The following is a 144,179-nucleotide window of genomic DNA, read 5'->3' on the forward strand; positions in this document are numbered from 1 at the left end:
ATTTTATTTGTGTTTTGGCAGGTCATTTCATAGAGTGAAACAAAGCCGCCCCAATTGATTGATAGGTTATTTAAAGGATAACACACCAAACAACTTATTTAACAATAACAATATGAGCTTGATTCATTGAGGAACGCAAAGTGAATGCAATTTGCGTTCTTTAAAATATGATGAAAATTGCACGCATCTACGTCCGTATTCAAGTACAAGTCTCAAGAAACATTGCCATTTGAACACTGGTATAAGTACATTTTGGCTATACGGTACTTGCATATGCACATAGACACAATGCAGAATACACACAATGCATATGTGCAATATAAAGTCCCGTCAGGATGCATGAAAAAAAGAAATTAACTGCATTAACAATTCTTAATACTATAATCATTAATAAAAGTACATTTAAAAAAAAATTATAATTTTTTTTTAACATGAAATACGTATATCAGAATGTTCTTAATGCCTACTGAACATAAGATTCTACAGTTTGTCTTAATTGCAAACACATGTTCTGGCATGCATACCCGCACGTTATCAATCAGCGCTTATACTGCCCTGTAGCTGGTGCAAGTGATACGGCTAGAAGTCACGTACCTCAAAGATGCCCAGCGCTTGAATTGGACGATTGTGGGTGCATTTGATGTTGGCACGCCCTTACTGTCCATTACCTATTTGCATACGCCCCTTCAAATCAGAGGCAGTCAGAAGTCTCTTTTGCATTCAAAGATGAATTGCATAGAATTGCGTTCACTGACATAGTTTAACGTGACCACTATGTGCAAGATATGAGCTGACTGAGTGGGTTGTGTTTGCTACCACTATGCTTCCCTTCTTGCCCTATCTATCCTGCTTCAATGATGTATTACACTGTCCCAATATTAGCACACATAATCCTTGCCACTATACCATGCCCTCAAGACTGATACTGTTTGTGATAGGATTATAACACTTCCTTATAGATTGATAAGAGAGCCCTCAGAAAGATAATGGAATTATGGAAGAAATAAGTCTTAGCCAACTGTACTGAATAGTAAGCTCTGCAAGCAGATTTACTATCACCCTCATGGAAGCTCTGTAAAGTGCTATAGGAATATTTTTATACATTCATAACTTAATATTTACTTTAGAGAAATACTAAAGGGAATTAAAAAAAATATAGCCAAACTAATCAGAAATCTTTTACAAGGTTCTCCACTCAGTTCTTCGCCAGACTGCAGTGTTAAATCCTCCATCTGCGCTTTAGCTATTTACATTTTCACCATTGTCATCCATTTCTTTTGCAAAATAAATTAATAAAATTATAATATAAATATATGAATAACATTAATTCCATTTGAGCTGTTTTCTCCTTATATTATTTCCTTTTTATCAATGGGGAGGGTTTACATTTACATTCTCCTATAACACAGCTGTTCTGTATTTGTGCAGTTTTTATTCATTTCCTTTAAGCCCCATAATTAAAGGGATTTTTGCCATTTTTTTGTCCTTTCTGTTAGGAACTCCCAAGCCAGTACAGTGAAACTCGGGGACTACTCTGAAGGCCCGGTGTTCGCTGGAGCCCCTAGTGGTGGGGACAGACTTGGCTGCGGGCCGACCGAGGGTCGAGTAACGTATACTGACTTAAAGGAGTACCCAGGAGTGGAGTGATTGGCGGGCTGTAGTGAAGAGGTATCCTAGGTCAAAGGTCACAAGCACAGATGCAAAATCCAGGGACAAGCAAAGGGTCAGACACACAGGCAAAGAAGCAAAATCCGGAATCCAGGCAAAAAGGTCAAGGTCAGAAGAGAAGGTTCACAGGTCCAGGAACAAGCAGGGGTCAAAACACGGGTAGTCAATCCAAGGTAGCAATAACCAAACAGATAGAACAAGCAGGCAGCAGGACTGAGGACAGAACGCTATAACCGGCAGTGAGGCTCAGTCCTCACTGCCCTAAATACCACTGCTAGCCAATCAGAGCCTAGCTCTGAAACAAGTCAAAGCCCCTGCCTGATTAATTCCTACAGGTTGCGCTAGACTGCGCATGTGCCCAGCTGTTTATTGCGCCCAGAGCGCCTGGGCAAAGTTCTCGGCGTCCGGCCGTTGCCCGGAAGTGACGTCCCGGTTGCCATAGTGACAGCCGGGACGTCAGAAGAAACAGAAACTGAGTCGCGGTGGTGCCCGCGGCCGCCGCGGCTCGTGACACTTTCTTTTGCCTTTTCCAAACAGCAATGGTATTGTAAGCAATGATTAAAGAGTTGACTGAATCTGTAGTCATTTTAGTAGGAACAGAAGTTGTGTATATGGGTCGATTATTAGTATGTTTATGATTCATAGGGCATTGTATGATAACAAATTAAATAGTAATGTAGCGCTCCCTCTGGCATTGTAATTCCCACCTCCCAGTGACTGAATGTGTTGTTCTGGCACTAGGGCCCATAAAGACATACCAAGAATGGTTGCTTAGCAGTTTGAACCCAATTAATAGTGGCAGCATTGAGGATCTGCCCTATGTATAGAGAGGGGAGAGCATATAAAGAGACCTTATGGAGAAGGTTAATGCAAGACACAGGGATGCCGTAACTTAATGTGACCCAGAGGAGCAGTCAGGATACCAGAAACTTGGGTGTTATAGCCCAAGGGGTGAGTGAAGACGCTGCAAGAGGACACAAGGGGCAGGGAGAGCACGGTGTGTATGTGTTATAGCCCAAGGCAGGGGTAAACACAGGACTTCTAGAGGGGGTATCCACACCACGCCACCAGTGGGGGTGACCAGCATGCATGGGAGCATGGCTATAATATTAGACAGTGCTTGGCTACTCTCCAACTTTTCCTATCCCTATAATATACATGGAGAATGCTGCATGCACTACTGTTAGGTGCACACAGCTCTCCCTTTTCAAGCAGAGCTGTGTGAAGCGGGGGCAGTTTCCAGACACCTCAATTACACAGTGCCCCAGGCTTGGAGGGGGGTTTTCCGGACACAAGGAAACCCCCCTTGGTTTGCGTATGTAAGGGATGTCATCTCCGCAGAGGAGGGTGAGTATACTTAATCACTAGAGGAAAACTGAGATGGCCTTTGTTGAACGAAAGAGAACACAGTGTGTGAGAAAGCTGCACTAAGAAAAAGGACAAGTTTATAAGTGAACTGAGCAGAAGATGTCCCAGATGTAGGAAATGTTTAACATGTTACTGGGGTAAAAGCATGCCTGCAGACAGAGAGCAGGGAGAGAATGACATGCAATCTGCAAGTGGATGTGTGGAACCACAATACCCAGGATGACCTGGTACGTAATCTGTTGTTTACACTAATGTCGATATAGTGTGTATAGAAGAAAGTGACTTAAGAACTTGATTTTACTAAAATTGAAACCATGCAACTGTGTTTACATTTGCAGTCTAAGTTTTGTAGAGGAATGAGGAGAAATGTGAATTGTCCTAACAACATCCTGAGACATGTTTAATCTTTGTGCAGGAGGAGTATGTGAAATGTGTATGATACAACCATATACTTAACATCTAAAATCTGCGCAGGAGGAGACAGGAGAGGTACATATTTATTTTAGTGTTATTTGTAACTCGAGTAAGTGAAGAGTAAAATGAGTGTAGATAAAGAGTTTATATTTTGTAATATTGAGATGGTCTGACGCCCAAATTACTGTGATAACTGTTACACTGCACCAGCACCCAATAACACCTGTGTCCACACTTAACAGACATAGCTGTAAAATCCGCATGTCAGGGAGACCTCTGGTCACTTATGCCCACATTGAAGATCTAGCCAGGGCAGAGGAAAGAACAAGCAAGGAGGTGTAATACTTGCACCCCAGGACCACACACCGTGACATGGGTATATAGATATGTATAATGTGGTGCATAAACATTACAATACATTGTTGAGCCACTGATGGCACATCATGTGTTAACAAGAGATGGTCTGCATGTGTCATCGGAAGACACGGATCCCCGTGTGACCAACACAAGCCTCAGTGGTAAGCTGAATAAAGTGAACTGTCAGTAGAGAGGAGCCAATGGAGAGGGAGGAAGTTAGAAGTAAGAAACAGAGATGATGCCAAGGGACCATTGAGGGGAGAAAGGTAGAGAAAAAGAGGCAATTTGAGGACAGAAACTGGGAAGGGAGTAGTGAGTATATAAAATAAGAAGGAGTTGATTGATTAGGGAATTATTAAGTTTGAAAAGAGCCATATGGCGTTAGAGAGAAAATAGAGGAATTATCTAAAGAGAGTGAAAAAGTTATTAGACATTTAAGTGTAATAAAACGGTGGAAAACAGAGAGGGGATTTAACTCATTCCCAAAACGTTTCAATCTACAAAAATTATATTTATTTTAAATTCAGACAATTTGGGACGATTTTTCTCCTCTGAGCAAAAGTGCTGCTTGTCTCATTCATTGGAATGGGCAATGCATGTTCAATGGGCACATAAAATCCATTGAAATGCATTGCAAAAAAAGAAAATAAAACCCAAACAAATTTATCACATAAATCTAATAAAAGCCTGGAAGGATAGGTTAGCCCTGTCCGTCAAGCCTTCCCCTTCCAGTAGCATCTGTGCTATTAGTTACCAAATTAAAAATAGCGGACGCCCTGTCTATTACTTAAGAATACAAAGCTAAAGAGTTTCTCATAAGGAAGAGAGAGATTTTCAGAAATACCTGGTTGAACAACGGTGGTTAAGCATTACATTGTCACTGAGCCAGGGGTTAAAGGTAACCTAAAGCCCTCATAGTGCAAGGCTTAATGAGAGGTTATTTCCAAAGAAATAAAAAACATGTTGAAATTGGATGTAATTGAATAGTCACATAGTGAATGGTCAATCCCATTGTCCTATTTCTAAAACCGTTTGGGAGTTTACTCTGCTGACATGATTTCCGTAAACTCTATGATATGTCTAAATTTGATGCCTTCCCAATGTCCCATGTGGATGAGTTATTTAAAAGACTGGGAACAGCCTGATACCTCACCACTCTAGATTTAAGAAAAAGGGTACTGGCAAGTGCCACGAACAGATCAAAAGAAAAGACAGCCTTCTTCATGTCTTTTGGATTAAATGGAGCCCCAGCCAAATTTCAGAGACTAATGGATAAAATTTTAAGACATCACACACAATATAACATGTTGACTCCCACCAAAACCAGTGTAGTAACACCTTATTAAAAAATAAATATATACATTATCAATCTTGATGTGTGTTATTTCTTTTTGTTTTCAGAATCAGAATGTAATCAGGTTTTAATCATAGATCTAGAGTCCATTTGCTGTAAAGAACTTCATATGGAACATCATTCTGTTTCATATCAGTGTCCTGTAATCATAGGAAAAGAATGGAAAAAAAAAAGAATCTGGTGTAGTATGTTCTTAAAAGGGGAATTTTAATATCAATACAAAACACTCACATAAAAACAGCATATATGGACATGTCAAGAATCCAATAACAAGTATAGAATACTCATACTGGATGATGGAAATGATCAAGTGGCAAACAAAAGTTCTTGTATTGTCCCCGGAATGGATGCTAGATCATTACACCAAATCCAAAAATGTAAATTCCGGTTAGAGTAGTGACACCTCTTTCATCCGCCGATGCATTTCGACATAGAAAGTATTTTTCAAGGCGGATGAATTATGGTGTCTGTGTTTCCATTTTATAGTTCTTATAGTCAATAAGGATTCTCCTTTCTTAAATCTCGATTAGTTTAAAATTACTTACATATATAAATAGATTTAAGAATCTGCTCTTCATATCTATTGTAAATATCAGCCGCAATTATCTGGTTAAGAATATCGCTACAAAATTCATAACATTTCTAAATAGAAACAAATCTCAGCCAATCATCTTTAAAATCTCATTTCTATAGAATTAGAAATATACAAACGTCACTTCAAGTTGTAAGTTCAAATAAAGATTGGAAGATAGACAGTTTGGTAAGACTTCCATCATATTTACGATATTTCCCTTACGGTTTCTGTTGCAAATAGGACTTTCGGTCTGCAGTCCTCTTGTATTAATTTGGTGAATTTATGTTCCAACTATTAAATAGCATGAGAAGCGCAATATTTTACAAAAATGTGGCATAACTTTTCAAATATTTATCAAATAAATATTCATAAAATGTGTACAGTCCAAAATTACAATAGGCAAGCATAAAACATTAAAATAATAGCGTTCCAGATTAGGCTTCCGGTTTGAGATCCACCCATATTAATAGGCTGTATTCATATTCCAGCTGTTAAACAGCGTGAGGAGCAGAATCTTTTACAACTTCTCAAATACTTAACAAATAAATAGAGAATTCATAACATATATATAGCCCCGAATTTACAATATACAAACAATGAAAATTAAAACAATGTTATGCATATCATCAGACATTATTGTTTAATATAATTGGATCCCAGATAACAAGAGAAATAGCAATTATTTTAAAAAAATTGTACAGATCTTCCATTATGATGGTAATCTAGAAAATAAATAAATGAAACTACATAAAGTATTATATAAACAATTAGGTTAGGAAACATTTCAAAATCCTTATTTAATTTGTAAATCCAATGACATCTCTGTTTTGGAAATTTGTTTATCAATGTTCCTATATCTCCAGTTATTTTTCACTGCATTTATACCTAAAAAAATAATGAGATCCTTTTCCGAACAGTTATGTTCTTTTTTTCGAAATGAGCAGACATAGAATGTGTGTCTTTCCCCTTTCTTATATTCCAGATATGCGCCAAAATTCTTTGTTTTAGCATTCTGGAACTTTTACCTACATAAAAAAGTCCACACTTGCATTCTAGCAAGTAGATAACATTCTTTGAGTGACAAGTTATGAAATAGTTTATTTTATATATTTGGTTATGTAGCTTGGATTCCTGAATTTTATTATTGCTTGTAGTACCTTTAATTGATTTTTATGCCAAACATGAGCCACATAAAAACCTCTTGATTTTACAGCACAAGGACTTGTAGGTAGTGCTCCTCTCACAAGTTTGTCTTTCAGATCTGCAGCTCTACGGTACATAAATGAAGGTTTTTAAGGTAATAATGAGTTCAGAGTTGGATCTTTACATAGAATCTTCCAATATTTATCAAAAATATTGTCAATGGTCTTATGATGATGACTATATGACATAATGAACAGGATAATAGGTTTCTTATGCTCTCAAATTCTCTTTTTGAATCTAGAAGTTACTGTCTATCCTTAATCATTGCTTTCTTTTTAGCTAAATTGAGGGGCTCTTCTTGGTAACCCTTTTTTAAAAAGTTGAATTTCATATCCTCCATTTCGACAGACAGAACCTCTGGCTCAGTGCAGTTCCTTCACAATCTCAAAATTGGCTATAAGGAACCTCACTGAGCCACTTATCATTGTGCTCACTGTTTTTTCCAAATGTAAGAGTTTACATCAGTTGGCTTTTTGAAACATTTGGTTTGGATTGATTGTTTTTTTATATAGATTTCCAAATCCCAAAAATAAATTAAATTCCTACTTTCATTAAAAAACTATTTTATATTCCAAATATTATTGTTAAGATAAGTATAAAACTGATAGAGAGATTCCATATCTTCAGCCCAAATAAAAAAATGTCATCGATATAACGGAACCAGGATACTAGGTTTTCCCCAAACAAATTCCAGTCACCCCAAATTTCTTCTTTCCAAAAAGCCATGAACAAAATGGCATAATTTGGGGCAAACCTGGTACCCATGGCCATACCTGTCCTGGTAGTAGCTTCCAATGAAATAAAAATAATTGTTAAAAAAAATAAATTTGATACCTTCTTCCAGAAACTCTTTCATATTGTCTGTATATTCAGTATTTTCAAGAAAATGGGTGATAGCCTCCAATCCTCTTTCAATCCTCTTTCGCTCTAAGTGGTGGTCAATGTAGGTCGACAGGTTGGTCGTGATGCTATTAACCCCTGAAATTATAGGCCTCCCTGGCGGTTTTACCAAACTCTTATGAATTTTGGGTAGAGTTTATATGGGATAGTGGGATCTTTTATTTTCAAAAACAATGCCACTTTTTCATTTAAAGTATTATTTTTTGTAAATTTATCAATATGTAGTTTCAATACTTTTGGTAATATAACAAGTAAAAACTTAATTTAATATTCATTAACTGTCTCTAAATCTCTGAAATATAATCTTGTTCTTGATAACCCCTCTCCTCCCCTTGTCTGCAAGCTTTATAACAATATTAGGATCTCCTTTTGAAGATTGAAGAGCTTTTCTCTATTTCATAGTCAAATTTGAATGGAATTTTTTTTTATTTGAGGTTAGTAGTTTCTTTATTTCATCCATAACTAATTTGCTAAAACTCTCAATGAACGGACCTTTCATGAGAGACGGAAAAAATATAGATTTTTTTCTTGAATTTCATGTAATAAATCATTTTCTCTTTCTTTGTCTACTCTTTTGTCTGGCAACATGTCTGGAATATTTTTTAACCTTTTCATTTTCATGAAAATATTTTTTTAAAGTTAAGTGTCTAATGTCTATAAACACTTCAATATGATCTGGGGAAGTGGGGGAGAATTTAAGGCCCTTTGAGAGAAGTGATTGCTCACTCTCCGTTAATGGTCTAGAGCTTTAATGACATGTTACATTTTCCGCTTTCTCTTTTACAGAAAGTGGGGCATGGATTTTTTTCTATAATAAAGTATTTTTCCTCCTTATTGTGGTTTATCTCCACCTATTTTTCCTCTTTTTTTGTTTCTTTTTTTAATATTTTTTCTATTTTCTTTATTTGAAGATATCTGTTTTATTCCCTTATTCGCAGTATTTAGAGATATCTTTTTTTTTTCCATTTTATTTTTTCGTGATGTCTTTGTAGGTGAGTATCCCTGTCTTAAAAAGAGGAAGAAGGAGGACTGGGGCCTCTTAACACATTAGATCTATTATAAGTTATAGGGAAATAGGGGTTCTTGATGATCCCTTAATGTTTTTAAAAATTGTTTGGATGGCCATTGCTTAAAACTATTTGGGTAATTATATTTCTTCTCACTTTTAAATCTGGGTAACTGCAAGTCCCCCGTAAGTGCGCACCCGGATACGCACATCAATATATGTAATGTAAAGTCCCATCAGAACACACAGAAAAAAAATACATTCACAATATATATATATATCTATATATATCTATATATATAGATATATATAGATATATATATATAATTAATAAAAAATACATTGAGATTTTTTTTATTCTTATTTAAAGTTCTTTTGTCCGTCAAACATCACAAGAGAGACTTAGGGCTAGATTTACTAAACTGCGGGTTTGAAAAAGTGGGGATGTTGCCTATGGCAAACAATCAGATTCTAGCTTTCATTTATTTAGTACCTTCTACAAAATGACAGCAAGAATCTGATTGGTTGCTATAGGCAACATCCCCTCTTTTTCAAACCCGCAGCTTAGTAAATATACCCCTTAGTCTTACTGCAAAAAACACACTTTGCTCAACGTTTACATCCTGAATTGTAACCTTGATCTTTCCCACACGCTTTTCATGCCTGTGATGCCAGACAGAAGAAGAGAGGGGTAAAAATCTCGATTGTCTCTCATGTTACCTTTGAATTGCTATAATCCCACAAAGAAAAAGATTGGAGGTTTCTGATCCTAATCAGCAAATTGAATAATCTCTTATGTACACTTGTAAATTTAAATGCTCCAAATCAAAACCAGCACCTATTTTAAGTAAATTCTGTCTTTTCGGACACCAGGAGGCGAGAGGTGATTATGGCTGGTGACTTTAATTTGACTGCCTGCAATAAATTAGATAGATTGATGCCTGTGGCCGCTTCTGCTGGCAACTCCTACAATCAACACAAAGGCGTTTTCACATCTTTTTAAGTCCCATCTTTTGTGTGACACTTGGAGAGTGAGGGAGCCTACAACTAGAGAATATACCTTTTATTGTAATGTTCATAACTAGGAGAGACATGAACCTCCTCAGTCATGATCTATCTGTGAGGCTGCAAAAAGCTTAAATACACCCCATAGTCTGGTCAGATCATGCTCCTATTAGAGAGGATCTCTCGGGTATCACCTCTCGTTCTTTTTCCTCCATGTGGAGATTAAATGAATTCCTCCTTCATAATTATACGATTTCCCTTCAAATCCAAAGTCTCCTGACTGAATATTTCCAACTGAATGACCTCCCATACATCTCTCCGATGGTTTTACGGGAAGCCCATGAGGCAGTACTGAGAGGACACCTCCACAACATAGTCTCTAGATATAAAAAACTTTCCAAACAAATTGATCTTTCTATGCAGCTACATGATTTAGTATTGCAACACCTATAATCTTTAGATCCCTTAATTCTGGATACCTTAAAATAGGTTTGGACAGAACAGAACCTTCTGCTTTCCAAACAAAGAGCTGAAAAATTAAAGTGGTTGAATCAAACCTTCTATGAGGATGAAGATAAGGAGAATACAATTATAGACACTAGATTGAGGGCAATATGATCCAGAAACAATATCCTGACAATTAGAGACTCCAATGGTGCATTCTCATATGACCCCCAACATATTAGACAATAATTCCAGTACCACTATACTAAATTGTATAATCTCCACCATGACTCTCAACACATTTCCCCTCCCTTGGAGGATATTACAAACTTCCTTCATGAATCTAAGCTCCCCATGTTGCCTGCCTCTTGTGCATTGCACGTTAATGAAGAAATCTCGCTGGAAGAAGTCATACAAGCTATTAAAGGTCCAAAATCCGTTAAATCCCCAGGCACAGATGACTTCTCTGCAGCCTATTATAAGAAATGTGTTAATACCCTGACTCCCCATCTCCATTCTGTCTTCACTGCAATCCTAAAATCTATGCTGGAAGTCAAAATAGAGGCCATACATAAGGATGGTAAAGATACTGTTGACTGTGTGAGCTATAGACCTACAGTATATATTTTCTTAATAATAATATTAAGCTTTGCTCTAAGATTTTAGCTAATCGTTTGAACAGAGTCCTTCCTGTGTTAATCCACTACAACCAGGTGGGGTTTGACCCAGGGCAATAGGCCAATACACGATGAGATATCGACCTTATACAAATTGCAAATACGAAGAAATTGCCTACGATCATTCTATCCCTGGATGCAGAGAGGGCCTTTGATAGGATCTCCTGGAATTTCATGTTCCCAACCCTACAGGCTTTTGACTTTACAGGTAGTTATTTCACCAGTATGGCTGCTCTTTTTGTGTTTCTTACGGCTAGGGTGATGATCAATGAATCCCTGTCAGGTGTTGCCCCAATCGCCAATGAGACTAGACAGGTTTGCCCCTAATCGCCTCTTGTCTTTGCCCTGGCGATAGAACCATTTACTGCCATGATTAAGAACTCGGACTCTGTTCATGGAGTTGAGGTGGGGGATCGGCAATATAAAATTTAATTGTTTGCAAATTATATTCTTTTATCCCTATTTCACCCCCAGACTTCTATCCCTGCCTTATACCTGTTGATAGATTTATATGGTGGTCTATCATGCTATAAAATACATTTTCTAAATTAGAGGCCATGTTACTGCATACGCCTCCATGTATTAATACTGGTATTTAATCCACCATAATTTCTTTTTATGAATATCTCTACCAGGAGAACTTTCTTCCATTAATTGCTTGAATAAAATCTGACCTTCTTATATGCCGAATATATATGATCTCATGACTGGGGAGGAAAATTATGCTAAAAATTACTATACTTTTTCTAGACCTTACCGGTTAAGGTCCCTAACTCAACCTTTAAAGAATTGCACTCCCTCTTCCTTAAATTTGATTGGAACGATAAGCCCTCTCGGACTGCTATGTCGATTCTCAAGAGGCCAGGGGTAGGGGTTTTACGGATATTAAACTTTATTATCTTACCTTCCATTTGAGCCAGCATATTTAATATTAAAGCTGTGGTTCTTGCGCTAAATTGCCTTGCTTCTATCTGGAGTCTTTTAAATAACATTGGTTGCCTCCCCTAGCCTCCATTCCCTCTCTAAAATTCTGCCTCTCCATTTGGGATATAACTAGTTTACAATATAAATGTTCCATGCCACTCTCCCCTATTACATCACTTTGGGATAACCAAGCATTTCCCCTGGGGCTTCATACCTCTCAGTTTAAGCACTGGATTCAGGCCCATGTACGATTTGTTTATGATCTTAACATACAAAACACTTGGTGATATATTTACTAAACTGCGGGTTTGAAAGAGTAGAGATGTTGCCTATAGCAACCAATCAGATTCTAGCTATCATTTATTTAGTACATTCTGTAAAATGACAGCTAGAATCTGATTGGTTGCTATAGGCAATATCTCCACTTTTTTAAACACACAGTTTAGTAAATATACCCCTTCATCTTCTTCTGAGGATATTTACTGGAAATTTCCCTTGCTGCAATTTCTGTTCTTTGAGTTTTTTCAAATTAGACATTTTCTTACTTCACTCCTGCATACAAACTCCCTACAGGATCTTTCCCCGTTTGAAACACTTTGCCTTAAGACCCCAACGTGCCATAGTATGATCTCCATGATTTATAATCTACTCATCAAGGCTTCCTTTAACTCTCAGGTTCATCACGAGAGGGAATGGGAAAGGGATGTTGGACTACCCCCATACAAATCTTGCTGGGAGGAGATCAGAGGTGGGGTAGCTATCAGTTCCATCTCCATGAGAATAAAAGAGATGGCATATAAGATCTATTATAGGTGGCATTATACTCCGGATAAATTAGCCAAAATATTGACAACATCTGATCCAAGTTACTGATGGAAATGTTGCCATAAAGGCATCTTCCTTAGTATATGGTGGAATTGCTCCTTATAGTACCATTTTGGGATACAGTCAGTGGTGGGATTCAAAAAAATTAACAACAGGTTCTATGTCCTAATGACCATTTTAACTATACCAAAAGATATACCGAAAGGTAGTCTAACAATTCACGCATTAAATACTGCAATAAGAACAGTAAAAGAGGTAAAGACAACTAGATTATGTGTAACGGAAGATTTTTAATATTAAATACCTCACAAACAGTTAGTGAAGATATTTCCATATTGCTGTTTGATTGGCGTCCTCACTTGCAATTTTCTTTGCTTTTATCCGAGCATCATCAGCTGTGTGATTTACCCTTAACCATCTTTGCACTGTAGGAGTAGGATTCCATTCCTTCAGCGTTAGGCCGGTAAGACCTGCAGTGACAGGCTCAGCACATCAGCATCATCACGGTTACTCACCCCAGATGCCGACGGTCAGCGATGGTGAGTGACCCAGTAATGTCCGTACTCCCGGCCCGGGCTGCCTGTCTGCTCTGCTGCGCTGCCGCGTGATGGCTGATGGTGGCTCCGCGGCCTCCGCCCTGGGCTGGATCTTCTTCTCGCATCTCTCCTCTGCACAGTCTGTTGTGCATTCAGGACACGTGTAGGGGGAGCCAATCGTTGCAAAGAACAAGGGAGGCAGGGTGGGGCTTACATGATGACTAACAGCCTGAACAGCCCTGCACAGCTTAGAACAGCAGAGCCAGGCCGGTGTGAGCTATTAAACTGATTTGGGATCGTTGTCCAGGCCAGCAGGGCAAGCTGCAGTGCACAAGGTGTAAAAATTTAAAGCAGCCGCACACAGAGCTGGATTAAGGCTTTGGGGGGCCCGGGGCACTTAAGACAGGGGGGCCCCTAAGATCTAAAATTAAGGGAATAGTGACAGATGCTGCATTACATCACCTACAGCCCACAGTATGACACTTACAGCTCTCCCAGAGGGCTCGCCTGGGTTGTCTGCATAAGAAATATCATTGTTTCCACAAACTAAAATACTGTACATTAAAACAATCATCAAAACACCACATTAAAATTGGTATTGACACCACACATTAAAACTAGCAATGATACCGCATATTAAAAATACCATTGATAATGCACATTATAACTAGCAATGACACCGCACATTATAACTAACATAAAAAATAATATATATATATATATATATATATATATATATATATATATATATATATAAAATGTACTAAAATTTTATTCAATATATATTCAAAATTGCTAATGGGTGTGTTGATGCACCCTCCTACAGACCAAAAAACCTGCATTGTTGTGTACACCATTGAACGGTCACCAAAAATTAGGATTGTCCCACTAGAATCACAATGTTTCACAGACTCTGCTGCTCTCTCCTACCTGTTCTTCTTACTTTCACCACCTGTGCTGCAGGTTTTTTTAGTTGCGGCTTGTCTGGATCCTGGAATGTTGGAGGACCTATTTGGAAAAAAAATGGGTACATTTAGAAAATTACAGCCAGCCCCGAGGTTAAATCAATACCACCCACGATTAATAATTAGGCCTTCCTCCAGCCCCAACATTAAAATAATAGTATTCATATTTAATAAATAAACCTATTTCCCTCCCTACAAACAGGTCCAGCAATAAATGAATAGTATTTGCATTTCAGAAATATACCTATTTCCCGAACCTGTCACTGCCATTAAATAATTCATAGGCACATTTAATAGAGACCTCATTCTCCCCAAACTCACCCCCAAACCACCCCGTCTTAAATTAATAGTCCCTACTATTGTGACTCTCTCCCCACCTTTTTCCTTATACTGTGCCTCTCCCCCGCACTTTTTCCTCATATTGTGCCTGTCTCCCCATTTTTCCCTCAATCTGTGCATCTCCCCCCTTTTTTCTCATGCTGTGCCTCTCCCATCCCCCCCTTTTACCTTACTGTGCCTCTCTCCTCCCCGTATTCCTTACTGTGCCTCTCCCCTTATTCCTTACTGTGCCTCTCTCACCTCCTTTTTCCTTACTGTGCCTCTCTCACCTCCTTTTTCCTTACTGTGCCTCTCTCACCTCCTTTTTCCTTACTGTGCCTCTTTCATCTCCTTTTTCCTTACTGTGCCTCTCTCATCTCCTTTTTCCTTACTGTGCCTCTCTCATCTCCTTTTTCCTCATAGTTTGCCTTTCTGCTTAATTCCCTTTTTTCACTTACCTTTCTATTAGCTTTTCTTTTCTTCTCCTCTCTTCTGTCTTCTTTCTTCTTGCTTCCTCTCCGCGCTGCTCCTCACTGAATGACAGGCGTGACTTGATGACGTCACGCCTGTCATTCAGCATTAACAGAGCAGAGAGGAAGGAGGGACGCCGGCGCGGCCGCGATCAGGTGAGTAAATCTCTATTTTATTTTTTTTTGCTCCCCCCACCAACGAAGAGGAGCAGCCCAGCCCAGAATCCCCTCTGATTACCTCCTCTCACGCACGTATCCAAGACTTCTCCCGCGCCGCTCCCCTCCATTGGAACAAGCTCCCCCGCTCCATCAGAACTTCCCCTAATCTGTCCTCTTTCAAACGAACATTAAAAACCCACCTTTTCCTTAAAGCCTTCTAGTCTCATGCCTAAACTCCCACCGGTCGGCTACCTCTCTTTCTCATCCCTTCTTCCCTTCTCCCCCTTCCTCGACTCCGTCTCGGTTTCTCCCGTCTCTCCGTCTCATCCATGTGTCTGTCTGTCTTCCCCTCCCTTTAGATTGTTCGCTCCTTTGAGCAGGGATCTCCTACCTTCTGTTTCCATCACTTTAACTGCGCTCTCCAGCTACTCAGCTCACCTCCTCTCAGTCCCTCTGCCCTCTGTCTCCTCTCGCTTCTCTCCGCTCCCCTCAGTGACTCTCAACCTGTCATCCGTGCCCACCCTCTTGGGCCATAGTTACCTGCCTATACTCACTTTTCCCCTTCCTCCCTCTCTTTCATGCTGTGCCTGAGCCCCCAGAGTTATAGTGCTTACTGTTACTTGTACTGTGCTGTTTCACCTTGTACTGTGCAATTGTTTGTCCTTGTACGGCGCTACGGATACTTTGTGGCGCCCTATAAATAAAAATTAATAATAATAATAATAATAATAATAGTACCAACTCCTCCTTGAGATATACCTGGGTGCTTCATCATCTGGATATTTTGATGGTTGTCCCTGGGACCTTCACTGCTTGATCATAAACGTATACAATGTCTGACCTCCAGATTTAACTTATGTTTTTTTATTTTTTTACCTCTTTTCTTGATATCTTGGAATTATGTTTGATCTCTTTTTGCTGTTATTTATTTTGCATTATTTTTAGTGTAGTACCTCAATTTTTATTCTGTTTTGCACCTGCCCCTGAATCCCACTCCCTCCTTCCCTATGCCAGTTACCCTTGAAAAACTTTGTTCACCATTTTATTGTATCTCCTTGTTTCTTCAATAAGCAAAATTTTTTTAAAAAATCCTTCTGTATATAAAATGCATTTTTGCAGTTGACCTTAATTGCAATCATATGTTCTGGCATGCATACACTATTATCATCACTATCAATTAGTATCGGCACTTGAACCTGTAACTGGTGCAAGTGGTAAGGCAAAAAATCACGCACCTCAGAAATGTCCAGAGCTTGAAATGGACAAATGTGCATGTGCTCGAAATTGTGTAGTGTGATCAAAAGACAGCTTTCCAAAAGGTTTGGCTCAAGTAACAGCTGGCTTGAGGACAGGCTCCATTCCTGGGCCCCAGTTCAGGTTTTCTGGCCTCTCAGCCAGAGAGCAGGCTGATTGGCAGCTGCATGGTGTAAATAAAAAGGTGTGGCAGTATGCAAGGTTTGTCTCACTACCTGGGGATAGAGGGAGCCTATGCACAGAGAGAAACCATTGGCTATATTGTAAATTAGACTAACTTGCCACCCCCACAGATAAAGATGGACTTATTGTTAGTAAGAGCCGGACAAGCCAGGATTTATTTTAATTGCTGTATTAATACATTCTAGCCTAATAAATCTAGCTACGGCAAGTTGTACCAAATTTCTGGACTTCTGGTGCCGTTTACTGCTTGCTGCTCGGCAAAGTGCCATTGTCTACCCAGGAGAAGGAATCTGCTACCTGTTTCCATGACCATGTACATCAACATTTGAAGTTAATCCAATATTAATTAAAACAGAGAAACACAAAAACAAGCAGTGCTAAATAACAAGTACGCATTTATTATTATGATATAGGGACAAGTGACTCCATCGAAAGTAACCTATATTTTACCTCTATAAAATTCAATGTAAGCATGCTCTGGGTCAAAAGGTTCACATATGCTTGTTATCAAACTGTCCACCATACTGGAGGCTAAAATATTCCTAAATATAGTAAGTAAAGTTATAAAAAAAAAAGCCATCTTAATTAAGGGTGGAAAGAAAACTAACTTTGAAAAGCCATTTAAAAATACATTAACATTATTGTAATAAAAACTCACATATAACATAATTCTTAATCTTAAAAAACATTAGGCGGCAGTGGTAAAAACCTTTTAATAGTAGAAATGGATTAGTTGATGACAAATGATTAAAATGAACAGAGTAATTTCAAACAAATCATTTAATCCTGGGGGTACCATCATTTTTAGTGTAAAGATCCAAAACATATCTTCCATCTATACTAATATGTTCAATAGCCTTAAAATGTAAGGCAGTTTGGAATCATGGTGGATCAAAAATGTTTACATACTAAATAATACTAAATGATATAATATGTTATTGTTAATAGTCCTAATATGTTTTTGTACTCTTAAATTCAAATTACATTTTGTTTTACCCACATATTTCAGATGTACACTATAATAAGTAAATGACTGAAGTTGTCATACAATTCATTAACGTTTTGAACTTATATATAGTAGAATTGTTAGAATCCAAGAACATTTTCATATGGGTGGGTAACACATTTACACACACTATAATGACTGCAGCTGAAAAAACACCCATAAGGCTCATTTTCCAAAATCATTTCTTTATTCCTACATGTAATTGTAAATAAACTAGGTGTTAGGCTGACGGTTTGATCACCAAGTTACAGAACCAGATGGCGGAGGTCTTCACCTATAGCAGCCGCCTTTACCTTAGAGCTTTATACGCTCACTGGTACTCAGATGCTCCCAGGACTTAACTCCAGATGTAGTGTAAGTTGGTAATTCAAGACCGTAGCGGGAGGTCAGGAGGCTGGATAGATGGCAGGCGATGGCAGCAGATGGTCAGACAGAAGCAGAGGTCAAGAGTCACTAGCAAGCAGAATGGTCGGATAACACGCCAAAGGTCACAGGCAAAGAAGCGGAGTCCAAGGTACAGGTCAAAGGGTCAGGGTCAGGGGCAAGCAGGCAGGGTCCAAGTACAGGTAGAAGGTCACAACTGGAGATCCAATAGAGAAGTAGCAGAGTATCCACAGGCACTGGGATCAACAGGAACAGGACAGGAGCAGGTCAACATACAGGGTAGTAAGCGCTATAACTGGCAGGTAGGCTAAGCCCTCCCTGCCTTAAATACTTGAACCAGCCAATCAGGGCTTTGCCCTGAAACTACACTCAGGTGCAGGCTAATAAAATAATTAGACATATTATTCAGCCCGCAGGCTGTGAGGAACCCGGCTGATATTGATGGCCAGGACGCAATAAGAAGAACCTCGACTTCTGGCCGTTGCCCTGACAACGGTCGGGCAGAATACCCGGAAGTGATGTCATGGACACGACCAGGATGCCCGAGGAGAGAGCACGGAGTCGCGGTGGTGCCCGCGGTCACCGCGGCTCCTAACACTAGAAGCCAACATTCCTTTGAGACTTTTAAAAGTGGAGTGAAACATACCCTGATGTTGTATTGTCCATTGCACTTTTTTTTATCAAGCTGTGAAGTGGATTTGCTTGGAGAAGTGATCCACTACCACCAGGATAGTGGTGTTCCATTAAACTTCTTTAGTTGTTGCAGGGTCTTAGGGAACTGATTCATCACTGAGTCCAGGACACTGGACTCAGTGATGAATCCTCACTCCAAGTTCTCCTGTATGTAGGTGGCCCTTGTCTCTGACTCAGACAGGGGGAATTTTCTGACCCTTGTTGGCATGGTGATAGGCAGCAGGTAGCAGGTTGACTGGACAGTCCTATTCTCTCTGGGGTGGTAGTGTTCCTGTCCGCTTTTTGTCCAAGATCCTGGTGGAACCTTGGTACTTCTTAAGCAGCGCTTCTGGTCTGGACTTAGTCTTCTCTCTTTGAATAGTAGCACATAAAATAACCATTCTCGCTGGTTGCAGGCAAGTGGTCTGGCATGACTTGTCCCACTGTATCTTTTTAGCCCTCCAGTCAATAACTCAGTTGAGCTTGTAGACCCAGGGGTAACCCAGGATGATTGGGCTCTTTGGGGTGTAGCTGGTCCTAAATGAGATCAACTCCAGTGACTGGAATCGAAACAGATCATTATCTGGATAGACATGTGGGTTACCAATCCAGGTGTTATGAGTAGTTCATCCACACTTTCTTCAGCTAATTGACTGGCATTCAGAACCAAGGGTAGTTCCAACTTGGAGGCGGAGTCCAAATCTAATAAATTCTCCATGTCTACTGAGCAAGCCCCAGCAGGGGAGGGTGATGGACAACTTAAAATGCAGAAAGAATGTGGAAGAAGTATTGCCCAATGCTCACTGGCCTTGCCTCCAGTTCAAGACATTCACAATAAGGACATCTTTGACGTAATTTATTCCAGCATAAAACACAAAACACAAAACACAATACATGCTGGAATAAATTACGTCAAAGATTTTACACTATGGAGTGTTTCTCCTTCTTCTCTTTTACCCTCAATATGGCGGAGTGAACTTCCTGCTGGACTGAGGATTCAATAGGAAAATCTTACTACATACTTTGATATTTATTTCTTCTAGTAAGTACATACCCCTGTGGGGTTAAGTGGAATATCCACGAGGTGTTGGCTGTATTTTTAACCAGTGCACGGGTACCATAAATGGACATTATCTTTCATCATGTTGATTCAACAGATCGCACTATGTTTGTTTGTTTTCTGTTTTCTTCTATGTACACCCATGGGTCATGTGTGAGTGGATCGGCTACACTATAGAAGACCCTGCTTATATATATATTTTTTGGAATTCATGATATTGGACGAACTGTTATGTGGACTTCCATATTAATGGGAATATAATTGATCTACCATTAACGCTACTTGGTGCTTAGAGAAGTGATTATACTCTTGCTCTATGATTGTTTGGTATAGGGATTCATACTTGATGTTATCTCTTCTTCTTTCCCACGTTTATTGGCGCTTGTCAGCAGGCCCGTGCTCCCATTAGGTAAGGTTAGGCACTTGCCTAGGGCGCCGGGCTCTGGAGGACGCCTGGAGGGCGCCACAGATTAAAAATTTCTTTAAAACTGTGCGGCGGCCGCTGACCATACCTTTCACGGCCGCCGCACAGCTTTACATACATCCACAGGGAGGGGGGAGGGACTATTGCTCACCACCACCGCCTCTCTGCTCTGTCTCCTCCCCTCCACTCACTAACTGACTGTCGGGCCGTGACATCATCATCACGGCCCGACAGTGTCAGTGAGTGGAGGGGAACAGGCGGAGCAGAGAGGAGGCAAGTTAGAAGCAGGTAAGAAAAGACGCACATTTTCAAAATCGGTGCCCCCACCCTGCACACTTACACACTAGTTTGTAAGTGTGCAGGGTGGGGGCGCCAATTTTGAAAATGTGCCTAGGGCGCCATGGACCCTAGGACCGGCCCTGCTTGTCAGCAAATTTCTGGTGTTGTTTTTGGTTGCTTTCACATTACTATTAATGCAGCTCACAGAATGACGATGGGTGCACCTCAGACAAATGTTTAAACACAGCTACGGCTAAATAAGTTACAATAAACTACTGCATATACAACATGTAGTACTCAACAAGCTACTTTACAATGAAACTTTACTTGAATATGGTATTACAGGAGGTCACATAAAAATAATAGTTGTATCAGAAACAAAAGAAAAACATATTTATAGGACAGAGAAATTTCAGTTTTCCTTTGGGTGTAGTTTCCAATCAAGAAAGTTAAATAAGGAAATGTTTGTCTGTATTGTTTTATGTATGTTTGCCCATCCTGTTCTTGTTAGAGGAGAGAATACATGGCTCTAGTTAACACAGCCACTTCCTGAACACACTGACAGCCTGGAAGGAAAAGAAGAAATTAAATCCCAATTTTAAATCACTGAATAACCAGGACAAGATTAGCCCTATGAGAACTGGAAGTGTTTTGTATATCATAGGTCAGATGCATTTTATACATATTCATCATCATCAACATTTATTTATATAGCGCCAGCAAATTCCGTAGCGCTTTACAATTTGGAACAAACATTTATAAGACAATACTGGGTAATACATACAGACAGAGAGGCTCACCAGCTTACAATCTATGGGACAATGATAGTTTGAAAGACAGGGGCATATGCTACATCACATCATATTGCACATTGGACCAGCTAGAATGCAAAGATAAAAAGTATTCAGTGGACTGTGTGATCAGTCACACGGCAATGTTGGTCAGAGGGTTGTTGCCTTGTGTTAGCTGTGGAGAGGGTGGTAATAGGGTAACCTAGGGAGATTAAGATGCTGGTTGAGGAATATTATAAGCTTGTCTGAAGAGGTGGGCTTTCAGAGAATGCTTGAAGGTTTGAAGACTAGAGGAAAGTCTTACTGTGCGAGGGAGGGAATTCCACAAAGTGGGTGCAGGCCGAAAAAAGTCCTGTAACCGGGAATTGGAGAATGTGATGAGAGTGGAAGAGAGACACAGATTTTGTGCAGAACGGAGGTGTTGAGTCGGGAGATATTTTGAAACAAGTGAGGAGATGTATGCCAGTGCAATTTTGTTGACGGCCTTGTATGTTAGTAGAATAATTTTATATTGGATTTGTTGAAATACAGGCAACCAATGTAGAGACTGACAGAGTGGCTCAGCAGAGGAACAACGGTTTGCAAGGAAAATGAATCTAGCCGCTGCATGCAAAATAGATTGTAGGGGTTCAAGTCTGATTTTGGGAAGACCAGTAAGAAGGGAATTGCAATAGTCGATGCAGGAAATGATAAATGCATAAATTAAGGTTCTTGCAGTGTCTTGTGTAAGATATGTGCGTATTCTGTAAATGTTCTTTAGATGTATGTAACATGGTTTAGATATAGAGTAAATGTGGGGAATAAATGATAGTTGTGAGTCAAGGATTACACCTAGGCAACGAGCTTGCGGGGTGGCATTTATGGTCATGTTATCAACAGAAATAGAAATGTCAGGCAGGAGCTTCTGTTTTTGGGTGGGAATATTATTAATTCAGTTTTAGAAAGATTGAGTTTGAGTTGGCGAGAAGATATCCAAGATGAAATGGCAGACAGTCAATAACGCAAGACAACACAGATGGTGAAAGATCAGGAGAGGATAGATAGATTTGTGTATCATCCGCATAGAGATGATACTGAAATCCAAAGGAGCTTATTACTTTTCCAAGAGAAGTGGTGTAGATAGAGAATAGCAGAGGACCTAGGACTGAGCCTTGTGGTACTCCAACTGATAAAGAAAGCGGAGCAGAGGTGGATCCAGAGAAATTAACACTGAAAGAGCGATTAGATAGGTAGGATGAGAACCAGGATAGGATAGTGCCTTCAAGACCTAGGGATTGTAGCGTTTGTATGAAGAGAGAGTGGTCAACAGTGTCAAATGCAGCAGAGAGATCCAGGAGAATTAGAAGAGAGTAATGGTTATTACTTTTTGCTGTGATCAAATCATTGACAACCTTGGTCAGTGCAGTCTCTGTGGAGTGTTGAGAGTGAAAGCCTGACTGAAGAGGATCCAATAGGTTGTTTGCTGTAAGAAAGTATGTGAGCTGGGTGTAGACTATTCTCTCGCGAAGCTTGGAGGGGCATGGGAGCTGGGAGCTGGGAGATGGGGCAGTAATTTAAGAGAGAGTTTGGGTGAGAATTTTGTTTTTTTAAAATAGGAGTAATCACTACATGCTTGAATAGTGAAGGAAAAATACCAGTACAGAGAGATAGATTACTAGTTAGAGGTGGAATAAGCACAGGAGCAGGGACCTACCAATTTGTGAGGGAATGGGATCAAGAGGACAGGAGGTAGCGTAGGAAGATGAGTTGCAATGTTTCAGGTTCATCGAAAGTTAAATATATAGTATGCTTCTGGTAGATTGAAAAATAAGAGCATTTTTGTCAATGAAATTTAATTGCAATGTAAACAGAAAACTGGATTACAAAAAAAATAAAAAAACAATTGTGAGACTCCTATTTTAAGCAAATAGGGCTACCCCATTAATTTACACAGAAACTAGGTAGTTTGTCAATGCATAGGGACCAAACTTATTGTTTTAAAATATTTTATGTAGTTTTAAGGGGAAAAATAGGATATGAATTTGTACAAATATTTTTTTTTTTAAATATTAATTTTTATTTAATTTAACCAGGTTGGACTCCAGTACATCTCCATTATTGCCATCTTTCTAGATCCAATGTAAATTTGAGTTTGCCAGGATGTGTAAGTGCAGTCTGGCAGGACAGGCCTAACTAATATCTGCTCTCCTTTTAACTAGACTGCCTGTAACTAATGGGGATTTTTAGGGATAACACAATGTCACTTCACAGGATTTCTCTTTCTACTACGGACCTTTGCAATAAACAGCATTTACCTTGAACTCTTTGTGTAATGACTGTAGGACCAAGAACCAAATTTAACGTTTCAGACAGAATCCACTAGTGGGGTTCTAGCGATGGCTATTCTGAGACCTTGCATCTCCAGAATGGGCATTAATAAACAGCCTGACAGTAGGAAGGTGTTAAAGAGAAAGACAAAATGAGTAATTCTCAAACTGAGACATGCCTATCCTCTCACATGGACAATTATCTGTATCCTTAGAACTCGGCTGTATTCTTTGCCAAGAGCGAGTCAATGCTCAGAAAAAAATCAGTTTATTGTTATTTCACATGTACATCCTCATGTCCTTGCACATTTGTATTAACTTGAAAGAGAACTGCCTTAGACCCATAGATTTTAGTGGAACACTGCCCCTCCCTAGTGTTCAAGCTATCAATGAACTTGCAATATGTATAGTGGTTATAGAAAATATTCACCCCCTTTGCAATTTTCACAAATATTTTTTTTTAGATCATAGACTGGTAATTAATTTATGCAGGAATTGCTAAATTGCTACCATTGAGCAATCCAAAATACTCTATAATGTCAAATAATAAAACAATGAGATTTTTCTTTATTAATTACAATTTGGTTTCATTAGTATCCCCTTGATCATTGTCCTGATAGAATGGCAATCTTCTCCTAACACTTTGGTGTCCGAAAGCAGGTTTCCCTCCAAGATTTGTCTATATCTTGCTCCATCCATTTGTCACTAGACTTTGACAAGTTTTCTGGTCCCTGGGGCAGAAAAGCATTCTGATAGCATTAAGATCCTCCCGTGTTTCATGGTAATAATAGTTGGGATGATGCTGCGCAGTACTCGACATGTACTAATCATAGCGATTAGCTTAGAAGCCAAACAACTATCTGTTGGACGAATGATCCACAGAATCTTCCTTAACTTACTATGAGAGCCTGCAACATGTTTTCTGGCAAACTAAGGTTTCATGTAATAGTCTTGGAATGGTCTTTGATATTCATGATGACTCATGTTTGGAAATCCTTTACGCAGCTCTGGAACGTCTCATAGACAGGTATTAATATTAAAATAGAAGCACTTTAATTGTACCCAGGTGCACTCCAATCAATGAACTATCTAATCTCTGCAGACTACTAACTGATCCAGGTTTTATTTAAGTGAGCAAATGTGTATGCAATTAATTGTTCTCTGGTTTTTTTTTGTTTTTGAAGTTAATTGATTAAACTTTGCAGTCACTTTCTAGATTAAAGAGTATTTGGTGTTGATCGTTGGTAAGAATTCCTTAACAAATTTATTTAAATTCCATGATGTAAGAATACAAAATGTGAAAAGTGCCAAAGTGAGTGAATCCTTTTATAGTACACTATTATATATTTATATCTTTACGATAACTTTCATGTCATTGTATGTTGTTTGTATCATGATTCCCTCAATATACAGCGCTAATGTGTTGATGCTTTAGAAATAAAAGATAATGATAGCAATAGCCACTGTAGGTATTGTATGCTAATTGTGGGAGTGTTTAGAATGGATTTTTATTTTATTTTAATTAATTATAAATTAATTTATACAATGGGGCAGCATGGTGGCATAGTGGTTAGCACTTCTGCCTCACAACACTGGGGTCATGAGTTTGATTCTTGACCATGGCCTTATCTGTGTGGAGTTTGTATGTTCCCCCCGTGTTTGCGTGGGTTTCCTCCGGGTGCTCCGGTTTCCTCCCATCCTCCCACAATCCAAAAACATACTGGTAGATTAATTGGCTCCTATCAAATTGACCCTAGTCTCTCTGTCTCCCTCTCAGTCTGTGTGTGTGTGTATGTATGTTAGGAAATTTAGACTGTAAGCTCCAATGGGGCAGGGACTGATGTGAGTGAGTTTATTTGTACACATCTCTCAGTGAGTAAAATGATTTTTATGTAGGTGAGGCTCCATTCTTGCTGGCAGTCATTGTGTGATCCAGTATAGAAAGTCTGAGAAGCACTGACTTAATATGGATTCATGTTCAAGTGCATTAGTGAAAGGTAATTCAAGGTGATAAAGGTGGAGAAATTTGAAAATGTTCTCAAAAACCTCTTTGATGGATTGACTATGCCATTTTACACCACATTCTATTAAAATTGGTCTTTAAAATGTAAACATGTCATTTTTGTACATTGTCCATAAAGTTATTTTAATAGCAATTATTTATTTTCTTAGTTAAGAGAATTTGCTACTTTTATTGATGTGTAAAGAGCAGCTATATAACGTATATTCCATAAAAGTGACGTTCTATAACGTTAACAAACACCACACATGTTTTATTCATTAGCATAAAACGAGGTGGCTTAAAAATTGAAATATAACATAGTATATGGATTACTATATTTAATGTAGTCACTTATATAAAATGGCATGACCGCTCCTCAAAATATATGTTTAGTGAGAATTGTAAAGTAATTATTTTATTGTAGTTTATTAGGACGTTTGTTATAACCTTGACTCCAAAAGGAAAAAAAAAGAGTCAAGTTTGCAAACTACATATGTTTTTCTTAAAATATGCCATAAACTATTTCTTCATGTTGTAGTGCTCCCGTTGTACAGAAATAATAGGTGTAAAAGAAAAAAGTATCACTTTGACCTTACTTTGATTACAGGGTATTAGAAATATCAGATGCTGAGCCTATAACCTGCTTAGTTCTAAGCTACCTAAACACAAGATGTATGATTTGGCATGGGGATTAGCACTGCTGAGTGAAAGTGTCTTGAATGTGCAGAGGCAGATAATGTACTTGTCCCAGTGGCATGAACATGTGGAGATAGGGACAAGAAGAGGCTTTTGCCCTCCCTTGGAAATATACGTGTAAATACATGGTTATGATCCAACCTTGGATTGAGAGATGTTTATGTTTTTATACTGTCATAGATCGCATTGGGGTTATCGTCTTCTGGGGTAGACGACTGCACTTCAGACAGATCAGCCAAGAATATCACACCAGTCAATTGTTTTGTTTTAACTAGTCACAGTTATTTTTATTCACCATATTCAAAACAAACAAAACTTAAACAAAAGTTCCTAGCCTGTCTGGCTTCTTATTAATGCACAAGAACACACTCTCTCAAGTGAGGGACTTTGTGTCCTACACACATGCAAACTACAGGACTTACTGGTCACCGTTCCAACCTCCTCCCCAGGTCTGAGAAAGTGAGGGAGCTGGCTAGCAGTTTTTTTATCAGCACCTCGCAGGTGCAGCTCCTGATTACCAGCAACTTGCTAGCTGGTTGGAAAACCTGAAATGGCCCTTAGAAATGGAGCTCAACATTCTCTCTCCATTTATACCCCAGGGACCCTATCAAGCTTTTCCTAAAGCTGAATACACTCTTTGGGAAGTTCCTTCCCACACATCTTCCCTGGGTTTTAAATCATACAGGACAGAAAGCCTGGGATATACACCTCTGCCATTCACCAGTTGCCCAGTGCTTCTGTCACAACACATATATAAAATCATATATATATATTATGCTTTAAGTGCACATATGCAGCCTCACACTCATCCTTACTCTTCCCCACATACATACCCCTTAGATATGCATCCATGCAAATTAGGTCCCAACAAAGGGTCCTTCTACACATTCATGTAAATAACACAGGCACATTGGATTTGTGTGAATGTGCTTGCCTGCCTTTACAAACCATGTAGAGGTAGCTCTTATAATAGGTTATCATTGCTTTGTATAAGGAAAGGTGAATATGCATTTCATAACTGTTAAAAGAAGAGTATGTTTAACAGTAAAATACCAGATAGTGATGTTTCTGCTGAAAGCAAATGGGTCAATCTTTTAGCAGAAACATTTAGTTTAATACACATCATCATCAGCTATTTATATAGCGCCACTAATTCTGCAGCGCTGTACAGAGAACTAACTCACATCAATCTCTGCCCCTGTTACGAGCCACGGCGGTGCCCAGCCGCCGCGACTCACTCACCCGCGTCCCGGCCGTCGCCATGACGACCGGGACGTCATTTCCGGCCATAACCCGGCCGTTGCCGGGGCAACCAGTAGACGCTTCAGAGCTGCGTCCCGGCAATAGGAGGAGGCCGGGCGCAGCGTTCTACAGCCTGTGGGCTAATTAATATGGGCAGATTATAGGAGGCAATTACAGGCATTAGCCTGCAACTGTGCAGGCCAGGGGCAAGCCCTGATTGGCTCTGTTAGTGACTGCTTTATTAACCTGCAGGAGTGTGTTCAACCTGTGATTGGTTCAGCTGGGTATTTAAGGCAATGAGGTCTGCTGCCTCATTGCCGGTTATAGCTCCTGTGTTCCAGTCTGCTAACCTGCTAGTTCCTGTCCTGTATCCTGATATCTCTATTTGACTTCCCGTGTATGACCCTTGGCTTTGATTTGGACCTTGCTCGTGTTTCCTGTGACCCTGATCTCTGGCCTGTTTACCCGTTCTGCTATTTGCCTGTGACCCCTGACCTCAGCTTGTTCATCGATACTCTTGTCTGCTGCCGGCCCTTGACCTCTGCGTGGACCTGACTCCTCTTGCCTGGGTTCTCCCCAGCTGGTACGCACCTCACGACCCTCTGTCAGTCTGCGGCCAAGTCTGTCCCCACCATCAGGGGCTCCAGTGAACACCTGACTGGCAGAGTAGATTCCGGGTTGTGTTGTGCCGGCTGGAGGGGTTCCTAACATTATAACCGGCCCACTCACGGAGACAAGGTTAGAATGGATACAAGTGGATCCACACCGTCTCCGGCACAAACCCTAGCAGGCCACGTTGAGTCCTTGTATCAGATGATGCAGGGATTGGCTGAGCGTATGTCTGTTCAAGAAGAAGCCACAAAAGCTTCACAACCGACTCCAAGTCCCATCTGTGAACCCAAAATGAACTTACCAGATTGGTTCTCCGGAAATAGAACCCTGTTTCGGATCTTCAGGGAGAGCTGCAAGCTCTATTTTCGGATGAGACCCCGCTCCTCCGGTTCAGAGCAGCAAAGAGTTGGGATTATTATTTCCCTTCTACAGGGTGACCCCAGTCCTGGGCGTTTTCTTTGCCGCAGACCAGTCCGGCCATGCAGTCCGTAGACTCCTTCTTCGAGGCACTGGGTCTACTGTATGATGACCCGGATCGAGTGGCCTCCGCGGAAGCTCATCTACGGTCCTTAAAACAAGGCCGACGGTCGGCAGAAGAATACTGCGCTGAATTCCGTAGATGGTCACCTGATAGTGGATGGAACGACCCTGCCTTACGAAGTCAGTTCCGTCTCGGCCTATCTGAACAGATTAAAGATTCTTTGGTGCAATACCCGTCTCCTAGTTCTCTGGAGGATCTGATGCACCTCTCCATTAAAATTGACAGGAGATATAAGGAGCGGAAAACTGAAAAGGAAACATCATCACCTCCATCCGCCTTCGTTCCTGTTTCCCAGGATGGTGAGGAGCCTATGCAATTAGGAGCATATCGTCTCTCTTCTGAAGAGAGAGACAGGAGACGTTCGCAAGGTCTATGTCTCTACTGTGGCATAAAAGGCCACTTCTCCCGTTCTTGCCCAAATAAGTCGGGAAAAGACCATGCCTAGGGAATGAGGGGAAAGTTCACCTAGGTCTGCAAATTATCTCCCCGAAAAATGCTGTATTAATCCCTGCACAGCTCACCTTCCGGGCTCGCTCTGTGGACCTGTCGGCCTTCATTGATAGCGGAGCTGCAGGCAACTTCCTTGATATCGGGTTTGCCCGCTCTGCCGGAATTCCGATGGTAAAACTCAACTCTGCCATTACTGTCTGTGGCTTAGACGGAGGTCCGTTGCCTGGTGGCAAGATTTCCTGGGAGACCCCGCCACTACAGTTGAAGATCGGAGCTCTCCATTCTGAGTCAATCACCTTCTTCCTGATCGATTGTTCGTCGGTTCCTATGATCTTGGGCCACCCATGGCTTTCCTGTCATAACCCTGTCATAGACTGGGTAAAAGGAGAGATTGTCAAGTGGAGTACTTATTGTACACAGTCTTGTTTGTCACTGTCTCTGCGTATGATTCAGCCTATTCCGGAGCGGCTTCCCTCACAGTATCATGAATTCTGGGACGTGTTCTCCAAGAAGGCTGCTGATACCTTACCGCCACATCGTGACTTTGACTGTGCCATCGAACTTATTCCTGGTTCCAAGTTACCTAAGGGGCGTTTGTATTCCCTTTCTGCTCCAGAAACAAAATCCATGCAGGAGTATATCGACGAAAACCTGGAGAGAGGCTTCATCAGGCCATCTAAGTCTCCCGTAGGAGCAGGATGCTTCTTTGTATCAAAAAAGGACGGAGGGTTAAGACCTTGTATTGACTACCGGGGATTGAATCATATCACAGTCAAGAACACCTATCCCCTTCCGCTCATCTCGGTATTGTTTGATCAGCTAAGAGGGGCTACTGTCTTCACTAAAATCGACCTTCGCGGAGCATATAATCTCATCCGTATCAAAGAAGGAGATGAGTGGAAGACGGCGTTCAATACGCACTCTGGCCACTACGAGTATCTGGTCATGCCGTTTGGCCTCAGCAATGCGCCTGCAGTGTTCCAGGACTTGATCAACGAGGTCCTCCGAGACTTCCTGGGTGGTTTTGTGGTCGTCTATTTAGATGATATCCTCATCTATTCCAAATCTTTACTCGCACATCAGACTCACGTCAAACAAGTCTTACAAAAATTGCGGGAAAACCATCTCTACGCCAAGCTGGAAAAGTGTGAGTTTGAGGTGCAGAAGGTATCCTTTTTAGGTTACGTAATCTCTTCTGAGGGATTTTCTATGGATTCAACAAAGGTCCAGGCTATTGTGGATTGGGTACAACCCAACAATCTAAAGGCGGTACAGAGGTTGCTGGGCTTCTCCAATTATTATCGAAGGTTCATTCACAACTTCGCTGACATTGTGGCTCCCATTGTGGCTTTGACCCGTAAAGGAATGGACCCAACTAATTGATCGTCTCAAGCAGTAGCCTCATTCAAAAGTCTGAAAAAGGCCTTTATCTCAGCTGAGGTCCTTAAACATCCAGATCCAGCTAAAGCATTTGTTCTAGAGGTCGATGCCTCGGACGTCGGGGCCGGCGCCATTCTATCACAGAAGGATCCTCATACTAATCGTCTACACCCATGTGCCTATTTCTCCCGTCAGTTCTCTTCAGCAGAAGCCAACTACGACGTCGGTAATAGAGAACTATTGGCAATCAAGTGGGCCTTCGAGGAGTGGCGGCATTGGTTGGAGGGTGCTTCGCATCAGATCTCTGTCATTACCGACCACAAGAACTTGCAATATATACAGTCAGCCAAGCGTTTAAACCCTAGACAGGCCCGCTGGGCATTATTTTTTACCCGGTTCAATTTCCTGATCACCTACAGACCAGGTTCCAAGAATGTCCGGGCAGATGCCCTGTCCAGGAGTTTCATGGCACACCATGTTCCAGTTACTAACCCAGAGTCTATTATTCCTCCTTCCATAATCCATGCTGGGTTAACCCAAGATCTGAATGTCACACTGCAGAGATTCCAGAAATTAGCCCCAGATGCTACTCCGGAGCAACGACTTTTTGTTCCAGTCCACTTAAGAAAGGCGGTTCTTGTGGAAGCACATTGCAGTAGGGCTGCTGGGCACCCTGGAATTTACAAGACGCTAGAAATCCTTTCCCGCACGGTCTGGTGGCCATCCATGTCTGCCGACGTCAAGAGGCATGTCCTCTCATGTGAGATTTGTGCTAGAAACAAAGTGCCTAGGATCTGTCCAGTAGGCCAATTAGTTCCTTTGGCCCCTCCTGCGAAACCATGGACTCATCTGTCTATGGACTTTGTAGTGGATCTACCACCTTCTGCAGGACACAACACGATTTGGGTCGTGGTAGACCGGTTCAGCAAAATGTCACACTTCATTCCGTTAACCAAACTACCTTCTGCTCGGGATTTGGCTCTCTTATTCATTCAACATATTTTCAGGCTCCATGGACTCCCTACTGACATCGTCTCTGATCGGGGTTCTCAGTTTATAGCACAATTCTGGAGGTCCTTCTGTACCCTTCTCGGAATCAAGGTCAGTTTATCATCCGCCTACCACCCTCAGTCAAATGGGCAAACTGAAAGGGTTAACCAGTCCCTAGAAAAAATTTTGCGATGCTACACATCGGAGTTCCACGATAATTGGTCTTCCCTGTTACCCTGGGCGGAATTCACCTGTAATAATTCCTGTCACTCAGCTACAAAAATCTCTCCGTTCTTCTGCAATTATGGTTTTCACCCCAGATCTAACTCCCTGTATTCACTCCAGTCCGTTGGTATCCAGGAGATCCGCTCCACTGCAAGAGATCTCAGAGTTATCTGGAAGAAAGTTCACTCATCATTGAGACAAGCCTCACTTGTGGCAAAAAAAAATTCGGACCGACATCGTACCACCTGCTCCCCTAAGGTTGGCCAGAAGGTGTGGCTGTCTACAAAAAATATCAGGCTCAGACAGCCTTGCAAGAAGTTGGGCCCTAAGTTCATCGGGCCGTTTCTTATCATCAAACAGGTGAACCCCGTCGCATTTAGGTTAAAAATTCCGGCCTCGTTGAGAATTCCCAACACATTTCATTGTTCTCTGTTGAAACCGGTACTATTTCCTGGTCAAACCCAGTCTTCAAGTGTGCCTGGGAGAGGTCCCAGTGGACCACAAAAAATTGAGATTCAAAAGGTCCTTGATTCTAAAAAAGTTCAAGGACAGGTGCATTTCCTCATACAATGGAGGAATCGCGGATTGGAAGAGAGATCTTGGGTTCCGCGGAGACAACTCCATGCCCCAAAGAAACTAAAGGAGTTCTTCAAAAAATTCCCTAGAAAACCAGGATGTCGGGGTCCCTCGACCCCTCATCAAGGGGGGGGGGTACTGTTACGAGCCACGGCGGTGCCCAGCCGCCGCGACTCACTCACCCGCGCCCCGGCCGTCGCCATGACGACCGGGACGTCATTTCCGGCCATAACCCGGCCGTTGCCGGGGCAACCAGTAGACGCTTCAGAGCTGCGTCCCGGCAATAGGAGGAGGCCGGGCGCAGCGTTCTACAGCCTGTGGGCTAATTAATATGGGCAGATTATAGGAGGCAATTACAGGCATTAGCCTGCAACTGTGCAGGCCAGGGGCAAGCCCTGATTGGCTCTGTTAGTGACTGCTTTATTAACCTGCAGGAGTGTGTTCAACCTGTGATTGGTTCAGCTGGGTATTTAAGGCAATGAGGTCTGCTGCCTCATTGCCGGTTATAGCTCCTGTGTTCCAGTCTGCTAACCTGCTAGTTCCTGTCCTGTATCCTGATATCTCTATTTGACTCCCCGTGTATGACCCTTGGCTTTGATTTGGACCTTGCTCGTGTTTCCTGTGACCCTGATCTCTGGCCTGTTTACCCGTTCTGCTATTTGCCTGTGACCCCTGACCTCAGCTTGTTCATCGATACTCTTGTCTGCTGCCGGCCCTTGACCTCTGCGTGGACCTGACTCCTCTTGCCTGGGTTCTCCCCAGCTGGTACGCACTTCACGACCCTCTGTCAGTCTGCGGCCCAGTCTGTCCCCACCATCAGGGGCTCCAGTGAACACCTGACTGGCAGAGTAGATTTTGGGTTGTGTTGTGCCGGCTGGAGGGGTTCCTAACAGCCCCTATGGAGCTTACAGTCTAAATTCCCTAACATACATACACACACTGAGAGACTAAGGTCAATTTAATAACAGTCAATTAACCTACCAATTTGTTTTTGGAGTGTGGGAGGAAATCTGAGCACCTGGAGGAAACCCACGCATACACAGGGAGAACACACAGACTCCACACAGATAAGGCATTGGTCAGGAATCAAACTCATGACCCTAGTGCTTTGAGGCAGCACATTGGTATGTGTATTAACCAACAGTTGGTTATTAAGAATACCAAGCACTTACAGATGCTTACAATGCCGGTGGAGGTCTATGAGTTAAGTATTTTATTAGAACAGCATGCAAACATGTTAGTTAAGAACAAAAGGATTAATGATTTAACCCCTTCAGTGTTAAGGACGAGTAGAACTCATGCTCCACATATACCTGTAAAGTGTTTGGGCATATTAGTCAGGTGATGTGGGAGGACACTAAAAGTGTCCAATTTTCCCCATCCTGGTACCTACAGACTCAGTGGCACCCTCCTTTGAAAGAGGGGAGTCTCCTTTTTCAACTGCTGTAGGCCCTTAGTAGATATTATTTGGTGATCACATGACAATAACACCCTACACTGCAGGAAAGAGTAAGTAGTCCAGGAATAGGGAAGGGGTGTGGTATTGTCCTGATCCAATCAAAAAAAGTGGATAGTCTCCTCTTTCAAATAATGTGCCCCTGTGCAGTTGCTGTCTGGTGATCATGTGACAATAACACCCTGCTCTTCAGAAAGCATTAAGAGGTTGAGATATCCTCATTTGATGCTGTAGGATATCTAGTTTTCAAAATGGTATGCCTTTTTGGGCTACCCATATTATTCCTACTAATTTTTGGCAGTTCATTCAAGACAGCGCAAACTAGCAAAAAGAAAATGCATTAACATTTTCAAGTGCAGATTTTATTATGAAAAACTATGTTTACAATCCTGCTTTCTGCCATTTTGAAAAGGTGGATTGATGCCAAAGCAAGAACCACAAAGTATTGCTTGGTGGTATTTTTTAAAAAATATATTTGGTTTGAATTTACTTTCTAGTCATTTCAAATTTAAATTCTTCTGAAAAAAAATAAACAATGTGTAATTTGTGTGCTGGTTCACAATATTTTCTCTGCCAGAGCTTTAGTGAAAAGGTTAAAAGGGTTTATAACCCGAGCACCCGATTGGCAAACAATTCCATATTTATAGAGGTAAATAGATTTGCATGCTTGAATCTTATTAATTGGATAACGAAAATAATGTGTTGAGAAACATATGTCACATACAGAGTTGTATACAGATTTTAAGGCACTTGATGATAAGACAGCTGACATCTGATAATTATATTTACAGAATTGAAGAACGATTTAGCCAATTGTGCACTAATGATCATGAACATGCAAAGCATCGTAACTGATTTGTCCAATACTATGTCAGCACTATCCAATAATTAATTCCCATTAATTCCTGTGTCTATACCCACAAGGCAAATCTGAATATTAGAGGGTAGGGGGTGTAGAATGTAACTATGCCCATGTTTACACCCTATTTGGGACTAAAGAGGCAGACCACTTTCTGTGGCTGACCACAGGTGCTCTGTTCCACACATACTACATTATACTCTTACAACCATGGGGAATGGACTTAGGAGTCAGTATTGTGGTGGAAAAGGACCTCTAACCCCGATTAGGAATTAATTGTTCTGTTACTTGATGAATATACCCTGGGACTTTGTCATCATTGATCAATATTTGAAAAGAGCATATGGTCAGCTGATAGGGTAGGAGACTTTCTTAACTTTTGGGGGCTTGTTGAGTTCATTTTATACCACTCTAATTGTACATTTGTGTAAGTCTAATACCTATGGTTTTAAATATTGTGTTGTATTAAAAATAAATGAATTAAAAAGCAACCACACATTTCGCATGTCCATATTTAGCACGGGAGATAGGCACAGTGCAACGAGGTGTATACGAAGTTGTTGCTGAATTTATACAATATAATTAATAATATATAACTTTTGTTGATTTTTTTTAGGAACATTTTTTTGGGGAGAATTATTGTAAGTATTAAAAATCTGTAGGAAAATATCCTTTGGACTCACACAGATATTGGAGAAATATTGACACATAATAAAGATTTTGTACTGCGGTGTTACTGAGGGGTGAAAATGCCACTACCTGCTTCCTTCTTAGGCATTTTTTTATGCACAATCCAATGTTGGCTTGCGAGAAAGCTAATAATGTTAATTCATAAAGGCATGTTTATTTTTTATTTTTTTTAATGTATTACAGGCTGCCAAAAGCAAATATTTGGCAGGTGTAGAATTTCCTCCTTGAGAACAGAAACGCACCAACTTGTTTTTAAGCCCTAAGTCAGTGATAGCTAACCTGTGACACTCCAGGTGTTGTGAAACTACAAGCCCCAGCATGCTTTACCAGCTATCAGCTAGTTATCTACTGGCAAAGCATGCTGGGGCTTGTAGTTGCACAACACCTGGAGTGTCACAGGTTAGCCATCACTGCCCTAAGTTTTAAAAGACCCTATCACTCCATCAATGTGGGTGAGACAAACTAATACTGGAATTATGAGAATAAGATTGTTATCTGACAGGCAGACAGTCTTATTGTCCTATTTCCATAGCCAGATGAAGGTGAGCTAAAATCAGTTTAATAAATAAGTGGCAGAACTGGCCAAGCTGTAATGCTACAGTGTCCACCCCAGGCTGTCACATAGTAACTATGCTGGGAATGTAATAATGTATGTAGAGCTGGCAGCAAACACCGCGAGAAGCCGGCTGAGCAGCGCAATCTCGCGATATTTGCCAGTCGTCTCCTGCCGAGAGCTCCCCCAGAGCTCCTATACCTAACGTGCGAGAAGACAGAATCAGCAGCAGCAGCAGCAGCAGCAGCGTTACTGACCATGCCAGCTCCAGCCCAGGTAATCCTGTAGACTTATACTAGAGCCTCTGCTGCAATGACACTGTCTGCTCATGTTCCCCAGATCAGTGCAGCCTTCTTCATTGGATAAGCAAGCTGCAATGTAATGGCATTAATTCAGGGACACTCCACTATTCATGTTCTTTTAATGCACATAGGCTCATGCACTGTTGTCATTATGCGGGCAATTAGTGGGTGTATCTGTGTTATTGGGGGTCACCCCCATGCTGTATTACATAGGATAGTGCATGTAGTCAGCCATTAATAATGCTTTGCTTTTGTCAAGAAATCCGTTTAGCCAAGCAGCACTATTTTATTTTTGCATTTTGTGCATTCCCTAAAATCAGGTTTACTGCAGAGGATACAACTTCTGCAAAGAAGTATAGACCACTAACACGTCTTCCTCACAGAGCTCTCATAATCTCCTGATATATGACACAGTATTTATAAATGGCATTTCATTTGGTTCAGTTTAATGGCTGAGACTCTTGGGAAGCTTCTAGGAAAATGAATTGCTGGTTCTGTAATTCTTATGTGCACTGGCAATGTGTTGCGTTTGATGGTCATAAAATAACAAACCATGAACTTTTTTGAATATTTAATACATTGTTTCATTAAAGTAGAGAATGTCTGATAAAGACTGAGCTACAAGTAACTGCTAAACTGGTGTTAGTTGAGCTCTGCATATTCATAATGTAAATTAATATATTTTTACATTCTGGAGTGATGTGTTAACAGTTACTTGTCAATAATATGCATTATTTTTCAGACCTTTTATGTGGTAGGACTGTATAGGATAAAATCAACTTGCATTACTATCTTGTGGCAGCCGGTTAGGTACCACAACCTGAGATAAAATATAGTTTTGAAGTGTGTTTTTATAGTGATTTTAATTTGATTTAAATCATTGCATTCTATATTTGTACTGCTGGGCTGTCATTTGACTTTCCATATGTTAGACCTCTAAACATTTTTTCTGAAGTACACGTTCCATAAATGTGATATTATATGTGACAAAATAAATTTACATTGTTTTGTAAGTTTTTCTTTGCCAACTAATTAAGATAAAAGTAGCCTATTTTTTAAACAAAATATATTTTTGTTTAAAGACAATTGCTAAACAAAGTTATATTTCATTAACAATTTGGAGTATTTTTATTGTGAAGTAGCATTGACTTTTTTCCCTTTCTAGTGCTGCATGCGTCAAATTAATTTCTAATATGATTTAGAATATCTTGCCAAGGCTTTACAGCATGGAAACCATTAGAACTTGGGGAAATTGACTCTCTTACCCCAGACAATATGAATTGATCATTATATTCATGTACTCATACCATAGTTCTTTAACTATTCTACTTAATGTGATGTTCAGTCTAGGAGAAACACATTTTTATTATGCTTGTTTTAAAATTGCTATTAATGCAGTACAACATTTTCTAATTTGCCCTTATTCGCTTGTGGTTAACAGATGTGCTTAGGGTTAGGCTACACAAGAGAGATCATTTGTTTTGAAACCCACGGTCCTATGTTCCCTTCAGATTGAGTGCCACAGTCTTAGGGCTAGATTTACTAAGCTGTGAGTTTGAAAAAAATGGGGATGTTGCCTATAGCAACCAATCAGATTCTAGCTGTCATTTATTTAGTGCTTTCTACAAAATGACAGCTAGAATCTGATTGGTTGCTATAGGCAACATCCCCACTTTTTCAAACCCGCAGCTTAGTAAATCTAGCCCTTAATCTCCTTCATATAGTTGATGTGATGAGTGAATAATGACTATTCTGTAGATTTTAGGAGATACTTATTAAATGCTTATTAAAATGGAGGCCTCATTAAGGCTTTCTCTTTTCTTTTGGGCGAGTAATCTAACGAGCATACAGTCGTACTGTGGTTTCTAACCGATTGAATCTTATGAGATTTAATTGCAGAGACTAAAAGTTGCCTGTGTGGTCATAGCTGTTTTATTGTAAGAGGAGACTTTTAATTGAAAGTTGCTAATTACTCACATTTATAAACCTGGGATGATCTATGTATTACACACAAGAGAGAAATGTTTATTTTACAAACATTGAGATACAAAGCTACAATATTATCCTGAAATGAACTAAAGCTTGTATCAGAGCTGACATACACAATAACATACAGCTGTTATGTGTCCTCTGTCAGCCAGAGCTGCTTTGAATTGGGTTATATTTCTCATATATCTATATATCATATGTGGCATCTAATCTATTGGTGCAAGTTGGAAGGAATTATGTTTCCCTTAAATATTCAGGAAGAAAGGTGTTGAATAAACCTAATTATGGTTCTATTTATGCTTTCTAAATATTAGATCTGAAAATTATACATGGTATAATGCAGGACTGGGCAACCAGTGGCTCTCCAGGGGTTGTGAAACTACAAGTCCCAGAATACCTTTCCAACTATCGGCTCGCTATCTCCTGGCAAAGCATGCTGGGGCTTGTAGTTTCACAACATCTGGAGAGCCACACGTTGCCAGACCTGTCATAATGCATCCCCTACTATGAAATATAAGGATATTAGAGGTGTCTGAGGAGGCAGGGCCATGTGATCTAAAATAAATCCCAGAAATATTTTTTTTATTTTAAACTAGGGGTTATGCACAATTCTTATAAACATTAGTATTAGCTTTTAACAAATTAGACATTAGTGTTTCTAGAAAAGAATGTTATATATGATGCGTTTTGTATATAATGAAGTATTATGGTAATAGCAGTGACCGGAGTTGGCTCAATGCCAGTTGCATATATTACAGAGATAACCTCCCTTTACCATCTGTTTATTGCAGCAAAATACCTCCATTGCCAAACATATTGTACAGATATCCCCCATTGCAAGCCACATATTGCAGAGAAATATCCCCCCCCCCCCATTGCAAGACGCACGTTGCAGAGAAATGTTATGATTATTGTCATTGATTTGTAAGGCACCATAGTGCTCCGCAGCGCTGTACAGTGGGAAACACAGAGACATACAAGGTAGACAAAATAAATGCAGACATAAAAGCAAAAAGCAGGGATGGCCTGCTCCTGAGAGAGCTTACAATCTAATGGGAAAGGAGCACAGATGAGACAGGAGGAGTGAGTATGGCACAGAGTAGTGATTGGAACAGATGTGATGTGTACCAGTGAGCAGGATAGGATGGAGTAGGATAAGCTTTAATAAAGTGATGGGTTTTCAGAGAGTGTTTGAAGACTATGGGAGAGTCTGATCGGTAGGGAGTTCCGTAAGTGGGTAGCAGCATGTGAGAAGACTTATAGGCGGTGGTTACCAGAACAAGACGAGAAGCAGGTCAGAGGCAAATCTAAGAAGACATGAGGGACGGCATTTCAATATGTGCTTTGATATGTATGAAGGAGTGGTGATTTGGAGGTAAAAATGGGTCATTTGAATAAAATTCTGGAGGACCCAGGGAGCCTGTGTATGGATTAGCAGAATTGTGCTGGGGATGTGGAGCATCGAGAGAGGAAGATCGGTCTTGCTGTGGCCTTTAGGATGGTTTGAAGCAGCGATAGATGAGTGACTGGAATGCCAGGTAAGAAGAGGTCTCAGTGTTTGTGGTGGTATATGGTGAGAGAATGGAGAAGAGTTTTGGCTGAAATAATCACAGTGCCAGTTATAAATTGAACAGACAGCCCCCAATTTCTTTTTTATTCTCCACTGATACATCCCATTACCAGATTTATATTACAGGGTGGTTTCTGACAAAAAAAATTACAACCACCTATTTCACATATACTTCACTCCATGGTAACAGTTAATAGTATATCTTAAGAATCCTCTGGCACTTCCATCTCTCCCTCTAGATCTTCTGGTTTCCTTCTGAGCTACAAGTGAGGGCTCGTTGAACCTGAATTAGCATAGAAGCTAGATATAGACACTGGGAGTATGACAACTTTATACCGGTCTATGAAGCACATCAGCGTGGCCATATGCAGGTGTGTTTATGTATTGTTAGAGCCACACCTGGATGTACTGTGGGTAGTGAGAGAAAAATAAGATAGATGAACAGAGGATTGAAGTATAGAAGCTGTGGGTATTGTTTAAACACACTATATAAAACAAGTTTGAAATATATTCTGTTACTCTCTGAGATGGATGAGTTATGTCTTAAAATGGACATGGTAGTAGAATATATGGTTATCTTTGACAGGTGATGTTGTAAAGGGACAAAGATAATGGCCAATTTCACAATTTATACACGCGTGTCACAGTCAAGGCTGGCGGAACACGCTAAGCCTGGGTGTGTCTGTCAGTCTGCCTCATGCTTTACTGTGCATGCGCAAACTACAGCATAGGAAGTAGAGGGATGCTGGAGATCCTAGCACCAGTTCTGGTCAAGGGGCAGCTGACACAGGCCAAATTGATGCACATCTCTGCAGTGGTTAATTCGGTAGGAATATGTAAATGATTAATATTACAATTAACAGGAACATTTTACAACTGTGAAGTTCTAGATTGCTAATGTCTTGAGATGTTCATCAATGATTAGAAAAATTATTCCCGTTCTATAACTCTACTCTGAAAATAAAAATCTGTATCTCCTATTGGCTATACGCTCATTGAGGTTTATTCTGTATTGTAATCTGTCAGCAGTGTCACTGCTACGGTGACATATTCATAGTGCTTATGGACGTAGTCTGACATGTACGAGAATTTTGCAGCAGTACCCAGTGCTGCTGCCAAAAAGCGAGGTAGACGTGTACTTCATCTCTAAGGAAGGGGTTGCTTTAGGCAATGTGACATTTTTTTGGAAGATTGTAATAGATGTTTTCTTCTGCAGAACTGGCACCCTGAGAAGCTGAACAACATTCTTTCTTTTGAAATCTCTCTTGCTGGGTTTAGCTTTAGACCAATATATATGAAAATATTTCTGTGTCAAATACATGTAGAACACAGCTGACAAGGGAGAAAATCGACATTTTTTTTATATTAATAGAAACATTTAAGGGAGTAAACTGTGACACAAATTATTGTTTTGAATTTAAGACTGCAGAGGGGTTAAGAAGCCAACGTCTACACATACCTGAAGCTTTCCACCAACATGAAACAATAAATATGTTTTTCATTATCTCTTCATATTGGTGCAGTTCTTTTTTGGTCTTTGGACAAGTTAAAGTCTTATTCAGAATTTTTTTTTCAAGACAGTTCTAAGAAAAGCGCAAAAATAAACAATTCTCAATATTTATAATACTGAAATAATCGCCTTCCTCCCCAGGGCTCCTTCACCCCCTTCCTCTCTCTATCAGTTGATAACACTACCCTCTTCTGTGTCTGACTAGGGGTCATCGACTCCTCCCTCTCCTTCAAACCTCACATTCAGTCCCTCTCCAAATCCTGTTGCTTCCACCTCCAGAATATTTCCAAGATTTAGCCCTTTCTCGCTGTGGAAGACACCAAACACTTATTCACTCCGTCATAATCTCTTGCGTTGCTTACTATAAGTTTCTTCTCTCTGGCCTACCTAACTCCCGCCTTGCCCCTCTTGAGTTTATTCTCAGTGCTGCTGCCCACCTTATCCTTCTCTCCCATGGCTATCTCTGCTGCTCTCTCCTCTATAGGTCTCATCGCCCCCAATACATCTTCAACCTCATCTCTACTCACACTCCTTCCTGCCCCATCCACTCTGCCAATGATTACCACCTCACTACCACACTGATTACCTCTTCCCACTCCAGGATTTCACCTGGGCTGCTCCCCACCTGTGTAACGATCTCCTATACCCTATCAGATTAGCCTCTACTCTCCAAGGCTTCAAGTGTGCCCTTAAAACCAATTTTTTTATTAAAACCTATCGTCCCTCCTCCTAACTCCCCCACTCGGTGCCACCCTATTTGTGTCTTCACCTTCCCTTTAGGATATAAGCTCTCATGAGCAATGCCCTCTTCCTTGTGTTCTCCTTCTACTATGGCATTACCCTTTGTACCTCTAGGCTTTCTTCCTTAGCCATGTATTTTTGACCCCCGGCCTACTTCACATTGGATATTGCCATCACACTCACTTGCTGTCCTGTAAATAACTTGATCTTTATTACCAAGTTGTGAGGACCGTGCATCTGGGTGGGTTTGTTCAAAAATCACCTAGGCGAATTGTTGTAACCAAACCGTGGTTTTATTTGACAGATGGCAAAACAGGCAGAGTAATACCCTAGAAGCACAGCATAGGCACGAGACAGAAGCGCAGTTCTTAGTCACCACACAAGATACAGTCATAGACCACAGAAACACAGTTTATATATCACTGAATATTCCCACGGTCATGAAGCTAATGGAGAGGGTATTAGGGTGGTAACTCGCTGGTGATTGGTGGTAATATGACCAGCTAACTCTGGAGTGTCCTGCCCACTGGTGACCATTGGTTCCCTGGGGAAGAGGGTGCCTAGGAGTTTGGGCCAGAGTGCTATAATGCCATGTCCTTGAGAACTAGAGGACAAGAGTGGATGACATGGAGTTTTACTCTCCGTGTTTAGCCCAGACCTCTTGTCCTGTCTTATCTTTATTTAACTCTTCCACCTGGCGACTTTTAAGAATAAACCCTTCTACCACACAGTCAATAACCTAAAATACGCAGGAAATCTAATAGCACGTAGATGTGAACAATAGTACAATAAACTAACACTGCCCGATGAGAACAGTTCAGTAGACAGAGAAAAATGGAATGCAAAAGTTCTTATATCTTATATGCTCAAGTCCAAGTTCACAGAGTGGGTTTTCACACAAGTGTAATAAGTTAATTAGTAGATGTCTGGTCTTTGTATAATTTTTTATGCATTATGTAAAGTGCAATGAATCGTAGCGGTCTTGTATACTATTGTAAAATTCATGTATGGCGCTGCAGACTTTTTGTGGTGCCTTGTAAATAAAATATAGTAATACATTTCTGTTCAATAATAATGTTATAACTAAGTATTTTTTCCACAGCTACTGCGAAGTGCACTTTTAAATCATTTTAATAATACTGGATTGCCAGGGGGAAGTTTAAGGAAAGACACAGATATAATTTAGTATATTTTGGGCATGTTGCTACAGTCGCAGAAAATCCATGATACAAAGAGTTCTGGTCAGTGTTAATCCTTGTATGTCAGTACTAAACCTTCATTGTTATACAATAATGATATGTTCCTTATTTATTTTCATCAATCATATTCATTCATAAGTGCATCAGTATAAACAATGTCTCGTCAATGGCAATTATTTCACAACTCAGGTCTCACCACAGTGTGGTTCTACATTTGTTGTCTGATCTTCTGTAATTATTTGCAAATCGTTCAATACCGCAGACAGATTGCTAGCTTTGATCTCTTATGACTGAAAGAAATGTAAAAGTAATCTCCTTAATGGAGGTATTTTTGACTATGGATGGGTAAATGATCAGGCTAATAATTATTTATTTTTAGTATATAGTTCCAGACAGGTAGGACCATGGTAGGAATCAAACCCATGACCTCACCTCAGCACTATGAGGCAACAGTGATAACTACTGTGCCATATGTAAAATAAGCTATATTTAAAATATTGTGGTTTGGTTTTTTTTGCTTATTTCATAATTGATCATTAAAAATTATGGCCAGAAATGATTTTACTCTGAGGACAGGGTATTTCCTAATATGTTTTGTCACATTTGATTTTGTGTTTGTATGTAGAGATAAAAAAAAAAAAAAATAGATAAAAAGACGGCAGTAACGCTAACTGGACAGATTATCATGAAAACTGGCAGAGGACTGATCTGGCTTCGCCAAGCCATAATGTTTTAATGAAACCTATTTATCGCACTGGGAAGCGCTCTTAGCTTACCTAACAAGAAGAGCTTTACCATTCAACAAAATATATCCATTTGTTAAATCTATATTTTTATAATATTATGCAATGTTATATAGTCAGCTCAGATGGAAGAATAATTGAACGCACAATGATCTATCATTCAAGTACCTGTAAGATTTCTTTTTGCAGAGAAGTAGTATCTCACTTTCCATGTGTAAGTTTATTTCAAACCTATATCATGACACTTTCTGAAAGGTAAGTTGTCTTCTGCAAGTCAGCAGTAAAGAATAGTAGATTGCTCCAAAAATGTAACTTGATATATGCATTTCAATGCAAAACAAACATATTAAGTACTTCTCATTTAAAACATGACAATGTGACTAATGTAGCTTTACTTTGGATTAAATTATTTCCTTATAAACCCATCTATCTATTTTGTTAGTGATATTTAATCATTTTTAAAAATATACATTTTCTTTCCCAAAGACAAGATGAATTTTTACCTATTTTTGATGCTTTCAGTAATGTGTTCAAGTTGTTGGTGGTATAAATACATATAATCGCTAAAATCATTAAACAAGTTTAATTATACCTACTGGTGTTTGATTTGTGTTCACGCTTCAGGTAAAAACACATGTCTAATGAAAATGTTTGACATGCAGTGATTAAGTAACATGTTTTACTTGTCTTCAGGAGTTCTTCAGAGGTCACTCCATTAACCTAAATGCGTTTAACTTGCACGCATTATATAGAACAAAAGACATTTGGAAAAACGTGTCGCAGTGCAACACAAATGCTGTCCAAAAAAAAAAAAGAAGTACGGGTTCCATTGTCAGACTTGTTTTAATGCCATTGCATGCATGATTAACACGTGTTCATGTACAATGTATATGTCACTGCCAGTGGGCATAGGACTTTAACACTTTGTGTGGTTTGAACAATTATAGGTTATCGAAGGTGTTGTGTTGGCTGAATAAGTGTATAAATGTAAATATAAAATGAATGTGGGCAGCATGGTGGCTAAGTGGTTAGCACTTCTGCCTCACAGCGCTGGGGTCATGAGTTCAATTCCCAACCACGGCCTTATCTGTGTGGAGTTTGTATGTTCTCCCTGTGTTTGCGTGGGTTTCCTCCGGGTACTCCGGTTTCCTCCCACACTCCAAAAACATACTAGTAGGTTAATTGGCTGCTATCAAAATTTACCCTAGTCTCTTCCCCCCCCCCCCTCCCCCTCTCTCTGTCTGACTATGTGTGTATGTTAGGGAATTTAGACTGTAAGGTCCAATGGGGCAGGGACAGATGTGAAAGAGTTCTGTGTACAGCGCTGCGGAATCAGTGGCGCTATATAAATAAATGGTGATGATGATGAATGAAGGAAAAATACATTCAGTTGCACATGCCTAAGGACCCTTACCCAGTGTCATTTGAATGCCGCACCTGAAAATGCAAGTGCATGTTAAGATATAGCACATTTTGTTCTATGTGCCCTGATCGTCTTCATACTTCTGTCTATATGTGTTGCAGTTGCATTTTTTTCCTGGATGCTGCTTGATTTCTGTGCGTTCAAAGCATGTCTCTGCACTTCAACAAGTCCATTTTTCTCTATGGTAGCACATTGTGTACATACTCACTTGAGGTGAACAAGAGAGATTACACCAGCGTTTTGCTGCTTTTTGCCCATTCATTACAATTGGCCAGTAATTCCAATGGAGTTGTATGTGACATGAAAAAGCTCTATTGAAATGAATGTGCCATTAACATGAATATGCCTCCGCATCATTTGTTATTATTTTCCCTTACCATTAACAGACATTCAAATAATTTTTCAACACAGGCATGGAGAGTTTTTATTTCGATAAAAGATTATTTACAATCGTTCCAGTATTTTATTTAAATGTTATCACTATTGTAATATAATGGAACCGGGTCTGAGACCACGGAAGTGACCACCACCACTCCAGGGGTCCCGATGTTCCTCATTACACCGGTCCTCAAAGCTTTTCATTGTAGGGTCGGTTGACTTTGGGACTTTTTTTTTAATTATTATTATTTTGTGTTACACTTACTTGCAGCCCATGCTGTCCCACCCCTGTTGTCTCCATGTTTTAGTGGGATCCAGCCCATGCCAAGTACTGCTTAGGCTGGTTGAGGAATTTAGGAATGAAGTGGGTCATGACCTACACTTTCTATTTTTCTTATTTTTGCATGTATGGAGCTTCTGCCATTGATGGGGCTTCTACATGTAATATACACATTGGAAGCCCCATAGAATTATTGTGACAATCTTGGTGCTGCCAGCATTCTGGACACATTGGCAAATACATGCAAAAACATCCATTATATATGAACCTCAGGTATACCTCATGAGAAGTGCATATTCAGTGTTTGGTTTCACATGTGGTTTGGCACTCCTTTTTTTTCTTTTTTCTTTTTTTTTTTTTAACGCAATGTCATTGGGTAAAGGCCCTTATACAGAACCCATTTACAGATCCTTCATAGGAAAAAATAGACGTAGACTCTTGAGGGCTAAAATATGGGATTGAAAAACAGTGTGCTGAGATTTTATTGCCTGTTCTAGCTCTTAAGAAGCAATGAATAGATTGTTATACAGGAAATAATTACTGTCAGAAATCGCTCATCCATCTGATTTTGTACTTAATTTGCAATTTCAGTGTTGTACCTCTACAGCAAATTAAGATTTTTCTTTTAATATGCAGGTAGCTGTTTCATCAGCATGTAAAAAAGAAAAGAGCAATGCGTAAACCATATTGTGACGCCTATTAAAGAACAGCTAAAAAATGGCAACAATTTTCATTTGCAGACACCTATACAAGAAGGTTAAATACACCGTTATGTCTTAGGCTACATACACACGGGAGTTGAAACACAACGCTCAATGAAGCGTAGGTCATTTCACCTTGCTACAGGGGAGCTTTCAGACACTTTCATTAAAATATTTTAAAGTTGGGCTGCAGCATAGTGTACTATATATAGTGCTTTGACATGCATTCCCATAAAACGCCATTATGTTTTACTGAGCATCAACAATTGTGAACACTGCAGGCAATGTTGAAATTGACACAGTGCAAAGTGAACAATTGTCAGAATTGTGTGTGTGGCTCCATTCGCTTACAATATTTTATGGGTTCCTCAACGTGAGGGAATGTTTTATAGGTCTGCGTATAAGCCCTAACTTCCTATTTCACTGTACTGGACTTTGTAACTTGGTCATTAAATCTTTGTTGTCTCTGTTTATTTCCCTGCCTCATACACAACTCCTGCTCTCACTCTGACCCTCACCCTTTTATTTACTACTTATGCTTTCCACAAACTCTGTCACCATCTACCCTTCTTACCACTTAACTCCTGTGCCTCTCTTCAGGGGCAAACGCAGGATTTGTAGATAGGGGTTTCCACACCACGCCGCCAGTGGGCGTGACCAGCATGCATGGGGGTGTGGCTATAATTTTAACACTGCTTGGCTGCTCTCCAACTTTTCCTATCCCCATAATATACATGGGCAATGCTACGTGCACTACTGTTATGTGCACGCAGCTCTCCCTTTTCAAGCAGAGCTGTGTGAAGCGGGGGCAGGGTACAGCCACCTCAAGTATACAGTGCCCCAGGTTTGGGGGGGGGGGGTTCCAGGCACTAGGAACCTCCCCCCTCAGTTTGCCTATTCCCTTTACAGCTCTCCTGATACTTACTGCCCCCCCCCCCAATACTGTCGCCTTGCCTTTGTTTATACTGCTCTTAATTCCACCATTATTGTACAGCATTGCTTTTGCCATTGTACTGCTGTACCATAACCTTGCAATAATATTGCTTTGCCATAGCATTTCCTTACTGTTGTTTTACCCCTTTAATTACATTGCTATTGTCATACACTTTCTACTCCTGGGCTTCTATACTACCTAGGCCCAGACACCATCATGGCCCCGACACCACCCTGGCTGTTGCCTCTGCACTATCTGCACCCTCCAGAGTTCTGTGCCACCTAGGCCTCTGCAACATTATGCATCCCTATTATTATGCATTATTATTATGCATTATGCATCATTATTCATCCTGGCCTCTTGCAGACCTGTGCACCATAGTGAACCAAACTATGGCTATTGTCCCATTTGCTCCTTTTGTCTCTTATTACCCCCTCCATTTAAAAATGTAACCTCTCACGAGGAATGTCCTCTACCCTATGTTTCATGGCTACCCACTCTGTCCTCCTTTATGTCCCTGTTTTGTCTTTCATGCATTTATTATTCTGCTTATGTGTACCCATTGTTCTTATCTATATGTACTTATGTAACTTTGTTATTTTGCTGTATTAGAGCATACTTTTGAGATATTACAACAGACTGAGACTACGAGATATAGGGCCTGATTCATTAAGGAACTTAGGCAAGACATTTCTTAAGTCTCCTGTACAAAACCATGTTACAATGCAAGGGGTGCAAATTAGTTTTCTATTTTGCACATACATTAAATACTGTCTGTTTTTTAATGTAGCACACAAATATCAACTTTAAATTTCAGTATACAAATAAGCTATAAAGTATTTGTGTGCTACATGAAAAAACAGAGTATTTAACTTATGTGCAAAATAGAAAACTAATTTGCACCCCTTGCATTTTAGCATGGTTTGTCCAGGAGACTTAAGTAAGAATTTTCTTGCCTAAGTTCCTTAATGAATCAGGCCCATATTTACTATGGAACCACCGATTCCCGGCGCTTTTAAGTCATTTTCTTCAAATGGCACTTTTATTAAAGACAAAATCCGATGAGCTTTGTCTTTAATAAAAGTGACATTTAAAAAAAAATGACTGCAAAGCATGGAAATTAATACCATTAAAAGGTGTATTATATGTTCCCAGATTGGAAGGCAGGCTATTGTCTGTAAGGTGCATGGCAGCTAAAGGACTTACTATTAAATTCCAAGATAGCATGTGCATTATCTAGAATGGAAGAAAAGTATTAGCCACAGTCAAAGCAGAAACACACTTGTATTCATGTGTGGCACAGACGACTAGGACACAGGGCTCTCAGTTGCAGTTCTTTAATGCTGTCTAGGGGGTAAATGTATCAAGCTGAGAGTTTTACGGCGGGTTTGAAAAACCAATCAGATTCTAGCTATCATTTATTTATTACTTTCTGCAAAACAATAGCTACAATATGATTGGTTGCTATAGGCAACATCTCCACTTTTCAAACCCGCCAGAAAACTCGGCTTGATACATTTACCCCTAGGTGTCTCAACTGCAAAATCAGGCAGTGGAAGGGGTTCTTGTTGGGTACAGTGAATGTTACAAAGGATTCGGAATCTTAAATTCAAAAACAGCACAACTAACTATAAGCAATTGTGTCATATTTGTTGAGGAACTGAGAAATTAAGTTATGATTCCAGCAGGTCTGGATAAATAAGAGAACACTAACTCCAGAGACACAAGCAATGCAGCTACTGAACAAGAGATTGAAATCGGCTGCAAACCAGATATCAAAGATGAAGAGACACAGGAGGAGTACAGGGTAGATGGAGTAAGGTCAACCAGTGATAAAAAACAAAGGTAAAGCACTCTCATATAAAGCTAATGTGGAAAACTTGTGGAAACAGCCACTGTGAGAAGGGGTGCAGGCTGCGCCCAGACAGAGTGAAATCTACTGCAGAAGAGCGGTGGAATGTGAGGAGCAAAAGGACAGATCGACTAGTGCATTAATCCTGAGAAAAGCCATTACAGACTATCCAGAAAGATGGGTTTAGTGGATTAAGCCTCATCTGTTGAGAAGGGCTGTTGAGATATTACAACAGACTGAGACATAATGTTGTTTGAGTGACTACACTGGAGGGACAGCAGGTGGCGCTGTTACTAAATGTGTTACTGTGTTATCTCTCTGTATTATAGAAATGTACTCTATTGTACAGGAATGTTGTTCATGTAACATGCCGTCATGTCTGTATGCTGATAACTGAACAGTTTATTATATATAGTTATACTACAAAGAACTGCCCAGCGTGTGCCTAGTGACAGTACATGAAAGAAGTATTGATCTGCTAACAATGTAATTTTGTTATTTTGTTGTGTTAGAGCATACAGAAACCTACCCCCAACGTTGGGCGCTGCAGAAGCCTTGTGCCGCTTTATAAATAAAAATAATAACTGATGTTTCGCTGCAGGAGAGCTTGTTTTTAGTAGCCAATTATTAAAAATCTGCTAAAATGGATGAAAAAAAAGTTAAATAATAAGGAAGCGCAGGTCAGAAATTTCCCATCAAACCTTATTGCCCATGTCCCTGTATTTGAATGAACAAATCTTTGGAGTATCACGTTCACTTATAAGACTGTAAACTAGTCAGTCAGATTCTTGAAGCTTCACTTCCAATTCCCTTACTGTTACAATAGCGAGAAACTATTATTAGCCATTATTTTGCACCAATATATTAGACAGCGCTTTACAGAGACTTTATATTCATTCACTTCAATCCCTGCCTCAGTGGAGATTACAGTTTAATTTCTCTACCATAAACACATGCATGTTAATTTTGTCAGAACCATGCTGGATTCTGGCAAATAGATTATTATTGTTTATTTATATAGTGCCAATCATTGGACGGGGCTGTACAGAGAATATGTAATCATTCACTTTCCTATTGGAGCTTACAGTCCAAATTTCCTAGTACATACACACATATATATTCCAGGTCCATTTTGTCATAAGCCAATTAAGCTACAAGTTTGTTTTGAAGTGTGGAAGGAAACTGGAACATCTGGAACAAACCCATTTCCAGGTATTTAATCCAGATTTTTTTTTTTTTTAAAGAGCAGCTTGCATACCCAGTGGAACTATATAAATAAAATGCTGCATTAATACTTTGATAGATTTTATTCTGCAATAGTGAGTAACTTGCTGCTTAATATAAAGCAGCTTTTCCATAGTTAGTAGTACTTTTAAAATACTTGTCGAACAGAAGTGTTGCAAGTTAGCATTGCACTGACTACTAGGGTAAGAGCACTTATGTCTTTCAAAATATAGTGTATTGCAATGGTTCAACATGTGTGGATAAAAATAAGAGTGAATGCAGAAATGTAAGGAAATTTTCCAAAAGCAATGCAAAATAAAAATATATATTCAAATTACTGCTTAGCTAGCAGGATCAACTTTATTTGCATTCCTTAAGAAGTGTCACAAGAGGTTCCTGCTCAACAAGCCATTCTAATGTATAAATTCAGGGGGAGTAAAAGAACTTTAAGCCCTCATCCTTGTTAAAGGTTAAACACTGACCATATGGAATCAAGGAATTAGCAATTCTGCAACTGCTGGAGATCCTTTTCATTTATATGAATTTGTGATCAACTATGTTCTGTGTTTGTTCAATTGTTACAACCATTTACAATAAATACATGTTATAATATGGGACATGTATATAATAACATAATAATACAATGAGAAAATGTAAAGAGAATATAAGCCGCAGATTAGTCCAATGACCATCTGAAAGTGCAAAGCTGCGAGTACTTTTAATATATCGTGGAACTCCAAGATGACTTCTATTTAAAACAGAGTAAGTTGCTTTATGAAGTGTTTGTTCGCTGTATCTAGGTATCTGTTGCTTTCACTAATAATTATACATTTCCCTGAACTATTTCAAAGTAACTTATATATTGCTGGAGTGACATCAGTACTTTCCAAATAAATTATAAGGATATATTTTACAGGATGTTTAACATATTTTTAGGTCTCATAATTTATGTTAATGATTCTTTTTATAAAACAGTGTGTTATAAATTTAGTTAGGAAGTGAAATTTCATAGTTCCTTAAAAGGTCAACCTTTAAATTTTATATTATATTTTGATCTACATAACTGAAACAGGAAGAGATATTTGAAACAAAATATTGCATATGGTTTTAGGTGTGGCATTTTTACTGTGTATTGCACATCAACAAATGATTAAGCTGGGTGCACACTGCAGAAAACTTCCCAGCGATATCTGTAACAATTTTACCAAGGAGTGAAAGTCTTGATGAACATCTGCTGAAAAGATTGTGGGCTAGATTTACTAAGCTGCGGGTTTGAAAAAGTGGGGCTGTTGCCTATAGCAACCAATCAGATTCTAGCTTACATTTTGTAGGAGGTACTAAATAAATGAAAGCTAGAATCTGATTGGCTGCTATAGGCAACATCCCCACTTTTTCAAACCCGCATCTTGGTAAATCTAGCCCTGTGACTAACACACTCCATAGAGATCTGCCTACAAAGCTGGTCTTGAGTGGACCCACACTACATAATTTGCCCGACATCGTTCAATAATCAATAGTGATTTTTAGTCAGTTTTTAAAATCAAGTCAAACGAAACAATGTGCTTTTGTTAGATAAAACATGATCCTGGGAGTGTACACACTAATGCGATATCGAAACGAGCAATCGTTTATCGTGTGAGTGGCATGATAATTGGGTGATAAGCCTGTAGTGTGTTACCCAGCTTTATTTATTTTTTTAAAAGGGCCAGTTTGTTCAACTCCTCTGCTGGACATAAGCAGGACGGTCCTTTTGATTCTGGTTCATACAGTGATCTGTGTAAAAATATTATCATAAAATGTCTCAATCACAAACCTTAACGAGGGACGGACACACAATTACTGCAAATCCGTGCACTTTGCTTGTCAAAGGATACTACAAGCCAGTGTGAACAGGCCTTTAGGCTGCCACATTTGAGTATGCAGTGTAAATATCATAGCTATGTTCTTGCGCACCATGATGTTAGAATTGAATCACTTGTTCCAAGTAGTGGGGGAAGGAAAATATCAAGAAATGATTGGTAAATAAAGTGTAAAAAAAAAAAAAAGTCTGAAAAGAATAATTCAGTGCCGAAGCAGAATTTTTATAAATGTACTTTAATGGGAACAAATACATTTGCCTTGCAATGTGAGAGATCTGTGGACCTCTACAAATATGCTTTTGACATTGTTTTGCTTTCCATGGAGACCCATTTGTTCTTGGTATAGATGGCATACTACACATATAAGTCAATACGGCAGCTCCTAGTTGAGTCTGAGTTTGTGCAGTTATAGGACTTTATCATTAATACCCACTTACTATTAAAAAAATAAAAATAAAATGCAATTATCTACCCCTCCTGTCCCCACTTTTTGTCCCTCCTATTTCCCCTCTTCATTTGCACATCCATTATTAAAATTTCAGCATTCCTCCTGTAACATCTTGACACTGTCACAAGCAACGCCTACATAAGAGAAGTAAGAGATTAATGTCCTATACAGTTGTTTAAATGATTCTAGTGCACGTTTGTTATCTAGTTGACAACATAATATAAGCTTGCTTGTTTCTCTGCTGATGGGAACACTTCATTTTTGTATGTTTTTATTTCTGTATTATTTGCTTCTGTGCAACACAAATCAATAAAATTCTCAAGAGAAAAAAAATAATGAGTATGGAAAGTTTGTGTAAGTATTTTCATGATTGTTTTTTTTCTTTTAGTAATCATATTTTGTATTGATGATTGCACAGTAGCTTCATATTTATGTTTGCAGACAGAATTAAAATAGTGGCCATCAAGTGTTCCCTTTTTCTATTTCTTGTTCGCTACACATGAAGTACTGTTTATTAAGAAGTACTTTTTATTACAGTGAACAGCGCATTATGGCACAGATTATTGTATAGATCTGTCATAAGGTAGCATGGATTCTTCAGTTAATCACCATGTAGTGCTACAAATTCTGCTCCATTTGGAGTGTTCTCCCCAGCACCTATTTCCCGGGTGCTCCAACCGGCTGTTTTTACTTGCCACCCGGCACTTGGAGCCCAACAGAGTCCTGTTATAATGGAATAAACTATTGTTTCTCTTATAAGTACAGGCACTGTGTGAGCACTACAGCCAGCAGTGTGTGTTAGACCACTGACCACCAGTCTGACCAGTCCTGATGGCAGGTGTGGGAAACATTTTTCAATATTATTGAAAAGTATTACACTGCCTCTACCTATCTACTTTTTAATGCCACCCAGCTGTCAAAATTTTCTGGGGAGAACACTGATCTGTACCTTTTATATTGTCCCTTTTCACCCTAAAAATCATCGCTTTGAAACAATCAACATATAGGGCTGTTACACTTCCCAGAATACTTAAAATAGTAGGACTACACGACTCCTAGCCATTAACTTCAGCTTTGTGCTTTGTACTGGCAGATGTAAATATAGTACAATGCATGAACACTGCTTTGAAAATGGAAACCATTGTTTCCAATGACTCTATAGCCATTTGCAATGTCATTTCTGGTAGGGAGCTTTGTGACAACGTTGAACATTTCTAAATGCTCCTGTTCAATTTACTTTCGTTTACCGCAAAGGTGCACTTTAGGAAACTTAGGCGACTTCCAATGACCTCTTGAACGCCAGTAAAGAAACACATTTAAATATTGCTTGTTACATGTAATTGTGACTGACAGTGTGCCAGTTGGCATAAGGTCTGTTAAGTTTTCAAGTAACTTGCGCAACTGGCAGCACCACTGATATCCCTAGAATGCGCTGTATTCTGATGCTTCTGCGGGCAGAACAATTCTGAACCTCAGCGTGACTGATAGCCATTTACCAGTTGCAATTGATTTGGCATCTCAAATCTGCTGGCATTGTACATTTGAGCATGTATGTGTATGTATATGTGTGTGTGTGTATAAATTAGTATGGGTTGATTGGCTCCTTTATATCATATATGTTACCAGATCAAGGTTTTTTGTTTTTTTAGCATTGATGCTAACTGTGCAATAAACAGAAAAGTCGCAGACTGGCTTCCCCTTCATGTTCAAGCTCTAATCCTGAATGGCCTGGCGGTAGCCTGCCCAGTTTAGAACATAGCAGTCTAGGTAGAATGCTCTATCCCAGGTGCTTATGAAATATTAGTCTGGGGGAACTGGGGACAAATCTGCTTTTAATTGCAAATATTTATACCAAAACGTGTTTACGTTTTATTGATTCTAAAAGCATTTAATTGTATTCTAACTGGTTTAAAGCAAAGTCATTGCATATACCACTAGGAGTAAACCTGAGAGGCCATACGTTTTCCTTCTTGGTGATTTTCCATCAAGGATATTTTTCGTTTTTCTCTCCCCCTCCCGCAGAGCTACAGTTAATAGCCTGTTACACCTTTTGAAAAGCAGAAGTGGTTGTTTTCTAGTAATTTAGCGTAGCTGCATCAGGTGACGTTTGATTAGAAATCTAAATATACTTATGTGTATATGTGGGGAAATTAAGGGGGGATTTCTTAAATGTGGTTTCCCATCAAGCAATGGAAAAAATATCTTCTCTGCTGAGCAGCTGGTTCCAATTATGACCGTTTTATATAAGTAATGTAAAGCACTGATCTCACATGGAGGATACATGCCTGGGATTCCAGCAGTAGCAAATGTTCTGGTTGTTTCTGCTTTAGGAACATGTAATCAGCATAACATGGTCTTGTATATCTACACCTGAGTTGATGCCTGCTGCTTGACTTGGTATGTACATGGTTTACAGGGTGAGATTAATTGTTTGCATATCATGCAGATATATATGAATTTTAACAATTCTGAAAGATGACCGAATGGATTTTCAGAGGTTTTTTATTTTTGGGTATTCCTGTTCATGCATATACATCTGGCTTTGCAATGCACCTATATGCTGTGGTTGTATGTACAGTTATTTGTGGTGTACATCTACTTTTACAATAAGTGATTTCTATTGGGCATGAATCCTATTATTAGGGCACTTGTGCTGTTTATATGTAATAGTTGTCAGCACCATAAATGGTAGATGTTAAACCACAAGAAGCTTTTAGACTTAACCAATTTGTTGGTTTTATTTCAGAGCTTGATATAAAAGATGATATATAGATATATACAGTTGCTCACCGTTGATACTGACTGTAGCAGACGGGCAGTATGACAAGCTTATGCAGTTAATGTACTTGTCACTATTATAGTACATTAATATATGCAGATTGTAGTAAGCTTATATTGTAGTTAATGTCAGAGAACAGGTTGCTCAAATATATTTCTCTGTCTCCGGTAACTTTATATATCTATATATAAGTAAGAGAACACGAAAAGGATGCAGCTCAAGTTATGATATCTTTTACAGTTCATCTGTCACTGGCAGGGCCGCCGAGAGGGGGGGGGAGCGGGTACATTTTACCCGGGCCCGGCCATGCCAGGGGGCCCGGGCCGGGCCCTTGCTGCTATTTTTTGTCATTTTTTTTTTTTATTTTATTTTTTTGTATTTTGCGTATTTTTATTTTTTTAAAAAAAAAATTCCCGCGGGGTAGGGGGAGGGGGGGGGGGCGTTGGTGGGGGGAGCTATAAGAAATAAAAAAAAAAAAAAAAAAAAATCAATACTCACGTGACCGCGGCGCCGCGTCCCTCCTCTCCTGTCTTCTCCATTCACACTGACTGTCGGGCGTGACGTCATCAAGTCACGCCCGGCAGTCAGTCAGTGAGGAGCGCCGCAGCCTGACAAGACCAAAGAAGAAGAAAGAAGAGAAGACAGAAGAGAAGAGAAGAAAAGAAAGAAGCTGACAAAAGGTAAGGAAAGAAACTGAGAGGCACAGAGGAGGAAAAGAGAGGCACAGAGGAGGAAAAGAGAGGCACAGAGGAGGAAAAGAGAGGCACAGAGGAGGAAAAGGGGGCACAGAGGAGGAAAAGAGAGGCACAGAGGAGGAAAAGAGAGGCACAGAGGAGGAAAAGAGAGGCACAGAGGAGGAAAAGAGAGGCACAAAGGAGGAAAAGAGAGGCACAGAGGAGGAAAAGAGGGGCAGAGAGGCACAGAGGAGGAAAAGAGGGGCAGAGAGGCACAGAGGAGGAAAAGAGGGGCAGAGAGGCACAGAGGAGGAAAAGAGGGGCAGAGAGGCACAGAGGAGGAAAAGAGGGGCAGAGAGGCACAGAGGAGGAAAAGAGGGGCAGAGAGGCACAGAGGAGGAAAAGAGGGGCAGAGAGGCACAGAGGAGGAAAAGAGGGGCAGAGAGGCACAGAGGAGGAAAACAGGGGCAGAGAGGCACAGAGGAGGAAAACAGCGGCAGAGAGGCACAGAGTTATAAAAAAAAGGGGCAAAGAGGCACAGAGTGAATAAAAAGGGGGGAAAGCAGCATGGAGGGCGCAGTGTAGTTGTGATGGGGCTTGTTGCAATGTAGTGTGTGTGCGGTAGGTGGTGGCTAATTAATGGGCGCTATTTTGTTTGTAGGGTGATGGTGAGGCAATTTAATAGTGGGGATTATTAATTTAAGATGGGGTGATTTGGGGCCTATTGAATGTGGAGGTGAGTTTGGGGAGGATGAGGTCTATTTATTAAATGTGACTATGAATTATTTAATGGCAGTGATGGTTGCGGGAAATAGGTATTGCTAGGCTGTTTGCATGACGGGAAATAGGTTTATTTATTACATGTGAATTCTATTATTTTAATGTTGGGGCTGGAGGAAGGCCTAATTATTAATCGTGGGTGCTATTGATTTAACGCTGCGTCTGACTGAAATTTTCTAAATGTAGCCATTTTTTTCCCAAATAGGTCCTTCTACATTCCAAGATCCAGGCAAGCCACAACTAAAGAAACCAGCAGCCTCGGGTGGAGAAAGTGAGAAGAACAGGTAGGACAGAGCAGCATAGTGTGTGAAATGTTGTGATTCTAGTAGGGACAATGCCAATGTTTGGTGAGCCCAGTGGGCGCAGGCCAAGACTGAACTGTTTGTGTACACACTGCATTCTTTGTATACTACACTGTGGTGCTGGATGTCTTAAAAGTCAGGAGTGCTTGGACATATGTGACGCTGTGGTGAATTCAGGACCTAGTGATTTTGATGTGCTAGCTATGCGCCCAACGGTGCATTGCCACGGCCCCAAATGTATGACCACATTCCCGAAAATTTTTGCACCGTCGTTAGGCTAGCCACGCCCCAATGGCGCATTGACACGCCCCTGAATGTATGACCAAACCCGCGTCGTGTTTTTTGCGCCGCCGTTAGGCGGCGCAAAAAATTTTTAGGGCTTACTCAACTATGGGGGGGCCCCATGAGTTTGTTGTACCCGGGCCCTGAATTCCTCTTGGCAGCCCTGGTCACTGGAAAACGTTTGAGAGCCTATCTTCCTGTCTGGGCATGCTCAGTAGACCGATGTGGGTGGCTGGAGGCTGCCCCACTTCCTGTCTTCAATAGATTTCAGGGGATGCCACTACCAAGATGGGAGATGGAGGGTAGCCCTCCATATTAACAATCCCCCCTTTCCATTAGACCAATTCAGTGTCCTAATTCTAACTAGTAAAGACCTATAGCCAGCATAATCATAAATACCAATTCCAGTTAGTCTGCATCTATATAAAAATAAACGCATATATTTGTGTATTGCTATTTGTGATAGCAATGCCGCAGCATTTATTAATGTAAACCAGCCAATCTAAACATATCACATTACACCAGCCCACAGGTCTATCACGTTCCTTAAGATACTGCACACACTTACCAGAGCCATCATGTCCTGCCCTGCCCTGCCTTAAGTAGCCAACAGGATATTTGACTCCCATATTGTAAGAATCTTACCTGTGCCTCACTCCGGCTCCTTGCGCTCATGTGATCATATCTCCTTTCCTATATAAGAGACGCTCTGACACTTTGCCTGTGTCACAGCAATAGGTTGCCAACCTCTGCTTCTGGCTTCCTCGTGCCCTTTTCCTGTGTGTTATCCTGCTTCTTTGTGTATTACTTCTGGCTAGTCTGACCATCGCTTCTAGACATCCCTGTGTACCGCGCTATCTGTATATGACCCGGCTATTCCTCTGATTGTGGCTTCTGGACATCCCTGTGTACCGCGCTATCTGTATATGACCCGGCTATTCCTCTGATTGTGGCTTCTGGACATCCCTGTGTACTGCGCTATCAGTATATGACCCGGCTATTCCTCTGATTGTGGCTTCTGGACATCCCTGTGTACTGCACTATCTGTATATGACCCGGCTATTCCTCTGATTGTGGCTTCTGGACATCCCTGTGTACTGTGCTATCTGTATATGACCCGGCTATTCCTCTGATTGTGGCTTCTGGACATCCCTGTGTACTGCACTATCTGTATATGAACCGGCTATTCATCTGATTGTGGCTTCTGGACATCCCTGTGTACTGTGCTATCTGTATATGACCCGGCTATTCCTCTGATTGTGGCTTCTAGACATCCCTGTGTACTGTGCTATCTGTATATGACCCGGCTATTCCTCTGATTGTGGCTTCTGGACATCCCTGTGTACTGTGCTATCTGTATATGACCCGGCTATTCCTCTGATTGTGGCTTCTAGACATCCCTGTGTACTGTGCTATCTGTATATGACCCGGCTATTCCTCTGATTGTGGCTTCTGGACATCCCTGTGTACAGCGCTATCTGTATATGACCCGGCTATTCCTCTGATTGTGGCTTCTGGACATCCCTGTGTACAGCGCTATCTGTATATGAACCGGCTATTCATCTGATTGCGGCTTCTGGACATCCCTGTGTACAGCGCTCTCTGTATATGACCCGGCTATTCCTCTGGTAGCTGCATTTGGACTTCCCTGTGTACTGCATCACCACCGGTATATCAGACCTGGCTACTCTCACTGACCTCGGCTTCAGGACATCTCAGTGTACATCTCTACTTCTGTGCACCAGACCCGGCTATCTTCCTGATCATGTATTTGGACCTGTGTGCTCCAATATGATATAGGATGACCTATATTGGAATTTGTATATTCTGCCGTATTTTTTGGCCAGAGAGCCTGTTGGTAAATTAGGGTAACATTATAATTGTGATGGTAAAAATAGGAAACACTGTATTGTTTTATTTTACATATTAAATAATGTAGACTGTGAAATACTAGAGAAATCATTTTCGATTAAGTAAATGTTATAGTATGTTTCCTTTGGAGTACAATAGGCCTGCAAGCTCTAGGGGAGCAGCATAATCCCCAGCTTTTTGTATAATAACTATGTCTAGAGTGGGTGCGTGTTTAAATCTGCTTAAAGGGGGAGAAAAGTAGAGGAGGATAGAGCACACAAGGGAGGGCAGATAGAAAATGATAATATCTAGGGAGAGCTGGGAAAGGTAACGGACTGTCAGGGAGATGGGTGTATTTTGGGAGTTTTGTAGCAGTGTAGAGGAGAGAAGTATTTTAGTCATTATCTTGTTACCGCGTGAGTGTATGGATGGTTAAACATTAGATGAAATATGTTGTAGTTATGGTTGGTTTTAAGATTATTATTTGCCATATTTTACTATATACCATTTAATCGACAAAGAATATAATTTTGTTAAAAGGCATCTAATAATTTTATACCAAGTTGTCACTTGATCCTGTCTTCTGTTTCATGCAATATGAGAACATGATAATATTGACAGTAAGTACAGAAAACACAACCAAACACAGCTGGTACAATGACGAAAAAAATGATTAATGAGTCAATATAAAGTTTTGAATAAATTATCACCATGAAGATAATGTAGAATTGTCTATTACATCTAGTGATATATAAGGGTTAAACTAAAATATAGACATAAACTGGACATATCAATGAACAAGTTAATATTATTTAGAAAAATAGTAAAAATAAAGATTGTAAAGTGGAGACTGGAAAATCAGTGTATGTTGGTGAAGTCACTCTGCCTTGGGTATGTAATTGTTCTGAGTCATCTACTTTACCAATACACAAGTCATTATTATTAAAGTGAATTTAACCTTATCCACATGTTTATGGTCAGGGGCTGGATGGCAGATTTTAGCCTGGAGAGGGGGCCCATACTTAAAGGGTGGTTTTCGGTACAATATATATTTATCAATATAAAAAAGAGGCTATTTTAGTGTTGCTTAACCCAGCAGTACTTTATTATTATAAATCTTAAATAATGAAAATAGAAAATGCAACAAAAACAAACCATACTTTACATTGCAATTTATTTTTGATGTCCTCTCCCTACAGAACCTTTTTATTTTTTACATACCTGGCTGATAATTGGGCATATACAATGGACAAAATAAGTATTGAACACATCAACATTTTTCTCAGTGTGTGTGTGTGTGTATGTATGTATATATATATATATATTTATATTTATTTAATGTGGCTATTGTAATGAAATTTACACCAAATGCCAGCAGCAACCCTTGCAATCCACACATGCAAAGAAATCAAACATTTAAGTTTAAGTAATAATGTAAAGTGACACAGGGAAAAAGTATTGAACACATTTCTCTTAAACCAATTGAGAGTGTCCTTAGCTGTGTATTTGGGATCATTGTCTTGCTGAAATGTCCACCCTTGCTTCATCTTCAGCATCCTGGTAGATGGCAGCAGATTTTTATCAAGAATGTCTCGGTACATTTTTCCATTCATCCTTCCTTCAATCATATGCAGTATGTCAGTACCGTGTGCAGCAAAACAGCCCCACACCATGATGTTCCCACCTTCAAACTTCACTGTTGGTTTGGTGTTTTTGGGGTGTGGTGATTTTGGGGTGATGCGCAGTGCTATTTCTCCTCCAAACATGGTGTGTGTTATGGCATCCAAAGAGTTCAATTTTGCTCTTATCTGACCACACTATATTCTCCCAGTATTTCACAGGCTTGTCCAAATGTTGTGCAGCAAACTTTAAACGAGCCTTAACATGTTTTTTCTTCAGCAAAGGAGTCTTGCGTTGTGAGCGTACATACAGGCCATGGCGGTTGAGTGCATTACTTATTGTTTTCTTTGCAAAAATTGTACCTGCTGATTCCAGGTCTTTCTGAAGCTCTCCACAAGTGGTCCTTGGTTTTTGGACAACTCTTCTGATATTTTTTTTTTTTTTTTTTTACTCCTCTGTCAGAAATCTTGCAAGGTGCACCTGGTAGTGTCTGGTTTATGATGAAATGATGTTCTTTCCACTTTTGGATTATGGTCTCAACAACAGTGCTCACTGGAACTTTCAGCAGTTTAGAGATCCTTCTGTAACCAATGCCATCAGTATGATTTGCAACAAATAAGGTAGCGAAGGTCTTGAGAGAGTTCTTTGCTTTTACCCATCATGAGATGTTTCTTGTGTGACATCTTCGTAATGAGACACCTTTTTATAGGCCATCAGTTGTGGCTGAACCAGCTGGCAGGATTGCTTTCTAATTACTGATAGATTTCAGCTGGTGTCTTGACTCTCCATGCCTTTTTGCACCTCCCTTTCTTTGTGTGTTCAATACTTTTTCCCTGTGTCATTTCACATTATTACACAAAATTTAATTAATGGACATCTATGGTTTTAATTTCTTTGCATGTGTTTTTACTATATAAACTATAATAAAGCGCGGCTGCAGAGTTCTCGGGAACATTGCGGCCTATTGAATTTGCCCCTTATGGTCGTCTTCTGCGTTCTTCTTCTTTTCTTCTCAGCGGCTTCACTCAGCGCAGCTCCTCTCTGACTGTGTCCGGAACGTGATGATGGTGTCGCACCCAACAGTCTGGGAGGAGGGAATGTGGCACTGGAATTTGATGCTACATGGCTCCCGTAGTCTAGGGGAGGAGCCCTAAAGTATTGTTATGGGAGCAGTGCAGACAGCCTATGCAGTAAGGTGCATAGCGGCCGCATCATCCATTAATAGAATATTGTACTACAGCTTGTAGTACAATATTGTTTTAATGAATAATCAGGTCGTATCATGTAATATACCTGGCTTGTATACGTGCCAGCACTGTATCCACTACCAGGCAGCCCAAAATAGATTTCAATTGTCCGGCCCACCCCTGTTCATGTTATACAAACGTCTGTTGTAATTCTGGAAAGTAAATTGAAACAGTTGTCACCTTCTTATGTCAATTCTCCTTCTGCCTTCATTATAAAACTATCAAATTTGTGTCTACGCATGTCTCAGCCGCTGTTCTGTGACCTTTGTTTAAGGGATCTACTGGAACCTGACATAACTCTTGTTGATCTAAACACTTCCAGCCAACTACCTAAGCAATGGCCTCCTATTGACTGTTGAGTCCATTGTACAGTGTGAGGCTTCTGAAAAATATCAAGTTGTCCACCATGGTCTTCGGTTTTAAGGTTTAGTGATTTAATGTTATTGGTAAGTTTATGTAAATCGCACTACTTGTTTTCCATTAAGTACTGCACTCTAGAAAATGATAGTTCGTCTTAAATTTTAATTTAAATTGATAGGGTATTTAATGTAGGAGTAGTTTAAATATTCAGGGAAGCGCATTTGTAGTAATGGTGTGTTTCTATGACGGTGTTCAGTGCTTGTATTTTGTGTAATTTGCTTTAGAACCTTTTCAGAGCACATGAACCTACACACTGTACATGTTGCATTTTGGCCTAGATCACATAGCCACATAGTTTTCTAAAGAAGCAGTCTGTTTGCCGACAGCTCAACAAGCAGCCAAACCTGATATTCTATTTGCAGTTAATGTGTAATCCTGGAACAGCAGTTATGTTAATCCTCATGCTTCATTATAGTTTTGTTATAGTCAGAGGACATGCTTTTATTATCTTATTTATTTACACATAATTGTATATGAAATATGTTGAGCAAAGCCTTAGATAGAACTATATATATATATATATATATATATATATATATATATATATATGGTATCCCAAGCAAAATGTACGTGAATTTTGCACGTCGAGGACATATAGGAAAAAAGAAGTAGACGTTTGCAACCAGTCAAATGTTTGCATTAAGTTTTTTTTATTGCACTTGAAAGAATGAAAGAAGCTATGAGCAACACAACACTAACATAACTTCAGTTGGTGATGTGTATTTATAGTTTAGGGCAGGCTATTTATATAACATAACTATACACATTTAATACTAGTGAAATGTAGATTTCTGAGGATTGATGTAACTGACAGCAGTAACATTACTTTCATTGCAAATTTCATTTCCTTAACGCTTTTCTTATGCTTAAAAATGATGCTAAGTAAAATAGAAATTCAGTGGTAAGACAAATAGAGGCCTAAGGTTATGTCTGATGCAATACATACAGAAAATGTATAAAAACACCTTGGCTAGCCAATGCTTTTCACATTCTCCATAATTGGATCAAGTTGACATATTCTGTTAGGCAGTAACATCAGTTTAGATATAAAATAGTGAAACAGGAGTAAATAAAAACATGTTTTTCCTGTTTTTTTTAACATAGTGTCACAGAGCCTTACGAAATTACAAGAAATTACAACACAATATGACGGTAACAAATGAAACAGGAAAAAATAGGATTGGGAGTGTCTGCTCACAGTATAATTAGTAATAGCCAATGCTATCATATAACAATGAAAGTAGGGATGGGAAATAATATGTCTCTGGTAAGGGCTAATCCAAAGTGAAAAATGAACTAAGTAATGTCTGACCACAAGGGAGAATTTAGCCTACCTAGAAAATACCTCCTGGGGGTAAATGTATCAAGCTGAGCGTTTTCTGGCGGGTTTGAAAAGTGGAGATGTTGCCTATAGCAACCAATCAGATTCTAGCTATCATTTTGTATAATGCACTAAATAAATGATAGCTAGAATCTGATTGGTTTTTCAAACCCGCCGGAAAACTCTCAGCTTGATACATTTACCCCCTGGTGTTGTTACCATACGGGCCCGGTGGTAAAGGAATTCGAACCATATCCACATTGGTCACAGGTATGCCATAAACTTGCCATACGCTTTGCCATGCAATTAAAGATGTAACTAGCATCCAACGTGTGTGTATGTGGCATAAGAATTAGGAATTGGGCTCATAAGACACTAACTTTCCATATGTGTCTAACTCCATGCTGTATATCACTTCTTAATATTGTTTATTTATAAGGCACCAGAAAGGGTCCACAGCTCCTTACAGAGGGCATACAGTAAAACAGTAGAGCCTAACATTACAGTGCGCTACTATCATCAATCATGTGTAAGCCTCTCAATATCACTTCAAAAACGTGCTCAGTTTATTATACATTATCCAATGCCTGTAAAATGTCAGCATTTTGTAATTCATGACACAATCTATAGATCAATTGCTGTGACAGATTAACAATGGTTTCTTTATGAGAAACCAAACAGGCAGAGTGTTCAATTGTTCAAAAAAGCGTTACCAATTCTTTGCTGAAAGGACTTTGAAGGCCATTTGTCCAGAATCTATTGAAGCATGTTATAACCTGCCCTAGCAAAACAGTGTTTGCAAAGCCTACAGTTGAGTGTGAAACAACCGTAAAAAATAAACTCATAAAGGACAAGTCCACCTTCCTACAGTAGTTTCCTATCTTAACTATACCTCACATGTAGCAATTAAGATTATTCCCTCCCTAGAACCCTCCCCCATACACTATCACAAGAAGATCACAAAGGTCTCTGTGGGATTGGCATGAAGTGATACTCTCTCCCTGTGCTAAGGACTCGCATGCATTCGTCTTGCAGATGCACTGGCTTCAGGGAACAAGGGAGAATGGAATATCCCCTCCTATTTGCTACCTGTGAGTGTTAGGTAACATAACCTAAGCTTAGAGAAGCATCATTCAGAAAATATGTTTATTGAACTCTGTTGATAGTCTGCTGCACGTTCTTTGCATGAGAAATGAATTTTCACCTGTATATTTGAGATTTTAAAAGGGGTTCCCACGTTCTGTGAAAATGAATCTTGTGGGTGTCCATCTGACTCTGGGATTTCTTGATGGAATTAAACTTGGCTTTTATTGAAAGATCCACATTTTGAGGTTGTTGAGAATAATAACAAGGGGCCTGATTCATTAAGGTTCTTAAATTAAGAAGTTTCTTATTTCAGTCTCCTGGACAAAACCATGTTACAATGCAAGGGGTGCAAATTAGTTTTCTGTTTTGCACATAAGTTAAATACTGACTGTATTTTCATGTAGCACACAAATACCTGATAGCTTATTTGTACTTATTTGTACACTTAAATTTAAAGTTGATATTTGTGTGCTACATGAAAAAACAGTCAGTATTTAACTTATGTGCAAAACAGAAAACTAATTTTTACCCCTTGCATTGTAACATGGTTTTGTCCAGGAGACTGAAATAAGAAACTTCTTAATTTAAGATCCTTAATGAATCAGGCCCAAGGAGGTTAGGAGGGATTTTTCTTTTTTTTTTTTTTTTTTTATATTTTTGAGGGGATAACAAGCATATGTAACCAGTGCATCAAAACATTTGAAAGCATAAAAGATCAATAATCAATCCCATAATTTTACATTCTGATATTAACTAAAGGGACAGAGTAGGAAAGCAGAAAGGAAACGAATGACAGATCAGGGGTAAGAGGTGGATCCATTAGGAAAGGACAAAAGAGATGAACTGAGATTAAGTACATGTGTACTACATTATAAGTAGGGGAGTCCTTAAGTTCCAGCCAGCGAAGCCACATGGCCGAGAACTCTGTGAATCGCTTTGGGCTCGAAATAGAGAGGTGAAATGTTGATCTTGAAATGCTGTTTTTTTTAAGAAAAGCTTATTGTGTTTGCATTGTTAAATCCCAATGAGTAGTGGACTTTCATGTTTTCTGCTCCGACCTGAAGGCCAATGTCCAGTCCAAAACTTGTTGATCATATATCGGTGTATGTGTGGTGATATTTGATGTAACAGTTAAAAGAAAAAACATCATTCTATGTAAATGTGATTGAATGTAGTATCTTCCTTAGAAGAGACTTCCCTTCTGGATGTCCACTGATCTCCAGCACTGAACCCTCTTCTCCTGCGATGTGTGTCAGACCTCCCCAGCAGCAGCTGGTGGCATGTTGCGCCCTTGCATAGAGTGCTCAGTATCAGTTGCTGAGCACTCTATGCACGGCATAGAAGCTGCAGAGTGGTCCGCACTGGAGGAGAGTGTGGTTATGGGAAACACTTCTATTTAGGGATAAGGAAGCTTTGGAAATGGCTTTTTTTTAAAAAAATTCCTGAGACACAGTGATTAATGCAACTGTTTGCTTTTCATTGGGTAGTACATTTGTCTTAAACAGAAATGTTATTCAAATAATATGAGTTAAATGGAAAATACTTGAGTTTTGCTTTGAGTATATTCTTTTAAAATATTCATGAAGTAAATTGAGTCACAAGATATTTTTTCCATTTCTAGTGGTCGTGTTAATGCTTTCAGACCGCAGTTGTTGTGTATGTGCCTTCATTCTGCACCATATTTCATACTTTCTAGTGAACTAAATTCCCAATCCCCTCTGTGTGCATGCAGTAGTATTGTCACGTGGTAACGGATAGTTTGGAATTTCACAGACTTGCCTGTTTATGGTTCAGTGTTCTCCCTAGAAATTTTCGGCAGCCGGGTGGCATTAAGAAGTAGCCGGGGGGGTCAATGTAATACCTTGCTGTAATATTGAAAAATGTTGGAGGTTATTGCCCACACCTGCCAGGACTGGTCAGACTGGTGGTCAGTGGTCTAACACACACTGCCGGCTGTAGTGCTCACATAGGGCCTGTTATAATAGGAGAAACAATGGTTTATTGTATTATAATAGGACTGTTGGGCTCCAAGTGCCGGTGGCAAGTAAAAACAGCCGGGTGGAGCACTCGGGAAATAGGTGCTGGGGAGAACATTGGTTGTCAACCCAGCTCTGTTTACTCAGAAAATCCATTTACTACTTTTCTCAGTGGAAACAATCATAAATATCTATTTTCACATGGATTATTAGGATTATTTCATGTGGTTTCATGTAGTAAATGAATTAAGCCTTTCACCCAACTGGAATAACCATGGGGTTAAAACAGGGTGATACTGCCGCACAAGATCCTCTTATTTACAAAAGTGAACTGTTGAGTCCCAAATATCATTTTATGCAGTCCTAAATTTATAAGAATCATAATTATAATCGGAGATGCTACCACTTAAAGTAGATTGATTCATAAACAGGTTGGAAAGCCAAGCGTTAATGTGTTGTGCACAAACAGGTTGAATATAAATGTCTAAATGGGCCTGTTGTGATTATGGATCCCCTCTGTATTAAAATAACAACTTTATTAATGATTCATGTACAATTTCAGATTGTGGTAATCCATTATAATAAAAGAAATTGGCAAAATAATTAAAACCTGTGATGTGTTAGTGAATTAAAAACTACACTCAGTGTCACAATAATACCTCTTTATTGCTTAAAATTATTGTTTATCATGTGTCCTCATAGGTTTAAATACTAATGATAAAGGTGATGGGTGAATTGTTTTATATATTACACACACATGCATTTTGCAACATTTCTCTATGAACTTATGTTTTCTTATTGTTTATTCAAAACTGTGGAATCCTCATGTTTTTCTAACAAGTGTCACAAGGAATCTCCTATCACAAAATGTGCCCCCATATATTGAGGGATATTGCAGTGTCAGAAGAGTTCTTGTTCAATTATTAGGTAACAGGTTACATATAATTGCTACACCTTAGAATCTCTAATGTATCTCATATACTAAGGGATACTAATACACATTAACTCTTGGCTTTCCAATCTGTTTAATAACCATGGGTTTCTTATCTGCAAGACTTCCATAGTCCCTGGTATACTTGGCCCTTTACTTCCTGTAACTTGGCTCAACATCATGGAGTCGTTTGAATAAATCAACATGTAAAAATGTATCCTTAACACACGACAGCCGTCCAGTCAGCGTTATAGACACATTTACTCTGATTGTCCGATACAAAACAGGTGGAGTTCTTTAAGTGCTTATCATAATTGTGATAAGTTGATCAATATGACAGAAGCTGTTACAGTAATGGTGTTTCAGCTGTGCCCTCTTCCACTTAGGATGTAAGCTCTCTAATGAACAGGGTCCTCCCTACCCTTTGTTTTCATGTCTACATCTATTTTTTCTATCTTGTATGTCTCTGTTTTATGTATGTCTTGTGTACCCTACTGTAAGGCAATGTGGACCACTGTGGCACCTTGCAAATCTACGATAAATAATAATCATGGTACATTTAGAAAATGCAGGGTGGGCATTTGACACAGATTGTTGCGTCCCTGGTTCATCTGCCACTTCTATAAGACTGCTATGACGACACAAACAGCACTTGTCATAGTGATCAGTTGAATTGGTTGCTTGTGCATAGTGGAGGCAGCAATCTTATCAGCTGAGCTAACATTAATGAGCATACAGCCTATCCATCAATGTCGCCAAAAAGGCACAAACATGTCGACTATAAGAAATGTATAAAATCTACTCCACTTCCTTCCTGCCACATGGAAAAACACGCTTCTAATTTCTTTTATTCTTCTGTTATTTGGCTGTTAATCCCATGTGATTTTATTCATTTGTATGTTTTTATGGCCTTGAATATATTATGCTCTTCTTGTATGTTTATTTTTATCCAGTAAAATGTCATCTAAACTACAAAATGAATAATATAATTTACAAATATGTGTTGGTCATATTCTTGCTGCCTCTAGTGGAGATCACACACGTATTAAAAGTAAACAAAAAGCGGCAAGCTTTTATTAAAATTGTTTCAAAATTCTCTTTTGTCTGCTGGATTAAATGAATTTGAAAAGCAGTTAGTTTGGGCTTTCCACCACCATCCTTCATTATTAAGTACAGCAGACCTTGGCAGGCAACCAACAGTCCTTTCATACTATTCATTATATACATTTTCCAAAAGTATCATTCTTATTTAATAAAATTAATAGAGTATCTGTGTTTTATAAAAAGCAGATCTTATTTTTCTAACATGTGACAGCCTAATGACAGTGCACTCTGATGCAGTTACAATAATAAACGCATATGTCAGGTGTCGCCCCATGTGGTCCTTGACATATATCATGTATGTCGTTCTTGTAGAATTTGTTTTACTATAATGTTGTTTCTAGTTAGCCACCTAGTTAGGCTAGACTCCCTTGCACGCTAGTGATTACCATGACAGATTGTGGCATTTCTCTATTATCGGGGTGGACTAACCTATTCTGAAATGGCCCCATAAAGCTTAACTAAACATTCATATAGGAGTACTGTAAGAAATTAAAGACAACTATTGGCACCTTAATTTTTGAAAGAGATGTTGTCAAGGTAAAAACTACTAAGCTTAGAATCTCACGTGCAGCACAGTGACTCAGTGGTTAGCACTTCTGCCCCAGAGCACTGGGGTCATGAGTTCGATTCCCGACCAGGGCCTTATCTGTATGTATGTTTTCCCCATATTTGTGTGGGTTTCCTCCGGGTTCTCCGGTTTCCTCCCACTCTCCGAAAACATACTAGTACGTAAATTGGCTGCATACAAAATGAACCTTTGTCTGTGTGTGTGTGTTTGTGTCAGTCTGTGTGTGTGTTAGGGGATTTAGATACTATACTCTTTCTCTATTTTTCTGTAGCGTCTTTGTGTTACCGGTATGCAATGGAAAGTACCATTTTTGAAAACCATTGCAAAGCAAAACTCAATTCAGATGTATATTTAAACTCCATGTACTGTATATAGGAGGGCTGCACACAAGAGATTCAAATGTAACCAGGATGGATGGGGTCTGGTTAAAAGCAAACTAAAGCTTATAAATATTTGTAATGTCTCAGCTGTGATATAATGACAAACCTGCCTACTCAATAGTCAATCAATTCAAGTCTTTACTATTGACTCAAGTATGTTGACTGAAAGGAGTTTTATTGTCCACAGAACAAATGATGTCGATCACTCGAGCTATGGCTACTTATACTAAAGCTAAATTTTTATATTTTCTTGTGTAAACTTTGGGCATTTAGCTATCTTTGTGGAAACCAGATCATTCTTGAATAGAGGAGTCATAAGAATAGTGTTTTTTCTGTAACATTATTATAGTTGTTCCAACTAAAAATGAAAATCCAATGTATGCCAGGCTATTTAGATACTGGCGTTGTTCAAAGGATTGATCAGATGTAAAAATGCATATAAACCATCTCTTTTGATGTAATTACTTTAGTACAGTGTGTATGCAGCCTTAAGCTCTGATTACAAGTATATCACTTTTTGTCCAAGTGTCTTTTTCTGTCTCCAATCATCATTTGTTACACCTACAGACCAGTGCTACAACTATTATATTCATGTTCTTAGTTGCTATCTGGCATGTAGTAATATTCCTCAGAGTCGAAAATCTGTATACCGGCATTAATAATTTGTGTGGCTTTGGAGCCCAGTCGTTCTGCCCAAGTAGCAGAAAATGTAAGGACTTTAATAGTGTGCAGAGAGAGGATTCTGTACATTGGCAATAGCATCATGAAGCATCTAAGGAACGGACGTGGAGATTGGCATCTAGGTGGAGAGTTTCATGGCCGCAGTCAGGGCAGTAGGACTCTATGGTGAGTGGTACTGGTGAAGGTTAATTCTAGAGTTGGATGGAGTATGAATTGGTAATAAGAAACTGTTCTGAATATAGTGAGATTGTTATAGTGCATATACTCTGATTGCTGTCAAACAATGCATAGTTGCTAAATGCTCTTAATTTCTTAATAGTCTCTGGAAATTTTTGCTCGGGAAATGTCCTAACTTTTTAACATCGACCAATTGCCAAGTGCACAGAACATTTCCAACTACATTTACCTATTGTCTGGGCTTATAAATATTAAAGAATGCAAAAAAAAAAGAATGCATTGTAGAACAAGTTGACTATTGTCTTGATAGAGATAGTAGTGTATGATGGTTGGCTTAGAGCTAGGTGTGACGTACTTTCATTCATCTGCTCGGATACAATGTTTCCCTGGAAAATTTTATCTAGGCAACTATGATGTTGTGAAGGCGGCAGATCAACTTCCTGTTTATGTAAACAAGATTATAAGTGTTTGTGAACTCGACCAGCTGATTTAATGAGCCATTCGCAGTTTCACTGTACCGGCCGTGTGTACTTACATGTGCATGGCTTAATCTTTGAGACAAGCATATGCTACTGGCAGGATCAACCAGGTAGCATTCCCTCCGGGAATGGGGGGGGGGTGGAGGGGGTAAGCCTCTGGCTATACAAGCACTATTTTTATTATTTATTTTATCTCTAAAAATATGTACAATAATGCATTATTACACCTTGTAAATTGGTCTTATTAAGAAATTGCAATGGGTGATTAAAATGTGCTTTGAAAATAATGTAATTTGCCTTTATAGTAACCCCAGTCTTGGCTAGGTGAAGCCACTGTTGCCACTTCTGAGTTTTCAGATATGGTGTTTGCTGTTTCTTAAAATATAAGCCAAAAGTAATACAGTTAAAATAAAGTTTCAGCATACATTAGTGCTAAAGAGGCATTTTATTAATGTAAAATAGTCAGTAGCTGGTTAGAAATATGACCGTATTGCAATGCTTATCTCATCTTTATAGCTGTTATGACATTCAAGGAAAGGTAAGGCAATTAATCCTCCTCCGTGGGTGTAGATACTGGAATAGTAGGGTAGCCGCTTTTACGGGATTGCCATGGGCCCTCTGTGGCTGCCACTCATTCTGCTTGTGGCATTGCTTCCCTCTGTTATCACTTCTGCATGCTGTGCTCAGAGGAGTATCCTCATCATCACCATTTATTTATATAGCGCCACTGATTCCGCTGCGCTGTACAGAGAACTCGCATCAGTCCCTGCCTCATTGGAGCTTACAATCTAAATTCCCTAACATACACACACACACACAGACAGACAGAGAGAGAGACTAGGGTCAATTTTGATAGCAGCCAATTAACCTACTAGTATGTTTTTGGAGTGTGAGAGGAAACCAGAGCACCTGGAGGAAACCCATGCAAACACGGGGAGAACATACAAACTCCACACAGATAAGGCCATGGTTGGGAATTGAACTCATGACCCCAGTGATGTGAGGCGCTGGGGAGTATAGCTTGGTGTCCACGGTCAGCATGTCTGGTGAGCAAATTGAGTGAGGGTATTTACCCCTAAAAAACACATTTGCTGTGGGGTTCACAAGTTTTTAGTTATGAACCTCCCCTCCTCTGCAAAATATCAAGAGATTTTTTTCAGGTTATTTTCCGCATTAGAGGCAGACATTTAAACTGTTTTTAATTTTAAAGCATGTTTGTTTGGAAAGAGTCGAGGAAATTCAAGTAGTGTTATATTTTACTTCAACATTAGACGTTTTTTTTTTATTATTATTTTTTCCCACATTTACCTTTCAAACCATATAAACAAACTTAAAATCATATGTATTTATTGCAAACCTGAAGACAATAAATAAACTACAAAATGTAGATCTTCCAAAAACAAATGATTTGTAGGGTTGTTTTTTTTTTACGCTAAAGGATTAAAATGTTAACATCTTGTGTATGATAAATCACTTAAAATTAAGTAATTTACAGTATTCTTTTACATTTTCTTATATTGAAAAAAAAACCTATACTGTTAATAAGATGCTTTATTATTTAAAATCCGTTTTAATTTTGGCTGCCTTAGTCTGCTGTGCAGATTGGCAGCACGGCACAGATGAATCAATAAATGATGCAGAGGAAGAGACTAGATGCTAATTAAATGAAAGAACAGTTGTCCTAGCAAATTTAGGAACTGTTCACTGCTCATGCCCCATATTGCAGCATTAAATCCTGCCCTTGGCTTCCTGAACAATAAGTGATATATTTTCCTGGATGCTGACATGTTGTGGCAGGTAATCAGCAACCAACGCTCTTGCAACTTCAGAGGATTACGTTGACACGGTTCATTCTCTTCATCACAGCTAGTGTAGACACAAAGGTTAATTGGGTCATGTACTTAATATAATACAAAAGAACACATATCATTTGTGGTGTTCGCAAAATAGACTAAACCTTATGCAATTATTAAAGCATGTCATGAACAAACATATAATAAATGGTTAGTCTTAAACTGATTATAAAAATCCTCCTCCGCTGTTTGCTTGGCAGAAACGCTGTCTGTGAAATTGAATTGTGGAGTGTTGCGGTAGAAGAGGTATAACTTAATTTCCATTTATCGTGTTTTGCACAAATTTATATTTACAATATTCATTAGACAGCAGCCTTATGTTTTCTACTAAGCCTTATTATTCAGGGTTGACAAGCTCACTCAAAGTTCCTTTTTCATACAGAACAATATTGTGAATATGCATTTGCGAACATAACGGAGATAGACTATATAAAGTGTCAATGCAACAGTATCTGCCTCATGTATTGCAGCATTAGGAATGCAAACAGACCTTCTAAGTCTTAGAAGAGAACAGCCAAGTAAAGCCATACTTGCCAACTCTCCCGGAATGTCCGTGAGACTCCCGAAATTCGGGTCGGTCTCGCGGACTCCCGGGAGAGCTGGCAAATCTCGAGCAATTGCGGGGCTAAAATGAGGCAATTCGCGGTGAATTGCGCTATTTTGGCCCCGCCCCCGTGACAAACCGGCATATTTGACGCGGGGGTGGGGCCAAAATGATGCTGTTCACCGTGCCCCACACCCTCCCGCGCTCTAGATACGGCCCTCTCCCAGATACAACTTGCCAAAGGTAGGCAAGTATGGGTAAAGCTAATTCTATATTGGAGCCCAATGAATGTTGCCTTTTACACGTATCTCATCCACATCAGTCCTGCCCCAGAGGATCTTACCTCAGCAATGTGTTTACACTGGGAGTAAACTGGCGCAAACATACAAACGTCATTCAGATCAGAGCTTAAAGCTCCTGTGTTGTGAGAACCTCATTTTACCACTGTTACTTTGCAAATATTTTACTGTTTATACTTAAAAAAAACCAATTACCCTAAATGACTGTATAGATTTATTGTGACCTGTAGAATTAATCCTTATCTTCTAATAATTTCATGCATCCATTGTCTTATTAGGGAATTTAGACTGTAAGCTCCAATGGGGCAGGGACTGATGTGAATGAGTTCTCTGTACAGCGCTACGGAATTAGTGGCGCTATATAAATAAATGATGATGATGATGATGGTCTTATAAATGTAACACTGATTACCTGACAGTCATTTTAGTTGAGTTAGGTAGAAAAAATGCAATTAACATAGAATGTTCTTTCATATTGCACCTTGTAACACTCACATATACAAAGGCCATGATAAAGATTTGACATCGTATGCCAAACGGTGGACAAATAATCTTGAACGTAGGAGTCAGCAGGATCTTTTAAAGAGCTAGGGAAGATGCATCCATTGACCTCAATAGAAATAACTACACATATAATACCACAAAGCAAAAAGATACAAATATCAGGGTACAGTCATCCTTCTTGTCAAACCACCACAAGTCACCTCCATAATTATATTAAATCAATGAGATGGTTAAAGACCTATCCATGTGAGTGAATGACAGTCTAATTAATTTGTTGAAGACTTCCAAATTCTCTGTACTGCCTCTAAAGCTTGCAGAATACAGATGACTTTTTCATTGACAATAATAACTCTTATGTAGGATACAGCCTAAGCAATCTTGATAACAGACTGAAATCATTTAATCAGTTTGTCCATTTGCAGACTCTAGGATGTAAGTAAGTAATGGATCCTTCTATGGTTATTGATGCCTCTCTTTGGGTCGGTCAAAATAACTTACCAGAGAGAAACTAAAAACCCTATATTTTCAATTTCCCGCTAATAAGCGCGTCAGTATTTGCCAGCAGTAATTCAGTAGGCACATTGGCTGCCTGGCTGCTGGCATTTGCCCAGCCCTGTCGTATGTACTCTATATTTTATTTTTCAGCTTGTGGAGCATAAGAAGTTGTCTTTGTTCCTAATTTGAAGTGGCTTAGAGTGGTTTGTGGTTTCCTGCAGTGACTTTTTAATTTTCACAAGATTTTTTTTTCCCCGCACTCTGGGGTTCAGATTTAATTCCACAACAGAACAAACTATATTTCAGCAAAACACATTCTTAAAGTGATAGTATCCTAAATGTAGCATTTTAATACAGGTAAATAACAATAGACCCATATTGAAGCTTTACATTAAATTTAAAGTTTTAAAGAAACATTTTGCACCATTGTATTCATAACTGCATTAAAGACACAACCGTTCTCCTTTATTTTGGTAGCATATTTTCTTTTAGAAATGATGTTGTTTGGTTTATGATAGTTAAAGCAGTTTCTTATTTCTAAACTGTTTTCTAGTTTCAAACTTAAACGTAAAAAAATGCAGCATTCAAACTTACCCCAACTTTCCACTGCAGATCTCTTTAAGCATTTTCTGAATTATTTCTTTACTCATCACAATCAACAAACACAGCAAACAGTCAGTGTCTGGGCAGCACGGTGGCTCAGTGGTTAGCACTTCTACCTCACAGCACTGGGGTCATGAGTTCAATTCCTGACCATGGCCTTATCTGTGTGGAGTTTGTATGTGCTCCCCATGTTTGCCTGGGTTTCCTCCGGGTGCTCCGGTTTTCTCCCACACTCGAAAAAAACATATCAGTAGGTTAATTGGCTGCTTTTAAAATTAACATTAGTCTCCATCAGTCTGTATGTGTGTGTGTGTGTTAGGGAATTTAGACTGTAAGCTCCAATGGGGCAGGGACTGATGTGAGTGTATTCTGTGTACAGTGCTGCGAAATTAGTGGCGCTATATAAATAACTGATTATGGTGAAAGAGGACACAAGCTCATTTATTTACTTTTCAAATTTGCTTCACCCTCTTGGTTTGTGTGTGGGTTTTGTTTTTGGGTCTTTTGTATGTATGTGTGCCTAAATATGGGACTTTTATCAAGGGCTTGTTTGTGTTTGCACTTTTATCTATAATATAGTGGGATAAAATAATATGTTTTATTGCATTATTAAGACAGCATAGACGTAGATAAAGGGATGGTAACAATAATCTATTAAATTGTAGCTTATTTTGCTTTACAAAAATGTAATAATCTAGTATATCTAAAGTATACATATAAATCTGTCATTGCTACTATGTCTTTTCATGCCCAGGGGTGCGCTAATTGCAAATCTCATTATAATATGGTCATCTATCCCAGAGATTTAATTGGATCTATAGCATGGCTCCTGAATAATATGACTATTTCATAATGCATTATGAATTAAAAGTGGTGGATACCCACAGCTAGAGTGTGATTAGATACAACATTGTGGATACATTTATTAAAATAGACCAGTTTGGGTGTATTTTGTGTATATAATCACAAGAGAAAAACATTCACAACGGTGGAGTTATCATACAAGGCACACAAATATATGTGTGAAGAATAATAGAGAGATTGCATAATATAGGTGTGTATATTGTCAGCAGTGACCAGAGGCTTTAATGATTTAGAATCAAGGGTGAAACTACAGAGTCATAGATGTTTATGAGAACTTCCACAGGTTACTTTGTGAAACTGTTTTTGCCCATAGCAACTAACCAGATCCCAACTCATTTTCTAATACAGTTCGGGATAACAAGATAAATGTCTGGTTACAATGGCCAGCAACACATATTTTACCTTCAGAACAGGTGTCATAAATGTCATGTTTTATTTCTGTTGATAGATGTTTTTTCCCCTGAAATGTTTGTTTCCTTAATAGATACATTTTTATTGACATCCTATATGTATTTCACACAGTCGGATATTATCTCATAGTAGGTTTGTGTTTTAGTTTCACACAAGTTTTTTGTTTGGTTTATCAGACACAGCAGCCACTGTTTGTGCTAATCCAATCTTTATCAGTTTTAGGCACATCATACTAAGGTGTCAGCTCCTATTGGGCCTCATGTAGAGTTAAAAGCGAAGCAAAAAAACTAGCAAGTTTGCGCCTTGGCAAAATCATGTTGCATTGCGGGGGTGCAAATTTAATATGTGCAGATGGATTTAGTTAGGAGTGGGCGTGTCCTTGCAGAACCCTAAATTGCAGTATTAAAATAAAGCTGTCCGGTATTTGTGTGCTACATGCAAAAGCAGCCAGTATGTTCCCTACATGCAAAAAAATAAAAATGAATTTACACCATACTTCCCAACTTTGGCAAGTTCAACTCCGGGAGATTGGGGGAAGCTTGGTGTGGGGGCAGGGCTTCTCAGTGAATTGCACCATTTGGCCCCGCCCCTAAGCTGCCATCACATTTCCTGGCCTATTACAGCAGGGCCACGCCCCCCTGCCGCTTAACTATTGAAGTGGCCAGGATTCGGGATCTTGTCCTGCTCTCCCGGGAGTCCGGGAGGATTCCCAGAAATTCAGAAGTCTTCCGGACATTCAGAGAGAGTAGGCAACTATGATTTACACCACTTGCATTGTACCATGGTTTTTCCAAGAATGTTTTTTTTTTTCAATGCTACCAACTGTAAATGAGGCCTATTGTGTTTCAGCACCAACTGCACATTTATTGATAGGGTAAGTGAAGTGGAAAAAGGTTGGGTGCTGATTTCGTTTTGTGGTCATCCTCATTGTGGGTAACATTCATGAATTTCTGAGGGAGTGTATGAAACACATGCAATATTCCTCAGTGTCACATACAATACTTCTTGTCTTGTGGAGGGGTTTAGAGGAGGCATGTATTGTTTATACATCCATTTTCCCTTCTTTTTTTCTCCCTTATTTAAGTATTGTGGTTTTTTTTTAAGCTTTGAATTTGGCTTTTACTATTACCATTCTATGATTCCATTTTGCAGAGCTCTAATATTAACATTCATCCTTCCAATAGTATGGTATTAATAGGACTCCTATAGATTTGAAACCAAAATTCTGATTATAATACTGGCCGTACCCTAGGGGCGATAAGGCCAAGAGAACCATAGAATGTGGGGCCTGGTGCGGTGGCACCCCCCAAAATTCAGCCCTTACTGCCACAATAGCACAATAGCCTCCCACCGGAATACTGAAAATATATTTTATTTGGATGTAGACGCAAAAGGACTGTGAATTCTAGGGGACAATATTCCAAAGTGTACAACTAAAATGTGATGGAGAGCCAAAATGTTAAAATACCTTTAAAGAGTATCCACACTGAGAGCCGTGCAAAAGTGGAATTACTGCAGGAACATTAGTCAAAATTGACCAAAGCCCCCCTCTTAGAGCTTTACAAAACAGGGTCCTCTATAAATGTATTTGGGCTGGGTTTATTTATACAAGTGACCTAGGCAAGGATCGTGTTTGCAGCTTTTGATTTATAAACCATACTAGAAATGTTTTTTTTCATTTTGTGTACTGGTAACACAGCTGACAGAATAGACATATTGTAGAGCAGTGATGGGCAACCTGATACACTTCAGTGACTGTATGGTTGGTCCCTCTAGCCTTCAAAAAGGCCGCACATTACCCTTAATCTCAGTAATAAGTTAAAATAATACATGTAATCAAAGAAAGAGACACTGATCTGTAATAACCTATCAGCAGGCATATTAAATATGTGTTACAAAGAAATCCGACAATAAAGTGGGAAAGAGTTGGGGGTCGCAGGTGAAGGCTCGGAGGGCAGTCTGTTGCCCGTCACTGTTGGTCATCAGCTGAGTGAATAAAATGTCATTGCAGCTTGCAATGGTTAGTTAGCCAGTTTGGTTGTAAAAGCAACTAAACTATACAACAAAATTTGTGACCATATTTATAAAATAAATTTGTTGCCCGTCTCACAGGCAGTAATAACCCTACTTTTAAGCTACCATGTTCTCCATTTGAAACCTTTTACAAGTCTTGGCAAAGTTTACTAAAATTTTCCCAAACCAGGAACATTTTTGTACAATTAGTTCATTCACAATGTTGCTACTTAATCTATTCTGATAAATAAAACACATGTCATTGAAAAATGAAGTGTTGCAAAGTTCTGTTCCTTATAAATACTAAGTCCTTGGCAAACACCACTGGGTTGCTTTTGCCAATTTAAAATGTAAAATGAAGTGGTTTTCATTTAGAAAAGAGATGCAAAACAACTGTGCACATTTATGTAGACAAAAGTAATGGTTATAATTGTCATCCATACATTCACCTTCTGCTAATACAATGTCGCATGTACAATTTTCCTTTTAGTAATTTTTCACAGAAAGGTTGTACAACATTCTCCTTGTTATACTGATGAAGATACTTGTGCACTATTACGAATTGACAATAGTAAAATTTAAAGCGGCGCTGGCTTGTAAAGGCAAACTTGCCTTTACAAGCCAGCGCCGCTTTAAATTTTAGCTGTCAACTCGCCGATTTCCGGCGAGTTAAAAAAAAAACAGACTATGATACATTTACCCCAAGATCTCTTTAAAAACGTCACTTTATATGATTTCTTCGTGGCTGTGATTTTGTTTCACTTTTTTCTGAATAGCTTAATCCCATTATTATGGTCCCAATTTCATACAAATCTTCTAGGAACTGAGAAATCACTTAAAGCTCCTCTCTTCTCCCCTCGTTTGGACCTGTGAATGTTTGAAGCACAAACCCGACTTATGAAACACTCACCTCCTCCTGCCATCTCAGCTCTTTGGGAAAGTAGACTAATATCTGACCGTTGAGGGTCATTTGCTATATGCTGCTCTCTTTCGAGTGAGCCGAGCTTAGGTTAATGATGTAATAGTGTATGAATAAAATGCCTGTTCCTTGTTCACTTGATGGTACATCCTGACCTTCATTCTTAAAACATTGTTAGACAGGAAGAGAAGCAAAGCTTAACCTGCTACTTATTCTCTATACAAGGTGAATAACATGGACTTCGTTTAAGATGGTCTTTTTGGTGATCTGTGCTATAAACAAGTCAACTTGGTCTAAAGGATAATGAAAAGTAAAGTGGTGTTTCAATAAGTGTAGTAATTGGCATTAGCCGGGAGTGCTGCGCTTCTTTGTATGGACGATAGAAGAAACAATCAATAGAACTGCATTGTTATATACGGACAATAGACTGTACAGTCCAGCATAGTCATATTAACTTTTAATAGCTTTTCCATTGTAATAATGTACGGCTAGATTTATACATGTAATGGTACATGAATATATAGCAAATTACCTAAAGTAGTAATTCTCCACTGGTATTATGACCGGCATGTCAGAATTTCTGGTGTTCTGTATTTAAATAAGTGGTGAATGATAACGACTGTATGCAAGCAGGGCTAGTTTTGAACACTGTTGTGAAAACTGTTGGGGGAGATTCCCCTTATTTCACACACCCCATGTAATAATTTTAGGAGATTTTTTGTAACCTTTTGATTTTGCTACATGTTTGTTTGGAACATAATATAATGACTTATTTTATTTTTCAAACACCAGGGGGTATATTTACTAAACTGCGGGTTTGAAAAAGTGGATATGTTGCCTATAGCAACCAATCAGATTCTAGCTATCTTTTATTTAGTACATTCTACAAAATTGCAGCTAGAATGTGATTGATTGCTATAGGTAAGATCTCCACTTTTGCAAACCCGCAGTTTAGTAAATATACACCCCGGATAGAGAATAATATTTTCATTTTCTTTAAGGAATCATGTTTTGAACGCTAGAGATTTGTGCTTGCTAAGATACGAAGCTTCATACATCTTTTATCTACAAACTGCATCTGTCACTGAACATTTTCTTTATTGGTTCAGATTTGTGACAGGGACAGTGAATGCATTGTAAGATTGTGAGCATTGTAGACTGCGTAGATTCAATCTAAACACATGTGGCAGGAACTCAGATGGTAGTGAAACTCAGCAGATGACCCACCTAATGTTCTCCCTCCATTGTCCTCTATTTCTGCATGCTTCCTGTAGGAATCTGAAACGTGTACCTTCACTTTACATGGTTAAATAATACAAACAAAACAAAGGGGACAATAAAATGGGTGTGATGTTCAGGTAATGATCTTCGCTCAAACATATTTAGATGGCGCATAGCAGCTAAATGAATCGACCCCAAAGAGTCTAAGGGGGGTATTCAATTGACGGCGGGATCGCCGAAAACCCTGCACTCGGAAACTATTACCGATAATACGGTAATCCTGCGCGTAAATACCGTTAATACGGTAATTTACTCGCTGGATTTCAGCTCGCAGCTCAGGGAGCTGCGAGCTGAAATCCAGCGAGATATTACCGTATTAATGGTAATATTTTTCGAGCACAGGGTTTTCGATGATCCCGCCGTCAATTGAATACCCCCCTAAACATTCTACAGTTAGAGTTTGTCATAGGATAAAAGTAACATAATATATATATATATATATATATATATATATATATATATATATATATATATATATATATTTACCCAATCTCCCGTAATGTTGTGTAGGTGTGTACGCATGAATTGGCATGCTCATCGTTGGTGAAAGCATTACTCAAATTACATCTGAAATAAGATTACACAGGTGTACCCTGCTTAACATCTATCTTTGCATAACTGCCTCAGATTCTTTTAAAAAAATATAAAAAAAAAATAATAATCCTAAAATAGGTCTACAAAAATCTTGTAATTTAAACATATATATCCCCATTTAAAATTGTCAGCTCATTAAAAACATCTGCTTTCTATAATCTTTCTTTGACGGCATGCCATGTTCATTAATGTACTTCTAGAAAACCTTCCTGTTGAGAAGCACTGTAAAATATCACATTTCACAAAGAGACTGAAGATGGTTGTAAAAATATATTGCATGTTTTCCAACATATAAAATGTTTGGCCTATCTCTTTCTAGAATAAACAAAGTCTTCTCTCTAACATGCTAATAGGAAGTCTGATATTGACAATACTAAATATTGTATGTTCTCCATACAAAGGAGTCATGTGATATGTCCTACAGCAAATTTTAATAAACACATTTTGGATTAACTACAGAAGGGATATCTCAGAAATGGAGCACCTGCAATATTGTTACTTGAGAACACCACTTCCTCTACGAACATTAGGTCCAAGTTCATCTCTAGTTCAAAACAACCTCCATTTATCTCAATTGTTGTTGGTAAATGCATTTTCATTCCTCAGATAAATTCTACATCATTAGCGCATGCACATAATACAATCAAAAGGAGAGGTGGTGTTCTTTATCCTTCTCAGCCTTGGAGATTGAAAAGGATACAGAAATGGAAGTTCAATCAATTTTATAGGTTCACAGCAGGTGCTTGTAAGGGTGGGGTTATCCAGCACACTGCTGTGGACCAGTAAAAGAGCTGCTATTCTAATTGTACGCATAATGCAGAAATCTAAGTTGCCCACATTTGCAAATATATGATATGCCACCGACCCCAACAAGATGCCTCTGCTTATAGATTGGTCCTAACTCTAAACAATGAGAGTCCCTATATTGCGTCATACATTCACGTGTTTTTAAAGTGAGCTAACTTACCAAGAGATAGCCCAGGAACTACCAAATGGCAATAGAGGATCAGCATTCACCATCAGCTCATATATATATATATATATATATATATATATATATATATATATATATATATATATATATATATATATATATATATATATATATATATATATATATATATATATATGCTTAGTGGCGTGTGTTAGTCTGTCTGTGTGTGTGGAAAAAATAAAACCAAGCTGCAGCGCCACCTGCTGAGCGGAGTTATACACTGACCTACTAAATTCTTAGTGTGTGTGGAAAAAAAAATTCAGAAAGGGCTGAAATTTGGTATACTAAGATGTTTTTAATTTGTTAATTGTTAAAAGTGTTTATAAAGATTTAAAAAAAATATATATATATTTCTTGAAGGTGAAGTGACAGTTGGGAGTGGTTTGTGGTTGCCAGGGGTAACAGTGGGGAGTGGTTGGTGGTTGCCGGAGGTGACAGAGCGAGAGGAGTGTGATACTCAGGACCGCTGAGAGAGATCCCTGTGTCTGGATAGACATCTGGATAGATGTGGCGATGAAAATGAAGGATGAGGTGATGGAGAAGAATGATGAGGTGGTGACATGTGGACAAAACCACGTTAAAAAAGGGCGCTTACGTCGGGAAGTAACGCTCTTCCCCTGAGGAGGCCTGGGCTATGGCCCAAATGCATGACAAGAACCTTTTTAACACCTTAAGTAGCTTGATTTGACTAGAATGCATGAGTATTATGCACGGGTTAACTTGTATGTGTATGTGTATATAGCCACAATTCCTGATTGGTTTAACCTCAAAGAACTTCATCTTCATATATTTGACAGGCTCTTTGTGTTTGGAGCAGTGTAACAGTATATACACTTTGTTACATTCAAATAAATATCTTCAATGCGGACCAGAACATGTTGTACGTCTCGGTGCAGAAAAATGCTAGAGGGTTCTAAATGCTGAAATATTTTCGGAATACTTGTGTTCTTTCCCTCAAGCTTAATTACAAGGTAGTTCCAGAAAGGTTTCAACCATTATTCATTAACCACAAAACATCTCAGAAATTCATCCAGTGCATAAACATGTTAAATTATCCACCACAAACAAAGGATGTAATATATGATTACATCTGATCTGATGTCTCAGCAGTTTCGGCTATAAAATATAAATCTTTTGATAAGATGTTTGTCAGATTGTAGTCTGAAGTCCATTTAATTTGAGCTTCGCAGGAATTAAAGAATGAGTACTTTGCGCCATTAGACAAAAGACAGTTTATGTCTTCATAGTATGGTCCTTACAGAGAACATTGATGTCTATTTATTAAAGAGAAAAAGTTGTGATATGCAATTTATTTTCTAATGGTAAAAGGTAATGGAGAATTCAAGACTACTATTTTTTTTTTTAATCCCACCGCAGAATGCTGGATGTCATCCCATAAACCCTGTATTTACACTTTACTTTCAAAATTGTCAAGGTACAGTACCCAGGAGAATAGATTGAGCAGGGCTACGTCATGGTTGAATAGATTATGGGGGACCTGAAGAAAGGACCCCATGATTTTACTATTTGGGGAAAAAGATTATGGAAAAATATCAAGACTGGAGTTATTTAGTTACTTATTTACTAGAAGTAGTCTTATTATGTTGTCAAGCCTTCTGCTGTAGTGTCCCTTACTTGATTTACAGGCAGGAGGACTGGGGTGCATTAAAAAAAAAACAACTTGTACACTTTATCTATTTTATATCTGTTAGAAAGCTGTAGAAAATAATTGTAAATGTCATTCGCCAATCTTCCTAAAGAAACTTGCAATTAGGGGCATTTATAAAGCTGGCAAGAAGAATAATTATTCCCTGTAATTCGGGCTACCCAGAAATTTTCTGCACTTCCTAATACGTGGCATGAAAAATGAGTTGGAGCTCAGTGGGAAAGGGTGTAGAGTTTGTCAGCTTGGCTTGCCGCCCAACCTGCCTTCTGGAACCCATGCATGCGGGGGCCTCACTGGAGGGGCGGCCTCATGTGATGATACAGGCAGTCATGTCTTTGGTGGGGGTGTGGACAATGGACCAAAAGCACCAGCGCCGGGTATAAGGAGATCACATGGGTGACCAGAGTCTATAAAGTCTTTGGTTTCCCCACAATTTCGGTGCAGTGGCCATATTGCAATCCGTGAGGAAGAAGGGTGGTCCCAGCTCCCTGATGAGAGGTTATGTGGTTGTAATATGTGGTTTGTGAGGAGGACAACCTGTACCGAAGTGGAGTGTAGAGGGCAGCAGTGTGACTGTGACTAGGCTGAGTCCTGTGTAATGGGATGATGTGCACCGAGAGTGAGTGAAAAATGTATTTAAGAGAATGTGGAACCACTGCACCCACCAGCACCAGGTATGCGACTGTGACATTATTTGTAAGTAAGTACTGTGCAGGTGGAGTAAGGAGAATGTGTATTTGTATTTAAAAGCCTTTAACATCTGGTAAGAGACTGTACTGGAGATGTTGTGCTTGTAACTGTGGCATCCGTGTTATGCTTATATGCTGGAGGAAGTAAAAGAATAGAAATAAAGTTTTATTTTATTTGAACTGAGATGGACTGGCACCCATTTACACTGTACTGCGCTACTACACTAGTGTTCGCTGCACGCAACCTGTGTTTAAACACCTGTGTATTTGGGTGCCACTGGTACGTATGTCATACCCACGTCCTAGCTGAGCTAGAGGAGAGCGGGAGTAGGGGTTGTGCCAAACTACACTCTGATACATTACAGTTTGCACACAGTACTAAGGGGAGTTCACATATACATGGAATGCCCTTCCCCAACACCTGCTCTGCTCCTGCATGCACGCACGCACGCACCCACCCACGGTTTTCCCAAAATCCTGGGTTTTTCAACAGCTTGCTTTGGGTTTATTGAAAACCACAATGTAAAAAAAAAAAAAAAAAAGCGGTGTGGTCAATTAAAACATTATTTTGTTAAAAAAATTAAATAAAATATATATTTATATAATTTTTGTACTAATTTGCTATATCCATGTAAACCGCAATAGAAGTAACACTTACAATTGCATTCATCAAATTATTTCAGATGTCTACCTCACAATGAGTTAGTTTTGCAATCTTAGAATTACATTGGGTCATTGTTGCTTATTCTAGCTATAATAAAATATATTGGCACTTAATTATGACATGGACTCTGCCCACCTGTATCGTTATCAAGATAAAGCAGTGAGCGGACATTGCTAATTGAATCCCTCTTGCTGGATGTTCTAACATTGGCTTCCAGTAATTTCCTTTTGCTGATCAATTCCCTTTACTTTCCCAAAAGCCCCTCCATGCTGTCGCTGCCTGACAAGATTAAGGGGTAGAGGACTCTAAGAATAAAATTAATTTTAGTGTCCTTCCTTAAGAGTCTTAAGGAAGGACACTAAAATTCATTTTATTCTTGTTTTCTTATTGAGCTGTGATAAGTAAAAGTAAAAACACAGATTAATTTACATCACTGGTCCCTGTTGGCAATTGCACAATAAATAATCCTTGAAACAGCAAACTGGTAGTACTGAACTTTCCACTAAAGAAAGTAAATTCTGAAAACATGACTGTTATGACATGTAGATTAATTGAACCAAGTGAAAAGTAATACTTCTGTGAAATGATAGAGTAGATCTGGTACTTCATAAAATTATCACCTTGTCAACTGCTTAACAGTGTAATTAGTGGCCTGGAACTTAATCATGAACTAACTATAGGTGTCTAATAAAAAAAGACATCAATTACCTGACTGTAATCCCTGCATCATGCACTCCGTCATTATTTCATTGTGCTCTGGGGAGAAATGAGTTTGTGATCCTACAAAGCGTCTCAGCTGGCCTGTTCTAACGTGCTAGTATTACAACAAATGAGCTAGTAACTGTTTCTCAGGTGATGAGAAACTTTCAATTTGGAGCCTATTTTTATACCCTGGTCCTGAATTATAGCACTCGCTTTCTTTCTTTCTTTTTTTTTTATTGTATTCTCAATATAAATGTTCATAATGATTGCTCACTATGGAGTTGTCTTCCTGTCAATGAATGTAGTTTGCGTTGGGTAAGTGCCCACTTTATGGCCCACAAATAAAGCAGGGAGTTATTTACACACACTGTTCAGGAAGCTATTTTGTGAGCTGAACTAATTAATGATCATGAAAACATGCTGTCACTGGTTATTAGTGAACTGATGGGCCGTCTGCTCATGAACATTGGTTTAGTACTCATATGTTGCTGCTTTTTACTACGTCTACTTCTCTTTACATGTTGTTGTCTTCTCTTTTATCTGCTAATTCAGTGGGCCGCAACTGTCATTGCTTGTCATTTGCTTGGTATTGTTTCTTAGTACTTGAACAAAAGGTAGACCTACATTCCATGAATGCTATTTAATCTTACATTAATAATAAATAATAGAATTATTTAAGCATCTTTCATTCATATTAATACATTGAGTTGCAAAAAATGCACAATAAAGTATAATTCTGAATCATAGGAAATGAAATTAAGAACCCAATTTTAAATATGATTTTATATATATATATATATATATATATATATATATATATATATATATATATATTATTTAGATATATATATATATATATATATATATATATATATATATATATATATATATATATATTATTTAGATATATATATATATATAAAGACTGTATTACTGAGCTGAATAATATATCTGAAATAACAGTTTATTCTTAAATATGTCCACTATGCTCTCTTGCAGCAATAAGCTGCTATATATTGGCAAAGCATGCTGGGAGTTGTAGTTTCACAATACCTGGAGTGTCACAGGTTAGCCAACACTGTCCTACAGCATGGCGGTTATTTCAGGCCACACATCCAATCAGGCCAATTGTCTGCCACTGCAGCGTTTGTAGCCAGCAATGTATATAACCATTAAAAAATGTCAAAACATTTCACCCTCCTTTCATTTTATTGTATTTTCCCTTCTGATGCATACAAGTCTTCTGTTACCCTTAATGTTTACATGAAGCTACGTTACATTTATGTGTAAAACTGAAACTCTTCAATAAACTTGTATTCCATAGACAATTCTTTCTCTCAGATAGTTCAGTACAGCACAAGTCTGCCCGCTGTGTGAGACTCCCATTATGGCAGCCCCCAGACAGTGAAAGACTGAGATTGTAGTAATGATGAGTCAGTATAAATTAGTTTGTTTTTCCATTTTTATATATTTATTTATTTCATTTTTACTTATTGATCAAATTCTCATTGAAATGTATAATTACTTTTGAACAAAGCATCTCTAAATCTTGACACTATAATTTGCCTTTAAATTAGTACATGAGGCAGGTAAATATAACATACTGTCTTCTTTCCCCCAGAACCGATGCATCCAGGCAAACGGACCTAGCGGTACCATCATTGCATCCACCTCACTAATCTGAAGCTGTAACCAGAAGACCATCGTCTTTAATGGTAAGAGAAGACATTTGGCTTTGTGTTTGGAATAAGATTCTGGTAAAAAGAAGTAATCACATTCCTCAGATTCTACATCTGTTGAGCCTGAGAAACATATTTCCCAACACTGCAGTGATACGTGATGCCAAGATTGTCCTAGAGGAAACTCCATAATGAGGCATCTTCCTAACTCTTTTCTAACTAAATTGATTTAATCTCAGGAAGTGGCTGATAAAGGGCTCCTTCTCATAGAAAATTACCTTTTATTCACAAAACACTTGGTAACATTTCCCCAGATCTGGGCTGAATTAGGACACTCCATCACAGATATGTGAGCATTACCTAGATTCATTGCTTGTAATATCCCTTTTATTATCCTAGCCAGGAGTTTTACCCTCAGCAACTGCATTATTCTTTGTAATAAAGCAACAGATAGCCATGGTTCTATGATTTACAGGATTATACCATTAAGGCAACTAATGTATTCAATTATCTATCAGGATCAGAGTGGCAAATGTTTGATATTATGCAAAAGCCGATCAATGTTCTATCTTTCAGAGTTATTGAACTCAGAGATAAATTCAGGAGTGTATCAATTGGCAAGGATGCTTTTTTTTTTTCTTTCTTTTTTTTTTTTTTTTAAAGTACTGCAATGCAACACTTTTATCCAACCCACTTTTATCCACTGATACACAACATGTAACCCGCATGCAGGGCAGGTCCAAGGTACTCTGCGCCATAAGCAAAGCTTCAGTCTCCCACCCTTCCTCCCCAAATACCCACTTCCCTGCGCCTCACTCTCTTGTAAAATAAAAATAATAACTCTTACCCCTTCCTGGCTGGCTGGCAAGGCTGCAGCCCACATGCACTGATGTCTGATGCAGAACGCTGTCTAGGGGAAAACACTTGATTTCTGGGGTTGGGTGAGGGGTAATGTTTCAAATGTTACAGAACCAAGTTAAACAAAAATCCCATCTGCCCACCAGCTTTCCCCTCACATACCATCAGCCCACCAACTTTTCTATACTTGCTGAACACCATATTTTCTCATACATGACTCCTGCTGCCCTTCAGCTTTTTTCTCATATGCCCCTGGTGTCCTACAGCTTTTCAATCACGTTCCCCCTGCTTCCCACCAGTTTAATGCTGTATCTATGTAACTTAGGTGGTCCTTGTATTTCTTTAGACTTATCAAGTAAAGTCATTTACCTTTAACTATACAGTATTTTATGCACAATGCTATTGCTCCTATCAATTTCCAGTGGCTGTGCTCAGCTGAACTTCTGCTATTCTGGGCTACTCTAATTCATGGTAGCCATTTCTCTGTCCTCTGCTCTCCTAGGGCTGGAGTTTGGGTGGGAGTGAAGCAGTGAAGGAGGGCGTCTTGCTGCTGTCCTCTACTGAGTCAATGAGCAATACGTGTGTGTGACATCATTTCAATGACCGCCCCTTCCCTGGTAATATACAAGCTGTGTAGGACTGGTGGACGCTGCCAGCATTACACTAACAGTGTCTCATTCAGAGACATTATTTTTTTTTTTATACAACCCCCCCCCCCCCAGTGCCTGGTGCCCTGGGCAACTGCCTAATGGTGCTGCTGGCCCTACCCGCATGGCCCCTACAGATACAGGGAGACACTAGAGGCTGGGAGAGAAATACTACTTTATCAGCTCCGACATTGTACCAGTTCTCAACATGGCTGTTGGGTCTCCATGGGAGGATAGGTAAGTAATGTGCAGGGGAATGTGCTGCTAATGGGGTGGGGTGATGAATCTGTTACTACAGAGGTGAGAGTGGACCGAATGTGTTACTACAGAGGTGAGAGTGGGCCGAATGTATTGCTACAGAGGTGAGAGTGGGCCGAATGTATTACTACAGAGGTGAGAGTGGGCTGAATGTGCTACTACAGAGGTGAGAGTGGGCCGAATGTGCTCCTACAGAGGTGAGAGTGGGCCGAATGTATTACTACAGAGGTGAGAGTGGGCCGAATGTGCTCCTACAGAGGTGAGAGTGGGCCGAATGTGCTCCTACAGAGGTGAGAGTGGGCCGAATGTGCTCCTACAGAGGTGAGAGTGGGCCGACTGTGTTACTACAGAGGTGAGAGTGGGCCGAATGTGTTACTACAGAGGTGAGAGTGGGCCAAATGTGTTACTACAGAGGTGAGAGTGGGCCGACTGTGTTACTACAGAGGTGAGAGTGGGCCGACTGTGTTACTACAGAGGTGAGAGTGGGTCGACTGTATTACTACAGAGGTGAGAGTGGGCCGAATGTGTTACTACAGAGGTGAGAGTGGGCAGAATGTGCTCCTACAGAGGTGAGAGTGGGCCGATTGTGCTCCTACAGAGGTGAGAGTGGGCCGAATGTGCTCCTACAGAGGTGAGAGTGGGCCGAATGTGCTCCTACAGAGGTGAGAGTGGGCCGAATGTGCTCCTACAGAGGTGAGAGTGGGCCGAATGTGCTCCTACAGAGGTGAGAGTGGGCCGAATGTGCTCCTACAGAGGTGAGAGTGGGCCGAATGTGCTCCTACAGAGGTGAGAGTGGGCCGACTGTGTTACTACAGAGGTGAGAGTGGGCCGACTGTGTTACTACAGAGGTGAGAGTGGGCCGACTGTGTTACTACAGAGGTGAGAGTGGGCCGACTGTGTTACTACAGAGGTGAGAGTGGGCCGACTGTGTTACTACAGAGGTGAGAGTGGGCCGACTGTGTTACTACAGAGGTGAGAGTGGGCCGACTGTGTTACTACAGAGGTGAGAGTGGGCCGACTGTGTTACTACAGAGGTGAGAGTGGGCCGACTGTGTTACTACAGAGGTGAGAGTGGGCCGACTGTGTTACTACAGAGGTGAGAGTGGGCCGACTGTGTTACTACAGAGGTGAGAGTGGGCCGACTGTGTTACTACAGAGGTGAGAGTGGGCCGACTGTGTTACTACAGAGGTGAGAGTGGGCCGACTGTGTTACTACAGAGGTGAGAGTGGGCCGACTGTGTTACTACAGAGGTGAGAGTGGGCCGACTGTGTTACTACAGAGGTGAGAGTGGGCCGACTGTGTTACTACAGAGGTGAGAGTGGGCCGACTGTGTTACTACAGAGGTGAGAGTGGGCCGAATGTGTTACTACAGAGGTGAGAGTGGGCCGAATGTGTTACTACAGAGGTGAGATGGGGTCGAATGTGTTACTACAGAGGTGAGATGGGGTCGAATGTGCTTCTACAGAGTGAGAGTGGACCGAATATGTTACTACGGAGGTTAATGGTACAACATGTGTTTGGTTTCATCTTATAACATAATTTAGATGAGGGTCTACCATTTCTATTCAGTTTTCCTCCAACTCAATGGTGGAGCAAGGATATAAATATGATATAGATAATATGTTTAAATATGTTACTGAAATTTAGTGGTGTGTGCAAATGAAGCCAATACCACTATACAACGATCAGCTAAAACCACCTGCCTAATATTGTGTAGGTCCCCCACGTGCCAACAGAACAGCTCTGACCTGTCGAGGCATGAATTCCACAAGACCAATTTAGGTGTCCTGTGGTATCTGGCACCAAGACGTTGGCAGCAGATTCTTTAAGTCCTGTAAGTTGGGAGGTGGGGCCTCCATGACTCCGACTTGTTTTTCCAGCACAGCCCCCAGATACTCAATTGGATTGAGATCTGGGGAATTTGGAGGCCAAGTCAGCACCTTCAACTCCTTGTCATGTTCCTCCTGAACAATTTTTGGTGTGTGGCAGGGTGCATTATCCTGCTGACAGAGGCCACTGTCATCAAGGAATACCATTTCTATGTTTAGGTAGGTGGTACATGTTAAAGTAACATCCACATGAATGCCAGGAACCAAGGTTTCCCAGCAGAACATTGCCCAGTCATCTTGCCTTCTTCCCATAGTACATACTGGTGCCATGTCTTCCTCAGTTAAACAATGCACACACATCCGGCCATCCACGTGATGTAAACGAAATGTGATTCATCAAACAAGGCTACCTTCTTCCATGGTCCATTTCTGGAACACATTTGCCCATTGTAGCCCCATATGCAGCAAGCTGTGATTCACTGTGTGTTCTGACACCTGTCTAGCATAACCAGCATTAACTTTTTCAGCAATTTGCGCCAGAGTAGCTCTTCTCTGGGATTGGATCAGATGGGCTAGCCTTTGCTCCCATTGCGCATCAATGAGCCTTGGACACCTATGAGCCTGTCGCGAGTTCATCCGTTGTCTTTCCTTGGACCACTTTTAGTAGGTACTAACCACTGCATACTGGGAACACCCCACACGACCTGACGTTTTGGAGATGCTCTGACACAGTCTAGTCATCATAGAGTCGCTAAGATCCTTACTCTTGCCCATATTTTCTGCTTCCAACATATCAACTTCAAGAACTGACTGTTCACTTGCTGCCTAATATATCATCACCATCACCATTTATTTATATAGCGCCACTAATTCTGCGGGACTGTGAGTTATCTGTACATCAGTCCCTGCCCCATTGGAGCTTACAGTCTAAATTTCGTAACACACAGACAGACATGGAGAGAGAGACTAGGGTCAATTTGATAGCAGTCAATTAACCTACTAGTATCCCACCCCATTGACAGGTGCCATTGTAACGAGATAATCAATGTTATTCACTTCACTTGTCAGTGGTTTTAATGTTGTGGCTGACCAGTGTATGTTTTCGCAAAGTTACATTGATATCATTGTATATATAACACATAGATTTAAAGTCATTCTCATACATAGGAAGGAGAAGAAGCATTGCATTAACCAGTGTGCCTATCTAACCAATAAACCCAAAGATGATGATAACATTGAATCTAATTTAATCAGATTTAATATAAATATATATATATATATATCATGTGCAGAGCTGCTAAGGAGCAATGCATAAGACACACAGCAAGTTCTAAATTGAAAAAAGAAAACCACCTCATCACTGTGTAAGGTAATTGCTATAACATAGATCAGAACCATATGTATAGCCTACACAATTCAGAATGCTGCTAAAGTTGTGAAATAAAAATGGATCTATTTATTGTAATGGTTCTCACAACTGTATTGATCCTCAATGCCAGTTGTGAAGCAGATATGGAAAAACTCCACAGAAAAAGGCAAATTATGTTTCCTGCATAGAACATTGTGCCTTTATTTATTGTCCACACGGTATTGCTTTAATTGGTGGTGTAGATAAAGGCCTATAGCAAGAATGTTTTATATCCTTTAACATATACAGTAAACAATGGACAAGGGACAATTTATATATAGGGTTAAAGTTGTTCGGTTTTCGATTTTGTGTATGATTGTTTAACCTTGAATAAGCTAATTTAAAATCCGAACAGAGCCGTGCTGTACCTTTGTTTATTACACAGTCTTTCCTTTATACTCCTCTATAATTTCCCCATTGTTACGTCATTGTCAGTTCATCAAGAAGCTAAGCTGACTTAATTCTAACTGACCTCTCCCTTGCAGTTGGCTCATATAAAGAAGCACTACTGACTGCATATATCCAATTTCTTTACTACTTTTGCTTTAGTCTCCAAAGAGACATTCCAGAACCTGAGTCATTAGAGATTTGCTTTCAACTCCCTGACCAACTGTAACACATAGATTTAAAATCATTCTCATTCATAAGATGGAGAAGAAGCGTTGCATTAACTAGTGTGGCCAGCTAACTAAAAAAAACAAAAGGTGAAGTTTTAAAGGTATTTATTTGTGACACTTGGAATTCTATTACTACAATTGGCTATTCTCAGTGTTACATATCTAGCTGAATCCCACCTCAAAACAGTTCTCTCACCTCCATACACAACTTTATCACTGCCATCATTTTTTGCAGCAGTCTGCAACACCCCACACACATGCCAGAAGTGGCACTCGGACCACTTCTGTCTGGCACGCTGGCGCTCCGGAGCTGTGAAACCGAGGATGGGTGAAATGGAAGCATGCGCAGCAGCTCCGTTTCAGTCCTCTTCGGCTGCTTTAGGGAAGCAGCTCCCATGGAACGATGCTGACTCCAGAGTTAAGTATGATGGACAACAGGAACTGGGGGCACAGCTTTGAGGGGTAACAGAACCTGGGGGCACAAATATGAGGGATAACAGGAACTGGGGGCACAAAAATGAGGCATAATATGATCTGGGGCACAACTATGTGACATAACATGAACATCTACTTATTGGGCCCATTACTATTAATATTATAATGATATTAGCATGATAAAATAAGAATAATTAAATAATATATAAATATATATATACACAGTGGTCAAAGAGGAAATTTAGTAGTGGCAGTATGGAAAATGTAAGTGAATGGAATTTGATAGTTTTGCGATAAAAACAGTAAAAGAAGTGCCGTATGGCATACCACTGTATACCAAAACACACTTCGACCAACATATATACTATATGGACAAAAGTATTTGGACGCTTGACCATTACACCAACAGGAACTGTAAGGACATTGTATTCAAATACATATACTTTAATATGGTGTTGGATCCCCTTTTGCAACGATAACAGCTTCCACTCTTCTTGGAAGGTTTTTCACAACATGTTGGAGTGTTTCTGTGGGAATTTGTGCCCGTTCATTCTGTAGAGCATTTATGAGGTCAGGCACTGATGTTGGATGAGAAGGCCTGGCTCACAATCTCCATTCCAGTTCATCCCAAAGGTGGGATGGGGTTGAGATCAGGGCTCTGTGTGGGCCAGTCAAGTTCTTTCACACCGAACTCATCAAACCATGTCTTTGTAGTCCTTGCTTGAACTGGGGCACAGTCATGTTGGAATATGCTGAAGCATTATGACTGCCCTTCACTGGAGATAAGGGGCCTAGCCCAAACCCTGAAAAACAGCCCTATACCATTATCCCTCCTCCACCAAACTTCACAGTTGGCATAATGCAGTCAGGCAGGTAATGTTCTCCCGGCATCCACCAAACACAGACTAGTCCATCTGACTGCCAAACAGAGAAACGCGATTTGTCACTCCATAGAACATGTATCCACTGCTCCACAGTCCAGTGTCGGTGCGTTAAATACCACTCCATCCGACACTTGTCATTGGTCTTGATGATGTGAGGCTTGCATGCAGCTGCGCGGCCATGGAAACCCATTCCATTAAGCTCCCACAGCACAGTTTTTGTGCTTACATTAATGGCAGTAGCAGTTTGTAACTCTTCAGCTATGGAATCAGCAGAGCGTTGGCAACTTTTACACACCATGCGCCTTAGCAGTCATTGACCCCGCTCTGGGATTTTACGTGGTCTTCCGCTTCGTGGCTGAGTTGCTATTGTTCCTAAACACTTCCACTTTCTAATAATATCACTTACAGTTGACTGTGCAATATGCAGCTAGGATGAAATTTCATGAACCATCTTATTGCAGAGGTGGCATCCTATCACAGTACCACACTTGTAGTCACTGAGCTCTTCAGAATGACCAATTTTGTATCACAAATGTTTTCAAATGGGGACTGCATGGTTAGGTGCTTGATTTGATACACTTCTGGCAACGGTTCTGATTGAAACACCTCAATTCAATAATTAACAGGTGTGGCCAAATACTTTAGTCCATATAGTGTATATTATGTGTGTATACAATTGACACACCTGGGCTTGAAAAGATTTTTGCCAGCGCACTGATAGAAAAAGGTTGCAGACCCCTGATCTATTGTATTAAGTCAGTAAAAAAACTCTGCTGCACACACTATCCTCTCTGGTAGCCAAATTGTTAACATTTCACACCTTAGCATTCAACGGGTTAACACATCACACACTAGCATTCAAATAGATAACACCAAGCACACTGACATTCAAAGGATTAACACAGCCAAGCAGTACTTCTCGTTTAAAAGAAAAAAAAAATCTTATGGACAAACTTACTAAAGTTTAGATTTAATGTAAAAATGTACAGGTCTTTGGATATGATATACATTTTTACCAATTGCCATATGAAATAAATGCAATAACAGTTAGGAAAAATAAAAGGAATAAAAATTATAAAAAATAGAACACTTACATACACTCTGTATGCTGAGGAAATGGCGGAAGTCGAACAGCTTTCAATTAGATTGATACCAAAAAGATTGACACCTAAGATAGCTTTACAAGGGTTTTTAGGAACCAAATTTTTCTGCCTCATCCCTTTTCTGTGATGTCATTAAGATAAGTATATCTATTCATATACTAACAAAGCTTAATCTTCTTATGTTCCAAGCATACTTAAGTCAAGAATTCTCACCTCTGAGTTCTGTAGCCAGGGAATCTGCAAGCTAAAAGCTCTGTTCTTCACACCACCTTGTTAATTGACAAGACTACACCTTTAAATACCAATATCCTCCTGTCTTTACAAGAGCCTTAACTTTATATAGTTATACTAGGCTTATGTCAGGAGGGAATTAGGATATTAGATGGAAATCCACAGATTTGGTGACTGTCTGTTCTGCGACAGACATATGCTGAACAGGCCACCTGAGACTATTTGTGCCCTTTGAAGTATTTAACATCATCCCCTCCCCTCTTTGCATTACTAGCCTAAAACATTTTATCTGCCTAGAAATCATTTAGAGCCTCCACCTCAACAGTGATCCATACAGATGTAATGCTTATTTGTAATTGCTGCTTTTATCAATATGAAGTGAGGAAATGATAGGGAAATGCATTTCTAAATAGATTTTAAAGATCTCTAGTTCTATTCAGGGGTCAAAATGGAAATTTAGAAGTAGTGTTATGGAAAATGTAAGTGAATGGAATTTAATAGTTTTACAATGAAGGCAGCAGAGGAAGTGTCTGTATGGCATGCCATCGTATACCGGACCACTGATTCTACCACAGTTTTGAAACATTTTACTATTTAGATTTGTGCTTGTTGCCACGATTTCTCTCATAGTGGCATGTAGACTATCTTGGGCTATTTTTTTTGCGACTAGGTACTACAAAAGTCCACATTTAGGGGCAGATTCAATTGCCTGCGAAATTCCTCAGAACTACGGTAAAAAGTAATGCAGATTTTTGCTTGCACCTCTATGGGGTGGGCTCGCACCCCGCAGGGTGTCTCGCGGCTGTTTTCCAGAGGCACCTCGTGTGCAGATATTTTCTGAATTGAATATGCGCCTTAGACCGCTCCCTCGATGGAAGAATCACTAGAAAGTGCTTAACCCTCTAATTTATTACCCCATATACTGCCTATAATTTTAAAATATATTCACTTGACCCTGTTCCGACAAGAAAGAGCGATATGTCCCAAAAATCAATGTCAAATTTGCTTTGGTAGAGTTAAAAGAAAATGTAAAAATATTATTGGCAGAACTGAAGCAATATTAAGCATATCGATTCACTAGAAACTAGTGGCACAAACCGCATCATGGTTCACTGATGTAAGTAGATTCTAATGAATTGCAAAGTTGAATGACTGCCGCTACTCTGTTCAGGCTATAGGGAAACTCAAATCAAGCTATTATATAGGGACAAAGTCCTCCTCTATATAATATCCTATCCTTTTCTTAAAATTATGTTATGAGTCTCAACAAGCCATGTTTTTCTATCCATGATCATAATGCTTATATGACCATCATTCATTTAATTCACTTGTTTTGTTTGAAAGACTTCTGGGGGTATATTTGCTAAACTGTGGGTTTTAAAACGTGGAGATGTTGCCAGTAGCAACCAATCAGATTCTAGCTATCATTTATGTAGTATGTTTTACAAAATGACAGCTAGAATCTGATTGGTTGTTATAGGCAACATCTCCAATTTTTCAAACCCGCAGTTTAGTAAATACACTCCCTGGTATTTGATGTTATTTCTTATACTTATATATTTTATTTGGTGTTGCGTTTGGTCTTGGGGTCTGTTTGGCATTTGTCTATGGGTACACAATACAATATAACAACATTCATCTCTAGAACTTGTCAGACTTCGAAATGTAATTTGTTGATGCTTTGTGCAGTCTTACAGTAATAAAAGAGAATTATAATCTTGGCTTAACATTCTACAAGCAATGTGCTTCAATAGCGTAACAGAGATACAATTACTAGAAATTTGAAAGTGGTTTAGTTTCTCATGGAGTTCTTACCAAGTACTCCACATTGGAAATTTCAAACAATTCCAAAGAAATGTAGACCTCTATAAATATGTTCTAGACCAGGCCTGTCCAACCTGCGGCCCTCCCGATGTTGTAAAACTACAAGTCCCAGCAAGCCCTTCCAGCTATCAACAGGTTGTCTACTGGCAAAGCATGCTGGGGCTTGTAGTTTTACAACACCTGGAGGGCCGCAGGTTAGACAGGCCTGTTCTAGACTCTCCAGGTATTGTGAAAGTCCCAGCATAGTCTGCCAGCTATCTGCTGGTTAAGCATGCTGGGAATTGTAGTTTCACAACACCTGAAGAGCCACAGGTTGCCCAGGCCTGTTCCAGGTTATATGAAATGCTTTGCAAATGTAAAGTAGGGGTATCCCATTAGAAGTTGAACCTGACCAGTGTTTTTTTCAAAATCATCATCAAAGTTCAATTTTTAATTATTTTGTTAGTAAATACCTTAAATGTAACATTCAATGAAAGAAAAATATTTTTTTGCAGCACCATTTATTGCCTTAAATCATGGTAGAAATTCATATGTTTGTAGCTGCCTACTGAAGAAGTTTGGTTTCTAAACTTGCCACCATTACATATGTATCAGCTGTTTATGTTCTGCAAGGGCTTAGTGAGTCTGGATGCTATTTAAAGTGTTTACTTCAAGATTCAAGAATTTGTTTGAAAAGGTGAGTTTATGTATAGTATTTATCTTGCAAAAACAGAGTGATTTAATTGTCCTGCCGATGACAAAAAACATACAAAAGTCTTTGTAGTGAGATAATGGTTTTGAGGTTGGGTGTACAGTTGGTCAGAAGGAAGCATTTGCTTAAATTCAGTACCTCTAAAAATCATTCATTGAATTATACAGTTGCATTACCAGGATTTTAACCTTTTTTTAAACTGTCCCACAAGTGACAACTTGAACACCAAGACTGAGACCAACAGCATTAGAACCTCCAAAGATCTCAGAACATTAATTTCTGATGATGGCATCAGAAATATATAACAAGATTATCTGGAACCAGGGGCGGGCTGGCCCCGGGGGACAGGGGGCAGCGGCCCCCCGGGCCGCTCAGTCAGACGGCTATTAGGGCCCGGGGGTAGGCCGGCCGGCCGCCCCCCGGATGCAATATAGGCTATTTTCACCGCGGCCACATCTGATGACATCAGATGCGGCCGCGTCAGCGCACAGGACGCAGCCGCATCCCGTTTCTTGTGATGCGGCCGCCTGTGTGCCCCCCGGGCTTCCCTCTCCCAGCCCGCGCCTGTCTGGAACCAGTGGAAAGAAATTGATTGTCGCCCCAAATTAGTTGAGACTGAAGGCTCACTTGAAGATCGTATCGCTGAGTTAAATTCACAGTAACTTTGATTCAAAAATCAGAATTTAGTCTCAAACATTCACTGACATGACTGAAAATCTAAAGGAAGGCGAGGCTGTACTGCAAAGTGATTTTGCAGAAAATTTCTCTGCAGTGACCCAAGATGAAATACAGTCAGTGCATTGGATCCACAGTCAGGTCACTATATTTACTGCTTGTGCATGGTGTTTATGGGAAGAAAAATGTTCCTTTGCAATGGTCAGCGATTGTCTACCTGAAAAGAATTGTAACTTTATTGAAAAATTAGTTCAATTTACTAAACATCACAATATTTTCCAATGGGGCAGCAGCCCAATTTAAGAATAGATTTACAATATTGAATCTTTGTTTTATGAAAGAAGACTTTGGAGTGGAGGGACAATGGTACTTATTTGCCACATTGCCACATCCCATGGCAAGGGGATCGTTGATGGGATTAGAGCCATAGTAAAACGTGCTGTGTGCAGGCCCGGTGCTCCCATTAGGCAAGGTTAGGCAGTTGCCTAGGGCGCCGGGCTCTGGTGGGCGCCACAGAAGTATTGTACTTTAATACTGTTTTACTTTAATACTGTGCGGCGACCGCTGAGCATACCTTCTGCGGCCGCCGCTCAGCCTCAGATAGATCCACAGGGAGGGGCAAGGGGCCATGGATCGCGACCGCCGCCCTGCCCTCCAACAGCTGATGGGGCGGACCGTCCTGCCGACTCCTCTCCTCCACTCCCCCTCCCCTCACTGACTGTCGGGCGTGACATCATCATCACGGCCCGACAGTGTCAGTGAGGGACGGGACCCAGCAGCGAGGAGCATCTTTATGGAGTCGCCTTTAAGGTAAGGAAAGAGAGGGGAGGGGAACATTTAGACCCCGGGGGGGGGGGGGGGGGGCTGCATTGAGACCCAGGGGGTGGGGCAGTGTGCTGGGGGGGATTTTGAAATTGTGCCTAGGGCGCCGAGGACCCTAGCACCAGCCCTGGCTGTGTGGAGCACTTAAAACAGCGCAGATTTCAGGGTGAGAATTCTAAAGACTTTGTTTCAGCACCACGCCCGTCGGTAGAAAAAATTTGAGATCATACGTGTTACTCCTGAAGAAATTGAAGAAAACAAGGAAATGCTAGATCAAAGATGGAACACTAATTGGTATTGATGGGGTACAGTCACTACTACTATCTGCAGGGCCATGACAAACAGACTTTGATTGTCGGGCACACTTTTCAGTCTGAGTACAAAACGTTCAGAGTTTTCAAACTGCGAATCTCCCAAGTGTACTCTGAATCTGACAGTACGAAGATCGTACCTCCCGACCGGAAGTTATTTAAATACAGCCACCTGAAGATGCCGATGTAACAGCAGGTTCAAAACATCTTCCAGAAAGACTGCTCTCTACAGATGTGTTAGCATTGCACAGAGCTTCTGTGAATGTAATGTTTTTGGAAGATGTTGGGGAAAATGGAAAAATGTTCAAAACAAGTGAAAATTATAAAAATTTTGTGTTGCCTACACCAGTTCTTAAAATAGTGAGAGGTGGTATTTTTTTATGAGTTTCCTGCTATGGTGGATGTGTTTGAACAGGGTTAAAAGTGGAATGTAAAAAACGAAAAAATCTGTACTCAAAACAATAATATTTGTAATGAGATTAATTTGTTAAATTACAAAAATGATTATATATCAATAGAAGTGCACTTTTTTTATTTTACATACATAAAAATAATTATTTTGCACCGTGTCACCCATGACACATTGTTGTCCTACCCGTGACAAAATAAAAAAAATCAATATTTTTCATAAAACTAGTTCTTCTTGTTTTTTGTAACATATTCTACACCAAGTTCTTTCTTCACAATGGGTAAATTCTAACGTTTATCCCACCTGATTGAAGGTATGTCTGCTTTCTGTCCCCCCCATGACAAAAGTTTAAAAATCAACAGCGCCATACCTAGCGATGCAAATAAAGAGATACCATACACATGTTATAATATCATGCACACTGTATGAAAACTACCATAATAATATAAATATACTTCATAATATGAGAGAGAGAGCCTCTTTTGATAAGAAAACCTCACTGCCAGTGTCCCACCCGTGACATCGGAATGCCCCAGTACTGTTATTTCATTGTGTATTGTAAGATTATCCTGGTTTGTCGGTATGAACATTGTAACTGGACTGTTCTGTATTTCTGCAGGCTCGCTTGTCATATATGCGGATCAAATACCTTTTTTTCTCATGGCTGGCGGTGTTCATTGGCAGCTGGGTTGTATATGTCCGTTACAACTCGTACACAGAGCTCTGCAGGGGACATGAGTGTAAAGCAAATATTGTAAGTATGATCTTTGCCTAAGAGAATATAAGCCAGATACCATTTGTGTGACTTGTTTGACATTTGCATTCCAGAAGAACTATGTTTTTCCAGATGGTAGCATATGTTAGCAATATGTTACATTAACCAGGTCTGCTTGACAGTTTTATGACTTGTGGTACTTTTAGATATGAAATGGCAAAAGTGAAGTTATGATAAAACTGCTGTAGTTTGATCTTTCAGTCCTGGGGACAATGTCTTGGTTCTGGTCCCAACCCAGGAAAACAAATTTTTCGCCCACTGGTAAGATCCATATGAAGTCCTAGAGAATGTCGACCCTGTCAATTACAGGGTTCATAAATTTGGGAGGAGTAGGAAGGGACAAATATACCACGTCAATCTCCTTAAACCTTGGTATGATGAGGACCCTTCTCCTCTATTAGTGAGTACAGTCATTGAAAAGACTGAAGTTCAAGAGAAAATTGGAATAGAGAATCCTGTTCTGTATCTAAGTCAAATATATGCCACACTCATATTCTTGTAAGAGGTTGTTTTTTGTTGAATAAACATTTTTATTGAGTTTTACAAAGGCAAATACAGTATAACAGGTCACAAAATGATCGATTGAGCCAGACATACATGAAAAAAAAGTATCACTTGAAGAAGCAAGAGTTAGAAAATATACACATATGTAAGGCATCAAAGGGTGCATACAAAATTATGCATAATCAATACTGTAACTGGAGAAAGTGAAGGAGGGAAGAGAAGGGTATAAGGGTGAAAATAGTCTGTTCTGGGGTTATTTGGTGGCCCACAATCTTGGACACTGAATGGAATATCTGTGACCATAGGAAAATTATTTTTGGAACTGTTCAAATGCTATTGATCAGGTCAGCTCTGGCTTTGCATTCACTCCAGCACAAAGGAGACAAATCGAAGCTCATTTTGTGTAAGTAATCTGGTGGTGGTTAGGTTCTAGTTAGTAACTTTTTTATAATGATTTGAGATGGGTTGCGCGATATGAGAAGGACCATATCTGAACAGTTAAGGTTAAGTTGGACACTTTGGGTTGTAGATACTTTTGCATTTCTTGTTCCCATTTTTTTAAAAATAAAGTGGGGTTTCTTCAAAGTAGTACGCTTGGGAGGGTTAGTTAAAATCTTTTCGATAAATGGAGGGCGGGTCTTTAGTTTATCTTTGTTTCCCAACAGTGAATGTAAATAATGCTTTACTTGGAGGTATATATAGAAATCTTGGTTAGGTAATCGAACCTGGAATATAGTTTAGAAATGGTAGCAAAGAATTGGGAGTCAAGTATGTATTTTACTGTGTGCATTCCTTTTGTTAACTCAGTTTGATAGTGAGATTTCATGTGTCAGATATTGAAGAGTAGAACTTGGGAGGGATATTGTTGGTAATATGTAAAAGTAGTTACTGAGTTGAGAGAGTTGTACAGTTTGTGTGTAAAAATTCACTGTCTTTGGGTGCAACACTCCGTTCAATGTTCCAAACTGCCCCTGGAAGCATTGTCAGCACAAGAACTGTTCGTCAGGAGCGTTATAGACTGGGTTTCCATGACCGAGCAACGGTAGACAAGCTTCAGATCACCATGCGCAATACCAATTGTTGAGTTCAGTGGTGCAAATCAAACCACCTTTTGGAATCTAGAACAGTGGAAACGCGTTCCCTGGCGTGATGAGTCACGTTTCACCATCTGGCAGTCTGCGGAATGAATCTGGGTTTGACAAATGCCAGGAGAATGTGTACTGCCAACTGTAAAGTCTGGCGAAGGAGAAAAAATGGGATTGGGCTCTTTTTCATGGTTTGGCCAGGGCCACTTAGTTCCAGGGAAGGGAAAGCTTACTGCTACAACATACAATAACATTCTAGAGAATTGTGTGCTTCCAACATTATGACAACAGTTAGATGAAGGCCCTTTCCTGTTTCAGCATGACAGTGCCCCCCTCCCATACACAAAGCAAAGTGCATCAAAAAATGGTTTCAGCTTCAGGATGAATTTAGGGTATTCAGTATGTAGTATGAAATTTCACTGTTCTGTAGTATGAATAGTTTGTAGAGTAGTCTTGTGGGGGGTTACCATTAGTTTAAAATATTATGAGCAAAGAGTCATGATTTATGTAGCTGTTTTTTCATTATAACCTGTACCCCTTGGTTAGACATAATTGTTTTTGCTATGGTTTCCAAGGCTAGAGCAAGTATTAGATAGGACAAAGGGAACTCCTTTGTGTAGCATTTGTAATCAGGAAAACCAGATGAGATGAAGCCAGCATTAGAGACCTTGGAAGTTGGGTAGAAATAGAAAGCTAATATTGATTAGAGCATATGATCTTGACAACTGAACTTCAATACATATTTTAATAAATTCTTCTTGGTTGGGATAGATTATTTGAGGTAGTAGGTGTTGGGGGAAGGGGATTAAGTTGGTGGCCCCACTCATATATTTGTTAGCTGTGGGACGAGTTCCAGAGTTCTTGTAAAAAGTGTTTGGGAATCCATCGAGTTTTGAAGTTCTAGAACCTCCTCTGTAGACAATGAAAGATTAAGAGAAAATAAAGTGTTACGGTTAATTTGGGGCATGTTCATTTTATTAAGGGTATGTTCGATTTCTGTGCATGTTTATGCCTTTTGGCTATATATGAACAGACACATCAACCAAGGTTCAATCAGTTTTGTACAGCATCTAGTAAACAGAATGTGGTACATCCGAAACTGAAACCTCTGGATAGCACATGATCACCACGTGTGCCCTGCAGGAGAGAGAGAGCTACTGGAAATAATAAAACCTTGAATATAGCACTAAGATATAAAATAAAAGCCTATCTGCTTAACAGGAGTTGATACATCAGAATAAATTGGTGAAATATGAGGACAAGTTTTAGTACATGTTTCTGGGAGCATACTAATGTCCGCATATAAGCTTTGTTGTACCTTAAATATGAGTAACACAGAAATTATGCAAACTAAAATGTCTGGATTGCCAACTTTCATGAGCAGGGCCCTTTTCCAAAGGAAAGCAGGTTAAACCATAAGACATTGTAAGATTGATAATCCAGTCCAAAACCACAGCAGAAAGATATTAGTATACCTCTGTTTTTAGCTTTCAATGAGATGTAGATGCTATATGGATGACAAATCAGATGGAAATGGAAAAAAACAAAACATTGGCACTTTCTATATTCGGCTGCCTACAGAGCTGGGTTAAGCTTTGCTGCTTAATGTACTAGAGAAACTGCCCTGCATGCATTCTCTCTTCTGTGCATACATTTTAGTTTTAAGATGGCAAAACCATTATTTCCTATTTAAAATAGTTTCTAAACATTTGTTGTCTGGATGCCTGAGTATAAAATAAGAATGTTGTAATCTGTGACAATGCTGTGTCTGCATCTGTCCCTAAGGCTTTAATATGAGCTTGGTGTTCACTTCTAACAGCCTTTAATTAGCCCAATTATTCTCAAGACATATAATTAGGAACATGTTTAGAAGAATCATTGTGATGGGAGGCAATACATATACTAACTACACAATGAAGCATGTAAGCAATTTGCTGCATGTGGCTGAATTTCTGTGGGTGTACAGCATTGTATGTGTGTGTAGAGAGAGATATATATATATATATATATATATATATATATATATATAGATAGATAGATAGATAGATAGATAGATAGATAGATAGATAGATAGATATATATATATATATATATATATATATATATATATATATATATATATATATATATATATATATATATATATATATTCTAATTACACAAAGGGCAATTCCTTTGTCTCAGGGAGCAGGAAATCTAGCTTGTCGTGATGACCTGGAAAAGATTAGTTTCCATTGTAATAAGCACTTGACACTTCAGGACAAATACTGCTCTAGAGGGCTATGTTTTCCATCTCCCACTTTGCATTTTCTATGACTGAATTGGTCTTCTCTCCTATCTTGACCAGTAAGTAGGTTGAGTACAGCTACCGTTAAACCCATTATTGTAAATAACCAAATATAATTTGTAATGCATAATGGAGTAAAATAGGGGTTATCATTGAGTTTGGGGGGTTATCAGTCATTTGTTTTGCTACCCATTCCACATTGTAGAATATTCTATATTCTATACTTCTCACATTCCTAGTGTGAGTGTACCTTGTGGCCACACTTAATATTGCAAGTATTTGACACATGGTGACATTCTCAGGCTGTGCCTATGCACATATTTATACATGCATAGACAATTATACTCTGTCTGGAGTTGGATTATAAGAAAACATGAATACATTCCCTCAAGTGTTGCAATACAGTCAGTACAAGCCCAGCATACACACAATGTGTCCCAATTTAACACAGAGAGGAAATTGCTAGTGTCACAATAAATTGATTTATTTTGTGGTTTAATATACAGTCGCTTGCTTAAAAATGCCTTTTGTCATCCAATTGGCAAGCGCTGAGCATTTTTCTATATCCTAGCAAATGACTCTTTGTTCTAACAGAAATACAATTATTGTGCTCACGCTGAGACCAGGCTATGACTGGCACCTTTGGTTCCAGTGATGTGACCAGGAACAGTTAGATCTGTTCTTCAGTCACATGATCATTAAGACAAAGCTCAGTCTGACCAGTTGTCTTAACAATAACCATTATCTTTTTGTGTTCCAGAATGATTTTTTTCCTGGCATTTGCAAGCAGTTTTATCAGAAAGGAAACTGTTCTACACAAACTATGTATCGCTTTCTTAATTTTTAATCACTCCTTGTACACTAATGAAATGGATATCTACTTTCTGCAGACATGACTGAACATGAAGATTTCAGAATATGTATGTGCATGATTTTCTCACGCCTAGGAGTCAATGCTATGCGTTTCTATACATGTGTGAATGTAATAGAGCAAAGCACCTCTCAGATATGATACCTTGTTTTATACTGTAATTAGATCCCTCCCTATCCAAGGGTGCATATTAATACAATTACGTAGTTTCATTGGCAAATATTCTATCTGTAATTATCAAAGATAGGAAGTATTAAAGAAACCAAGTGTACTTGTATATTTATATTCATTTCCAAATGAGTATTTTTCAGTGTAATCACCATATTTGCAAATGTATTGAACATTCATTTATAGAAGAATCCAGTCACTATCTGGCTATCCTGATTTGTGTTTTTTAAAAAACAGTAATGCTTGGATATTGGTGATCGAAATGATGTGTGATGAATTTTACAGTGCTTAGTTATTTTTTCTGGGTTTTTTTGTTCCAGTGTGATAAATATCGGAAGGGGATTATTGACGGGTCAGCCTGTGAAGGCCTATGCTCTAAGGAAACCCTTTATTTTGGAAAATGTTTGTCAACGAAACCAAACAATCAGGTAACCTTATCATTTTCTATATGTTAATAGGAGATATGCAAATACATGAAGAGGATGGGCTACCTTCAGCACTCCCATCTGTTGCTGATCTCCCATGATGCTCAGCGCACCGTAGCTCAGCAGCATGTGGCCCATCCCTCAATTGTACTCACGAGAGAGTTTAATCAGGCCTGGGGAAGCTCACTATTAGGTTGTCCACTCTACATTCTGATTAATACAACTATGACCCTTCCCCTGAGATTATTGCAGGGTCTGTTTATTTTTTTAAATGAAAGACAGCTTTAATTTGGTCTTTTTCTATTGGTTGACATCAGTGTGCTGGGGGATTTCTGTGTGTTTCTTTTTTTATTTGTATAACCATTACAACTTAGTGTAACAAATTAAACTAATATTCCTGTTTATTGTAATCTACACTTGTCAAGTTTAAAGAATAATAATTGCTCTTGGTCATTTCCAACTTGAGCAAGGTTCAGATACACTAAAATAAAGAAAACCACAGTGGAAAGGTGAAACTACACATGTAGTTATCTAGTTAGTTTCTTCTGCAGAGAACTTGTATTCTTGACCTGTCTATAAAACAATTATGGGGTTAAGATTAAGATGACCTCATATTTGCAAATCTGGTCATTGGGCTGAATTGCCAAGTGACCCGATCAGTAGTCTTTTATCATGGCCACAGATCAGGTTGTTTGGCAGTCAGGCTTGACAACCAAATCATAGCATGTCCCATGTCTCCTACTTCCTGTTCACTTATAATCCCACTCACTCCAAGAAGGATCATCTCCCCAAATACATTTTGATACTGCACAATATTTGTGAGGGGCCTCACACTTTTACAGTTTTGGGCCTCTTTGTCTGGCTTACCAGGTCCTGATGTGTCAGCATTGGAAAGTTTAATTCTTCAACATCATCATTAACATTTATTTATATAGCACCATCAAATTCCGTAGCGCTTTGCAATTAGGAGTAAACTAATAAAACAATACTGGGTAATACATATAGACAGAGAGGAAAGAGGGCCCCGCTCGCAAGCTTATTAACTGGTTGCAGTAGGTGTCTGTGAGGAGACTGGACTAATGCTTGCCATACAATTGACCAATACTAAATACCTACTCCTTTGTCAAGTTAGTGAACCCCATGTCTTGGTCTGAGAGCTGAACAGGTCACATTGGGCGCATGTTAATTAAGTTGTCAGATTACTACACTCCAACACAATTTTTGGACAAAGCCAAAAATAATCACTTTCAATTTTATTATTCTCTGATAGGTTATAGGGCCTCAAGTGCTAATATTAGCCAATTTGTCAGTATCGGTGTTATTACCGCTACATGTGTGCTCATCGTTAGGCTTGCGTTTTTTGTACGCAAGTAGTCTTTCTCCAATTACACATTGTTTTTAAGATAAGCATACACTGGTGTATTGTATCTATAATGTTTATCTATATTCTCCACCATTCATACAGCCTGAAAGCATTAATTGATAGACAGATGCATATATGCATTATGGAAATTCCATATTTTCTTTAGATGTACCTGGGAATCTGGGGAAACCTGGAATGTGTGATAAAGTGTCAAATGGAAGATACTCTACATCTTGATTTTGGAGCTGAGCTGGAGCCCAGGAAAGAAATTATACTGTTTGACAAGCCGACAAGAGGTACCACTGTCCAAAAGTTCAAAGAAATGGTGCACAGTTTTTTTAAAGTAAGTGTCTCCCTTCTTGTATCATTGAGCATCATAGTTGTTTTTAGCATGTTAAATACTGACTGTTTTTTGATGTAGCACACAAATAACAACTTTAAATTTCAGTGTACAAATAAGCTATCAAGTATTTGTGTGCTACATGAAAAAACAGTCAGTATTTAACTTATGTGCAAAACAGAATACTAATTTTCACCCTTTGCATTGTAACATGGTTTTGTCCAGGAGACTTAAATAAGGAGTTTAAGTAAAGCTCCTTTATGAATCAGGCCCTAGGTTATCAAAGAGATAAGGTGGACAGAGTCACGGCATGTCCCATCAGGCTCCCTTTAACATCGTTGAATAGTGAAGTTAATGTTTAGAATTCTCCAGGCTGTCATGCCTTCAGAACCAATCCTTGCAGTCTTTTACCATTGGAGGGAAGAGGGTTTAGGGTTAAGAAGGACATGCTGCCTGGTGTTCCCATTTATATATTCACAGACAATAACAGCTGAGAAACCTTGAGGAAAGGCAGAGATTATATTAGCGTTTATTAGACACTAGTGGAAGTTTTTTTGGTTTTACAAAATAATAACATTTTCTTGTAGAATGCCTTTGTGTTGAAGGCCATAAAGGCTTTTGTAAGACATAAAAGCCATTTTCTGCAATATAAGCGGCTGGCAGTACAGAATGATCATTGATGTGTTCTGTCTTTAGAACTGTTTAGTAATCAGGCTGACAGGAATCGATATCGTCAATAATGTGATTTTCAGCAAGTTTGCTTCTGGCATTTAGCTCCATTCTCAGCTATCCTCCTGTAGCCTAAGTTTGATGTACAGAGATATATTTACAGCTTGTAGCCATGATTCAGAGACCATGATCTAAGTGGGAGGCCTGACAATTAATTATGTGATTCATGTAGTTCCACTTTATCAAATACCACATTACTTAACAGTATTTAAACTACCAGCGCAGCAGAAAGATCATACACTGAGACATAAATCCATCATACGGTGCATACGGCATACAATGTAACATGCTACACTATACCTATATTTGATTGAAAGATGTATACTATATTGGCATATACAAAAAACAAGTTCAAGACATAGTTACTCAAGTCTACTGTTCCGCAGCTCAGCCACAGCACAATATATAATGAAAATGTAAATCAGTCACACATTATAGTACAATACAAAGTATATGGATTTTACTTCCTACACTATACATCATGTAGCGCACTATTTTTTCAACAACGATTAAGCAGGGGAAGGGGGAAGAGGGTAATGGAGGGTTGATCAGAGGCCCAAAGCTTTATTGAACGACAGACACATATAAAAGGGAAGAGGAAAAAGAAGAGACGTATTCAGTCCTCTTAATGCTGGAATAGTCTCTTAGCAGCTCTGGATCAGTCTGCGACAGTCCTGGACCAACATCTTCTCCATTTGTAGTATTTGGCAATTCCTGGCAAGACACAAAGCGTCCTTAATACAGTTTATAGGATGCCAGGCCACCTGAATGACCCCATAGGTATCTGTGCCAGGAAATGGTCCATTGATTACGGAGTGGTACAAAAGGCTGTTCTTGGGCACACTGTCTCTGAATTCATAGTCCAGGGGTTCTGAGTGGGCCTGTACAGAGCGGGCAGCCCCAAAGGAGGTGCATAGATGTTTACTTTTTGATAAGCCAACAGGGACAATGTCTAGATCTGCACATCTTCTGGCATTATATGAACCCCACTTGATTGACAATTTTTTGTCCCTATTAGTCAGCCCGCTTGTGACCACTTTTTCCAAGACTGTCTTTACTGTGGTAGCAGGGAGACCTGGAATAAACTCCATCGTAGGTTTAGCACTGTTGAGCTTGTTTCAGCAGAGCCCCCTCCACCTCTCCTGGTTCACACCCACCAGTCCATTGGCCTCTCTGGCACCGTCCTCTTCTAGTTCTCCTCTTACTTTGCTGACCATCCCTTCTCTATTTCCACCTCTGGTTCTCTCTTCCCCTCTTCTACCCTTCCAGTTGGGGTCCCACAAGGCTCTGTTCTTGTACCCTTACTCTTTTTACTATATACCTCCTCCCTGGGAGAACTCATCAGCTCCTTCGGCCTCAAGTACCACCTTTATGCTAATGACAACTGTACCTCTTATCTCCTGATCTCTCTCCCTCCCTCCTCTCTAGGGCATCCGCCTGCTTCTCTGCCATCTCCTCCTGGATGTCCTCTAGATTTCTTAAACTTAATATTGCTAAGACAGAACTTATTGTCTTTCCTCCATCTCGAACCTCCTTCCCCTCCGACCTCTTTATCACTGTTAACAATTCCTCTATCTCTTCTGTTACCCAGCTTTGCTGCCTTGGTCTCATCCTCGACTCCTCTCTCTTCTTTGCCCCTCACATTCACTCTCTTGCCAAATCCTGCTGCTTCCAGTTACATAACATTGCTCACGTTCGGCCCTTCCTCTCCCAGGATGCACAGAAATATTTTCTTTGAATAATTATTTTGTTTAGTTTTTTTATGTTTTCGTTTTTATCATCCACTCTCTGATCATCTCCCGCTTGGACTACTGTAACTTTCTCCTTATTGGCCTCCCCCCATACTCATCTCGCTCCTCTTCGATCTGTACTCAACACAGCTGCTAGACTTATCTACTTTTCTCGCTGCTCCACTTCTGTCTCCCCAGTCTACCAAGCCATGCACTGGCTCCCCTTCGCCTACAGAATCCTTTTCAAGCTCCTCATCCTCACATACAAGGCCCTCACCAACTCCACTGTTCCCTACATTTCCAGACTCATCTCTATTCACACTCCATTTCGCCCACTGCGTCGCCCCTCTTCCCCTCTGATTACCTCTTCTCACACACGCATTCAAGACTTTTCCTGTGCTGCCCCCCTCCATTGGAACACTCCTTGCTCCATCAGAACATCACCCAATCTGCAGTTTCAAACAGGCATTAAAAACCCACTTTCTCTTAAAAGCCCTTCAGTCATCCGCTTAACTAACCAGCTTGTCGACTACCTCTTCCTCTCATCCCTTCTTTCCCCTTCCTCTCTCGTTCCCTGTGACTCTATCTCTGTATCACCCTTGCGTCTTCAGTTTGAATGCCCCTCCCTTTAGATTGTAAGCTCAAAGCCCTCTCTCCTCCTGTTTCCACCACTTTTAACTTTGCTCTCCAGCTACTCAGCCCACCTTCTTCTTGGACCTTCTGCCCTCTGTCTCCTATTGCTTTTCTTTGCACATTTCAGTGGATTTTAACCTGTCAGCCGCGCCCACCCTCTTGGGCACAGGTTTTCAGCTTGTGCTAAAAATCCCTCACCCTCGACCTTTCAGCCTGTCTCTTTAGCTGTGCTTTGAGCTTCCGGAGTTATAGTGCTTATTGTTAACTGTACCATGCTGTTTTATCTTGTACTGTCCTATTGTTTGTTCTGTGTGGCGCTATGGACACTTTGTGGTCCCCTATAAATAAAAATGAATAATAATAATAATAAGTTTGCTGTGCTAATAAAAGTTATATATTTCAACTGTAAATCTTACTAGAAAAGAATTTTAAATTAAGTTCACTGAAGTACAATTTATAGCGACATTAGATATTGACTTGACTTTCTGATTTTAGGTAGCATTTACCAAACATAAGCGAAGTGTACATTTGTTATTGGTATTTTTTTGTTTTAGGATATGGCATGCATTACATCACTGAAAATAAAACATAATTTTTTATCTCTTTTAGACTAAATTGGGTGACCAAGGAAATCTCCGGGATCTAGTAAACCTTATCTTGGCAGCTGCAGATGGTAACAAAGATGGTCATGTGTCTCTTCCCGAGGCCAAGTCCGCATGGGCACTTCTACAGCTCAATGAGTTTTTGCTAATGGTAATTCTACAAGACAAGGAGCACACCCCAAAATTGTTGGGGTTCTGTGGGGATCTATATATAACAGAGCCTGTACCTTACACCTCACTTTATGGAATAAGTCTACCATGGATCTTTGAAATATTTGTTCCACAAGGACTACGAAAACGTATGGACCAGTGGTTTACCCCGTCCTGGCCTCGGAAGGCTAAGATCGTTATAGGTCTTCTAGAGTTTGTAGAAGACATATTTCATGGACCTTATGGGAATTTCCTTATGTGTGACATAAGTGCCAAACACTTTGGTTATAATGATAAATATGACCTGAAAGTGGTGGACATGAGGAACATTGTCCCGGAGATGAGCTTGAAGGATTTGATCAAAGACCGACCTTGTGAGGTTGACTCTGACTGTGTTTATGGTACTGACTGCAGCACTGTTTGCGACCAAAGCAAAAAGAAATGCACCGCAGACATAACCCATCCAAATCTAGCCAAAATTTGCCTATTGGTGAAGGACTACCTGCTCCGGGGCAGCCCTTCTGAAATCCGAGAGGAGCTTGAGAAACAGATCTACTCCTGCATTGCCCTTAAAGCTGTTACCAAGAACATGGAGATGCAACATTCATTAATTTTGAACAACTTAAAAGCCCTTTTATGGAAGAAGATATCACATACTAATGACTCATAATACCCATATGTTTCTGTCAACGTTTCCACTTTCAGTCAAAGGCATCTGCTGTATATGTTATAAAGCCTACATAGTTTTTACAAATCACTTTTGTTTTGTTTTTTAAACATATGTTTTTATATTTTTTGCCATCTTTCAGTGTGGGTAAAACTGTAAACAAAACAGTATTTTATCATAAGGCCATTCATGTGTCAATTTAAAACCAAACTGATGTTACATTTTGTGTGGTCAATGTGTCATTGACTTCAAGTATCGACTGATTGAATCAAGTTGCTCGGTAGTGACTGGTAGCACTTAAGATAACGGAATTGTGGGGAAAAAACTCAACGTTCTTCTGGTTCCATCATATTCGCTACTTTCAGGATGTTACAATGCTGTGAAATTTGCCTCCTAAATTCTTCTCATGGTGTAACGAAAGGCGTTTTTTTTACAAGATTAACTTTTCTAAGAACGCCGGCCAAAAGACCACTCCTGCTGTAGTGTGGTTGAATAAAAGCTGCTGTTTTAATATATGGAATTTTAAAAACCCATTTAAGATGAAGTTTACTGATACGTTAGCATGGAAGAATTTGCACACTATTGTTCAGAATAAGTAAATGCTAACATGTCATTAAAATGTGGAATCCACTAAGTGGTTAAGATGTTTTTAGATTGTGCTTACATGTTTTTCTAGTATGTTTTTCTTTTTACACGTATTTAACATATATTACAACCTCATGCGCTAGTTATGTTTTCATCAGCTGATTATACATTAATTGACGCACAGCTCCAATAGGACGAGTGTCTATGGGAGAGCTTGTGACAAAGTTCTGAAGCTTTTTCTTAGTGGAATGGAGAAGGAAGGTTTACTGAAAATATGTGCATGTTATGCAGATCCAATCACCAGTGCTGAGTGGTACATGGTTAGAATGGTATCACAAACAAAATAAGCATTTATCTGCAATTTAATTGGAGTTCAGTGCCTTCTCACAGCTATTACCTGGCAAAAGCTGCAGAATTGCTGTAGTAGTTCTTAGCTCTACATTTGGATTGATTTGGACTGAATGTAATATAACATTTTGAATTATTCCACTGTTCGTTGAAGTATATATATTTCTTTTAAATAAGTTAAGTTTATCTGTAATTCTACTAATATATTTTGAATGAGTTATGTGAAAATAAACATGAACTTTTTTTTGGGGGGGGGAGGGGAGGTTGCTAATTTTTCCCAATAAACAGTAATGCACATAATTTAAAATAATATCATAAACCAAATAGGCTAAGAAATTAAAAGGATATTCATATCGACAATGCATCTGTCAAAACTGTGGATGTGGTCATTTAAAGAACCACTGAACCTTAAATTCAAGTCGCTCAACTTGAAAAGGCTACTAGTAGTAACACCCCAAGAAATATATAAATATGAAAGTTCCATACAATTGACAATAATGTTAGCTGTTTTGCATATTTACATTTACTGTGAAATTGAGAGCCAATTCTATTATCAGCTAGTTCAATCTGAGGGAGATTCATTGTGTGTTTTTTAATAGATTTCAATATAGAAAGTCTGTATTGTAAATCTCCTAACTATAATGACATACTCTTAAATATTGTTATTGTGTCTGGAACATTGAAGCTGTCATTATCAGTGGCTTTTGCATATAAAATGGCTACTAACATTCAGATAGGTATATGTAAACAATTCAGATGATCAGAACTGAAGATATTTAAGATAAAGTGCCTGATTTGAGTTAAATGTGAAATTGCGTCTTTTCCTTATACGCAGAAATGTATACATGCTCTTACTTGCATATCTACAGAACGTTTATGAGTTGTGCATATCTTAAGTTATGTGCAACTTTAAATGTAGCAGATAGATGCATCCAGCATAAATGCCTCTATTATCATCACCTTGTAAACTTGTGTTAGGCTTATGGGACACGCAGAAATCGGTCTCCTAAAAGGCATATATTAAAGATGCATGTATGTCAATACATCCATCCCTAGCTGGCACGGTTTACTGCATAGCCACACCCCTGCTGTACTGAACTTAGACCTGACTCTCTGACCCGCGTCTCCAACTGCAAGTGGACGCATGTATAAAGTATGCTGAACTCAAAAGGCAAAAGTTATGCGCAGTGTGACTAAACTTACTCAGGTCGCAGTTTAGTGTCCATATCAGGCCTAAAGTGATGACTGTGTGGCAGACTTCCTGTCCAGTAATCCGATTGTAGAAGATTGCAGCCTGCTTCTTCACACTTTGATGGCTTCCACTCAATTACATAGCAGGTCTGTGGCATGAGTATTAGTAGTAATTTTAATTTAAGCAGTTTTTATTTTAGGTGTATTAGTCCTTTCAGAGTAGAGTACATCTGGTCACTAAGTGCAAAGACTGCTCATTATACTCAACTAGAAAAAACATTACAATGTGCAAAGGTTTTTTTATTTTTCCCCATTTTCACTGAATGTGGGTATTAGACACTTTAAAGCCAGCTGTGGAATCTTCCCTTCCTTGAATGAATATATATATATATATATATATATATTACACACACACAATATATAAAATTTTGGATGGTTTGGGCTGAAAACGGTGACTGTGGCCAGTCAATACATCATTATATTTGTGATCAATACAAGCCATTTTTTCATATTTGGTACATAATAGCCATAGTTTTCCTTTGAGATGGATGAACATTGGGTATACATAATATAATGTTGCATCTTAAATTGATACAATGTTTGTATATTATAAAAAGATTTTATTGTAAAAAACAAACAAACTTCAAAACCATTGTATATATGAAACCATGCTAATTACCGTTTGTATATAATTCCATTGGTGTAGACCATGCTTCAAAACTGTGACACTCCAGCTGTTAAACTACAAGTTCCAGCATGTTTTACTCTGCAGCCGGGAGAGCTGACAGCCTGACCGTTGTGTTAATGCCTAACACGCTGTAATTTGCCTTTGTACAGTGAGATTCAACATAACAATGGTTATTCTTTCACATGGAAAAGGGTCTGTAAAAAATTATCGATAAAGCCTTATTACAAGGACGCCTTACAAAAGCTCTCTTGACGAGGACTTTTTCATTTATAAATGATCTGGTATAAGTTCTGCAGTCCTGACATAGGTTTCATAAGTTATCTGTGGAGTACAGTCTGTTTGATTTAAATGGTTAATTATGTAACATAGATATGAATTAATATTTTTGAACTATGTATGGAAAATAACATAAAACATAATAGTTTTTTAAAAGATTATATTGAGGAGTGAATTGCGAGTTTGCTGTTCTCTTTGATTAATGATGCCAAACAAAGGAACAAGTTCCTGACCTTGACGATAACTATGTTTTATGTATAAGCTGTATGTAAAAAACGCTGCTTGATAGTATAATGTCACCTCCGAATAGCAGAGGCAGGTATTTTGTGGACTGAAACAGCAATCATAGGAATTCAGCCAATCCGTTCACGAGAAATTGGTGACATCACTAGGGGAACTTGGTAATGTCAGTAGTTTGCAGTGAATTGATAGGTTGCACTGTTTGATACACGCTGCTTTCAGAATGGCTGCCTTATTTGTTTGTAAGTAGAGACTACATTTTAAAAGGAACATACAGCTGCAGTGTGTGGCACTGCTTCATAACATTCAAAAATATATTTGTAAATGTCCCCACGATATTTGAAACTATGTGATAAATCTCCAGCCCGATGAGAGAAGCTGTGAATTCTTTTACTATACAACACTTTGGTGAGAGCACATCATTTTATTCAGAAAGTGTTCGATTTTTAAGTAAAAATGTTTAACATAGTTTTAGAAAGTTGTAAAGCAACCATTACATACAGTATTTGTCTTTCTCTGGCATCAAATTGGGTGACCCCAGACGTTGGGAGTATTGAGTGCAGCATGGAGCGAAGGCGCATTTAACCATAGATTTTCCCCTTCCCGCTCCATACCCCGCAACTGCCGGAGCGCAATTCATTTTTTTTTTTTAAAGTGACCTTCTGCTGGGTCTATTTTTAGAAGCCGCGACAGCAGCTTTTTTTTTTTTTTTTTTTTTTTTAAATGATTTGGCCACACAGCAGCAGTTTAACAGCTCTGACAGCACCTGGTCACAGGGGTGTGCAGGAGATGCAAGCAGCACATTGCACAGCACGGACGGCTGTTTGATGATGGTGCGGAGGTGCAGAGTTGTCCCTCCGATGGGGATTGCTCTGGGGGACCTGGTCACTATTGTCACAGGTAGAGACCAGGGGTCCAGTTCAGTGACTACACCACTGCACACCAGAGAGCTGCTCAAGGTAAGTGAACTCTATCCCAACATAGTTCCGGGAGGGAGAGTGGTGAGTCTCCAGGTTTGGGGGCTGTATGATTTTATATATGTATTTTTATATAATGTGATCAATCTTTAGATTAACTTGGGGCCAGGTCAGATAGGGGTTACTATGATAGTAAGCCCCCGCTAAGCACTAATTTTGATTGAAGAGACCATCCTTTGGGATGGAAGACATCTTGGTGCTGGACCTGGGGGGCAGGGTTTTCTTTTTCCTTCATAAGGAGGATCGTTAGGCCATCTTCCTTGGCATGCGATTGAAGCCTGCCAGAAGCAGACATTTTCAAGCCCTGCACTCCCCTTCTGAGTAATAGGTGGGGCGGTTTCTGAGTGAAATTTAACTCAAGTTTACCGGGCTTGGGTCCGTTAACAGGTTTACTTAACTTTTTTTTGATTGTGTTCTGTTTTGTATTATATATTCTCTGCCTTTCCGTTCTGTCTGACAAAGGAAGTTCTTCCAGAGCAAATGCTATGAAAATGGCTTCTGTAAAGATCTGAAATGTCATGTTAAATTACCTCTGGGACAGTCAGGCGTGGATGTCTTATGCGCAGTCTGATTGCTTGAGGATCTTGTACCATGTGTGCATGAGGGCTCTGGTACGGATGTGGTGGAACTAGCCTGGGCTAAGTTCTTAGCCAGTGCGATTGTTGAAATCACTCCACTGACCCGTTCTTTTGAAGAGGAGTCCTTCTCAGATTTTCTCAGGTTCAGGGGAGATTGTTGTGGACGTGTTCCCTTTCGTCATTCCTAGACAGGGGCCAGTGGGTCCCATGGAGGCATTCCAGGAGGTGCCGTTATGGGCAAGAAGTTTTATAACTTCTGTGCAAATGTTTAGTCAAAGTTTCTTCCTCTTTAGAAAATATTTTGGATTCTGCAACTTCTCCTGCCTCTCGCAAATGTAGAGATATGGTTCCCCATCGTGAAATTGAGTCAGATTCTGACGGGTTTTCCCAAGAGGAGAACATTGTAGTCAGTGATTTGGATATAGAGGATACTTAATAGTTTGAAGAAGATTCTTCTGGCCAAAAAGGGTGGATGATCTGATCCAGGCTGTGCGTCTGGTGTTAGACATCCAAGACACAGAGTTTCTGGATATTTCGGAAACCTATTCAAAAGGAAGGCAAAGAAAAATGTTTTTCCTTCCTCTACCCAGCTAGATGATTTGCTGGGTGAGACATGGACCCCACCAAACCATAAGTTGCATTTATGCCCAGGTTGTCCAAGAGGACCGCAATTTCCATTCCCAATGTTGTTAACATTAAGAATGGCGCTCACTGTACAATGTGCCTGCAGGAGCTTCTTTGTAACCCATATTAGCCCCTGCATAGGTTAACAAGACAGTAGAGAGGTGTTTGGAACAGCTTTTAGGAAGTCTGAAAGCTGGTAGACTGGGGTCTGAATTGTTACCTTTAGTGGAACAGATTTAAAGGACCTACATAGATGCAGCTCTAGATGCTGTACTGACTGGAGCTAGGATCTCAGCTTCAGCAACCTCGGCTTCTCGCACTCTCTGGCTTAAAAACTGGAAAGCTGATGAAGCTGATGTGTCTAAGCGTGCTCTAGAGTCATTTCCTTTCTGTCTCTGGGGGTGTATTATTCAGGCCTGAGCTAGATCAAATCATCAGCCAGGCCACAGGTGAAATGAGTGCTTTTCTTCCTGTTAATGCTTCGAGAATGAAAGTGCCTAGGTTTTGATCCATTTGCGCTTTTTCAGGGGAGTTTCCTACAACAAAATCTAGGGGGTATATCTACTAAATTGCGGGTTTGACAAAGTGGAGATGTTGCCTATAGCAACCAATCAGATTCTAGCTCTCATTTATTTAGTATATTCTATAAAATGACAGCTAGAATCTGGTTGCTATAGGCAACATCTCCACTTTTTGAAAACCACAGTTTGGTAAATATACCCTTAGTAGTCAATACTCCAGACAGCAAGAGGGAATCCCTGATATCTGTTGTGAACTGCATGGAAAAGAACAAGTATATGGTGTCCTTGGATATCAAGGATGCTTATCTACACGTTCCTATCTGGGAAGGACATCGTTGTCTTCTCAGGTTTGCTGTTCAGTCCCACCACTACTAATACCAATTTCGGGCGCTTTCCTTTGGTCTGGCCACAGCCCCAAGAGTTTTCACCAAAATCATGGCGGTCATGGTGTCTCTGCTGTGCTCCAGGGGAATAGAAATGATTGCCTATTTGGACAATCTATTGATAAAAGCAGAATCGCCAGCTGTAGTTCAGGCCCAATGCAGAAGGCTTTAGAATCCCATGGGTCTACTCTCAATCTAAAAAAATACAAATTGACACAGTCACAAAAGATGCTTCCCCCCCCCCAATACCTAGAAACAAAGGGTGTTTTTATCTGCAGGCAAGATTCTGTCCTTACACAGTATATTCAAATCTATGTTGGCTCAGAGATGTTGGCTCAGAGACATCTATCCATTTTTGCATACGAGTACTGGGCTATGATGGTTTTGAGGTGGTCACATTTGCCGAGTATCATGCAAGAGGGTTCCAATTAGAACTCCTCTCCAAGTGGAACAAATCCCACCTATGGCTATCCACCCAGTTGATTCGCCTTTCCCGTAAGGTACGTCACTTGCTTCTTTGGTGTCTGAGGAGGTAGAAGCTTAGCAAACGTTGCATGGTCTCCATTTTGGAGTGCACTCTGGTGACTATGGATGCCAGATTTTGTGGTTTGGAGGTTGTCATTCTTCAGGCCCAGTTTCATGATCTTTGGACTTCTGAGAAATCAAAACTCCCAATAAATGTTTGCGAATTGTGGGCAGTGTTCTGCGCTCTAGTCAGCTCAGAATATTTGCTGTGGGGGAGCATTGCTAAAGATAGTCAGACAATACCATGGCTGTGGCATACCTCAACCACCAAAAGGGGACAAAAAGTCATCCCTCCATGCGAGAGACCAGCAAGATTTTGTGTTGGGCGGAACAGAATGTTAAGGCCATCATGGTAGATTCCTCCCAGGAGTAGACAACTGGGAAGCCTACTTTCTTAGCAGGCAAATTGTTTACCCAAGGGAATGTTCTTTTCAGCCAGAGATGTTTCACCACCAGATATTGAGCAGATGGGGTAAGGCAGACGTTGATATGATGGCATCCCGATTGAACCACAAGGTGGACCTGTTTTGTTAAAGGGCAAGAGACCCAAAGACAGTCTTAGTAGACGCTATGTCAGTCCCTTGGCAGTTCCACCTAATTTACCTCTTTCTCTTGGTGGCAATGCTTCTGAGGACTTTGATGAAGGTGATTAGCCACGAAAATCCTGATACAGACGTCCTCACCATGCCAGCGGGTCAATCATGGCATCTACCTTTCAAAACAGACTTGATAAAACAAGGGCAGTTTCTGCCCCATGGATTACAGCATCTAGCTTTAATGGCGTGACTGCTGAAGCCTGGATTCTGAGAGCAAAGGGTTTTCCAATAGCATGATCCAAACCATACTCAAGGCAAGGAAAATGGATTCGGCTACAGTTTACCACACTGTGTGGAGACTTTACATTGCCTGGTGTGAGAGGAAAGGATTTTCCGCCTCTGTTTTTCAAGCGCCCAGGCTCCTTATGTCTTTACAGATTGGGCTGCATGCTGGGTTGAGCTTTAGCTCTCTGAAGGTTCAAGTGTCTGCTCTATCTTTTTTCAAAGCAGATTGGCTTAGTGCCAGATGTTAAGACATTTTTACAGGGTGTACTGACATATACATCCTCCTTGTTTTTATTGTTGCACCATAGATCTAAATTTCGATTTAGATTCATTGCAGTGCAGATTCACCATTTGAAACCTTGGATGAAATAGATTTAAAGTTCTTGCCTTGAATGACTGTTTTCCTTTTAACCATTCAGCGTTGTCCTGCAAATCTCCTTTTGTCATTTTTCATGAGGATAGGGAGGTCCTTCTGACCTGGCCTTTCTTTCAGCCTAAAGTAGTTTCCGGATTTCACCTTAATCAAGATATAATGATTTTGGCCTTGGTCCACGACCGATCTCCAGAGGATGAGGGCTCTGTTAATTATCTGGATGTGGTCACGGTTTTGATGACCTATGTTCAAAGGACTCGCAATATTCGCAAGGCAGAAATTCATTTGGTCCTGTATGAAGCCCATAAGAAAGGCTGGCCAGCGCCCAAGATATCTATTGCAAGATGGTTTACATCCATAATCCATCAGGTTTACAAGGGGGCAGGGCAAATTATCAGGCTCACTGCCAGGTCGGTGGGGGTTTCCTGGGCGGCACAGCATGTGGCCTCTGTTTAGCAACTGTGCGGCTGCCATCTGGTCTTCAGTCCACACATTTACCAAATTCTATAGGTTTAATGTGTTTGCATCTAAGGATGCTAGTTTTGGAAGGATCTCTGAGGAAGTTGTATTATACAACGAAACGCGTAAGCTAGGTCGCCTACACTAACGGGGCAATCACTATTTGTATGCAGAACCTACTCACGGAGCTCACATCGATACCAACGTTAACATTGGAACTTCAAATTCTTTATACAAACTAAGGATCTTGGAGCGGAGATTGATTGTATCAGCTTTACCGCAAGAGACCTTACCCAAGCATATATCTCTAACAGGACGGAACGGAGACCTCCGGTACACACATACACGTAGAAACCAGGAATGTGGTGTGCATTGCAGGAGGAGGACTCCAGCTGTAACCCACCGGCAGCACGCCAGCAGCGGTAAGCAGCGCCGACTGAGACATTGCTTTTTGAGCATCTGGTAAGCTCATGTTTTCTATACTACGGATGGTATCCGATTATACCTTTATGACTATGTGCTATGAGGATGCCGGAATAGGCTGTGTATATCGCTTAACTTAAATATTTACCAGTAAAGTTCGGGACATTAATACCCTAATTGGTGACCAAAAGCGCACAGCCACGGAGTTATCAGGAATTAATATCATCCAGTTAGTGCGGATCCATCCTGCCATCAAGAGATTTTATTAAAGCTGTTTCATCTATACTATTATTTTAACTGAGGACCATAAGCGTGCAGCCACAGAGATATTACGAATCTCATATATATATAGCAAGTGTGGATTTATTCTGCTACGCAAGGTTCTCCAAATGCTGTGAGCTCACACGAATTACGTTTGAACCAATCCATATGTTTGTTATTATTACATTCTCGGGAAACGCTGTTATTACATAGGTGAACCTAATGTATGAGTTTTCTCGTGGTATCACCAGAATCTTTCTGCATGCAATATGAATATGTTCATGTTATTTTAATGATATTAAACAATTTTAAAATCCACATTGCATTTGCTGGTGTTTGGAGGACTTTCTAGTACTACTGCATTTTTTATTTGTTTTATCAGTTTTGGAAGGAAGATGCTTTGCACCGCCTCTACTAAGCATAAAACACGCCTGTAACAATAGCTTGGGGATGTCCCCAATTGGAAGCCAGAGAAAATAAGATGTTATACTTACATTAAATAATAAATTGTAAGCTTTCCAGAGGTGCAAAAATAAAGTGATATGGACTATGTGAAAAGTGTTCTGATAGCCATGTAAATGGTACCAATAACAATTTATTAGAACTTAAAAATCTCTAGTATATACAATATGCAATTCTGGCCAGAAAATAAACATATATATATATATATATATATATATATATATATATATATATATATATATATATATATATATATATAATTACATTCAGATGTACATAGATATCATAATATTGCCATGCATACAGTATATATTCAAAAAACCTCAATATTTTTCAGAGTTGTAAAATTTCAATAGTCCTATGTATGGACATAAATTTGGTTTTCAATGGTCACTATAGTCCTTATTAGGTTGTATAAAATTGTGTTCCAGATAATTGTCCTTTACAATCCATGGATAGTGATCCGTTATGGAACCAGTAGTAGTCCAAGTATACTCCGCCGGGAAAAATTGAAGTGTTACAGTTTGTAGTAGGGAAAACCTTTTCTGTAATATACCTCTCCACACGACTCTTCTTACCTCCCCTACAGTATTCGGGGGTCAGCTTGCTGCTCCATCTCTCAATCTGTGTTTTTTCCTGGTCTGATGTTCACGCATGAGTAGTGAATGTCTGGATGGGTCCTCGTTACTCATACAGAGGGGCAGCCAATCAGAACTTTGTAGCTGGCAAGTGGCGTGAAGTGAATGGTAGTGACAGGTCCTTCTATCGACACAGTATATAGCAAAATGATTTTTGATGCTCTGAATAAAAGTAGCAATGATTCCTACGCGCTTTGCCTCAGTAGTGGGCTTCATCAGGGTTATTTCATGACCCTGATGAAGCCGCTACTACTGGGGCGAAATGCGTTGATATTCATTGCTACTTTTATGTAGGGAGGACATTGTAAGCAGGAAGCCACATAGAGAGATTAGTGGAATGAGTAGGGTCACAGATGAGTGATGTGTGGCTCTAATTAAATTGATACTGGAACATCATGGGGTCAAGTCAGAAGACAAAGTTGTTTGGGCTGTCTGAAAAGGGGTGTGTTCTCATGTGAAATAGATTACGCAGCTTTGATTCACAATACTTTGCTGTAGCTTAGGTGTATGTTTGGAGAGAAAAAAAACTTAAGAAAACATTGAGCGTATGTTCTGGTTGCCCAGTGAGATGCTCATTTTTAAATTGTATTGTAGAGTAAATATTTACTTAAGGAGTAGTGACTAATTCTGATTATATGCAGCATACTGTGCAATGTCTGGGACATTGTCTGAAGATGGCTTAAGCATGACATCTGGATGGTATATAACAGGAATTCGTTTTAAAACCATATATATCTACTCAAATGATTTAGCATCCTGTCTCTTCAAGCAAGAAATTGTCATGCTGTGATTAAGTCCATCTAACATACTGGTAACTGTCAGGTCACTGATGTTTGTCGTAGTAGATTCAAATATGCTTTTATTTTTATAAAGGGTGAATGAGAAAAAATGATCAATAGTCAGTTTCTGAAGCATGAACGATGGAGATTTGCAGATAGATCTAATTTAATGTATTATTCAGCTACTAATCGGTAACAGACTTACTGATTGGCATCTTCCACTAAGACTTGTATATACCACTCAAGAGACTAATTTATTCTCATGCTTTATTCTGTATGTACATGTAATATATTAAATAACATTTTTTCATAATTTGTCCCTTTTTGTCTAGTGTTTTTTATGGATTGTAGTGTTGAGTATACATGTAACTGCTTCCATACACACACAAAAAAAAAACCCACAAACAAACCTCAGGGTGAATCTAAGTAGGCCTTATCTTCAGTTTCTCTTTAGATCTGTATTAATAGAAGGATCTGTCATATTGTTTTCTTAGCTGAAGTAATATGAAATGAATTATCGCCCACATATTTCAACCGAACAGTGCCCCCAATGGCCAAATTATGGTATGGTAGCTAGACTTTACCTGATGGATATATAATAATAGAATGTTGCATTTACCATATAAATTACATAACCCCCCCCCCCCCAGTCACTGTGTGTAGTGCTGAGGAGTGCAGGTTAAAGAGTGCACCGCCTTCTCTAGCCCTGGCTAGCACTGGGCATATATGTACATGTCCAGAGGGTCCCCATACATACAGGTTTTTTCAACAATGTCTCTTTAAAGTTGTTGGGACACATGAATGGGTAACTTATGGGGGCATTCTTTGTGTGATTGACTTCTCCATTGGGTTCTTTACTGTGTTCTTTCTACACACAATACTGCCTCTGTGCAGCAGCCCTCTGACAGCTGAGGGTCTCTTCTCTCATTGCGGCCACATTGCCACATACAGTGCTCCCTCCTCTTACTTGGGGACATCCATGGGGCTATCCCCCTTAACATAAATTGTATACAGCATCATGCGGAGCCGCCATAAACCCAGTCCCAGGTATGGCAAAGGGGCCATGGACCTCCTCTCTGGTCCCCGGCTGTCACATCACCTCTCCTCTCTACCTCTTGCGCTCTCTCTCTCTCCTCTTTTTCCCATACTTCTCTCTTCCTTTTTCTCCTCTCCACCCCCTTTGCGAGGCCCGTGTCTTGGCACCTAACTCACCCTCCCGGTGACCCCTGTCTGGAGTCATTGGGGGGGCATGGTTTACTCCCACATGGGGTGTTACAAATATAATAAAATACAAATTAAATTAAGTGAAATTAAATTAAATACTGTTGTTTTCACCTTCAATAATCAAATGAGAATGTTCTTTCCTGCCACGGTACAAATGGAAATGTCAGTTAAGTAGCACAGATAGACTGCAAAGTTTTATATAATATAACAGCCGCACTAATGAATTAAGTACCATCAGCTAGAAAGATCAATCTGCAATCTGTCAATCAGAAGCGGCTTTATAGAGCTTTTGAATGTCATCAGCATCAGTGACGTATTGTTTCACCAGCCCTCCAGTACCCAATGCTACCTCAATCTCAATCACGTGAACGCTTGTGTTCATAGTATCGTATAAAATAAAGTTTCTCCGATGCGATCGCTGTGGTTCCAAAGCACAAAGGTTTTATTCACAATTGTACAAGGCAAAGTTTGGCATGCGCATGCGCTTGTTGGCACTAACACAAGCTTCTATGAGAACTCTCTTGTTTCCAAAGCCAGAAGTGAACAATTTACACACTGTACAGTTGTAAAAAAACCAGTGATATCACAAAAATACACAGTTACAGTATTAAGGTCCACATTCATATGTCAACAGGACATGATCTCCCAAGAACTCAATGTGCTATTGATTGAGCCCCCTAGTGATTGTTCTTTGAGATAGCCAGGTGTCCTTCCTCAGGCTCCCACCCCTGGACCTGTATAAACCGGTTCTTTTATGCCCTTTCTGGAGTTGCTATTTGTTATATGAAAAGTAATATTAGTTATAACTAACATTCGCAATGTGTGAACACTGCATAAATAATACCGGAAACGTTCTCATGCTATTGCGAACAGAATGAGACCAAACTCAATGTAATTAATATGTTGGAAAAATGAACTTGTTTTTCACCAGATTATTATTATTATTATTATTATTATTATTATTAATAATAATATTTATTTATAGGGCACCACAAGGTATCCGCAGCGCCATACAGAGTACAGACAGTGGAGCATACAGGGTAGAACCATACAGAACAATAAACAAAAATACTTCAAAACCCCCAACATAGCTTACACATTCCGGATGGAGCAGAAGAATAGGTAGAGAAACAGGAGGGAAGAGGGCCCTGCACGTGAGACTTGCATCCTAAATGGAGGGGAAACACATAGGAGGCACAATGGGGAGTTAGAGGGGATCAATCGCAAGAGAAGTGAGAGGTGGGGTAGGGGAAGAGAGGTGAGGAAGTCAGGCATGGGGAGCAGGTTAGGTGGATTGCTTGTAGGCTTTACGGAAGAGGTGATTTTTAAGTGCCCATTTGAAGGTGCACAAATTAGAGGACAGTCAATTGGAGCATGGTGTAGCAATCCTGGGTTCTGGAGTGGGATCAGGTGATCAGCATGGAGGAGAGGTGACTGTCATTAGCCAAATGCAGGAAATGCGATGGGATGTGAGTGGAGAGGAGGTTGGAGATGTAAGGAGCAGTGGAGTGGGAGAGAGCCTTGTAGGTGAGGGTGAGGAGTTTGAAAAGGATTCTGTAGGGAAAAGGAAGCCAGTCTAGGCCAAGGCAGAGAGGGGAGGCAGAAGAGGAGCGTCGGGAGAGGAAGATGAGTCTCGCAGCAGCGTTAAGTATAGACCTGAGGGGGGGCAATGTGGGAGAGATGGAGGCCGGTGAGGAGAAGGTTGCAGTAATCAGGACAGGAAATGAGTGCCTGGATAATAGTTTTGGTGGCATCCTGAGAAAGGAAGGGCCAGATGGGGGCAATATTGCGGAGGTAGAAATGACAGGATTGGGCAAGAGATTGAATGTGGTGGGCACAGGAGAGGGAGGAGTCAAGGGTGATGCCCAGGCAGCGGAGTTGGGGAACAGATGAGATGGTTGTATTGTTAACAGTGATAGAGAGATCAAGATGGGAAGAAGATCTAGAAGGAGAGAAGACAACGAGCTCCAAGAGGAGATGGCGGAAAGGCATTATATTTTATATTAACTAAAGTAAATAAATTAAACTTATTTGCATGTTATTATTTGCTGTAATAATTATTCAATTGCGTAATAATGGCATCGCAACCAATATTCGGATACAGAAAATATGGATTACCACTCATCCAATTATTAAACTGTAACAGAAATATACCATTACTCTGCATATGCTGGGAGGCTTCATGTGACTTAGGTGCCCCATTACTTTTTTTTGCTTCAAAGAAACGAGCCAACATTAATAAGGATTTTATATGCCACTTGATTATAATCATAATGGTTTTTATTTCATTTATTTTTCTTATGATACCCTCTATCTAGCTCTAATGGTTTGTTAGATACTCTCTCTAAAGTGTATGTAACTTATCTGCCATTCAAAGTCTTTATCTGTTTAACTGGAATTTAAAATCCACTGATGTCACCGGAGTGATGTGGCAGATAGAATATGTAGCATTTTTATGTACATAGGAGACGATGTAGAATATATATAATAAACTCAAAGTGCTAAGTAAGGGTTTCATTAGGAAATAAGTAATTTAGGAATATCTCCTTCATTACTACAAAGTGAAGGAAGAAATTATGCAGAAGGCTCAGGGTCATGGAATTCAACAGATATGAAATACAGATCTTCCAAGACCTGTCTTGACAGACACTCCAGCAATGCCTCCTCGTATGTCCACTTACTGATGCCTTCAAGTATCAAAACATTAGTTTCCTTTGGGGGCTTCCCCCTAAGTATCCAGTCCTCACACGACAGTAAGTCGTCAACTCTGCGCAGTCCAGCGGACTTACCCATGTTCTGTGCTTGACTTACAGAAGATTTCTTTACCGGACTTGCTCAAAGCTGGCACTTCTCTTGATCCTCCTCCGTTGTTTCAAAGTGAAGAATGGCTCCCCAATAAGAGACACAGAAGAAAGTCAAAGCAGACGGCTAGCCAAGAAAACCCAAACGTCACCTGCTACTATTAAAGAATGGTTTGGCCGCATAGACTTCAATCTATCTATGGATGAACTAAACTTTGCGGCGTTAGACAATTTCCATGAAATCACCGCTGTTTGGTTTCAATGGCTAGAGTTCAAAGAGACACCCATTTATAAAACCTACTTCTAAACTCATTCAGGTACACCTTTGAGATTGTAAATGGCCCAACATTAGTCCCTGGCTAATGAGATGCAGGTAACAAGCTTCCATACAAAATCTATAACAGGACACAATGAGTTGTATATTCTGATATGAGTCTTTTGGTACCACTGTTGTACTTAGCTGTTTGTTGTCCGAGTGTATCATATTTTAATATTTTGCTACAAGTTCAACTTTTTAATTTGAACTATGAAGATTTTTCAATAAAGTCGTTCTGGATTTTAATATATTCTAATAAAAATTGTGGTTTTAATATAATAGTATTGTCATGAGGGTGCCCCATAAAAAACACACATTCTTTTCTTCTGTTTGTATCATATTGAATGCTAGGTAGCCCTCCTGAAGCCACCACTCTGCTCTCATTAAAACATAGGAAGCCTCTTCTGAGCATGCGCAGTGAGTAAAGTCCAACTGGGGCTTCATTGCGCATGTGCCAGACCCACGCATGCTCAAAAGAGAGTAGAGCAGGGATGCAGGAGGCTGGACCAGCATTGCCAGGCCCAAACACAATTGTTGCTATGTGTCCTGACCATGCTGTTCCATTCTTATTTTGGCCTGGAGATTTTTACTTTAAGTTTACTCCACACAACTGTCAGCCTAAGTTTGACATTTTCATAAATGATTTGTTTCAGACCACAGGGCTGCCGATAGCTGGATGTTATTTGTGCGGTTTCCTATTCAATATATACCAATGTTGTGTGTGGAGGCTCAAGCAGTATTGCTGTATGTCCCTGGTTTAATTATTTTGCTGGTAAATGAGGATGGTCACTTGGACTAGGGCAGGGGTAGGCAACCTGCGGCTTTCCAGGTGTTGTGAAACTACAAATCTCAGGATGCCTTGCCCCCTATCTGCTGGTTATCTACTGGCAAAGCATGCTGGGACTTGAAGTTTTACAACACCTGGAGAGCCGCAGGTTGCCTACCCCTGGACTAGGGGTATAACTGGGTGGATTAAAGGCAAAGTCCTCTAAATGTTTTGTCTTTCCATATTTAAATCGCAGACACATAGCCTAATAGTACTCGTTTACCTGCTTTAAATTGCATTGTTTGTCATTTACACAGATGGTCACTCTTTGATCCTCTGTCTGAACTGGATTTCGTTCAGCAGCCTGGGATGGCTTAGCTGGGGTGTGTTAGCATTGTACCACTGCTAAAATGCACTTAAAATAAGAGTAATTGATCACTGAAACCATATAGAAAAGGAAATTCAATTAAGGCTATTTTATATGAGTAATGTCACTGTAAATGGGGAGATGTATAGTGGTATGAAATTAGCTTTTCATTTTTGTTTTGGGGCTGGGGAGATGTAGTTCAATCAATTGAAATATTTGTATGTTGGAAACAGAATAAAGTACATATAAATGCATCCCCTATTGTAAATGATAGGAATATTAGACTTCACAGAGGAGTGTCTATATTAAGGCATGAGGCTATTGGCCAAATATATTTACAGGTCACAGTAATCTGAGGTGGCTTCTGATAGCCCTCATAACTTACTTTAGATGCACATTATTCCTTGTAATATGTTTTCCTAATAAACAAGAGATGAAATCAGAAGTCACTGGTTATGCAAATATAATTTACTGGACTGATAATATCGATTGTGTTTTATAAAATATATTAACCCAGAGTATGAAATCTATAATGTTCTTTACAACACATCAATCTCAAATGGCAGAGAGGATGCCTTATAAATAATAAATGATACAGAATAACAAGCCGATTTGTATTAACAAGTGATCTCCAGCCCAACCCATGGATTTTCCATTCCATAAATCCCATATTTTATTTAATTGTTTTCTGAAACCAGATCGATGATTTCCACATTTTAATTCAGAGTGATTTAAATACGTATCCATATAAAAAATTGATATGTACCAAGGGAATATGGTATAAATTTTTAAACAAATGATCTTCCCTCTATTTTCCACATAGACAGCAATTAAATGCACAGGGATAAGTAGGAAATGTTTCCTCAGCCAGTGATAAAACAACAAACCTAGCTGACTGTTCTCACGTACAAGACCCACTAAAACATCAGCATGTGGTGTACAACATAAAAAAACTCCAATACATATTTTTCCTTATGGAACTGAAGCAGAGCCAGTTTAATAAATAGGCAAATAACGGAATCCTTAGTTTACTTTTCCTGGGGATAAATTTATCAAGCTGTGGGTTTGAAAAACTGAAGATGTTGCCTATAGCAACATCTAGGGGTAAATGTATCAAGCTGAGAGTTTTCTGGCAGGTTTGAAAAACCAATCAGATTCTAGCTATCATTTATTTAGTACATTCTGCAAAATGACAGCTAGAATCTGATTGGTTGCTATAGGCAACATCTCCACTTTTCAAACCCGCCGAAAAACTCTCAGCTTGATACATTTACCCCCTAATGTTTTAGCTCTTCTAATAAGGAGTCTTCATTGAGATTCAGATAGTAACTTTCAGACTTTAGATTTCTTAGGTTCTTATTATGACAAAGGTTCTCTCATTGCTTTCTTGGATGGAACTACTCAGGCAAATATTGCCCAAACAATTCCCAAACATATAATTTGAATACCAATTCTACACCAAAATGTTTAAAAAATCATATAACTCATACACTCTATTAATGTGCAAAAGCATCTTTATGGCGCTTGACACTGAAAAAGCGTTTGATCGAATTACTTGGACCTTTATGTCTGGAGTCTAGAGGGAAATGGGTTTTACTGGTAAAATCTTAAGTGATGTGGCGGCCCTGTATAGATCTCATAGGGCAACGGTGGTGGGCAACGGAGTCGCCTCTCTCCCTTTTTTAATCTTCAATGACACAAGACAAGGATGTCCTCTCTCACCCCTAATTTTTGCACTCCGTATAGAACCCCTTGTCGCAAAAATCCACTCAAATAGAGCCATATTGGGAATCAAGGTGGGGGAATCGGAACATAAAATCTCCCTATATGCAAACAATGTACTTTTGAGTCTCTCTGACCCATCTGCTTCCTTGCCCCTGCGCCTTAATGACGTTGACAGCTATGGCCGTATTTCCGGGAACAAAATTAACCCTTTAAAGACAGAAACACTTGATTTTTACATGTCAGGCACAGTAGGATCCAACCTTGCCCAACACTTCCCCTTCAAATGGCATCAGAAAAAAACTTAAATACTTAGGAATTGATATTACTAAACAATATAGTCAGCTTTTCAAAGTCAACTACCCCAATCTGCCTTCACAGGTCAAATCCGACCTGGAAAATTGAGATCAGCAACTTCTCATGGATTGGACGCATAAATTCAGTTAAAATGAACATATTACCATGTTTTCTTTATCTTTTTCAAACTTTGCTGCCGATTCACTTCACCCCCCCCCATGTATTTAAATTCTTACAACACTACACCTCACAAATCATATGGGGCAGAGATCAACGCATGTTGGAGGCCTCGGAGTCCGCAATTTTAAGAATTATTATCTAGCAGCACAACTTGCTCAGTGTGTTGTACACTACTAGCTCCAATAGAATTTGGACATAAATCTGTCACATATTGGACCAACTAACCTGCATTTTGGTCACTGTTCTTACCTGTTTCCCTTGGTTCTCACTCCCTGCATTCACTTGCTGGTCTGAACTGAGCATGCGCCCACCTGGTCCTGCATTCTCTTGATTGGCTAATTGCCTGTCAGCTCTGTCTATTTAAACCACCTGCTTCTCTACTAAGTTGCCAGATATTCAGGTCTCCTTACCTGTTAGGACGTTGTTCTCTCTGGCTCCCGTCTGCACATCGGTATCCTGTATTACCTGTTTCATGATCAAGATTTATGCAAGAACCTCGTGCCTCATCATTGGTCCCATCCTCAAGCAATTCGCTTTCCAGGAATCTCAGTGCATCAGCTCTCTACAGTTCACCACCTCTCAGTTGGTATCCTGTGTTACCTGTTCCACGATCAAGACCTGCGGTATTATTGCAGTAACCTCATGTCCTGTTCTCAGCTATTTGCTTTCTAAAGACCTCAAAGCTTTGGTTCACTGACGTTCACCTGAACCCCTGCGTTTATTGTCCAGCAGTCCTGCTCCATTCCACGGTTCCATCTCACCCGGCTCTAATCTCCCTTAGAGGACCGCGACCTGAGGCTAGCTTGCAGCTAAGTCCATAGTCTCTTGCGGCGATCCCTGGTGAATACCTCTCTACCATTAGACTCCGCACCTCTCTGGGGGTAAGTCTGTCTAGAGCGGGGCTTCGAGGCCTATTCCAATCTCAGGCTCCGTGACATAATTGAAACGGAAAGCTTAGGCGGCTCCGTCTCCTCTCACCTGTGGCTCCCTCAGCTTAGCTGACCACACTCTGCTACTCGTCACCCCATTGTGGCCCACAGGCTGTCTCTCTGGGACTGTACAAACACGAAGTCTGATCTTGCCACTCTATGAAAACCCAAAATTCCCGCCTGGTTGTAGTCTCACATCATTTGAGTCCTGGAAGAAGGCCGGAAGTTGATATCTTAATGATCTCACTAAAGATGCCTCCTTCCCTTCATTTGATGACCCAAAAACTAAATTTGCTATCCCCAGCTAAATTTTTTTCAATATCTCCAATTGCGAAATTTTCATTGTACTATTAATTTAACTGCCAGACCGTTGACATTTTTTGAATCACTTTCCCTCAGGCAATATTCAACTAAAGGCCTCATATCCTTCCTATATTGGGAACTGAAATCACATGATATGGCAGACCTTGGGGAGACTCTGGATTATGATGACTGGGAAGAAACTAGAACCAACACTACCTCCAGTTCTATTTGTGTAAAACTGAAAGAAAATGCTTATAAGTGTTAGGCTGCTGGCCCTGATCACCAACCCACAGAACTAGATGACGGAGATCTTCGCCTATAGCAGCCGCCTTTCCCTTAGAGCTTGACGCACGCCCCAGTACTCGGCTGCCCCCAGGATTTAGCTCCAAGTGTAATGTGGGTTGGTAATGCAGAACCACAGCGGCGGGCCAGGAGACTGGTAGAAAGCAGCAGGTAGTCAAACGGTAGCCAAGTTCAAGGGTCACAGGCAAGCAGGATAATCAGTAAACACGCCAGAAGTTGGGGTCACAGGCAAAGTAGCAGGGTCCAAAGTACAAGTCAGAAGAGTCAGGGTCACAAGAAAGCAGGCAGGGTCCAAATCCAAGCAGGGGGTCAAAACACGAGAGATCCAACAGAGTATCCAGATGACAGCAACTGGAAACCAGGAGCAGGTCAGCAAACTAAACAGCAAGCTATAACCGGTAATGAGGCTGCAGACCTCACTGCCTTAAATACACAGATAGACCAATCAGGGCTTGCCCCTGGAGTATGCACACTTGCAGGCTAATTGCCTGCTATACAGATAAACCAATCAGGGCTTGCCCCTGAAGTGCACACTTGCAGGCTAAATAATTAATAAAAGCTTAAAAGCCTCCAGGCTATTAGATCACTTTGCGCACGCGCCCGGCTGTCCCCTGTTGTCGTCAACGTGACGGCCCGGACGCCAGGGAGCGCAGGAAGCGAGCCGCGGCGGCTGTGAGTACCGCCACGGCTCGTGACAATAAGCTTTTATATCAGTGGTACTTGGCTCCTACCAAACTACAAAAAAAAAAAATTCCCTAACTCTTCAGGCAGGTGCTGGCAGGGTTGTGCATCTGATGTATCTTTCCTCCACGTATGGTGGCAGTGTCCTAAGCTAACTCCATTTTGGGGTCCCAGTTATTGTAAATTGACATCCCCCTCTCCCCCAGACACTTCTTCGTCCCACTCGGGATCCCATCCGCTACCACTCATCAGTCTCAGCAACCCTATGTCAAATAGCCACTGACTGGAAGCAGCCCTCTGCTCCGACGTTACAAACAATCACCGGCAGAACCTGGCATACATACAAAATGGAATATATGACTAGTATTATCCGCAACACCTCTAAGTCGTTCAATAAGATATGGGTGCCATGGGCTTCTTACTTTAATGTCCAACTCCCCTTCTCAATATAGCTACCTGATCTCTTAGTCCTGATCCTCCTGGCTCCTATCCCTCGCCCCTCCCTCCCCCTTTTCTCTCTCTTCTTTCATTTTTTTACACCCCATGCTCTCTTTTCTTCCCTGGCGACATGACAGACCGTTTCCCTATCTCTCTCTCACCACGACTCTTTTCTTCTACTCTTTCCATCTTTCTCCTTTTGAAAAATTGGTTCAATACCCGCTGTTTAGAATATTATATGAGGACACTCTCAGTTGTTTTCATGTGTCTCCAATTCTACTTATTACAACTGCTTTTATTTGTACAAGTCGACCCTGAAATGTTTAGATGCACGCTACCATTTTATGTTGTCATTGCACTGTTGTTTTCTACTGAACACTGAATAAATAAAGTTGTGTAAAAAAAATCATATAACATTTATTACCATTATTTAATAAAAATACATGATACATTTAAAACAATTATCAATATGGGGAAAAAAGGAAGGACCAGATGACCATTAATCAATAATAGTAATGATAATAAGAGTGAAGATTGCTACAAAAATACATTTAATCATGGACTGTGCTATAGAACACGTGAACATAGAACATGTGTAATAATAACAGTCCTTACGATTAATCCTCTTCCAAGGTAGAAAAAGAAGCAGCAAAGGTCACTCTGGTAAGGGAGCGGAGGGTTAGCTGTCCCAAAGCAATCCTTATAATCTTTATCATGGTTCATATATCACTTTGTGTTCACTTTCTCTGAGATACTTTTATTTCACAATATTGTGGATCTTTGTATATTTACCACCATCTCATAGAATCACGGGCACTTTAATGTAACACTCCCAAATAGATGTTACTATGAACACATTCCTGTGTGTAAATAGGAGTATTGTTAAACACTGCACTGTGTTGCACTTATCAGATTTACTTTTACAATGTTTAGGCACAATCCAAATGCAGTAGCTTACACATAACAATGATCCGAGTCTCAGTTACCATCAGATGGCTTTTCTCTTTTTCTCCACTCTATATATACTGTGAGCAAAAAGTCCTATTTAAATCAATGACAATAATAGTAATAGTAATAAAATCAATAAAAACTTTGATTACTTTACCTCAGACAGAAGTGCTGGTGGTAGTTACTAATGCATATAGGGCAGCGGTTCCCCTGGGAGCCGCAGCGCTGTCACAGGGGTGCCGCGGCCAGGAAGACAAAACAAAAAAAACCTTACCAGTCCTGTGGCACCTGGGACCCAGCATCCTCGCTTCTCACTGAATGTCGGACATGACGAGAGTGTGCGGATGCAGGGGCGACAGAGTGTGCGGATGCGGGGGTGGCAGAGTGTGCAGATGCAGGGGTGGTAGAATGTGCGGATGCAGGGGCACAGAGTGTGTGGATATGAAGGAGGGCACAGAGTGTGTGGCGATGAAGGAGGGCAAAAAGTATGTGAATGCAGGGGGCACAGAGTGTGTGGAGATGAAGGAGGGCACAATGTGCGTTAGCTGTAAATTATTATTTGACAGAAATATAATTGAAAAAAATATATATAAATATTATTTTCCCTTGGATTTATGTGTATTATTTTTGGCTACAACTAAATAAGTATTTCTGTCCTGACCTAAATACTTATTACGTTTTTTTGAGCCAACTACTTATAAAACGGGACTGCTCGGTAATTATTTTGGAGGGGTGCTGTGAAAAAATTATGGAGACTCTAAGTGTGCCGCGAACTGAAAAAGTTTGGGAACCACTGATATAGGGAGTTTCCAAACATGATCGAGATAAAATGTGCAGCACAACTTTGTCTATTAGTTCTGACATTGTTATCTGTCCTGTCACTAAAGAGAGTATCATTGTTATTATGAACTATGCTCCTCTTCCATCGGTCCATCTCCATATGGTCATTATATACTATCCCTCTGATCCCGTCTCTCCATTTCTTGATTACCTGACTCCCTCACTTTCTCTCCTCTGACTCCCTCACTTTCTCTCCTCTGACCTTCCCTCCCTCATCTTGGGGGACTTTAATATCCCTTTAGGCAATCCATCCAACCCTGCTGCTTCCAAACTTCTCTCTCTCTCATCCCTCAGACTCTCTATGTCGTCATCCTCTCCCTCACACAGCAGTGGCCACTGCCTTAATCTGGTCTTTTCCCTCCTTTGTACTGTCTCTCACTTCAACAATTCACCTTTCCCTCTCACTGACAACCATCTCCTCAATTTTAGCAAACCATGCATGACATGACACCATTGATTCTACCATGTTCTCCTCCTTCCTAGTCTCACTCCTCTCTCTCGTCATGACCCTTTCTTGCCCCGATCAGGCTGTTTTCTTCTACAACTACAGCCTTACCACTGCCCTTGATTCTGTCACCCCAGCTGTCACTCTCAGCCTTTGTCAGTCCCCGTCTCAGCCTTAGCACTCAAAACTTATCCGCTATCTTCAAAAATGCACTCATAGCACGCAATGGATCTGTAGGAAATCCTGCACTCATGCTGACTTCACTGCAAGTTCATTCTCTCTTCTTAAAGTTTTGTCCTATTACAGTCCTACTTCAAGGCTCTCAGTTCCTTCCAATATTGGGGCAGCACGGTGGCTAAGTGGTTAGCACTTCTGCCTCACAACGCTGGGTTTATGAGTTCAATTCCCGACCATGGCCTTATCTGTGTGGAGTTTGTATGTTCTCCCCGTGTTTGCGTGGGTTTCCTCCGGGTGCTCCAGTTTCCGCCCACACTCCAAAAACATACTAGTAGGTTAATTGGCTGCTATCAAAATTGACCCTAGTCTGTCTCTGTGTGTGTGTGTGTGTGTGTTAGGGAATTTAGATTGTAAGCTCCAATGGGGCAGGGACTGATGTGAATGAGTTCAGCGCTGCGGAATCAGTGGCGCTATATAAATAAATGGTGATGATGATGAATATTCCAACCCCCATCACCTCTTTACCACTTGTAACTCTCTCCTCTCCCCTCTTGACTTTGCTACCCACTACACCTCCACAATTGAGTTCATATGTCATGAAATCTTCTCCCATCAGTTCCTTCACACACCACCATCTGCTACCTCCCTTCTCACCTTGTCTCCTCTTTGACTGTGGATGCTATCTCCACCCCACAGTGCCCTATTCCATCTCCATTCGCTAGCCCACCCACCTTCTCTTTCTTCACTCTGGTATCTGTGGATGAAGTCTGCACCCTTCTATTCTCCTCACCTGCTTTAACTTCATCCCCTCTCTTAAGGCCTGCTCCCACCTCTATAAACTATTCCTCTCCCCTGGTATCTTCCCCTCCTCCTTGAAACATATTCCTATCTCCACTATACTCAGAAAAATGTCCCTTGACCCTCTCTCTAATAACCATTGTCTTCTCAAATCTCGTCTCCTGGTTTTCCTCTTACCTCACCAACTGCTCTTTTTCAGTCTCTACACCTGTCTTCACCTCCTCTACTTCCCCTACCTTTTGGAGTTCACCAAAAATCCATACTTGACCTTTTACTCCCTCTACGTCTCCACACTTGGTGACCTCATCAGCTCCTTTGGCCTCCAGTACCACCTGTATGTTGATGACACCCAAATCTATTTTTCCTCCCCTGGCTTTCCTTCCCTTATGTCTCATGTCTCCCGCTCTCTCTTGGTCATCTCATCTTGGATGTCTCAGTACTTTCTTAAACTCATTATTTCTAAGAACAGTATCCCCTTCCCCTTCCATGGCTCCCTCACTTCCCCACCCGTCTTTCTTTCTGTTGATCACTACTCTCTTCTCTGTTCCTCAAGTCCGCTGCCTAGTAGACATCCTCCACTCCTCCCTCTCCCTCAAACTTCACATTCATTCCCTCTATAAATTCTGCCTCTTTCATCTCCGAAATACATCCAAGATTCAGCTGTTTTCTCACCATGGAAGCCACCAAAGCTGTTGTTCACTCCCATGTAATCTCCCACCTTGAATTACATAAACTGTAATAAAATTTGTACTACATAGCTCTCAATCAAACCTTCCCACTACATCTCCAACTTCATCTCTACCCACACTGCTTCTTGCCCCGTCCGCTTAGCATGTTTTACCTGGGCTGCTCCCCACCTGTACAATGATCTCCCACACCATATCAGATTAGCCTCTAATTTACACTACCTGGAGGGTGGTTTTCTAAGTCCGCTCTGAATTCACTTACTATGGCCATTCTTATATACCTCATTTATACACTTCCCAAAAACCATACAAATACATCAAATCCTCCTAGTAGACTTATCATTTCAGTCAGTGGCTATCCATTACACCATATATCATATTACATTGATTAGTTTTTAAACCGTTTGTGTTTCAGGATGAGAGCATACATATGATATGATGAAATATAATAGTAAATGTCAAAGCCCAAATAAAATATTGCATTGATACATAGAGGTGAACCTGATTTTCAACTCGGATAAATGTTTGACCAAATGTTTAAAAAGGAAAGAATTAGCCCAGTAGGAGGTAATTAGGTTGAGGAGAACTGCTTAAGATATGCAGATCACAAACATACATTGTTTTGATCATGTATTCCACTTCCTATACGGAATACCATATGCCTAGGTGAGATCCTTGTAGACCAAGACAGCATTTGAAGACTGCCTATACAGGTATATAGAAATATGTGCTTCAAAGGAAAATGTCTTCATAGTTTATATTTTGAGAAATCTGGGTGGCACTCTGTACCAAGGAGCAGAAATCACACCAGGGTTGTGAATTACAGGTACTGGCGGTATCCGGGAACAGCTATAATCACTATTATTATAATATGTAAGTGATGCTCTGTACTTTCATCCTATTAGTTTTTATAACTGTTTGCAATTTTTTACTTGTATGTCAAATCTTTATCTAATTGTTTTTTTTATTCTCTGTAAGCATTGTACTTTTTGTATATTAAATCTAACAATTTAATAGTCCTTATTGCTCTAAAACGAATTTATTGCCTGTTTGGAAGAGACAGATTGCTTGGCTGGATTAACTCTTTAGAAACCAGTGTGTGAAGGGTTAACTGTTTAGCTACCAGAGCACAGAGTGTGCACAATTGGGTGGTTAAGTCATAGGTTTGCTACGGGCCTTATACGTAGCTGGTGGCAGTTGTTGAGAGGTGTGAAGCGTGTGTATGTGTTAGGAAAAGGGGCCAACGAAATCTGTAGCCTTAGAGAGGGAGGACTGTGAGATTTGGGTTGGAATCCTGTGTGTTCCCTTACAGTAAGCTTCCAAGTCACAAGTGCGCAGAGGACGGTTTGTGGTAGATAAAGGAGTTCAGGAACTGTTTCCTGATAAAATAGAGGTGATATATTGTACGACTATTGGAATATATGATAAGATATCTAATCAGGAAGTAGCTAGAGGGGCTTATCCCTGAAAATTGGTAACAAACATGTTTACATACACCAGATACACCACTGGAAAAGTGACATGATTGGTCCATTAACACAAGATGCAATCTTTGCAACTATGGATGTACAATAAAAAATAACATCCATTTTATTGAGGAACAACAAGCCAGCAAAAAAGCCCTTACCACTTACATACTGACCTATTGATTGTGCCTCTAGCAATGTACTTGACCTTGAATACTACCAACAACTCACAGGAGCAGCAATGGGCTCTCATCTATCTCCGTTAAATGTTAACTTGTGCATGACTTGTACCTGAATATGAAAGCAAACATATTTCTTAAAGTTTCCAATAGTTGGTTTGTCTTTTTTATTTTATTGACAATTGATTTATGATTTGCCAATGAATTAAATCAACTAGATACAAAGTTATATTTACATTTGACTATGACAATAATAGTGTACACTTCCTTGTCACTGATTCCAGGTCTAGGGACCACAAATGATAAACCTCCTTCCCCTCCACCAAATAAACCAGTTTGTGACACAAGAAATTGTTTTACGCTGAACATATTTTCTGACGTGCGCCATAATTCCAGATGCTAAGACTCTAGAGAAACTACCACGACCAAGATACCGCCCTGAAACAAATTAATGATTTCATATCTAAGTTTCAAGATAAAGATTACAAAAATGAGGAACTTCAATTACAGATGTCTGACATTCAGATTTGAGAAACCACAATTGCTATTTTAGAAAAGAAAACAATTGTGTGGTTTGAATAAAATGTATTTTGCCCTTGAATGAAACTAACATTAGAATAACTTTTACTATATAATGCTGCTGCCATTTACCATTGTTTGTAATGATCATATATTTTACACCTAAGTAGTGTAATCTTATGGGGTCTTCAGTATAAAAAAAAATTTGTCTCAATGGCTGCACTTGTAAATCTCTCCCGTGGACTACATATCAGTGCCCAGTTGCTTTACCGTTTAAAGGCCTCTGGAGATGTATTTGTCTGGGATTTCCTGCACTGGTTCATGATAGTTGTACCTGTTTGACAACCTAATAAGATAAGTAAAACACTCTAACTCCATAATCATTATACCTCCATGTCTGTTACTATTCCTTCTCTGTGACAAAATTACATTAGTGTGTAGCCTAACCCCAATTTAGGTGAAACTGGAACATTTACTTCTAACAGTTCTCTCCACTATTACGTGGTGAAAATACAGACTGCCAGGTGGGTCAGATATAAATGCCACAATATTCAAATATTTCCCAATGTATCCTGGTGCACCCTACAGCAGAAGTGTCAGTTAAAACCACTCACAGAAGTATTAATCTTAATAATCTTCTGCATTCCCACTAAGCCTCTATGCTATCATGAAGGGAACTGGATGTGTGTACATGACACGGAAGATATAAGCCCCTTCTGCAACACATTTGGACAATGTCAGATCTTTATGCTGCCTTTTGTTTTTGCCATTTCATTACTTATGAATGTGCAGAATAATTTTAATGTTGCATTGTCACAGAATACAATTGTGAAATGTTTTAATAGAAAAAGAGTTTCCTAATCTCGGTAAACCTCCTTCACTCCATTGAATACTGACCATACACAAATATCCAAAATGAGGATGTGAATTTAGGGGCAGCAAATAGATTATGAAACAAAAGCTCCACTATGTTTGTCCATTTAAATAGACCCCTAAATCTTTACCTATGGTTAAAATTATATTTCTGTTTTAGGAAGATTTTAATGTACTGTTTGTTTTAGGCTACTTTAAACCTGCATAATATGACTGAATGAACTCATCTAGAAACATATGTAAAAAAAATAAGTAAAAATAAACTTCGTTAATTAGCATGATATAACGGGATACAACACCATGTTTATGACATGATTATAAAGCTAGTACATCAATCAGAATAATTCAGTCTTAAGTGCTGCCTTATGGTCTGTTATTTAGATACTACGAAGTAGCTTGCACCCCCTGCTGCCAGAAACATATAATGCATTTATATATATGTATGCACATGAAGATGTATTTAAAGTGCATTAATACATGCTTCAAGCATATCATGATGTGGAGACATACTCCAGAAACAACACCCTCTGAACAGCCCATCAAGCAGGCCACCTGATTAGTATGACCTCCTGTAAAAAGAACCAATCTCTAATCAAATGTAATGACCTATCCATAAGTTACAGTACTTGGAATATAACACAAGTTTTCCTCAGATCCTTGCTAGACATGACCAAAATCGAACTCGACCTCTTGCTTTCTAGACGAACGACAAATTGCAGGGGCCCAACTGCCAAAACTGTCTTGTTCGTCAGCGGAATGCTTGAGATAGGAAGTTTCGGTTGCAGAAATAGAGAATACTATAAAAGTTAAAAGTAACAACAAATTCCCTGGCCCCGATCCATTTACAGCCGCATATTACAAGAAGTTTTCGGGCTTGCTGGCCCTACACCTGCACCCTCTATTTAACAAAGTTTTGAAAGGCGATTCCTGTTGGAGGCCAGGATAGTACTATCTAGAAAGAAGGAAAAGAGATGCACAATTGTGCATTTACAAACCCATTTCTCAGACGCGAGGTCACCAGGTGACCAATTTATCTTATCCATATCGTTAACTGCAGGGGGCCTCCACTATTATTTTATCACTCAATGCTGAAAAACGTTCAATAGAATCTCATGGAGCTTTATGCAAAATAATCTTAGGACCTTTGGCATCTCAGGGGTCATTCTGAATGGCATCCTAGCTCAATATACTGATCCCTCGGAGCAAGCACTCATCAGTGTTATCCCATCTCGCACTGTGTCTGTCTGAAATGTCCCTCCTGATTTGTGCCCTGGTGATTGAGCTGTTTGCGTCGGACATGAGATCTAATCCTAACATCCATAGGCTGCAGGTAAGGGACATAAATTGCAAGATCTCTCTGTTTGCAGATGATATTCTGCTCTCCCTATCCCAACCGAGTACCTCCTTGTCCAAGTTCTACAAACTTATGCAGACATACATAAATTTAAATATAAATTGGAGGCCGTGCATCTTCCATGTGTCCCCTCAAGATGCCGACTGCTTAAAATCACAGTTTATCTTCAAGTGGCAGCCAATATATATATATATATTTTATAGCCTCACTTCACAGTACGACCTAATATTAGATGAAAAATTCCCCCACCGATTTCTAAATTGCAAGCTGATCTTGCTATTTGGAACTGTCTCATCATCTCCTGGCTGGGTAGGATCATTATTCCTAAGTGGCTCTATCTTTCCCTGCTGGTGGCAGTCCCCATCTCCTTGCTAAACAATGTTCAGAGGGCCTTTTTCCATTTTATCTGGACCAATAGACCTCCAGGCCTAATACTCTGCCACAGGGCTGTGCACTGAATAGGCTGACATAGCTAAGCTGAAGACCAGGGTGGGTATCAGGACAGAACACAGGATCACAAGTTCAGAGCTCTTAAACGGCCATGCGCCTTCTGTTGTATAAGCAGAGTTGACGAGTAGAGGGAGTGTGCTGGACCAGATCAAGGGATATAGCCAAATTAGGAGCAGGAGAATGGTCAGGAAGCCAGGTGAATACCAAATATCAATCTAAGCCAGAATCAGGAACCAAAGGAGAAGTCAGG

General features: G+C 39.8%; 1 protein-coding gene and 1 long non-coding RNA gene across 3 annotated transcripts; both read left to right on the top strand.

Moving 5' to 3' along the window:
• Nucleotides 1–35,979: 35,979 nt before the first annotated feature.
• On the top strand, nucleotides 35,980–114,435 carry DIPK1A (divergent protein kinase domain 1A). 2 transcript variants are annotated; one of them, XM_075182368.1, is made up of 6 exons: nucleotides 35,980–36,074; nucleotides 88,326–88,419; nucleotides 102,006–102,140; nucleotides 107,397–107,504; nucleotides 109,031–109,207; nucleotides 112,906–114,435. In XM_075182368.1, the coding sequence occupies exons 2-6, from the start codon at nucleotides 88,417–88,419 to the stop codon at nucleotides 113,716–113,718; spliced, it is 1,236 nt and encodes a 411-aa protein (XP_075038469.1). In that variant the 5' UTR covers nucleotides 35,980–36,074; nucleotides 88,326–88,416; the 3' UTR covers nucleotides 113,719–114,435. The 2 variants fall into 2 exon arrangements, with proteins under 2 accessions (XP_075038469.1, XP_075038470.1); XM_075182369.1 differs by lacking the exon at nucleotides 35,980–36,074 and adding an exon at nucleotides 65,227–65,318.
• A 1,974-nt stretch (nucleotides 114,436–116,409) lies between these two features.
• LOC142099178 (uncharacterized) lies at nucleotides 116,410–123,306 on the top strand. The gene is made up of 2 exons (XR_012678487.1): nucleotides 116,410–117,091; nucleotides 117,225–123,306. It is a non-coding gene; the product is annotated as an uncharacterized LOC142099178 (long non-coding RNA).
• Nucleotides 123,307–144,179: the final 20,873 nt, after the last annotated feature.

This window comes from Mixophyes fleayi, chromosome 8 (genome assembly GCF_038048845.1).
Source record: "Mixophyes fleayi isolate aMixFle1 chromosome 8, aMixFle1.hap1, whole genome shotgun sequence".
Classification (NCBI taxonomy): domain Eukaryota; kingdom Metazoa; phylum Chordata; class Amphibia; order Anura; family Limnodynastidae; genus Mixophyes; species Mixophyes fleayi.

What these genes read in the sequence shown, in the direction of transcription:
- DIPK1A (XM_075182368.1), top strand. An exon ending in ATGAGTGTAAAGCAAATATT is followed by an intron (nt 102,141 to 107,396) that starts GTAAGTATGATC and finishes TTTTTGTTCCAG; the next exon opens with TGTGATAAATATCGGAAGGG. An exon ending in CAACGAAACCAAACAATCAG is followed by an intron (nt 107,505 to 109,030) that starts GTAACCTTATCA and finishes TATTTTCTTTAG; the next exon opens with ATGTACCTGGGAATCTGGGG.